At 37.4% G+C, this 144,179-nt stretch overlaps 1 pseudogene; it reads right to left on the bottom strand.

The window, feature by feature from the left end:
* Nucleotides 1–29,336: 29,336 nt before the first annotated feature.
* On the bottom strand, nt 29,337–124,047 carry LOC145045537 (sulfhydryl oxidase 2-like; annotated as a pseudogene).
* Nucleotides 124,048–144,179: the final 20,132 nt, after the last annotated feature.

The following is a 144,179-nucleotide window of genomic DNA, read 5'->3' as shown; positions in this document are numbered from 1 at the left end:
GGTTTTATCACAAGTGAATCATGAGACGATAATATCTTATATTCTTCAAACCTAGAGATATGAGTTGTTGACTATGAGTTGGTTATACATTGATTGTACGAAAACGCATCAGTAACTTGATGTTATAAAACCCGCCTTTGTGTATGATCCAACAAGTAGTTAGTACAAGAATATGAGTCGAAGTTTATCCATTCCTTTTACCTCATAAGGATAAAAGCGATATTTGTGGGCCCCTCGATGATTTAGTGATGACACTCCTAAGTGCTTGGCCAAGCCTAGACTGATTTGATTTGTTCAATTAGTCAGTTGTCATAAATCGAAAATCAGGAAACAATAAATGGACAGAGAGAATGATTATAATCCATGTCTCCGTCCATATGATATATAGAATGGAGGAATATATGATAACTTATCTGATGGATGTGTCATTGATTTGTTAAGAGTTCGACAGCAGCTTTAAGAGCTACGATTGCTAGTCGGGTTATGAAGTCATACTTGCAATAATAGTTTTAGACTTATCCAAGTGGGAGACTATTGGATTAGATGTCTAAGCCTATAATTATTATTGGTATGTACTTGACCCGAGAGTAGCATGGTCCATTTGGGTTGCATATCATCAAGACAATTTGTTAGGATGGACTCTTGAGAGAATGTTATATATGATTTATTAATATATTATAAGTACTAATATATTAATATGAAATCATATGGTTTTAATTAGTGTTGATCAAGAATTAATTTAGAATTTATTTAGTAATCAAAAGGAGACTAATTAAATCTATGGGGACTAATTATATTAATTAGTTATATTCATATGTGTTAGGCTGATGATCCATGTTGGACCAAGTTTATGTATGGGTACATAAAGAGTTAGGCTACATGAACCATGGTTCATGAGACCCATGGGTATGGATTTAGGTTATATCCATGACCCTAGAAATCCCACATATAAACATATACTTCATTTCCCAAAATCAACACTTGTGTATTTCTTGGAGTTCATGGTGGTTTTGGGTGTATGGAGATTCTCTCTCAAGTTCCTCCTTTGTCCATTATGTGTTGTGATTTCACTTGAGGCTTCCACACAATTGGGGCTAAGCTCTTAAGGCTAGATACATCAAGACCTTAATCTCCACCATAAGGTATGTTATCCTAACTAGATTCTTGTATGGTATATGACAATTGTATGCAAGTTATAGGTTTAATACATTGGAAACACCATTGCATGTATAAATAGTGAAAACATAGATCCAAGTTAATTAGGGTTGCATGAACATCTTAGGAGTGTTAGAATGCTCAAAACCCGACAAGTGGATCAAGAGGAAACGTCACCACAACCGTTAGGTGGTGCCTGTGAAAGCAAAGATGTCGCTGTTCCCGCCATCTCGCACCGTCGCCGCCATGTATGCCCCCAAGTGGGTGGTTGTGTTGCTGTTCCAGGAAAGAGTGCTTGTGTGTGTTCATTTCAGTGGAGTGGGGTGCTTTGTTTAGCCGAAATTCTCAGGGAAAAGCCACCACCACCACGTGCCACCGCTAACCACCCTAGGTGGCTGTATGTATGTTTAACTGTTTGTGTGTGTTTATTTTTGGGTTGTAAAATATAATTAGAAGAAGAATAATGAAATGAAAACTCAAACCACCACCGTAGGGTGGTGGCTGTCGCCACCAACCTCCGCGTTGGGTGGCGGTGTGCCTCGTTGCGTGTTGACTAATTTGGGGATGCTTGGACAAAGTGGGGCCAATGAAACCCTAATGGGCCCAATGAAGTCCTAATTGACCTAAATGACCAACCATGTGATTAATAGGCTAGTAATTTGGGTTGGAAACCCTAATTAGGGTTTGGAAAACCCTAATGCCATGAAACCCTAATTTTGGGAATTGATCGGGACCTACAGTTGAATTAATTATTAAACTTAAAATATTAATTTACAAAATTGGCAAATTAACGTAAAGGCAATAGTGGCCTTAATGGATTAAGTCCTTAATCGGTTAAGTGGGTACACTTAACCCTAATCATCATTTTATGTGAAACCCTAGTTTCATTGGGCCTTAAGATGGGCCTTTCTTTTGGGCTTTGTTAATTGATTTATTTATGGGCCATCCAAGAACAAGCAAATAGACTAAAATAATTTAATGGGCTTTAAGGTAAGGCCCATATGAGGGTTTGGACCTAATTTGGAAAATTATGTCGAAGATGGGACATACTTTGGGCCTTGATGATTATATAATATTGGGCCATAGGAAATGCCAAATGCTTAGACTGGACTAAGTAGTTGGGCCTTTAATTATGAGCATGTAAAGGTTTGGGCCCAATTTGGAAAATTGGGCAATATGTTCGGCTTTGACCCATTACATGACTTTTAGGCCTTTGGAGTGTGAGTTGGACCTTAGGCTTGGAACCTATTTATTAATTGGGTGTTGTTTGTTGTTGGCAGTTCGGGAATCTGTCAACCAGCAACTGGAGTTTCATCCGCGGGACTTCAACAGTGCCACGTAAGTTATCCTCACTATGCTCAAGGGTCTAAGGCACCACGGTTGACCCTTTGGGTTGTTATCTGCTTATGTTATGCTAGTATGATCTGTTAGATCGGTATCCTAGAGGGTAGGATAATATTATGTGGTATGTGGTATGATCTATTAGATCGGTGTCCTAGAGGGTAGGATAATATTATGTAGTATGTGGTATGATCTGTTAGATCAATATCCTAGTAGATAGGATGGTATTATGTGTTATGTGGTATGATCTGTTAGATTAGTTGTTGTCTACAGACTGTTATGTGGTTATTTGTTATGTATATGTGCACATGTTTGTTTGGCGGTTGAGGCTTATCTGCTTTGTACGGAGGACAATAGACCTATCCATTCCATCCTGTTGGTTGTGGGTTGTGAGCATTGCATCCCGAGGATGATTGCACTCATAATATGTGGGCATTCCAACCTGTTGGTTGTGGGCCGTGAGTATTCCATCCCGAGGATGAGTGGACTCATAGTACGTGGGCATTCCAACATGTTGGTTATGGGCCTGGGATATTCCATCCTGAGGATGATTGGACCCATAGTATGTTGGCATTCCAACATGTTGGTTGTGGGCCTGGGGTATTCCAACCCGATGGTAGACTGGACCCATAATATGTTGTTTATGATTATATGTGTATTGTTGTGTGTATGGGTATTTTGGGGGAACTCACTAAGCTTTGTGCTTACGGTTTCAGTTTAATAAATTCTTCTGTTTGTGCTCCCCCTTGAGATTAATATTTAAACTTTAAGTTCTTTAACTGTAACGATGGTCCTTTGAGAAAGTGTGACTTCGAATTTTTGATCATCAACAGCAGAGGCAATGTTTATTAGTTACAACAGACTAGATAACTATGAGTATATGTGAATTGTTGATATTTGCTTGCCCCCCTTAGATTTTGTTTTTCTTCAAATCAATAACATTTAGTGGATTCTCACATATAGCAAGGTATATAACAAGTTTCTTTCCCTTTTTGACATCAGCGGGAAATACGTTTGTGATGTCTCCTAATAGTGTGAGTTTGAACTATAATTCATTGACACAGTACTGTGAGATTTATCAGCGTGTGTTTTCATACGCTGACTCATTAATCACTTTTCTTAGAATAAGAAAGCACAAATGATATGTTATGTGTAATACATTCCGGTGTGAAATGTACCCATCAACAAAGAGTGTTGTAATACCCTGTTCCGAATTGTTTCCTAATACGGGGTGGTTACCAAAAGACCGAGTATCATCAGCCTTAGGGCCTTTAATGAAAATATATTTAGACCCATTTAGGTGTGGGTAATGTATTTGGGTTGATCTGGGGTTTCAGTTTATGCTTTGGATCCAAGGGGTATTTCGGTAAAGTGTCAGTTTGGGATTTTGTTGAAATTGGATTTTGTTCTAGAAGTTCTAAGGCAATTACGAGTTAATAGAAGTGTAGAGCTTCTTATTACCTCTTCACGGATATAAGTATCTTCGGAAATGAACTTATAACGAAGAAGTTATGGCTTTCGGAAGATTCATCATTTTAGGGTTAAACCAAGTACGTAGGCCACACACATGTATATGCATGGAATACTAGTGCTGAGGTAAGTACGTTGGACATACAATGGTGTACGCTGGGCGTACTAAACCATATTATCATTGACATGCCTGTTATTCCAACCCGAGGTTGATTGGGCCAGACATGAGTATTTGAGCATGCTTGTTTGTATATGTAATCTATTTGTATGGTGGTATTTTGGGGGAACTTACTAAGCTTTGTGCTTACAGTTTTTGTTTATCGTTTCAGGTTCTTCATAGGACCGTGGTGAGGTGATGGTGTGAGTATACACATCCTTGGTTTTACTACTAATGGGATTTTGGGAGACTCTGATTTTAATTAATGTTTTGGAAACAATGATTATGTGAACACACTTTTATTAGTAAATGGGTTGTTTTGAAGGGTTTAAATTTGTTGAAATTTTTTGGATGTTACAAGTTGGTATCAAAGCCTTGGTTTGAGTGAATTGGAGGAAAACTCATGTGAATCCAGTCTCAAACTAAGTAAATGAAAAGGTTTTAAAAATTATTTCCAAAATTGTTTTCAAAATAATCAAGAAAGGATGTGATGTATACGATCACCCGGAGCCAGTAAGTAGACCCCAAATTACCACACTGTTATTTGATACTGTGATGTGTTAGAAAAGATACTAGTGATAGGCTAAGAATCTTCAGGAATTGCATGATAGAATTGCTTGATTATATGATGCCTGATAGCCTAGGTTTCTTTCTTATATGAAATTGACATCATTACTATAGTTTCTTGGTGTCTGCATCATATTTGTACATAACTAAGATTCTATAGCCTGAGAATGTTTGGTTTGGCCTTATTTCCTGTTCTTTTTTTTATGAAGGGCTACGGGTAGAATCGAGTATTCGAATGTCTATAGGTTCCAATGTTATGCATGATTAGCATACATGAGTTCTGTAGGGTTGGTAGAAGTTTCATGAGTGGGTGTAGTGCATAACGGGTCAACGCGAGGAATGATTAGCCACTCTTGGGAGGGTAAAGGAAGAACGAAGGTGTATTCGAGATGCTCGGAGATGGAGCTCAAGAATTTCGTATCAGGATCTGCCTGATTTCATTGTGTCTTAGTTCCAGTTGACTCCACTGCTCGAATGTTGCTTGCTTTGTGCTTTTTGGGACCCACATTGATATGAGCTGGCCATCAAATGAATAAACTATTACATGCTATGAAGGTTAAATAACCTTAGAGTGAAGGGTTCGAACCTATTGTGCAACTCTCGTTTGAGTCTAATCGTTGTGGGGTTGGGTCCTTTAGTCGAAAGATTATTTAAGTTTTGTTACATGTAATTGTATTCATGAAATGGTTGGTTGACATTGATTGGAGTTCTTTAGCTGCTGATGGTAGGGAAGGTGGGAATCCTAGGAAAGCCTAGGAAGTATATTAGTGCGATTTTTTTGCTGTTGATCGGGTATCGAGAGTATTATTATAAGTAGGTCTTGGAGGACCCAAGATGATCATTGAGGAAAGTATGGATATGTGTGGAAGGTAGTATTGGGGACGTACTACTAGAAGCACAAGATCCATACCCATATCAAGGAAAGTTTCGGGGATTCTAAGGGTTGGTTGGGGGAGATAGTATGGTTTGATACCATTATTCGTGGCAGTAACTCCGTATATATTGATCTTTGGTTATGGTTGCTCAGGCATGAGGATGGGCCTGGTAATTGTTCGACCCCAGTGGCAATATTAGTTTAGATTGGTTGGTGCAAACCTAGATGAGCTTGTTGGTTTCAAGGTCTCGATGGTGTTGGTTCGAGGTCGTACATTCAAGTCGTGGGACTTAAGAATGGAACAAACGTTATGATTGGTTAGGATTGCAGGAAAGGGGTGTATGTTTTGGATCGTAAGTTGATGTTTGCATATGAATTTGCATGAAATCTGTAATATTAAAGTGGTTATGATTGGGAATTTCTGAGGTCTTTAGCTGAAATCCGAAACTCTCTTAGGATTTGATTGGTCCTTATCTAGAAGATCATCCTAAGTGTGTTATGCGTTCCAAGAATCAAGGACGGTTTATGCTCTTTGAACCGTTTTAGGAAATGGTTGGCTTAAACACCCGTGGGTGGTAGTTCGAACCCTAAGTAGGGGAGAACTGGTTATTCCGCTTGGAGGAGCATCGATCGGTTCGAGTTCGTAATGTTGGAAGAATGGATCATAGGGATATGCGGTGCAGTATATGGAATCTCGATTTAGGATTTGGACAGGGCAGGGGTATATAGTAGGTGGCAATTAGGAAATCAGTTTCAGAATTGGTTATGTTCAGTCTGCGTGGGTTTTGGTTCATTAGATCTAATGTCAATGCATCCTCAATCATTGGGCGTTTTGTCTATCATTCTATTGTATTATGTGTCTAAGCCCATAACAATAATTAGTATGTACTTGACCCGAGAGTAGCATGGTCCATTTAGGTTGCCTTCACCAGAACGATCTGATATAATGGAGATTTGAGAAAGAGGCTATTTATAATTTACTAATATATTATAAGTATAATATATTAATTGAGAAGTCATAATATTTAACTAGTATTGATCAAGAATTAATTTGGAATTAATTTAGTGATCATAAGAGACTAATTAAATTAACGGGGACTGATTATGTAAATCAGTAACACACACACACACACACACACACACACACACACATATATATATATATATATATATATATATATATATATATATATATATATATTGTTTGGGCTATTGATCCATGATGAGCTAAGTTTATGTGAGTATCCATGACGAGTAAGCCCACATGAGATATGGATCATAACCTAAGTGTCTGGATTAGGGTTTACCCATGACGATTGGAATCCTACACTATATAAATGTTACCCCTTAGCCAAAATTGACACACCTAAGTATTCTAAGAGAATCATAACCGATTTTAGAGTGTCTAGCCTCTCTTTCAAAGTCCACCTTTGTTCATGGTGTCTGTGAACCATTTGAGGCATCAAACTTGAGGTGTTAAACTCTTTAAAGGCCAGAACTACAAACTACAATAAAGAGGTACTCTTCTGACTTGACTTTATGATTTATATGTCAAAATTGTATGCTAGTTGTAGGCTTCATGCTTTGGAAATTTTATTGCATGTATAACTAGATAAAACATAAATCCAAAGCTATTAGGGTTGTATGCACCACAGGAGTGTTATAGTACAGAAAACCCAATAGTGGTATCGATGACATGAGTAGTTTTCTATTATATAGTTGCATTGTTCATTGTTCAAAGTTGAAGCAAAATGAAATAGGCCTTCTGCCAGGCTGAACTTGCTGAGTCCATTGATGAACTCGACGAGTCCAAAGCCTGGCTCGACGATTTGTACTGGCAGATGGTAGATTTTCGGGTTTTTTGGCCTATATTGGATTAGGATCACTACCAAAAACTATTTTGCATCATAAAATCTATTTTTTCTGATATGGTAGTGATTATACTCATCTGATCAAAAGATAATTGTCAAAGTTTTAAGACAATTGTTGGTTTATATGATGAACATAGTTACTTGTAAATTGTTGATTTGATATTATCTTGCTATATGAGTTTAGTTAGATCAATCATGAATTAGATGATCATTTTATTTGTTGAAATTGATCTAAATGCTCTTAGTGAGTTCCATAACTTGTCCTCAAGTTATGGAACATGAAAGTATCATCCATTAAAATAACATTAAACTCATAAGTTATCGAAATGAAGAGTTAAAAACTTTCCCTCAAGTTTTGGAATTTGAAAAGTTTAATTAAAAAGTTTTAATTTGAAATATTGAATTCTAAAAAATCTAGTAATTTCAATGTGTCAAAAGATGCAACTATTGGGTTTAATTTTGAATTTTTAATAACCTAGATGCTTTGAATAGTTCAATTACACCTTTTGAACTTTATTAAATTGATTAAAGTGTTTAATAAAAAAGAGTATTAATAAATCCATAATTATATGGTTTGATTTTAATTAAACTAAAAATCTAGCATAATTAAAAGATTAAACCACCTAGTATTTTAAATGTTTAAAATACACCCTTATACTATAGAAAATTAAAAGTATAATATATTATATATGTATAAGTAAAAGATCAGTCTTACCATTAGTATGCCTCATTCACGAAGCCAATCTATAAGCGGGTATAAGGTTTCGACCTATAAAATGGTGGTTTAATGGGTGTCCACTCTCACCCACCACTTCCTTGACTAGTGGAGGGTCGTTAACTGAACAGGTAGGATAGGACATTAATTCTCATTAAAAGTATAATGAAAATACCAAGTAAATAAACACTTATAAATTCCCAATCTTAGTTACTTAGGAAACATGTGAATTTGGTGCTAACCCATTAAATTGCACTTTGCATCTTGTTAAGTCATTAATGGAGTATGTGTACTTAACCGGCACACTAATTTGGGACTGACAATGTGTGGCAAATGGTAGCTTAATGTTAATCATGGATCAATGGAGCGTGTGTGGTTAACTGGCACATTGATTGGATAATTTGTAACATTAAGTGTACTAAGCTACTTTGCATGGTTATTCAGACCTTATTTGTCATCCTCAGCATCCCAGTTACAAACTTGAAGGGCATAATCGAGATTAAACACGTCATTTAAAAGTTCAACGAATCTCAAAAGATCTAGGAGTTTCATTTAAAATTTAATTCGTTTAAAATTTCCGTTTTCACGGTGAAATTGGAGAATCGTCATTTACTTACTTTCAAATATTTTACAATTTGATTACGGCATCCCTCTTCTGAATTGTAGAATATTGTGTTGGATCCTAGCCTTAATATTTCATTTGGGTATTATATTAAGGACTTAAATAAACTAACTTGAATATTCTCCCTAGTAGATGTCTAGGTCTAACAACTATGGTCTACCTTATCCTTTTGGAAAAAGCTTTCTTTATAAAGATGATATTCCACAAGATAATCAAGGTGAAAGATTAATCTCTTCTTCGTGCTATAGTGGAGCTTCACTTCCACCACCTCCTCCAATAGTTCTCCCTAACCCACAAGTTTAAAGACTTGAAAAGTTCAAGGTTACTCAATCCCTAATGGCTAGCAAACACCAAGATGGAACATCTGTGTGTACACATGTCTTGGAGATGAAGTCACACATTAACAGATTGGGAATGTTAGGAGTAGTTATCTTGAGGAAGTTGGTTGTTGACTGGGTTCTTCAGTCACTTCCTGAGTCATATGGTGAGTTCATTAAAGATTATTATGTGACAGACCAAAACATGTCCCTTATCGATCTTACATATTTGCTAATTGCTGCTGAATCAGCAATGATTTGGGGCACTGGTAATGCAAATTTGATTGGAAGATCTACTTCCCAAACTTCCATGGACATTGACAATGGAAACATTGGAAGTCTAGAAAATATTTCTCTTTCCACGGGAAAGGGAAAGGGAAAGCCTAAGTCTGAGATTGTCCTATGTACCATTACCAAAGAGTCCATATGTTTCTATTTCCAAGAGAATAGGAAATGCTAAGTTTGAAGGACCACAAGGATGGTAAAGTCAAAATGTTTGACTCTGCTTCATGTAAGTCGACTATCTAACTCTATCAAGTTCTTGTTTATAGATTATTAATACATTATGTGATAATATTACATTTTCATGTTTCGTAGGATCAAAGAAGAGAAAGGAAGCTTAAAGAAAGAGCATGCAGAGTCTTATCGTGAAGAGATGGATTTCAATCGCATGATTCGATGATCCGAGTTTTGAGCTGCTACTTAGGAGTTACGATTGATTGCTTAGGAATATTTAGAAACATAGCTTTCATATGTATTTGCATTGTAAGGACAAGTTTTCCACGATTTTATAAATAAAGAATAAAATTTTGATTTTATCTTATTTATATTTCCTTGTAATGACATTTGTGAAAGTTAGTGTTTATATATTGTTAGCAATATTGAAAATGGGTTTGATTCTTTCGTTTGTGGTAGTGTCTAAATTTACCAAATAAGAAAAGATTCTCATCACCAAGTCTCAATTGGGTAAAAACTTGGAATCGTGCAACTTTTATTGTGTCATGAATGAGAACCTTCATCTTTGAAAAATTAAAAGTGATACCTTGTTGTATATGTTATCAAGTAAAGGACTAGGGGATCGTGTACACTTGGTTGTACACCGATTAGGTCCACCACAAACAACAATAAGACTATTAGATATGATTTACTAAAAGTTTATTAAATATGGTTACACTTATAAGATTTAAGTGTAATTCTGAATCGTTGAAAAAGTTTCAATAGATAGCAGAATGAATACGAAGAATCAAATTAAGCAGAAAGATAAAAGTTTCTCTAATCTGAAAACAAGGGAGAGTACTTGAGTATCATGTTTTATGATCATCTTAGTGATTATGGAACCATATTACTATTGATCCTCTAAAGTGCACTTGTATGGCTAAGCAGAGGAATCCGGATTTATTGATATGGTTAAATCAAAAGGTGAATCATACTTCGTTCCAAAATCAAGTCTCAGAGTCATACTCCAAGATTGTAACTTGAGTGACATAATCTTAAGAAAGGTTTATAACACTTATTAAATGTAGAGTAAAATCTTTTCTACTCTTGTACATTTGAAATTGGTAAGTTGTGATGTTTTGGATAAAACAAAGATCAACTAAGACCGGTTGTCAGAAGTGTTTGTCTTGATAAGAAACTACACTAACTCTTGAATATTTGTTGTCAAGTAATGTTTCTTGATAAAGATAAACTCATATGTCAAGAGGTCATTGGAAGTCTTAAAGATCTTAAAAAGTTTCAAGAACTAATCAAGAGTAAACCTATTGTTTATCGCTAGTACACAAGTTGAGGTTTGTTACCTATCGCGTTGACATATTCTTATTTCTATGTCATTCCAGTTTAAATTGACTATGCATGTGAATTCTATGAGTTCTTAATTTTTTGCATAGGGCAAAGCACCTTGATCAATGGAAGTCCATTGATCAGTAAGAGTGATCTGCTAAACAACGTGGAAGACATGGTAGGCCCTCGTGCTACCAAGTGGCAAGAAATTAAGATTGAACAAGTTCAGTCCATATGAGTTTGAGTCTACCATAGACCTTATCTAATGATAATGGATGGAAATGGCAGTTTCACATGAATAGGAACACATACACCATAAATTCTAAGTGTCATAAGGTTTCTCTCCGCTTCATGAAAATGATTGTGAGGAAACAATTTCACTAAGTAGATTTTAAAGAGTTAGCAATTGTGATATTTGCATTCTCAAATTCGATTATGATTACAACATCCCTCTTCATAGTTTGAATTGTGAGAAATGGCAAAAGGTCTAAACATTTGAGACTTATTGCTATAAGTTCTAAAAAATTTTAGACACACATGTGAGCTATCTAAGGAAAGGTTTATGAGTTTGAGAAGCCTAGATAAAGTCTTATCGATGCGTCTAGTATCAAAAATCTGAACTTTGGTAAGAAAGTCAACAAGTATTGATTTCTAGATGTCCAGCCGATTTCTGGATACATGTCAAAGCTAGTGGGAGCATAAATGTTATGCTAGTAACAAAATAATTGTTATGTTAGTGGGAGCATAATTATTATGGTAAGTGTTGCGAGTTAGCAATGTTAGTTATAGAAAACAACTATTTCAATTCGCAAAGTTGCAGAGTTTGAAAAGTTGTTTTGCTATAATTAAGGGAGAGGAACTTATACTTCATTTCAACTCTAAAAGTTTAGATTGAGATTTTAATCAAATTTAGTCAAGGACGTATATGAATGTTATGTTGAAGAGATTCGACATAAGGAAATTCTATATATGGAAATGTTATAACAAGAGACTGGTAAAGTATCATGGCATTATGTAAAACATTATGTATCGTATCCGATATGCTTCGGGTATAGGACCAATTGCATATGCTATAATATTTATCTGTTCTGAATTTTCCAATGCCTGGGGCATTAAGAGGGAAAATGGACCAGAATTGTATATGACTAAAGATGTTAAACAATTGCTAAGAACAATCCAAGGTTCGCCAAAGATTGGTTAGTTATGGACAATTGAAAGTATAGTAATGGATGGACCATATTGACATGATTTTGAATAGATATGATTCTATTAAGAATGGATAGTCATATGGCAATTATGGAAAAGTTTCCATAATGGGAGTTGGATATCAAGAATCTATAAGTAAGTTAGAAACTTTTATGCAAGAAGGATGTTCAAGAGAATGTGCTTTAAATATAAGACTTCGTATCTATGGACTTGTTTTGTAACAATCTCCAATGGAAAGTTTTGTAATTGGCAAAGTCTTTGTGAACTGTATACATTGTAATTACAAAACGATCACTGCATATAAGCTTAGAATCTAACAGATTACAGTAAGTGGCAAGGACTTGGTATTCTTACACTTACGATAAGGATTTGGAATTGTGAAATGTGTGTCCTTGGAAATGTTTACAATTGATCTATTTGACAAAGTAAGGACCATTAGTAAACATAGTGTGCATGCTTGGAGCATAGGATGACTATTGTTTTAATTCAAGTATAAAGTTGATTAATTGAAACATTATACAATGAATAATGTGTAATCAATATGGTGATTAAAGAAAGGTGTTTTATTTATATTCAAAAGTTTTGAGACCATATTGGATTCGATTATTCTTGTGCTTCACTTCACATGTTTTGACTTCCCAGATAATATGATTATTCAAACCTTCCACATTCGATCATACTTTGGAAGTAGGTATTGAGGCAAGACTATCATGAATCTATCTGTAGATTGTCAAAAGTGTTAGACATATCACAAGTTTGCTGCAGTATTCATGAGTACTCCTGTAATAAGATTTGAGTATTGGATTAAACCCATGCTCATGTGAATCACTTCATGGATTTTATCACGAGTGATTATGAGATGATAAATTATTATACTCTTTAAACGGAGAGATATGAGTTGCAGTTTACAAGTCGGTTGCACATTGATGGTATGAAAATGCACCAGTAACTTGGTGTTATAAAACGTATTGTTGTGTGTGATTCGATGAGTAAATAGAGCAAGCATATGAGTCGAAGTTTATCCGTTCCTTTTACCCTAAGAGTGATAAAAATGATATTTGTGGTCCCCTCGATGATTTAGTTATGACAACCCTAAGTGTTTGGCTAAGCCTAGATTGATTTCATTTGTTCAATTAGTCAGACATCATAAATCGGAAATCAGGAAACAACACATGAACAAAGAGAATGATTATAATCCATGTCTCCGTTCATACGATATCTATAATGGAGGGATATATGATCCCTTATCTAATGGATGCGTCAATGACTATGTCAGAATTCGACAACAGCTTTTAAGAGCTATGATTGCTACTCGGTTTTTGAAGTTGTACCTGTAATAATAGTTATTAGACTTATCCAAGTGGGAGACTATTGGATTACGTGTCTAAGCCCATAACTATAATTGGTATGTACTTGACCCGAGAGTAGTATGGTCCATTTGGTTTGCCTTCACCAGAAAGATCTGATAGGATAGATATTTGAGAAAGAGGTTATTTATGATTTACTAATATATTATAAGTATAATATATTAATTGAGAAATCATAATGTTTAATTAGTATTGATCAAGAATTAATTTGGTGATCAAAAGAGACTAATTAAATTAATGGGACTGATTATATAAATTAGTAACATATATATATATATATATATATATATATATATATATATATATATATATATATATATATATATATATATATATAGTTTGCGCTATTGATCCATGATGGGCTAAATTTATATGAGTGTCCATGAAGAGTTAGCACACATGAGATATGGATCATAACCTAAGTGTATGGATTAGGGTTTACCCATGACCCTTGGAATCCTACACTATATAAATGTTACCTCTTAGCCAAAATCGACAAACCTAAGTATTCTAAGAGAATCATAACCGATTTTAGAGTGTCTAGCCTCTATCTCTCTCTCTCTCTCTCTCTCAAAGTTCTCCTTTATTCATGGTATTTGTGAACCATTTGAGGCATTACACTTGAGGTGCTAAGCTCTTGAAAGGCCAAAAATACAAGCTACAATAAAGAGGTACTATTCGGACTTGACTTTATGATTTATATGTCAAAATTGTATGCTAGTTGTAGGCTTCATGATTTGGAAATTTTATTGCGTGTATAACTAGAGAAAACTTAGATCCACAGCTATTAGGGTTGTATGTGCACCATAGGAGTGTTATAGTACACAAAACCCAACACATTCAACAGAGGTTCTCCGAAGGTTTCAAGTTGTTTCAGTTGAAGTGAAATGGATGTCTCAACCTATCATCAAGTTTAGTGTGTTTTATGTTCCTTTGGTCTATGGGTATGTTTATCCTCAATGAAGGTGGTGTGGAATTTTGGTTTGTAGCAGGCTCATGGTTTGGTAGCATTCAGGATCACCTTGGAAGTCTTCTTGAGCTGGTTGCGTATTGGTGAAATTTTTCAGTCTCAATCAAGGTATGGGGTCATGTTCCGATCGTTCATGAGGATGTCTTCTGTTAATGATTGAGTTTTGTCATTTCGATATCTAGTATTTCTTCCCTTTTTTGATGAGGTTACGGGTTCCTTAAGGAGGTGCACTATGGTAAATTCATTATATTGCCGAGAGTCATATGTGTGGGTTGTTTAAGATATCAATGGAGCATTTGGTTCGAATTATATTCATGGTTCTATTTAGGTTATACTCTTTGAATTAGATCAAAAGTACGACCGTCTATCCTATCCTTGGGTCGTGTGCGACCTGATGGGTTTTGAGCATTCTAACACTTCCTAAGTGTACATGCAACCGTAATAAACCTTGGATCTATGTTTGTCTAAGATTCATGCAAAATTTATTTCCAAGGTTCATGATCCTATCTAGCATACACAGGGAACATTTTAACTTAAATGATACATAGAATAACATACCTTGTTGATTTAGATTCCTTGAAACCTTGTGAGCCTAGCACCCCAAGTGTGATGCCTCAAATGCTTCACACAACACCAAATGCTATGGAGTTAACTTGGAAAGAAAGTATAACACTCAAAAATCGACTCTAGCCCTCTTGTACTACTTAGTGTCACCGGTTTTGGGAGATGTCACATTGTTTATATAATGTTTTGCATTAGGTAAAACCCTAATGTAACATGATTCTTCATTTCCATGATCCATGGATTAACTCCATGGAGCATCCTATAGGTGGAACCCAATTTGATAATCCATGGAGCCTCTTAGCCCACTATATAAGTTATGGATGATTTACATAATCAACCAATATATATAATTAGTTATCTTTTGATCACTTAATTAATTCTAAATTAATTCTTGATCAAACTAATTAAATAATATTATTAATAGATCAGAACTTATAATATATTAATAAACCATAAGTGTTATTTCTCTCATTTAGTTTCTCCAATGCATGGTGCCATGCAACCCAAATGGACCATGCCGGGTCGGGTCAAGTACATACCAAAAATAGTTATGGAATTAGACACCTTATCCAACAGTCTCCCACTTGGATAAGTCTAATAACTATATCTGCAAGTATGACTTCCGGAACCGATCGATAATTGTAGCTCTTTCAAGGTCTCCTAGAACTGAGAAGATGATGATACATCATTTAAGATAAGTGATCATATAATCCTCTGTTCTAGATATCAGCCGGACAAATACATGGAACAATGTCTTTCTTATTGTCCAACAGTTTTTTTCCCAATTTCCAATTTGTTTGACAAAGAACTTAATTGAATACATCAACTTAGTTCTGACCGGGCCCGGTACATAGGTCATAACAAAATCATCGAGGGGCCCAAATATCAGCTTCTAATATAAGAAGGAATAGATAAACTTCGACTCATATGTTTGCTCTACTACTTGTTGAATTATACACAAAAGCACGTTTTATAATATCGAGTTACCAATGCATTTTTATACAATCAATGCATAACCAACTCATAGGCAACAAATCATATCTCTAGGTTTGAAGACTTATATGATGTTACCGTGTCACGATCACTCGAGATAAATTCCATGAAGTGATACCAGTGAGCGTGGGTTGATTCCAATACTCAGAACTTATGAGTACTCATGAAGTGTTGTCCTAAAACTTAACACCTACAACCAACTTCATGACAGTCTTAGTTCATATCTACTTCCAACATATAACTGACTGTGGAAATTTTGAATAATATGTAAAACAAAACATAATATTTTGGAAGTCAAAACATGCAAAAGAAATTCTAGTAAACGATTGACAGAAAATAGCAACACTTTACTCTTAAATAAACACAACTTTTATTCATCATCAAATGTCAATTACACTTTACAAATTTCCAAAGTTATCTAACTACTAAAACTAATACCATCCTTTATCCCTATGCTCCGAGCATGCTGAATATGCTTAACCTGACTCGGTCCCTTCATGAGGGAGTCTGTTGGGTTCTCATCTGATGATACCCTCTTTACCACAATGATTCCTTCTTTTATGCGATGTCTGATAAAGTGATATTTTCTGTCGATGTGTCTGGATCTCCCGTGATCCATTGGTTCTTTAGCTAAGGTAACATCACTTTCACTATCACAGAAAATTTCCATAGGCTCCTTTATAGCTGGTACAACCCCAAGATCTCCAATGAAGTTCTTTAGCCATATTGCCTCTTTTGATGCCTCGCTCGCTGTATACTTTGATTCACAAGTGGAATCAGCCATTGTCTCCTACTTGGAACTCTTCCAAGTGATTGCTCCTCCGTTTAGGGTAAAGACCCAGCCCGACTGGGAGCGGAAATTATCCCTATCAGTTTGTAAGCTAGCATCACTATACCCTACAACTCTAAAGTCATCACTCCCACCGAGGGTAAGGACCTAGTCCTTAGTCCTCCGTAGGTACTTGAGGATATTATTTACCGCTGTCTAGTGAGCCTTGCCAGGGTTCCCCTGATACCTTCTAACCATGCTCAAAGCAAAGGCAACATTAGGTCGAGTACAAGTCATAGCATATATGATCGATCCTACAGCCGAAGCATAAGGTACTTGACTCATTTCTGCTATCTCAGCCTCAGTACTTGGGGTTTGAGTCTTAATCAATTCGGCGTTACACTGAAAAGGTAACTCTCCTTTCTTGGAGTCCTGCATGCTGAATCTATTCAGCACCTTTTCTAAGTAGGTACTCTAACTAAGTCCAATTAGTCTTTTACTCTGGTCTCTCAAGATCCTTATCCCTAGAATATAGGCAACTTCTCCTTGGTCCTTCATAGAAAAACACTTCCTAAGCCAGGACTTAACTTCCTGCAGAGTTGGGATGTCATTTCCTATGAGTAGTATGTCATCCACATACAATACCAAAATGCTAACTATACTCCCACTAGCCTTGACATATACACAAGATTCATTTTCACTCCTAGAAAAGCCAAACTCTTTGAATTTCTCATCAAAGCAAAGATTCCATCTACGAGGTGCTTGCTTTAATCCATAAATGGATTTCTCAAGCTTACACACTCTATTAGGGTACTCTGTATTGACAAAACCCTCTGCCATATTTCATATTCATGAAATGCAGTTATGGCTAACATAACCCTAATAGACTTAATCTTGGCTACTGGAGAAAAAGTCTCATCATAATCAACTCCCGGAGTTTGAGAGAAGCCCTTTGCAACCAGTCGAGCCTTATAAGTGTGTACATTACCATCCATGTCGGTTTTCTTCTTGAAGATCCATTTGCACCCTACAGTCTTACAACCTGGTACATTCTCAACCAAGTTCCAAACTTGATTGTCATACATAGACTGTATCTCGTTGTCCATTGCCTCTTTCCACTTGGATAAATCAAGGTCTGCCATGGATTTCGTGTAGCTGTTAGGTTCATCCAACCCTACTAGTGTCTCATCACTAATAAGTGTATCACCTTTCGCAATAATATGGAATCCATAGTAATGCTCAGGTGCATTCCCAACTCTCATGGAACGCCTCAGAGGTACAGACTTGCCAATTAGCTCAACAGGAGTTTCCTCCTCATGTTGAGTGCTAGGGTTTGAAGTTCCTTCACCACTTGACTCTTGAATTTCTTCAAGGTCAACTTGCCTCCCACTGTTTCCTTGGCTTATGAACTCTCTTTCTCGAAAGACATCCCTCCTAGCTACAAAGACCACATTCTCACTAGGTCTGTCGAAAAGGTAACCAAAGGATTTCTGTGGGTAGCCAATGAAAATACACCTCTCACTTTGAGGTTCGAGCTTATCATGAGTCTCGCGTCTCACGTAAGCCTCACAACCCCAAATATTGATGTGCTCTAGTTTGGATACTTTACCAGTCTATATCTCATGAGGAGTTTTGGCAACGTTCTTTGTAGGGACTAGATTAAGGATATGGGCAGCAGTCTCTAATGCATACCCCCAAAATGAGATTGGTAACGAAGCTCGACTCATCATGGAACGAACCATATCCAACAAGGTTCGATTATGCCTCTCAGCTACACCATTCAACTGCGGTGTCCTGGGAGGTGTCAATTTTGAGATAATCGCACATTCCCTAAGATAGTTGAGGAACCCTGAACTAAGATACTCACCACCTCAATCGGATCGAAGCATCTTAATATTCCTGCCCAATTGATTCTCAACTTCCTATTTATACTCTTTAAACCTTTCAAAAGTCCCTGACTTATGCTTGATTAAGTAGACATATCCATATCTACTGTAATCATCAGTAAAAGTCAAATAATTAATAATGATTAGCATCCCTTGTGGCATGTTTGAAGGGTCCACACACATCTGTGTGTATGAGATCTAACAAACCTTCACCCCACTCACAAGAACCAGTGAAGGGAGACTTTGTCATTTTTCCAAGTAAGCATGATTCACAACTATCATCTAACTTTAGGTCAAATGATTCCAAGACTCCATCCTTTGGAGTTGGCCTATGTGTTTCTTGCTTATATGTCCAAGACGAAAATGCCATAATGATGCTTTATCCAAGTTATTAATAGAATCTACAACATATACAGTTTCATACACACCATCACAAGGTAATGCTTTAAAATAAAGAACATTATTAAAGACAGCATTAATCGAACCAACTTTATTATCAAATGAAAAGGTAAAACCTTGTTTATACAATGCATGAAAGGAAATAATATTTCATGCAATTTCTGGCGAGTAACAACATTTATTCAAATGTAAACTAAACCCACTACTTAGCGATAAAGTATAAACTCCAATCTTGGTGACAGGTAAAGCTTTCCTATTCCCCATGATCAAGTTTATTCTTCCATGCTCCACATTCTCACTTCTTCTTAGTCCCTGCAAATCAGAACAGGTATGAATACGGCAACCGATATCAAGGACCCAAGAGTTAGAATAGGGTGAGTTATTAGATACGATAGTGTAAATGCCTACATGGTTGGGTTTAACTTTCCCATCCTTCACATCTTGCTGGTACTTTGGGCAGTTTCGCTTCCAATGTGCCTTTTCATGGAAATAGAAGCATTCAACCTCTTTTGGGTCAGCAAAAGGAGTGACTAAACCTTTCTAGGTTCCATTTGAAGAGGGGCCTTCAAGGGTCTTACCCTTGGTACCCTTCGAGGGACTCTTCCTCTTCTTACCCTTCCCTTTCCCGATTGCCAAGACCGGGGCGGAGTTGATAGGAGTAGGACTAACAACCGACTTACCCTTAAGACCATTTTCCACGGTCTTTAGGAGTCCTTGAAGTCTACTGAGTGTGACCTCTTCCTTATTCATGTGATATGTCATGCAGAATCGATGATAACACGAGGGTAAGGAGTGAAAAATGATATCTATTGCAAGCTCCTCAAGGAAGTTTACTATTAGCTTCAGCAGACGATCCACAAATCTTTGCATTTTCTGCATGTGGCCCGTGATGGGTTCAGCATCCTTCATTCGGGTTGTTATCATGGAGGAGATGATTTCATATCTCTCTTGTCGGGCACTTTGATGGTATCTTTCCATCAAGTCTTGGTGCATTTCAAAAAGGTAGAAGTCCTTATAGGACTTTTGGAGTTCTACTGTCATGGTGGCCATCATGATCCATGCTACTTTGGTGGCGTCCCTTTCATGTGTCCGGAAGTCAGCAATCTCGTGGGGAGTTGCAGTGGTCTCATCAATCTCTTTAAGCTCCTTATCGAGGACATATTCCTTGTCCTCGCAGCGGGTAATCATCCTGATGTTTCTGATCCATTCATTGAAGTTGGATCCATCAAAAGTGACTTTTCCATACAGGTTCATACGGTTAAAGGAGCCTTTAGAATTAGAGCCAGAAGCAGCATTGTTTGAAGACATCTGAGTAAGAAGAAAGACAAGATTAGTTTAGATATTAATTTAGTCCTTAATAAAACACCCAAATGTATTATTAAGGCTAGGACCTAATCACAATATATTATATTTAGAAGAGGTATGTTGTAATCTAAGTAATAACATATTTGAAAGGTAGGTGAATGGCGATTTACTAATTTCCACCAAAAACGAAATAATAATATATTAAGCTTTTAATTTGGTTCTTAGAAATTCCCAGATTCTTTTGAGATTCAATGAACTTTTCAAAGGCATGTTTCAATCTCGAGTGTGCCCTCCAGGTTTTGTGACTGGGATACGAAGGATTACAAAATGAGGTGTGAAGTAACCATGCAAATCACTTGGTACCCTCAATTTTTATTACTTAATCGATGTTCTGGTTAACCACACACGCTCCACCGACCTATAATAAACTTTAAGTCACCCTTTAGCTACCTTTTTAAGTTCAGGTTAGTGTGCCGGTTAACCACACACGCTCCACTAACGACTTAAACAAAGTGTAAAGTGTAATTTAATGGATTAGCAACTTATTCACATTTTCCTAAAGTAACTAAGATTGGGATTTTAATTAAAACATTTAGTTACTTTATAATTTTAATAAAAATTTATAAGTCTTTGTCCCACCCGTTCGGCTAACGATCTTCCACCGATCAAGGAAGCGGTGGGTGAGAGTGGACACCCATTAAGTTGCCATTTTATAGGCAACAACCTTATACCCCCCTTATAGACCGACTTCGTGAATGAGGTGTACTAGCGGTAAGACGACTTGATCTTATATATATATATATATATATATATATATATATATATATATATATATATATATATATATATATATATATATATATATTATTAAATTATAATATTATAAAGTATAAGGGCTGAATTTTAACTTTTAAAAATCTAAGGGTTGGAACTAAAGTTTTAATCATAACTTTACTTGCTCCAAAACTTGAGGGCAAGTTTTGTGAATTTTCAAAACTTTTCATTTCTTGTAACTTATGAATTAATTGAGTATTAAAAATGAAAAATCTTCATTTTTATAACCCTTTAGTTCTTTTAATGGTTTTTATTAAAATGTGACCTTTGGTTTTCCATAACTTGAGGACAAGTTATGGAATCCATTAAAACACATAGTGATCATGAATTAAACTACCAAGTAGGTTACAAACTATTCCTATGATCATCTAATCTTCATAAGTTCAAGAACATGAATATGAACATTTCAAGAATCATAAATTACTCATAAAACTTGTAATTTTTGACAATTGCCATTGTAAATGGATTAGCATAAACATAACACCATCTAAAACAAGTCTTAAAACACATAAACAGTTTAGGGTAATGTTTATAGTCCATTTCCAGCAACAAAAGCTGAAAATCTGTTGTTAGGGCCTCCTACTCGTCGAGTGCATGAACCTACTCGACGAGTAGGATGAATTTTCACTTGGACTCGTCGAGTCCCCTCATGGACTCGGCGAGTCCACTGTTCAAACAGCAAGTAGTTTTGATTTTTAACAAATTTTTGCACAAATAACAAACAAACAAGCCTAGGCTCTGATACCACTGATGGGTTTTGAGCATTCTAACACTTCCTAAGTGTACATGCAACCTTAATAAACCTTGGATCTATGTTTGTCTAAGATTCATTCAAAATTGATTTCCAAGGTTCATGATCCTATCTAGTATACATGGGGAACATTTTAACTTAAATGATAGATAGAATAACATACCTTGTTGTTGATTTTGATTCCTTGAAACCTTGTGAGCCTAGCACCCCAAGTGTGATGCCTCAAATGCTTCACACAACACCAAATGTTGTGGATTAAACTTAGAGAGAAAGTATAACACTCAAAAATTGGCTCTATCCCTCTTGTACTACTTAGTGTCACTGATTTTGGGAGATGTCACATGGTTTATATAGTGTGTTGCATTAGGTCAAACCCTAATGTAACATGACTCTTCATTTCCATGATCCATGGATTAACTCCATGGAGCATCCATGGAGCATCCTATGGGTGGAATCCAACTTGATAATCCATGGAGCCTCTTAGCCCACTATATAAGTTATGGATGATTTACATAATCAACCTATATATTTAATTAGTTATCTTTTGATCACTTAATTAATTCTAAATTAATTCTTGATCAAACTAATTAAATAATATTATTAATATATTAGAACTTATAATATATTAATAAACCATAAGTGTTATTTCTCTCATTTAGTTTATCCAATGAATGGTTCCATGTAACCTAAATGGACCATGCCGGGTCGGGTCAACCACATACCAGAAATAGTTATGGATGTAGGCACCTTATCCAACACGACCATGATTCATCGGGTTTTGCACTGGTAGCAATGTGTTTTGTGGAAGGATTTGTGTGTGGTAAGACCATGGGCAGTAACCATGGCGGGATAAACGTGTTGTAGAACTGCGGGGTGGCCATGACATTCACTTGGTTGACAGATAGTATGGAAGTGTTGTAAGTCTGCGATAGGATCGTAACATTCACCAGATTGAGGTAGACCATCATTGTGGCAGTCATGAGTATAAATGAGGATAAGCTCATGCTTTGGGCAAGGAGGTCTATTGGGGTCCGAGGTGGGGTTGGGTTTGTGTAACTCTCGATGGGGTGAGACCTGTGAGCGAGGCCCGTGTGATTATGGAAATGCAAGTGAGACCTAGTGGAGACCTACAGGGTCAAGGAATTGAATTATGGTTTCAATAGGATGATTATATGGCCAGGGAGTGGCATAGTGGAGTGCATAGGCTAGGGTAGCCTTATCACTTATACTCTCAAGAACCTGGTGGCTGGACTAGGTGAGAGACTGGTAGTCTCGGTGGTGGATTAGGGATTTTATATCCCTATTTTTGTGAATGAATGGACTGAATCAGAAGGTTTTAGGTGAAATACAAGTGTAAATCCTTGGATCTTGGGTTATAAAATATACATCGAGTTGGCTTTCGGTCAGGATCGCATTAGGAGTCGTTAGTGTGTTTATGCAAGATCTTTACTTCAACAAGTTATGGATTAAGGAATCTATATGCACGATTATTTGTTGGAAGGTTCAGGGTTAAAAGGTTGCTTTCAATTTTGATGGTAGGAAGAGACACTTGTGGTTGTGTTTCAGTCTGGTTCTACCTGGGTGGAGGTCAGACAAGTTATGGGGATTCGTAATTATAGAAGTAGCATTGTGGATCCACAAATTATGGGTTCGATGATTTTTTCAGCACTAGAAGGTTTTGTTCGGAACATTGGTTCTCAGGAGGGTGGTAAGGAGTGATTTCGAGGACGAAATCTGAAGAAAGGAAAAGTCACTTCAGTTATCATTAAAGGGAAAGATCCCTACTATTCATTGACCCATCGTGATAAAGAATTCAAAAAAAATCCACCGATAGATCAAGTAAATTAATAAAGTTTGCATATCATATTCATTAACAATATAGAAAATAAAGGGTCATATAATCACGATAATCAAGATTTTAGGAGGTAAATGTTTCTAGAAATGATGTTTAACAGATTAGGGGTAGCAGGGGAAGGATCATGGTTATCCTCAAGAAGATGACGTTGTAGGTGATGATGGTGATGGTGTTGGAGTTGTTGATACTTGTGGTTTGTCATGTTCCCTCTGCCTCCACCATTGTTGTGTATTTTATCAAAAAGAAGTATGTATTGGGGTGTGTGTGTGTGTATTCAATCAGAAGTAGTTGAGTCCTTAAGAAAAAATTTGAGTGTGTTATCGGGAAACTGGTAGGTGACCCGCTAAATGCAATATTTGACAAAAACAAACCAAATTTTAAGCATTACCACACCTAAAATCATTGCAGGAACAAAATTGTCATCTTTTGACAAACTTAAGAGATGTTATGAAAATAACTCAATATATGTTAAGCACATAAAACATCAATATATACATTTAACCTTAAACAACATTGACGACATGCTTTCAAAATTTCACTAAATGTTAGGTAAAAACTCATTTTTTGTTTTAAAATCTTCTTGACTTGAAATTGATAAACCAAATTATATTTAGGGAAATTGAGTAATGTAACAATAATATAGTGTGTATTTAAAGAAAATAACGAAAAAAATTTGTTATCATAAAATAACCATCAAGTCCGGAATGGAGAATTCCGAATTGAGAAAAAATAAATTTTCTAACAAAAAAGTACATGATGGATTCGGATCAACATTATAGATTTCGGATTGAATTTTCCAAGTAATAAAAAAAAAACACTTTGGAATTTTACGAACAAATATGATATCCAATGAACAGTTCTGAAATTTCGAGAAAAAAAAAATCGTTTTCAATAAAATCTTTTCAAAAATTAAACAAACATAGTAAATAGAAAAATATATATTATATTATGGATTAAAATAAAACATTTGATTGAAAAATGATAATATTAAACATATAATGTAATAAATGTTTTGGATATAGGTAAAAAGTATATTTTGAAAAAAATGAAAAGAAACTCTAGAATCTAAAGAACGATTAATAATGTGGGCACTCCGGAGAAATATGAAATTTAAAAAAAAAAAAAGAATGGAAAAAACGGTTTTTTTATTTGAGAAATTCATTTATAATGATTAATTCACTCAATTTTCCATATATTTAACCAATTAACATCTCCATTTTAAAATCCAAATTTATAAACATCAAAAACTATAATATCTTTATTTTTTATTTCTTATAAAAATTAAAAGAAAAAAGGAACATAAAATGAAAGTACATAGCAAGTAGACAAATGCATAACCAAAAATCCTCAATATTCAAAACATAAATTTAACTAAGGGTATTGGAAAATGGGGTACGCCACTCCTTGCCAAACACCATCCCTGACAGGTACAATGGGGAACGCCGATTTTTGACCATTTGACAAAATTCTAACCTGTCAAACCAAATTCAAACAATTTCTTATATAATTCAACATTTCACGGCTCACAATTTTGTTGGGTTGTGGCAAAGGTAAAAGGGGTCTTGCCAAAAAAATTAATTGGGTGGATTAGTTTATTAAGTCATGTTTTATATTTTAAGTTATTTATTAATTTATATTTTAATTCATTTATTAAGTTGTGTTTTAAGTGCGATATTAAATCATTTATTTAGTCATGTTTTATAACTAATGTAGAAAAGAGAGTGAGTGATGTTAATGTTGTGCTTTTTTACCATTTGACAAAATTCTAACCCTATCAAACCAAATTCAAATAATTTTTTATATAATTCAACATTTCACCGTTCACAATTTTGTTGGATTGTGGCAAAGGCAAAGACCATCTTGCCAAAAAAATTAATTGGATGGATTAGTTTATTAATTCATGTTTTATATTTTAAGTTATTCATTAATTTATATTTTAAGTCATTTATTAAGTTGTGTTTTAAGTGCAATATTAAATCATTTATTAAGTCATGTTTTATAACTAATGTATTTTAATATTAAAATGTTTGTCATTTTAATTAATAGTTGATAAAAAAAATAAACAAAATTAATAATTATTTAAAAAAGTAATGACATGATAAAGTAATATATTATTAATTTAGAAAAACTGAAGCATTGTAATGTTGTATTTTTTTAATAACTTTATAATTTGTAACTATTTAATTACACATATAAATACATTTATTTTATAAAATACATGAGTTTGTATAATGCAACATAATATCACTCAGAACAAACGCGCGTGGGTTGTAAAAAAGGCTTTATTCTTATTAAACCCTTACTTTTGGTGTATGATTCTTATTAAACATATACGAGTTGTAAAATCGACCACACAGGAGCGCATGGGAAGAAAAAAAGTTTGCTGGCGAAAACGTTATTTTTCTTATTCTAACTTACCATCCTAATAAATCTTTAACTCCACTGTCTCCATGTTTTTTCTTTCATTATAAGATACCTCTTCCATTTATTTCTTTTTAATAATGATTTTACAAAAAGAAGAATTTCCTTTATAAAATGGTACCAAATACTTGTGGATTATTGGTAAATTAAAGATCAACAACTTTTCTTATGGTCAGAAATCGGCAGCATTATAATTATGATATTTTATATAAATAATGGCCCGTAGTATATATAAAACTAACAGCATGCTAAGTACTTACTATTCGACTACAATTAAAAGAACCAACTTGATTATTACCAATATTGTTAATATCATCCATTATTAATTAAAAAATATTCAAAGATAATGATATAGTTACATTTAAGTTCCAAACCCACTTGGGCTTTTAATATTTTTTTATGTTTTCATATCAGCACATATAATATAATCATCTGCAAAACCGAAAGAAACATTGTCTTCGTAAAAAAAAGTACTCATTCGAAACATCTCTTAGAAAAAAAAAAAAAAGTTTAGCTTACAAAAAAATAAATTATTTGTGTGAAGACTTATAATACATATGGTACAAAAACTTAACGTCTTTTAACTTGAATCATGAACTTTCATCTAAGCATCTATGGGAACCAATTAAACAGAGTAACGACAAATCTTAACTTGCATAAAAATTGAAAGAAGAAGCAACAGGACATATATATGTTGAAAATACCCTCCAGCAAGATTGAGATGGATCCAAGGGAAACCACGGTTTAAAAGAAAAATACTATTCATAATTTAAAATTGTAATAACCAATCAAAGTTTTGTAAAAATTTATTAATTTATAAAGACTTTCATCTATAAGTTTATTATAAAGTTTATTATATTTGTCATAAATAACTAATATTATATTACTAACTTTCTCTTTATTTTGGAATTTTGAAAATACTCCTACTAATTACCATTAGCTATAAAATGTCGTTCATATAAAAGATAATTAGATACTTATTTATGAAATGTAATATGGTGGAGCCAAGAATGGAAAAACATACGGTCATCTATGTTTATTTGTTAACAAACAATATTTTTTTTGTGGGATCTAATATTTGTTAAAGTTTGCGATTTCATTGATATTATTAGTTGTATGTTTATTTCGTTGATATAACTCCTAAATCTTCACCCATTTGAATTATTCTTATTCCTAGGTATAAATTAGGAAAACAAGAAATAAGTATTTTATGTATGTACTTCTATTATCTGTGACTCATAGCTATTTGTGATCCCATTTTTCTTAATCTCATATATATGACCAAGCTTTAACAAAAAAGAAATGAATCTACTGTAAAGAACGTTTTGCAAACGACAATGCCTTAAAAAATATTGTTGAAAGTATAATGCTATAATATAAAACAAATTAATTTCTTAATGTTGGCAGTGGATTTCCTAAAGTTCATTACTATTGATGGTAGACTGTTTAAACAAATTCATTTCGTTCTCTAGCGGATTTCCTAAAATTCGAGACTTACTATTAGGTGTTGTTTTGTCATGGTTTTAATTGCCCTCCCATAAGCTTGCTAGTTTCTAACATCTTTGGGGTTTTATTTGAAGTTCATTGCAAAATTCTAGTGGGTTTACCAACTTTTTTTTTGCTATAGTGGCATATTCTCATGAAGGTTCTAGTTCTGGTGCTATTTTGGTACTCTTTGAAGAGATTTCCAAAATCATCGCCATTTCGAAAGTTATTGCTATAATGTGTAGGAACGAAGAATTGTAATTATTATACCATAGATAGATTCTAATTTAATAAATGATAACAAATGTTTTTCTCAGTGAGTTTATCAGCATTCAAATCCTTACCGGTGACATCTCCCACCTGATAACCAAAACCAAGAACCGGTCGATATGTGATAATGTTATAGTTAAAAATAAAATAACATGGTCAATATGAATAACCAAGCCCATTTCATAGTAGTTGTTTAAAGTTAAACCAAAAACTATGTGATAATGTTATAGTTAAAAATAAAATAACATGGTCAATATGATTAACAAAAATGTTTTTTGTTATTACATGCAATTTGTGTTTTTTTACTTAGGGGGCCGTTCAAAGAATTAGTTCAAAGAGAAATTACCTAAATGCTCCACTAACTCTAGAAGCAATGGGTGCAATACGGCTGAAAAAAGCTACTCCAGACCTCCTAGATCGTTCATTGATTAGGCATAAATTTCATGGCTGCAACCTACTTTGAAAAAATTAAATATTAGAGATGTTCAAATGAATTTTGTTGTTATAGTCTGTTTAAGCATATGATAACGGTTATGAAAAATAAGGGTATTTTAGTCAAAATAATACCAATCAAAAGCCTTACATACATAAAAATGAGATTAAGGGAGACATTAAATTACATAAATTTCATGAACACAAAATACTTTTAGCGTGATAATTTGCATACTCATCATATTCCTAATCAAGTAAATTATGATTAGCGGATACAACACTAGAAGGTCACTGTTCATATCCCTCCCTAGTAATCTGTAGGTGACCCCTGGATAACATAATCTGGAAAAGGCATCATATCTGGTTTCATGTCAAATCATATTATAATAGCAACATTTCAATGTTCACTTCAAAGTTATTATGATTAACTATTTGAAACTCAGACCATTTAAGTAACATTACATACATAAAAACAAAATTAACAAAAACCACATTTTGATTTAAATAATACATACCAATGAAAGAACTAAGTTGAAACTATGGTATTTATGAAATGGAAGTCAACGGAGAACCAATGAAATTGTGAAAAAGATATACATTGATTATGGGAGATGCCTCAAAATGACAAATTCTAACAACAAATAGAGAACCCGCAAGTTTCAAGCAATTAAATTGTTGAAACTTTCATAACTTACTAAAACTCAATCTACAATAATGTTGAATATTAAAGAAAATAATATTGCCTAGAAAATCCAGAGAGAAAGGGAAGACATGAGATAGCGAAAATGATGTATACGATGAAGTGAAATTAAAATGGTACTTGTTGTATATTCCTGTCAGAGACCAATCTGGAACATGGTGGTGTATAATTGAAATATCAAGTTTACCTATTTGACTGACCATCTAATGTATTGTTTTATTAAAAAACATTAAAAGTCAATGTAACAAACTTTTGACTTTCTTACCTTGAGCACATATTGTAGAAGTGTTGACTACACTCTTCACAAGCAAAAAACTTTTGTATAAAATCGCAAATTGACATAAATGTCATTTGACTTTCTTCATTTTCAACTCTCACGGATAGTGAATGTAGCAAAATCCATAAACCACATCTACAATTAAATAAAAAAAATAGGTTTTTACAAAATATAAAATTATAAGATTGATAATAATATATTATATACCTGAATCCCCTTGTACCATTTTTGCTACCTCGACAAAACATCTATACAAATAATAGCCAAAATCAAGATTTTCAAAAGTATTAATTTTGTTATCTCTTTTATAAAAAATTGAAAAAAGAAAATATAAAACTTACCCAATATCTACGTGGGACATCTTTTCCACATATCTTAAATTTAGTAAGACCACCATGTTCAGTGTTGTTTTTTTTTCAAATGGTGATAAATTATTTGAAGGGTATAAATCATCAAAATTCACAAGTATATCAGCACTTCCTCTGCAACACCTACAATGTTTAAAATTATAAACTAAGTAAATAGAAAAAAAATGAAACAAAGAAAAGTGGGTTATTTAAAATATGAACCTCTTTGATGGGTGATGAGTTGTCATTAATTGCATGAATTTTATAAGAGTAGTTCGAGTATCCTGTTTTCAAGAATAATGTCAAAAGCAAGAGAGGTAGCCTCTCCAACATCATAAACAACGTGTGCAATCTATAATAAAATAAGTAATTCTAAGCTTTAATATTATAAATATAATAAAAAATAAAAATCTTATTTTTGTAGAAAAATGAAGAATTGATTCAAACCTGTCCAGGGCCTGAGAAGTTTGATTGAAGAAGCTCATCATTTTCATACTTTTCATCTTCTAATTTATATGAACTACGTAAAAAAGTAAAACATGTACTTAAAATTAAAAACTCATCAACATTGTATACACACAACACTTGCCACACCCCGAAAACCTAAGGCGGAAACGTTTCCGGGGCGGACTCCACGTTGAGTATCAAATCCAATGTACATAGTAAGCAAAGTAAACAACAATTACATTACATATTCGAATTTACATTTGTTGAAAAGTAAAGTGTTACATGTGTTTTACATATATCATATGAACAAAAGTTAAGACGAGTCTTTTGTACGCTCCGTCTTCTCCAAAAGGATTGTTGGGTACCTGTCTAATATGGACCTGAGAATACAAGCAGTTTGAAAATCAACATAAAGCTGGTGAGTTCATAAGATGTTAGTTTTCTGAAAATGTACAAGATCCCTTTGGTTTTCCGAAAAAAGTTTGTTATCCAAGAAAATCCCATATTTTCTTATTTGTAGAGTTTGATTAACTGTTTTTATTACACGAATCTGGTTATGTACAATTGCTATCCCAGGAAAATCCTATATTTTCCTAAAAGTAAGTTTAGTTATTGAATCCCAATGTAATGTTCGATTATCTATCATACTTGTCATATTAGCTAGGTATTCTGATATCCTAATTGTGTTACGCTTGAATGTACCTAGATGCATGCCTTCGTATTCGTATTCTTATTCTTAATCATATTCATACTCGTATTTTATATTTGTATTCGTATTCATATTTTTGTTCCTATTCGTATTTGCATTCGTATTCCTAGTCCTATTCCTAATCCTATCTGTATTCGTATTCGTATTCACATTCGCATTCGTATTCGCAGTCGTATTCGTATTCCTACTCCTAATCCTAATACTATTCGTATTCGCATTCGTATTCACAGTCGTATTCGTATTCCTACTCCTAATCCTAATAATATTCGTATTCGTATTCGTATTCGCATTTGTATTCGTATTCGTATTCGTATTCGTATTCGTATTCGTATTCGTATTCGTATTCGTATTCGTATTCGTATTCGCATTCGCATTCGTATTCGTATTCGTATTTGCATTCGTATTCGCAGTCGTATTCGTATTCCTACTCCTAATCCTAATACTATTCGTATTCGTATTCGTATTCGCATTCGCATTTGCATTCGTATTCGTATTCGTATTCGCATTCGTATTCGTATTCGTAGTCGTATTCATATTCCTACTCCTAATCCTAATACTATTCGTATTCGTATTCGTATTCGCATTCGTATTCGCATTCGTATTCGTATTCGCATTCGTATTCGCATTCGTATTCGTATTCCTAGTTATACTTTCGTATTCGTTCTGTTCCTAGTTGTACTTTCGTATTCGTTTTGTTCCTAGTTGTACTTTCGTATTCGTGTTCGTATTAGTTCTAATTGATGATTAGTATGAATTATTCGTAGATTATGAAATATAGATTGTAACACTTTATCAAGTAATCTATGATTAGTTTGAAAGCTAACCTCGTAATTCGAACTATTTGATTAATACAGTTTTCGATGTTAAAAACATACAGAATATAGACATTCGAACTGAAAACAATAATTTTGAGTACAATATTTCCTTATACTTTTGCTTGTATTCCCCCCTGAAAACAGTTGAAAAACATTTGAAAAAGGTTAGGGGTATGAACTCACCGGTCGAGAAGCGTGTCAGATTGGATGCTAAGTATCAGTTCGGGGCTTGATAACGCGTGAAGTTCCTATGTAATATGAAATGATATAAAAATGTATCTAATTAGACTTTAAATCGCTAATTAGATATGATTATACACTCCAAGATGCGAAAACAATTCGAATCAAGTGTTCGGAGTGACCCGGGTGACATCTAAGGACGTGTAGGACCTAGGTATGGAGTTTACTCTTCAAGAGTAAACTCCTTGAGGATTTCACGGTCCATTCACTATATCCCCATGAGTTTACAACCGTAAACTCATGGGTGGTGGGTTCTTGGATGCCAAATGGTCATACAAAGCACACGGGAAGGTTCTAGGATAGATTCCATGGCTTAGGAAGTGATTGGGACCCTAAATGACCTTGGACATGAGTTTACGGTCTATGAAGATGTTCTTAAGGCGTTTACTACCTTAAACACGAGTTTACTACCTTGAACATGAGTTTACTACCTTAAATACGAGTTTACTACCTTAAACATGAGTTTACTACCTTAAACACAAGTTTACTACCTTAAACACGTGTTTCTCCATGATTCATGAGTTTTAGTGGTTGAAAGCTAAGCATACTAAGATCTAGACCCGTTTCTAAGCCATACAAGGTGTTAAGGTGTCACACCCCCAAACCGGAACGGCGGAAACGTTCGGGGGCGGATAACTTCATGTGGTAACGTAACAAATGAATACATAGTAAAAAAAGCAATACAACCATCATATATATAATTGAAGGTTTACATTGTTTAAAAGTGTACATGTTCAAAATCAATTACAATATGATGTCCAAAATATGAAATTAAACAGGCGTCGCAGCGTCCCTTCTCCAAAACCTGTTCGTTACCTGTAATTACTGAATCCCTGGGACATACAAGTAGTTTTGAAAGAGTAGATCAGCATTTAAGCTGGTGAGTTTCATAAGTATTTAAGGACAATGTTTGTATGAAATGAAATGTTTTTGTTCTTTGTTTGCATGTTCCTAGAAAATCCTATATTTTCTACTAGTATAATTGTAACCTTCTTTCAAGACAAATGTTTGTTTCTAGTAAATGTTTGTACTTATGAAATTTCCAATACGTCTGAAAAACCCCGTAAATCATTGTGTTTTTAATACTCTATGTGAGTTTTATAACCATGCTATTGACAAGGAATGCCTATACGCAACGTTCTTCAGGCGTTGAAATGTGTACTCGAACGTACGTGAAGTTAATGTCTCACAAAACTTAGTATAAAACTGATTTACGTGTGAAAACGTTCGTTCGTTATTGTATATGAAAGTAGCTTCTTGAAATAGTATTTTCCATGTATGTAAAAGTTCGTCGTATTCTCGTGAAACTATACCTATTATAGTTCCATAAAAGTGTGTTTCGTTTGTATAATAAACCCTTAGTAAAAATGTTCACTTGTTATGAAAAGTGTAGTTTTTATAGTGCCAAAACTGACACACAGAAATGTAGTATAAGCAAGTATCTGATTTATATAAATACATAAATCTCTCATTTCAAAAAATAAAATGTTGTCGTGGTATAATTTGCATATGAAAGTTTCCTTATAATAGTTTTAAATCAGGTATGATTCCTTTGATAAAACGCGTATAGTGAAAGTTTATATAACACATGATAATAATCGAGTGTTTTACTTGTATTCCCCCTTTAAAAGCATGTAAAAGTACTCATAAAACATTTAAAAGTGTGAATTATAGGGGTATGAACTCACTTGTAAGATAGGAGGTTGCGGGATGAAAACCGGGCAGAATTTCGGCTTGCGAAAGTGGATTTCCTCAGGATTCTCGGGAATCTCGGGGGCACAAACGACCTTCGGGACTCGAGTAAAGTGATCGGGGCTTCGGGGTAGTACGGGCATGGAAAATGAGGCAAGATAGTGAGAGAAATGGGGTGTTTTTCCCGGAACCCTCGCATCTCTATTTATAGGGGTCTTAGAGACCTCGGTACGCAGGGCGTACTCGTGCGTCATGCGTGACCGAGTCCTCGACTGCCTCGGCTTCGGATGGGACGGGACGGATAGCTCGCATAGGGGCGACGTGGACGAATCGAGGCCAAGGCTCTGTACGCAGCGCATACTTCGGATGGACCTGGTGACTTACCCTTCGGAGAATACCGAAATTTTGAATTAAATTTATATATTAATTATTTAGCAAACTTCAAAAATTCATATCTTCTTCATACGATCTCCGTTTTCGACGTTCTTTATATCCCCGCGAAGGTGAGACCATACTCTACAACTTTCGTTTAGATTCTGTCGGCAAATTCAGAAATTATTTTTATTATTTATTTTTAAAAGGTCGCGGTAAGAAAATTTCTTTAGAAATTCATAACTTCTTTATCTGACGTCGGTTTTTGCCAGACTTTTTACCGCTGAAATACCATTGTTGAGACCTTCGATTCTCGTTTAGGTCATTCTGGTCAAAAGTCGCTCGATCTCTGATTCGAGTTTTTAGCCGTCTGCCGTTAAGCCGAACTTGAAAAATTCCTAACTTCCTTATACGAAGTCGGATTTGGGCGTTCTTTTTACGTACGATCATGGTTTAATGACTTCTAACATAATAGGTAATTTAATTAGTGATTTTTGGGTATTTTATTTTCGAAGTTAACTTTATTACAACTAACGTGGTTACAATACTTGACTTTTTAGGTCGTTTACATGTAGTTGAAATATCGGGTTGTCACATCATCCCCCCGTTAGAGGGAATTTCGTCCCGAAATTTAAAGCAAGAAAGATACAAGTGAATCAGAGAAAAAGATGCGGGTACTTTTGTTTCATCTGATCTTCGCGTTCCCATGTGAATTCAAGTCCTCGCTTGGCGTTCCAGCGAACTTTCACGATGGGTATGTGACTTTGTTTAGTTTGTTTGACCTCTCGATCCATGATTTCTACCGGTTCTACCACAAAGTTGAGGCTCTCATTGATCTCGATCTCGTCGAGTGGGATAACAAGAGTCTCATTGGACAGACACTTTTTCAAATTCAATACGTGGAAGGTTGGGTGTATGTTACTAATTTCACGTGGTAGATTAAGTTTGTAAGCTACAGGGCCGATTCTAGCGAGAATATCGAAAGGACCTATGTACCGTGGGTTTAGCTTTCCATGCTTTCCAAAGCGTATCAAACCTTTCCATAACGAGACTTTCAATAGAACACGGTCTCCTACTTGGAATTCCAAAGGTTTTCTCTGTTGGTCAGCGTAGCTTTTCTGTCGGTCTCTAGATGCTTTTAACCATTCATGAATTTGAATGATCTTCTCTGTCGTTTCTCGTATGATTTCCGGACCGGTGAGAGTGCTTTCAGTATCTCATCCTTTAGCTAATTGTGTGTCGCCAACTTTGGTCCAGCATAGAGGGGATTTGCACTTGCGGCCATAGAGGGCTTCGAATGGAGCAGCCGTTATGCTCGTATGATAATTATTGTTGTATGAAAATTCGACAAGAGGTAAGTGAATATCCCATGCCTTTCCAAAGTCAATCACACAGGCTCTCAGCATATCCTCCAAAGTTTGTATCGTTCTCTCACTTTGCCCGTCTGTTTGTGGATGGTAGGCTGTACTCATGTCTAATCTAGTCCCTAAGGAACTTTGTAGTGACCACCAGAACCTTGATGTAAATCTACTATCTCTATCGGAGATAATGGACATCGGAACCCCATGCAATCGTACTATTTCCCTTATGTAAGTTCTTGTAAGCCTTTCCATCTTGTCAGTCTCCTTGATTGGTAGAAAATGGGCGGATTTGGTTAATCTGTCGACGATGACCCATATGGTATCAAGTCCACCCGTTGTCTTGGGAAACTTGGTTATGAAATCCATAGTGATCCGTTCCCATTTCAATTTATGTATCTTTGGCTGTTGTAGTAATCCTAAAGGTTTCTGGTACTCGACCTTAACCTTAGCGCAAGTATGACATTTACTTACAAAGGTAGCAATCTCTTCTTTCATGTTAGGCCACCAGTACAGTTTCTTAAGATCCAAATACATTTTATCTGAACCTGGGTGAACGGAATACCTCGTGTTGTGTGCTTCAGTCATGACCACATCCTTGAAACCACCATGTCTTGGTGTCCAGATACGATCCATGAGATAATAGGCTCCGCCACCCTTGACTTCTAGATTCTTTTCCATTCCTCTCAGGGATTCACCCGTCACATGCTCGAGTTGTAAAGCTTCCAGTTGAGCCTCTTTAATTTGTGTGGATAAGTGGGAATGGATGGTCATATTTAGAGATTTGACTCTCCGACTAGTGTATTCTTTTCGACTGAGGGCGTCAGCTACTACATTGGCCTTGCCAGGATGATAACGAATCTCGCATTCGTAATCATTGAGTAACTCGACCCATCGTCGTTGTCGCATGTTGAGCTCCTTCTGATTGAAAATGTGTTGAAGGCTCTTGTGGTCGGTGTAAATAGTACTCTTCGTTCCGTACAGGTAGTGTCTCAAGATCTTTAAAGAAAATACCACTGCTTCCAACTCGAGATCGTGTGTCGTATAGTTCACTTCGTGTGTCTTAAGCTGACGGGAGGCATAAGCAATAACCTTCCCTCGTTGCATAAGAACACAACCGAGCCCTTGATTCGATGCATCGCAATACACTACAAAATCTTCTATCCCTTTGGGGAGGGATAGTATTGGTGTGGTGCATAAGGTTTGTTTCAGAGTTTGGAACGCCTTCTCTTGTTTTGCTTCCCAGTCAAAGACCACGCCTTTTTGGGTTAATGTAGTAAGCGGTTTCGCGATGCTAGAGAAGTTCTTTATGAATCGGCGATAGTAGCCAGCTAGACCTAGAAATTGACGAATCTCAGTAGGTGTCTTTGGTGCCGACCAGTTCTTAATGGCCTTAATTTTGGAGGGGTCCACGTGTATCCCTTTTTTGCTAACAACGTGGCCCAAAAATTCAACTCTTCGAATCCAAAATTCACATTTAGAGAACTTCGTATAGAGTTTCTCTGATCGTAGTGTTTCTAAGACCCTCCGTAGGTGTTGACTATGTTCTTCCTTACTTCAGGAGTAGATAAGTATATCATCGATGAATACAATGACAAATTGATCCAAGTAAGGATGACACACTATTCATTAGATCCATGAATACTGCTGGTGCGTTGGTTAATCCGAACGGCATCACTACAAATTCGTAGTGTCCATAACGGATTCGGAAGGCTGTCTTGGGAACATCTTCTTCTAGCACTCGTAATTGGTGATATCCGGATCGTAGATCTATCTTTTAGAAGTAGCTCGCTCCTTGAAGTTGATCAAATAGGTCGTCAATGCGGCGTAGAGGGTAACGATTCTTGACAGTGAGTTTGTTCAACTCTCGGTAGTCGATGCACATCCGGAACAATCCATCTTTCTTCTTTACAAACAAGACCGGTGCTCCCCAAGGTGAGAAACTTGGTCTGATGAATCCTTTTTGGTGAAGTTCATTAAGCTGACTGGAAAGTTCTTGCATCTCTGCTGGTGCTAGACGATAAGACGATTTTGCTACAGGGGTAGCCCCTGGAATTAAGTCGATTTTGAACTCGACTTAGCGTTGTGGTGGTAATCCCGGTAGTTCTTCTGGGAAGATATCAGGGAAATCCCGTACCTATGGGATGCTATTTATATCCTTTACCTTCCGACTCGTATCGACGATGTGTGCAAGAAATGCCTGATAATCCTTCCGCAAACACTTTCGAGCTTGGATGCACGAAATGATGCGAAGGTTTGTACTTGATTTGTCGCCGTATATCACTAATGTTTCATGGTTAAGGAGATTTAGACGAACGGCTTTTTCAAAGCACATGATGTCGGCGCGAAGAGGACTTAACCAATCCATGCCAACTATAACGTCGAAACTTTTTATTTGGACTGGCATAAGGTTGATTGGGAAAGAGTGACTGTCTAAAGTTAATGTACAACCCATGTATATGCAATTAGTGTTTTCCGTTTTCCCATTTGCCATTTCTACAGTGAATGATTCTTCTAACATGCTAGGTTTACGTTTAAGTAGTGAATCAAGTTTTTGCTCACAAAGCTTCTCTCTGCTCTGCTATCGAATAGGATGCATGCATATGAATTATCGAGAAGAAACATACCAGCAACTACTGTAGGATCAGCTACGGCTTCCTCGTCACCAATAGCTAATACTTGTCCCACTCTGCTGGTATTTGCTGCCTTTGTGTAGTTTCTTTTGTAGTGGCCCACCTCGCCACAACCGTAGCATGCTTGGCCTACACCAGCACCGAGAACTTGTGTGATCGGTTTTGCGGGGGTCTTGCAGAAACGGACAGTGTGTCCCTTTCTATTGCAGTTGGAGCACTGCATTTCCCGACACGGGCCGTGGTGGTGGTAATTGCACTTGTTGCACTTTGGGAGGTTGCCCACATAAGGCTTTGTTGGGTAGAGATTTGTAGGAATGGTAGTAGGTACCATCACAGCGTTTACGGCAACTAGTTGTTGTTTCTTCGAGGATTCTTGGGAAGATCCACCCTTCCCTTTATTCCACCCTCTCTTGTTGTTGTTGTTGTTGTTATTGTTGTTTTCCTTGTGTGGTTCTGGTGCAGATGTTGTTGAGTGTTGATGATTTCCGTAATCAATAAGCGATTGTGCCAACTCCTTGGCACTTTCAAAAGTATCAGGTTTGGAAGCTAACACGCTTGACTGAATTTGGGGAGACAGTCCCCAAATGTATCGCCCTATTTTCTTGCTCCCGGGAGCAATCATATCCGGGCAAAGGATTGCCAGCTCGCAGAATCTATTGGTATAAGTTGCTATATCGGTACCAATCATTCCCAGAGTCCAGAGTTCGTGCTCGAGCTTTTGAATCTCTCCTCGTGGACAGTACTCCCTCATCAACATGATTTTCAAGCTCTCCCAGCTTATCGAGTTTGCCACTATCAGGGTAAGTACCTTAACGTGGCCATTCCACCAAGTTAAAGCCCTATCAATAAACGTGTAAGTTGCAAACTTGACCTTGTTGTGCTTGGGGCAGGAGCAGATTTCAAACACTGATTCCATTCTTTCAATCCACTGCCTTAAAACCATCACACCACCCGTTCCATTAAACATCCGAGGCTTAGCATTCGTAAAGTCTTTATAGGTGCACTCCCGGGGTTGTCCATGACTATCGCCATGGTTGGAAGGATGTATGCCAATTCCTGAACCCGTAGTAACAGGGGTATTGATCTGTGACATGGCAGCTGCCACAGTTGTAGTGACTGCTGCCTGGAATATGACAACATCATATTGAGGAGGTGGAGGTGGTGGTGGTATCGGTGTTTCGTTGTTACGGTTACGTCTAGGATTCCTGCGTGGCGGCATCTTTAACTATATGTTTAAAAGATGATGATATGGATAAGAATAAATGAATAATGAATGTGTCTCATGAACTAAATTGCTATAGTTCAACAACAGATGATAGTATGAGTCTCACAGATAGAAGAGCGAAGGTTATTTGTAAATCCGATTCTATGAACAAGCGTATGGTTTTTCCATAATATTTTAAAGATTGAACGCGATACTCAACGTAGTAGTAATAGCGTGTGAATTATATTAATATGATAGATGATACAACGATCATGAAAATTTGGCCCTTAATAGGGTCTCCGATTACAAGAATTTAAAGGAAGTAAAAACTTTTAGCCGAAGTCCTATCTTATAACTAAATTTGAGGTTTTTGCAAGTACTACTTGCGACGTGTGTTGCGCTTGGAGCTCGATTCTGCATCCGATTGCTTCGAATCCATAAGACGCCTATCGAAGGCGGCTTGTTGTTCCCTCAACTCTGTGAGGTCTGCATTCGTTTGTGCTTGGAATGCTTCGGCGCGGAGGTGGATGTCATTCTAAAACATATCCAGGCGGCGGATATCGACCGTGTGGACTTGTACTTCCACATTGACCTCTCGGATTCGGTTTGCTTGAACCCCCGATTGGTAGGACTGGTTGGGCAGTTTACCTACCATCACCGGAAGTGCTCGGTCGGCTAAACCTCCGTCCCTGATGTCGTAGAAGTCTCGACACATACCGTAGGGAGAGCGTATCCCTTGTTGTTGGCTCCAGTGGACGAGGTGACTTACGCAGACGGGAGTCGGTCCTTGGAAGTTCCTCCTAATGGCTGGAGGGTTGATTATCTCTGGTTCCGAGTCTGTACCAGAGTCGTCTCCTCCATCCAACTCGATAGGCCCATCGTCCTCTTCCGGATTCTCCTCAATCCATCCTCCGTTGCCTTGGTTTGGGTAGTAGGGGTCTCCATGCGGGTGAAATCCAGCCATTTGACTATACGAGAATAGGGTTATAAGTTTTGAATAAAACTTGAGACATGTAATACTAATTAATCTATTGTATGCACCAAATACTCCTATAGTTTTTAAATTGTACGTTAGATACTAGTGTCTATTTTGTTAAGTTTTGACTTGTTGCTCACTACGATCATTCCTCGACATACGTTAGTCTAATTTCAGATAAACATAGTTGATCAGGCTATATTCGTCCCAAATTTGATTACATATCTCGAGAACTAATCGTAGTGTTCAAATTGTCTTAATACATTTGTATAGTTCTCATCATAAAATTTGTTGTATGCATGTATCTTGGATTTTCATAACCTAAAATAATCTATTTATATGAAATGAGGATTTTAGGTACGAAAACTTTTGTCAGAGACTTTGAGTCCCTAAGCATTTATAGTTTGTATATCTTATGAGGTTCGATATACTTAGTTCACTATAAACATTGCTCTGATACCAATTTGTCACACCCCCAAACCGGAACGGCGGAAACGTTCGGGGGCGGATGACTTCATGTGGTAACGTAACAAATGAATACATAGTAAAGAAAGCAATACAACCATCATATATATAATTGAAAGTTTACATTGTTTAAAAGTGTACATGTTCAAAATCAATTACAATATGATGTCCAAAATATGAAATTAAACTGGCGCCGCAGTGTCCCTTCTCCAAAACCTGTTCGTTACATGTAATTACTGAATTCATGGGACATACAAGTAGTTTTGAAAGAGTAGATCAACATTTAAGCTGGTGAGTTTGATAAGTATTTAATGACAATGTTTGTATGAAATGAAATGTTTTTGTTCTTTGTTTGCATGTTCCTAGAAAATCCTATATTTTCTACTAGTATGATTGTAACCTTCTTTCAAGACAAATGTTTGTTTCTAGTAATTGTATGTACTTATGAAATTTCCAATACGTCTGAAAAACCCCGTAAATCATTGTGTTTGTAATACTATATGTGAGTTTTATAACCATGCTATTGACAAGGAATGCCTATACGCAACATTCATCAGGCGTTGGAATGTTCTGACGTTTGTCACCCCAAATGGTGGACTGTAGCTAACAGTCAGGGGGCGGGTTGTCAAGCCCGTATAGATCTATACACAAACACCATGCTCCCCTCCAAGGGATTCTGATATATAAAACAGGACTTGAAATGTGTACTCGAATGTACATGAAGTTAATGTCTCACAAAACTTAGTATAAAAATGATTTACGTGTGAAAACGTTCGTTCCTTATTGTATATGAAAGTAGCTTCTTGAAATAGTATTTCCACGTATGTAAAAGTTCGTAGTATTCTCGTGAAACTATACCTATTATAGTTCCCTAAAAGTGTGTTTCGTTTGTATAATAAACCCTTAGTAAAAATGTTCACTTGTTATGAAAAGTGTAGTTTTTGCAGTGCCAAAACCGACACACAGAAATGTAGTATAAGCAAGTATCTGATTTATATAAATACATAAATCATTTCTCATTTCAAAAAATAAAATGTTGTCGTGGTATAATTTGCATATGAAAGTTTCCTTATAATAGTTTTAAATCACGTGTGATTCCTTTGATAAAACGCGTATAGTGAAAGTTTATATAACACACGATAATAATCGAGTGTTTTACTTGTATTCCCCCCTTAAAAGCATGTAAAAGTACGCATAAAACATTTAAAAGTGTGAATTATAGGGGTATGAACTCACTTGTAAGATCGGAGGTTGCGGGATGAAAACCGGGCAGAATTTCGGCTTGCGAAAGTGGATTTCCTCGGGATTCTTGGGAATCTCGGGGGCACAAACGACCTTCGGGACTCGAGTAAAGTGATCAGGGCTTTGGGGTAGTATGGGCACGGAAAACGAGGCAAGATCGTGAGAGAAATGAGAGAAATGGGGTGTTTTTCTCGGAAGCCTCGCATCTCTATTTATAGGTGTGACAATCGTCAATCTAGAGTCAAGTCAAGTCATCAAGTCAAACCGGTCAACTCGATTAAACCTTGTGTATTAGGGTTTGTGTTATGTACATACTGTATAACTTGCTATATTAATGGGAAAACATCACTTGGGAAAAGTCTTGTGTTAAAATTTCCTGAGCCTTAGTGCTAATCAATGAACTAAACTGATAAAACCATGTTGCATACTCATCGGGAGTGTGTAGGATCCTTAATCATGACTTAACGGGGCTCAAGAACCTTGCATTTCGGAGCCAAATACTCACAATTGTCACACATGAAACCTCTCTCAAATATCTCTTTGTATGAGAAATCTCTCCAAGAATGTCAAATCTCTCCACGTATGTGAAATCTCTCCCAAATCTCTCTAAAACATCTCACTATATGAGAAATCTCTCCAAGAATGTCAAATCTCTCCCAAATATCTCCAAGCATGTGAAACCTCTCTCAAACATCTCGCTGTATGAGAAATCTCTCCAAGAATGTCAAATCTCTCAAAGTATGTGAAACCTTTCTCAAACATCTCTTTGTATGAGAAATCTCTCCAAGAATGAGAAATCTCTCCCAAATCTCTCCAAGTATGAGAAATCTCTCCCAAATCTCTCTCAAAAGTTCCCGTAACTTTTTAGAATCATTCGGGTCATTCCGACCCTTAACCGGGTCAAAAACGGCTTAAAACGGGGTAAAAACGAGAAAAATGGACCTTAGGAACCGAAACCCTTCTCAAGGAGTCGAAGCTCCTTAAGGCCGAGACCTAGGACCGAAAGTACCAGGATCGGACCAAGTCTCGGTTGGCCAAACCCGGAGAACCGAATCATTGTAGCGAGACCGAGTCTCGGTCTCTGTGTCCTCGCCCCTCTCGGTCTTTGTCGCCACTCAGTCTCCTCCCACCTCTCTGTCTCCTTCTCTCCTCTCTGTCTCTGTTCGCTTCTCGGCTCTTCCTTCTCTCCTCTCGGTCTCTACTCTCTCTTCCCTTCTCTCGGTCTCTGCTCTCTCTTCTCTTCTCTCGGTCTCTGCTCTCTCTTCTCCCCTCTCGGTCTCTGCTCTCTCTTCTCTTCTCTCGGTCTCTGCTCTCTCTTCTCCCTTCTCGGTTTCTGCCCTCTCTCCTCTCGGTTCTAGCATCAGAAGGCCGAACCTCGGCCAGATTTCGGAATTTTGTCACTTTTAGCCCATTTTTGATATTTTTAACATTTTAAGCCCGTTTTTTCGTGATTTTAAAGTGGGATTTTCTCCAGAAATTATATTTTAACATAATAAACCCTAAATATTCATAATTTAAACATATTTTCATGAAAATCGTTATCTAAATAATAAAAATCTAATGGGGGATTTATTTAAGGTGGAGTGTTGACCTTGCCTTAACTTATGTCACAAGCAACCACCCCACACCCACTCTATGACCAGCCACACCTCCCCACCTTACCTAGGTCACTTCAATGTACCTTACACTCAATTTTCACTCATTCCCACATTTTTAGAGCTGGAACAAAACACCCTCTCTCCTCATTTTTCTCATTTGCTCTCCTTTCACTAAGTATCAAACACCACCTTTCTCTCAAACTTTTTCTCCACCAAATTCGAAATTCAAGGCTGATTTTCAAGTTTTCTTCCACTCTTAGTAAGTATAATTCATCCTCCTTATGATTATTTCACTTCATTCTACTCAAATCATTGATTTCTTACACAAACTCCATAACTATGATGTTAGATTCTCGAAAATCTTCAAGGCATCTCCAAGTGTTCTTGAGTTAAACACTTCCATTCTTCAACAATCATCTACTGAAATCACTTAAGGTGAGTTCATACCCCTACATTTTCATGTTTTCTCAAGTTTTTAGGGGGGGAATACAAGTTAAAACACCAAGAACATAACTAAAATTTTCAAACAGCCTTCATCAGAAAAGTTCAACTCCATTCACGGACTGTTTTGGGAAACTTAAACATTTTTGCTTTCAAAACTGTATAATTTGAAAATATTTCAAGTTCTTATCTTTAAAATGACTACTTGCACATCTCCATACGATTTTTCTGCAATTTATGGTGAATTTTACAAAACTGCCTATCATTTCAAACAACAATCCGGACCAGTCTGTGATTATGGACTTTTTCACCCAAGTTGGAGGTCATTAAAATTCGTGATAAAAATTATGAGTAAACTAGACACATTTTGGGAACTCTCAGAATTTACGAATCTAGTTTTTGACTTCGTATGATTTTTATATGATTTTTCCAAAACAGTGCAGAATGGTTAAAGTTAGCCAACAACATGTAAATATCATAACACTTTGTACTATGTTGAGCAAAGTGTATAATCATAAGTTCTAATTATTGAATGCGTTTCTTTGTTAGTTTATCATCATGAACTGAAACTAAGTCATTCATAATAAATATTATTCATTCATTTTAGAACAAGTATGATAAACCATAAAAAGTATAGTTTAATGAATTCATAACACTAATCCATTTCCATAAAAAAGTTCTTACATATTACAAACGTTTTAGATAAACTATAATAGGTATAGTTTATGATACATTGCATAACACACTCATACAAAAAGGGTACATTCATACAGAAAAGGTTTACACTCACACACATTATACGTAAACTTATTACCCTAAATTGTGAGACATTCTCTTTCCGTACGTCCGAGTGCGGAATATAATTCCTGGTAGTTATAATCAGAGTCTCCTAGAGGGAGAACGTGATACTTGTATATAGATCTATATTGGGTTTGACACCCCACACCTTGCTGCTAGCTACAATGGGACCTGCAGGTCTACGGGTGACAAATGTCATTTCATTTTCGCGACGCCTGAGAAACGTCGTGGCAGGTTCACTTAGTCATAGTATGATTATAGCGACTCACATAGGGAGATAACAAATCACAAAGTTTACGGGATTTTATAAAACCTAAGTAGGTTTTATGTTGATTTAAATTCACTTTTTATATCAATTCAAACTCATAGCATTTCTACTAAGTAAGAATGATTTCTTATACATTTTGGTCTTTGGTCATAAGGCTACATTATACGGATTTTAAGGAAAATATCGGATTTTCTGAAACAAACGTGACATTTACATGAGAAAGACTTCTATGAGGTTTTATAGCAAAAACTTATGAACTCACCAACCTTTGTGTTGACACTTTTCAAACAACTTGTATTCTCAGGAAATCACTAAACAGGTAATTCAAGTGATTTTGAGGATGGGACGTTAAGGCATCAAACTTTTCATATTTTGTCAACATATTGTAATTGATTTTGAAACATGTAATTCATACAAGTGATGTAACTTTTTCAATTATATATATATGTTGGTTGTGTTTGCTTAAATTACTAATTGTGGTTATGATACTATACATGAAGTCCTCCACCCCCGGACGTTTCCGCCATCCTTGGTTTGGGGGTGCGATATATTGGTATCAGAGCACGGTTTATAGTGAATTAAGTATGTCAAACCACATAAGATATACAAACTATAAACACATTTGGGACTAAAAGTCTCTGATTCTCAAAACGTTTTAACGAGTTGTACTTTTAAAAAACAAATAGTTTCTTTTTTTAAAGTATACTTACATGTATTATATACTCGAGTAGTGTCCTAACTAAGGAGAACATAAATTGAAAGAGGAGGAGTTGAACATTACTAGTACGCCTTAGCATGTGTAATCAGTTCTGGGAAGGATATAGCCTGATCAACTATATCCGTCCGAGAAGTAACTTACGCACACCGGGGAAAATTCGTAATGGGCGACAAATCTAATAACCTAACTACACTCTACAAAGAACACGCTAATAACCAAATATAAACACTTAAAAATACTATAGGAGTATTTGTACGTTTCTATAGCGCTATGTTATTATTTTCCGATATGTGCTTCTTAACCCCCCCCCCCCTTTTCTCGTGCAGACGACATGGCAGGATTTCACATACTCGGGGACCCATACTTTCCCAATCAGGGAAATGCGGGGTGGATCGATGATGAGCCCGAGCAAAAAATCGAAGAGGATCCCGAAGAGAATCCCGAAGAAGAACCCGAGGAGGAAGACGAACAAGAAGAAGAGGAGGAAGACGAAGAACAACAAGAAGAGGAGGAAGACGAAGAAGAAGAAGAGGAAGACGATGATATAGTCATGGTTGGGAACGAAATGGAGGAACGACCGGAGGTATTCAACCCTCCTTACATCGCGAGCGTACCCGCACACCGTTTTGGATACAACGGACCTGAACCCCCTTGGGTAACGACGATCGAAAGGTGGAGCCGACAACAACGCTAGCGGTCACCATATGGCGACCAACGAGGTTATTATGACCTCATCCATGGTGGACCGGCTGACAGAGCCCTCCCCGTCACGATACAACGAATAGCAAGTATGGATGATCGTGGTAGGACGACGAACGATTAGGTCCGGGAACTAAGCGCCATCGTACAGTCTACCACTGATCGTACCAGAGACCTGGAACGAGACTCCCACCACAGAGACCAACTCATTCAAGACCTTCTCGCTGCTCGAGCAGAAACAAGAGAGTATCAGGAAAGATACATGGCACTCGAAGAGAGAATGGTTGCAGCCGAACGGAGACTGGTAGAACTACAAGGCGCATCGACATGATTAGAACTCGTTACTATTCTCACGTCTTGGTAGTAAAAGTTTATGAGTATGCGTTGGTGCTACTCTTTGTATGTAGGTTGACCCTGCGACTAAGTGATTACACTATTCAAAGGGCTTTTGTAATGTCAAAGCTATCTTTTGTAACGATGTAATGTAGACCCTTATGTGGTCAAACTTTTCCCTCTAAACGTTATGTACTAAAAGTTACCAATGAAATTTGGCATGCGTTTTATTTATTGAATGTTTGGCACTAGACATCATAACCTAATCACACAAACAGTTTACGAATAGTAAAGTTTTGATAAAATATAAGAGAGATGAAACCAGTAACACTCGACTCGTTATCACTATTGAAGTCTTACCGACTGGTCATTTTTATTATGACAGAACCATGCCACCAAGGAGAAGACCAAGACCTTCCGGCAACACGGTGCCGCCTCCACCACCACCTCCGCAGTTTGATCCTGCGATGTTTCAGGCTGCAGTAACGGCAGCCGTGGCGGCAACAATGTCGCAAATGGGTACCAATGGTTCTGGCAGTTCTGGATCCGGAGCTACAAATTCAATTCATGGGGACAGCACGGGGCGTACAAGGGAGTGCTCTTACAATGACTTCACGAATGGCAAGCCCGGCCCTTTCAATGGAAGCGAGGTCGTCATCACACTGGTGCAATGGTTCGAAAGGACCGAGGCAGTTTTCAAAATCTGTGCTTGTCCCGAAGCGAGCAAGATCAAGTATGCAGCATTCACTTTCACTAGAAAAGCACTTACTTGGTGGAATGGCTGAGTTAAATCACTTACTCCTGCAGTAGCTAACGCTATAAGCTGGGAGGATTTGAAAGCTTTAATGTTAAAGGAATATTGCCCGAGGGGCGAAATACAAAAACTTGAAGAGGAACTTTGGAACCTCAGAATGTCAGGCACTGATCTTGAAACTTATACTGCCCATTTCAATGACCTAGCACTCCTCTGTCCAACAATGGTCACTCCAGAGGAGAAAAAGGTGGAACGATACCTCTGGGGGCTGTCATCCCAGATTCAAGATAGTGTATTGGCCTCGAAACCCACTACCTTTGAGAGTGCCAAGGAATTGCCACAACAACTCATAGATCACAGGGCTAGCTGTGGTACCGTGATAACCACCACCGACCGAACAAAAGGAGGGAACAACAAGAGGAAGTTCTGGAGCAATAAAAAGAAACAACCGATGCAGGACCCCGCTAAAAAGCAACAGATTGTTGCTATCCGTGCCGCCACTACTGCCGTCACTCCATCACCGCCGAAACAGTACACGTGAACTCTTCCCAAGTGCAACAAGTGTAACTACCACCATAACGGTGCTTGTCGAGAGTTACACTGCAATAACTGCAACAAGAAGGGACACACTACACGATTCTGTAAAGCGACTACCCAACCCGCCGCTACGACCGCCAACACGGGAGCAAGCCAAACCTGCTATGGATGTGGTGAAACGGGACACTTCAGGAGGAACTGCCCCAAGGCACGAGCCCCTAATGCTGGGGGTGTAGGAAGAGTCCTAACTTTAGGGCATAGAGAAGCAATCAAGGATCCCTCTGTGGTTACTGGTACGTTCCTCCTCAATAACTCTTATGCATGCATACTTTTCGATAGTGGGGCAGAAAGAAGTTTCGTAAGTCACCAATTCAAACATATACTTAAGCAAAATTGCCAGCCACTAGAAGATTCTTACGTCGTAGAAATGGCAAATGGAAAGGTTGAGCGCGCTAACGATATTTACATAGGGTGTACTCTCACTCTAGACAACCATTTGTTCAAAATTGACCTTATGCCGGTCACCATAAAAAGTTTCAACATAATCATTGGTATGGATTGGTTAAGCCTTCATCATGCCGACATTCTATGTTACGAAAGGGTCGTCCGCCTCAATCTACCGAATGGCAACATCCTCACCGTTTATGGCAATAAACCTAGTGCGAACCTACAAATCATCTCTTGTGTTAAAACCCAAAAGTACCTCCGAAAGCAATACCATGCATTCTTAGCCCACGTCGTAGACAAGAAACAACAAGTGAAGGACATCAAATAAATTCCAGAAATATGTAACTTCCCTGACGTATTCCCATACGATCTGCCAGGTGTATCACTCGCACGACAAGTCGAATTTCGGATCGACTTAATCCTAGGAGCTACCCTTGTCGCCAGGGCTCCATACCGCTTAGCACCGGCAGAAATGCAAGAACTGTCCAGCCAGTTGAATGAACTGTTGAGCAAAGGATTCATCAGGCCAAGCTTCTCACCCTGGGGAGCACCGGTCCTATTTGTAAAGAAGAAGGATGGATCTTTTCGCATGTGCATAGACTACCGAGAACTAAACAAACTCACTATCAAGAACCGTTATCCCCTACCCCGAATCGATGACCTCTTCGACCAGCTCCAAGGAGCCAGCTACTTTTCAAAAATCGACCTGAGGTCGGGTTATCATCAACTACGAGTTCAAGAAGAGGATATCCCCAAGACGGCATTCAGAACTCGCTATGGACACTACAAATTTGTAGTGATGCCATTCGGATTAACAAACGCACCTGCGGTGTTCATGGATTTGATGAACCGAGTGTGTCGACCCTTCTTAGATAAATTCTTCATCGTATTCATCGATGATATCTTGGTCTATTCGAGAAGCGAAGAAGAGCATAGACAACACCTACGACTAGTTCTGGAGATTTTAAGAACTGAGAAGCTTTACCCCAAGTTCTCAAAGTGTGAATTTTAGCTCCGTGAAGTAGGATTCCTTGGCCACGTAGTAAGCAAGGAAGGAATACATGTGGATCCCTCAAAGATCAAAGAAATCGAAGATTGGTCAGCACCTACAACGCCAACAGAAATCCGACAATTTTTGGGACTCGCAGGCTACTATCGAAGATTCATACAAAACTTCTCTAAGATCGCTAAGCCCCTCACCACCTTGACTCAGAAAGGCATGGTGTTTAAATGGGAAGATAAACAAGAAGTCACCTTCCAGACACTAAAGCAAGCCCCATGCAGCGCACCAGTCTTGTCTCTTCCAGAAGGGACCGATGATTTTGTGGTGTATTGCGATGCTTCGAATCAAGGCCTCGGCTGTGTGCTCATGCAAAGGGGAAAAGTCATCGCTTACGCATCAAGGCAACTTAAGACACACGAAGTTAATTATACCACCCACGACCTTGAACTGGGAGCAGTGGTGTTCGCCCTGAAGATCTGGAGGCACTACCTCTACGGCACCAAGTGCACCATCTTCACTGATCACAAAAGTCTTCAGCATATTCTCAATCAGAAAGAGCTTAACATGCATCAAAGAAGATGGGTAGAATTGCTGAATGACTACGAATGTGAAATACGCTACCACTCGGGCAACGCCAATGTAGTGGCCGATGCCTTAAGCATGAAAGAATACTCGGGTCGCCGAGTAAAATCCATAGCCATGACCATCCACTCCCAACTGGCCACACAGATGAAGGATCCCAGTTAGAAGCCTTGAAACCAGAAAACATGGCAAACGAAGCATTAAGAGGGATGGACAAGAACTTGGAAGTCAAAGAGGATGGAACTCGTTATCTCATGAATCGAATCTGGACACCGAAGTTCGGTGGGTACCGAGACGTTGTAATGAACGAGGCCCACAAGACTCGATACTCCATCCATCCTGGGTCAGATAAGATGTATCTAGACCTCAAAAGGTTATACTGGTGGCCAAACATGAAGGCTGAAATTGTTGCTTATGTGAGCAAGTGCCTCACCTGCGCCAAGGTCAAGGTAGAATATCAGAAGCCATCAGGACTACTTCAACAACCAGATATACCCGAGTGGAAGTGGGAGCGAATAACCATGGACTTCATAACCAAACTGCCTAAGACATCAGGTGGGCTGGACACATATGGGTTGTCGTGGATAGATTGACCAAGTCCGCGCACTTTCTGCCAATAAAGGAAACAGACAAGATGGAGAAGTTAACCAGGATGTACATTAAAGAGATCGTGCGACTGCATGGTGTACCTATATCCATTATCTCTGACCGAGATAGTAGATTCACCTCGCGGTTTTGGCAGTCCCTACAGAAGTCTCTGGGAACTAGGCTTGACATGAGTTCGGCCTACCATCCACAAACCGACGAGCAAAGTAAGAGAACCATCCAGACATTGGAAGACATGCTGAGAGCCTGTGTGATAGATTTCGGTAAGGCATGGGATATACATCTGCCGCTTATCGAATTCTCTTATAAAACAGCTATCACACTAGCATTAGAGTCGCTCCATTCGAAGCTCTCTACGGTCGCAAGTGTAGATCACCTCCGTGTTGGGCCGAAGTCGGGGATACTCAGCTAGCCAGAGGGCAAATCCCTGATAGCACCCTTACTGGTCCTGAAATCATAAGGGAAACCATAGAAAAGATCATTCAAATTCGGGAAAGACTAAAGGCGTCTCGTGATCAACAAAAGAGTTACGCGGATAAGCAACGCAAACCTTTAGAATTCCAGGTCGGAGACCGACTACTACTAAAAGTTTCCCCCTGGAAAGGGATGATACGTTTCGGTAAACGTGGGAAACTACACCCAAGGTACATCGGACCGCTCAAAATCCTTGCCAGGATTGATCCTGTGGCGTACAAACTCCGACTACCACAAGAACTTAGTAACGTACACCCTACCTTCCACGTATCCAACTTAAAGAAGTGTCTGTCTGACAAGACACTCGTAATACCGCTCGAAGAAATCAAAGTTAATGAAAATCTCCACTTTGTGGAGGAACCTGTCGAGATCATGGATCGAGAGATCAAGAGAACGAAACCTAGTCGCATTCCCATAGTGAAGGTTCGTTGGAACGCGAAACAAGGGCCTGAGTTTACCTGGGAACGCGAAGATCAAATGAAGCAAAAGTATCCACATCTTTTCCCAAACCCTTGAAGTCCTATCCGAGTTTAAATTTCGGGACGAAATTCCCTCTAACGGGGGGATGATGTGACAATCCTCAATCTAGAGTCAAGTCAAGTCATCAAGTCAAACCGGTCAACTCGATTAAACCTTGTGTATTAGGGTTTGTGTTATGTACATACTGTATAACTTGCTATATTAATGGGAAAACATCACTTGGGAAAAGTCTTGTGTTAAAATTTCCTGAGCCTTAGTGCTAATCAATGAACTAAACTGATAAAACCATGTTGCATACTCATCGGGAGTGTGTAGGATCCTTAATCATGACTTAACGGGGCTCAAGAACCTTGCATTTCGGAGCCAAACACTCACAATTGTCACACATGAAACCTCTCTCAAATATCTCTTTGTATGAGAAATCTCTCCAAGAATGTCAAATCTCTCCCAAATCTCTCCAAGTATGTGAAATCTCTCCCAAATCTCTCTAAAACATCTCTCTGTATGAGAAATCTCTCCAAGAATGTCAAATCTCTCCCAAATATCTCCAAGCATGTGAAATCTCTCTCAAACATCTCGTTGTATGAGAAATCTCTCCAAGAATGTCAAATCTCTCCAAGTATGTGAAACCTCTCTCAAATATCTCTTTGTAGGAGAAATCTCTCCAAGAATGTAAAATCTCTCCCAAATCTCTCCAAGTATGAGAAATCTCTCCCAAATCTCTCTCAAAAGTTCCCGTAACTTTTTAGAATCATTCGGGTCATTCCGACCCTTAACCGGGTCAAAGTTCTTAGATTTAAAATGACTACTTGCACATCTCCATACGATTTTTCTACAATTTATGGTGATTTTTACAAAACTGCCTATCATTTCAAACAACAATCCGGACCAGTCTGTGATTATGGACTTTTTCACCCAAGTTGGAGGTCATTAAAATTCGTGATAAAAATTATGAGTAAACTAGACACATTTTGGGAACTCTCAGAATTTACGGATCTAGTTTCTGACTTCGTATGATTTTTATATGATTTTTCCAAAACAGTGCAGAATGGTTAAAGTTAGCCAACAGCATGTAAATATCATAACACTTTGTATTATGTTGAGCAAAGTGTATAATCATAAGTTCTAATTATTGATTGTGTTTCTTTGTTAGTTTATCATCATGAACTGAAACTAAGTCATTCATAATAAATATTATTCATTCATTTTAGAACAAGTATGATAAACCATAAAAAGTATAGTTTAATGAATTCATAACACTAATCCATTTCCATAAAAAAGTTCTTACATATTACAAACGTTTTAGATAAACTATAATAGGTATAGTTTATGATACATTGCATAACACACTCATACAAAAAGGGTACATTCATACAGAAAAGGTTTACACTCACACACATTATACGTAAACTTATTACCCTAAATTGTGAGACATTCTCTTTCCGTACGTCCGAGTGCGGAATATAATTCCTGGTAGTTATAATCAGAGTCTCCTAGAGGGAGAACGTGATACTTGTATATAGATATATATTGGGTTTGACACCCCACACCTTGCTGCTAGCTACAATGGGACCTGCAGGTCTACGGGTGACAAATGTCATTTCATTTTCGCGACGCCTGAGAAACGTCGTGGCAGGTTCACTTAGTCATAGTATGATTATAGTGACTCACATAGGGAGATAACAAATCATAAAGTTTACGGGATTCTATAAATCCTAAGTAGGTTTTATGTTGATTTAAATTCACTTTTTATATCAATTCAAACTCATAGCATTTCTACTAAGTAAGAATGATTTCTTATACATTTTGGTCTTTGGTCATAAGGCTACATTATACAGATTTTAAGGAAAATATCGGATTTTCTGAAACAAACGCGACATTTACATGAGAAAGACTTCTATGAGGTTTTATAGCAAAAACTTATGAACTCACCAACCTTTGTGTTGACACTTTTCAAACAACTTGTATTCTCAGGAAATCACTAAACAGGTAATTCAAGTGCTTTTGAGGATGGGACGTTAAGGCGTCAAACTTTTCATATTTTGTCAACATATTGTAATTGATTTTGAAACATGTAATTCATACAAGTGATGTAACTTTTTCAATTATATATATGTTGGTTGTGTTTGCTTAAATTACTATTGAAATTGTGGTTATGATACTATACATGAAGTCCTCCACCCCCGGATGTTTCCGCCATCCTTGGTTTGGGGGTGCGACAATAGGGGTCTAAGAGACCTCGGTACGCGGGGCGTACTCGTGCGTCATGCGTGACCGAGTCCTCGACTGCCTCGACTTCGGATGGGACGAGACAGATAGCTTGCATAGGGGCGATGTGGACAAACCGAGGCCAAGGCCTCGAGTACGCGGGGCGTACGCCTGTACGCGGCGCGTACTTCGGATGGCCCCGGTGACTCACCCTTCGGATAATACCGAAATTTTGAATTAAATTTATATATTAATTATTTAGCAAACTTCAAAAATTCATATCTTCTTCATACGAACTCCGTTTTAGACGTTCTTTATATCCCCACGAAGGTGAGACCATACTCTACAACTTTCGTTTAGATTTCGTCGGCAAATTCCGAAATTATTTTTATTATTTATTTTTAAAAGGTCGCGGTCAGAAAATTTCTTTAGAAATTCATAACTTCTTTATCTGACGTCGGTTTTTGCCAGACTTTTTACCGCTGAAATACCATTGTTGAGACCTTCGATTCTCGTTTAGGTCATTCCAGTCAAAAGTCGCTCGATCTCTGATTCGAGTTTTTAGCCGTCTGCTATTAAGCCGAAGTTGAAAAATTCCTAACTTCCTTATACGAAGTCGGATTTGGGCATTCTTTTTACGTACGATCATGGTTTAATGACTTCTAACATAATAGGTAATTTAATTAGTGATTTTTGGGTATTTTATTTTCGACGTTAATTTTATTACAACTAACGTGGTTACAATACTTGACTTTTTAGGTCGTTTATATGTAGTTGAAATATCAGGTTGTCACATAAGGACACTTTAACACCCATAGAATGAGTTTAAGGTCTAAGGAGATATGTTTATGGTCTAAGAATGTTCTTGGACTGTAAACTCAAGCTTGTCCCATTTGAATAAGTTTTGGTGCATTTCTTGAAGGATTATAAGGTTCTATACTCTCATGAAAGCTTGTTGGAGGTGTTTAGGGGCAAACTAACACCTTAAGTTGAGTTTACTCCCTAAGAATAGGTGTTTACGGTCCAAGCATGTGCTTGGGCCGTAAACTCATGCTTATGTCCCAATTGAAGTGTTAAAGGTGTTTGAAGTCCATGCAAACAAGTCCTTAGGGTAAATCTAGGCTCCAAATGAGTTTTGGAAGGGTTTTATGGCTCAAAACCCCTCATCACATGTATTCACGGCCTAAGGAGGTTCTAGGACCGTAAAAACATGTTTATGGTCCTATTCCTCATACTTTTCATGAATTTGAAGGCGAAAGGTGTTATACTAGAAACTAGGATAGTTACCTTGACGATTCGGAGCTTGTTTTGGATGATTTTGTCTTGATTTCAATTTCTACAGAGAGAAAGTTTATGGTCCTATTCCTCATATTTTTCATGAATTTGAAAGCCAAAGGTGTTATACTAGAAGCTAGGATAGTTACCTTGACGATTTGGAGCTTGTTTTGGATGATTTTGGCTTGATTTCGATTTCTAGAGAGAGAAAGTAGAGAGAGAGTGGAAAGGCTTCAAATGAGGCTCTCTCAACTTTATATATGCTGAAATTTTGGGACACGGTGGAATTCTACCCGATACTGTCGTCAAGCGAGGCTTTTGGTCGTACCCGATTTAATTATTTTTATAATTCGACGGAACAAAACAATTATTTTTCCAAATAATACATTGGGGCGTTTTTCCATGGATTTCTAACGTATTTGTACAATTACTAAGTCATAATAACAAACTTAAAATAAATGACTTAATTTAGAAACGAACGAAAACAATTTAGGACGACAAATTCTTAATGACGTATCGGGTTACGACGATGGAACGAACGTCAGGTCGTCACATTATCCCCCCCATTAGAGAGAATTTCATCCCGAAATTCAAACGTTAGATGTGACTCGCAGAATTGGAAAGAGGATACGGATACTTTTGTTTTATCCGATCATCATGCTTCCGAGTGAATTCGGATTCTCGCATGGCATTTCATGGAACCTTTCAATTATCGGTAGACGGCTTGGTTCATACATTTAATCTCTCGCTCTATGATTTCGATTCGCTCTTACCATGAGATTTAAACTTTTGACGATTTTGATCTCATCATAGGGATTACTATAGTTTCATCGGGTATGCACTTCTTAAGGACAGAGGCGTGGAATACCAGGTGGATGTTACTAAATCCTGAGGGTAGTCGGAGTTCGTAGATTATGGGATTAATCCTAATAGGGATTTCGAAAAGTTCTATGTACCTCGGCATACGCATTTTAGAAAGTAACATGCCTTCTTTCTTATCGTTAACAAAGTCGATGGTAAACATTTCGGTTATTAGTTAAGGACTATGTTTATGAAGATATTTGAATGAATAGCTAACAATTTATCTTTTGGTACTAGAATTGAAAAGGATTGCAAGCAAAAGGGTTGTCGAAAAGGACTATACCTGTGGCAACGGTGGGATCAACAGCTGTCTCACCTTGTCCTATAGCTAGGACTCTTCCAGTGTTGTCAGCTGTTGTTGTCTTGGAGCAGTTTCTCTTATAATGCCCGACTTCACCGTAGCCATAACAGGCCCGACTGATGCCCACTCCGAAAGCTTGGTTGGTTGGTGTTCCGCAACTTCACGCAAGGTGACCCTCTTGGCAACAATTTTTGCAAAATTTTACACGACAGGGACCGGGGATGCGGTGGTGGTAACTGCACTGGTTACACCACGGAAGAACACCGGCATATCCGGTGACAGGTGCTTGAGTTGAAGAACCGATGATAGAAACAGTGGCAGGAGTAGTGGCAGCGTGGACTGCCACTATCTATTGTTTCTTCAAGAATTCCTGTGAAGGCTGACATTTCTCTCTCGCCTCCCAAAACTTTCTTTTCTCACCACTTCTATCTGTCGGTTCAGGAGTGGTGATTGCTTCCTCTACGTCCTCACTATGGTCGATCAAGATTTGCGCTAGGCATTTGGCGCTGTCATATGTATCCTGCTTCGCAGCTAAAACGTTCCCTTTGGTTGGATGGGTCAACCCCCAGCTGAACCTTTCTACCTTTTTGCTTTCCGGGGTAACCATTCCCGGACAAAGAAGTGCCAAGTCGTCAAACCTTGAAGTGTAAGCGGCGATATCAGAACCTTTCATCTTCAGGTTCCAGAGTTCATGCTCCAGCTTCTGAATTTCACCCCGAGGGCAATACTCTGCGTGTAGAAGTTCCTTCATAACTTCCCAACCCATAGCATTGGCTAGAGGTAGAGTTAGGGATTTGACTCGACCGTTCCACCAAGTCAGAGCTTTATTGGTGAGAGTGCAGGCGGCAAATTTCACCTTGTCCGATTCTGAACAAGCACAGATCTCGAAGATAGATTCAATCTTCTCCAACCACCGAGTTAGAGCAATGACACCTCCTGTGCCATTGAATAATGTGGGTTTTGCGTTCATAAAGTCTTTATAGGAACAGTCATTTCGGTAACACCGATGAAGGCGATGCCTCGCGTCGTTGACTCAGGGCGTTGTCATTGTTGATCTCCACCGAGTTCCCTGTATCTTCCGTGTCCTCTGAGGGGTCTTCTTCTACCGAGGCGGGGGGATTACGTTGAAGGATAATAGTGACGTAGTCGGAGTCATCGGCTGAGGCGGTAGCGCGGGAAGATGACGATGTTGACATAGTGGATTGTGACATAGTTTCAATGAGATATGAAATAAATGACAATGCATGCCTATAATATGCAATGCTTACACACACCAAAATTAACCTTTTGAATTTTTGAAATAAAGTTTTCTCAAAAAAAAAATTTGTTGAACATATTCCCATTATAATTAGCTCAGGCTTTGTATAAACCTTTCCTTAATTAAACATAGGTGATCAGGCTATGTTTAATTGAGGTCCAATGATACAACTCCCGACCTAATTATACGAGTAATATGTTTGATGTAAAAAGAATTTCTTTGTAAGTTTTGGTTATAGGTTGTGTTTTCTTAAAGAAAAATCGATGTTCTCTATAACTTTAGCTCTGATACCACTTCTGTCACACTCCCGCTAAAGCGGAAACGCAAGATATGACAACGATAACGGTTTCATTGCAAAGGATAAAGATACATCACCATAGCAGTATTTAAAAGTTTACAACCCATAGCTTAAAAAGAAACAAAGTACAAGTTCTTCCAAAATAACATTCTTCAAAATATAACTTCATAAATAACTTCAACACGATGCAGCATGCTCTATGATGATGAATCTTTATATCCACTTACTAATTATTTCCTGAAAAAGCATGTAAAACGAGCGTCAACTATGAAAATAGTTGGTGAGCTCACAAGTTTATAAATCGAGCTTGAAATAAGGTTTTTCGTGAATACAAGTACATTGCTTTAATGAGAAACAAAGTTGATTGCTATTAATGAATACAAGTTTATTGCTATAACGAGAAACGAGTTTGTATGTATATGAACAAACAATGAGTCTCAACCAAACCTATGACTGAAGCCCTATCGAGATCTATGCTTATCGTTCCATAGATGAATATGGTATCATGCACTCCAGCAATAGGGCGAGTGAGGAGTTGTCAATTCCTAATAGCGCTATCCATAATGACCATTGGCTCAAAGAGTTAATGGTTAGAGATAAGGGAAGGGCCTTAGTACGATAAGTTCTCATGTTCCGTGTTGGATAGACATACATAGAGAAACATAGCAATACAATAGCAATCATGTTTGATAATAATCAATTTAAATACAACATGCAAACAGTAATTTTTCTGGACATGCTTTTCCACCCCAAAACATAAAAACCGAAAATAGGGGAGTGCGTGAATACTCACAATATGCTAAATATAGCAAGCAAGTTTATACGAGTTAAATAAATACAACGGATATAAATAGTTTAGGACATGCTTTTCCACCCCAAAACATTTAAAAACCGAAAATAGGGGATTGGTGAATACTCACAATGTTTCGAGTAAATACAAGTAGTGCCTCGGGATGCACCAACGTCTTACTACCGGGATCCTACGACATCAAACACACACTAGTGAGTTTCCATGTCGAAATCTAATGCTAATATACTAAACTCTACATATAGAGAAATGTCAATTTATGTTTTAGTATTGAATTTTATATTAATTGGTTACACTTTTTTCTGAAATAATGAAATTCTACAAGTCGTGCGATTAATTACAACTTTGGAATATTAATTTTCCAGATTTAGTAATATAAATTAAAGGTATTTCTACACATTTAAAAGTGTTTAATATTCCTAAAAATGTAAAATATTATCACACAGTTTCCAAAAATTGTCAAACCTTGTATCTTCATTGTAAATACAATAGAGGTTTTCCAGAAAACTTTCCTTAAATTTTTAATATGGTTAACTATTTTTCAAAATTTTAAGTCTTCATAACAACATAAATTCACGAAAAATAGCATTCAAAGGATAAAAACGCTCAAACTTTTTATTTTACTGTTATTACACAATACTAAGCTAGGAAAAATATAAAAATGGATTTCCAAGCTGTTTAATTATATTTTATGATTTTTGAGCATTTATTCCAATAAAAATTAAAATAAATAGAAAACAATTTCCAAAATTACCCAAACTTTTTATTTCACTGATATTATACATAAATAGGCTGGGAAAAATATAAAAGATATTTTTCAGTGGGTATTTTTATTTTTCCTTGTTTTATTCCTTTAAATAATTATTAATTGAAGAATAAATATTAAACAGTTAAAATAAATTATAAAATTTTTTTGTAACATCATTTGCAGTGTAATTAATCTGGAAAAAAATATACCAAAAGTGGTTTTCATATTGTATAATCCGGTTTTGGGTATTTATGTGTATTTAAGTGTATTTAACTTTAGAAAATAAGAGAAATATAGTTTACAGTAGATAAAAATCACCAAAATTTTTATGTGACCTTCTACTGTAAAACATGATGTTTTGGTAAATTTTCATGAATTTTGGATAATCAGAACTATTTTTCCTATTTTTAGGCCATTATAATTACCAAAAATCGGGAAAAATAGTAAGGCATGAAGAAAAACTATGAAATTATTTTTCTGAGTTACCCACCACAGGTTAGGGCTGCAAAAATTGTTAGATATAATTTTCACGCTCTCTAAAGTGGTTTTGTGATTTATTATACCCAAACGAAAAGAAAATCGGAAATCATACCAAACAGCAACAAAAATTGATGAAATTTAGTGAGGGGTCATTATTCACCATAAGGGTCATCCATGAATTTATTCCGGATTTATAGAGCTCTGGAAGTATTTTATGTGATTTACTCCCTTGGTTTCTAACAATAATTTTAATAAAACAAAGAAATAATAAAAGCTTTTGGTATTTTACAGATTATCACATGCATGTGAGGGCTTTCAAAAGGAAAAATTTTCAGAATTTATTCAGAAGGGAAATAGGGGTATTGAACCCAAACAAGTTAAGAAATGTTGCATGCAATGGTGCATGAGATGTAAATATGGCTGAAGTTCATGAATTTGTGTAGCCCATTCAGTGGGGTTTTAAGCCACGAAATTTCAGCCATCATTCACTGGATATGTTAAGTTTCTAAAGTATTTTCCCCCAGATTTATGGTTGGGTTTATGGCCATTGATCATGCAAGGCAAAAATGGTGATCACAGAAAAAGAGCTTTTTGCGCAACCATTTTGTAAAAATTTCCAAAAATCCGATATTTAATATTTTACAGTGAGACCAGTTGGGTTTGAAAGTTAACTCGTGGAAATATCCAATACAAAAAGAATATCAGGATTTGGTTAAGTAATGACCGAGTTATGACCGTTCAAAGTTGAACAAAGTAATCTAGCAGATTGCATGTTTGCTTTGAGTGCATTCTTAGGATATTTTGACAAGAACATCATGCATGCCTTTGTTAAGGTCCGATTTCTAGCACATGCATGGAGTGAATGAGCATCCAAGATGTACTAGAAATGGTTTAAATGCTTTTGATCATGCAAGAACACAAAAGAAATGGAGAAGAAGATGTAATACTCGGTTTTGAAGTCACATGAACATATGTGCATCTTTTTCACTCCTTGCATGGGTTTGATCCCAGATTTTCACCATCTCAAACACATGCATTGTGTTATGGTGAGAATCTACAAACCACAAGGGAAAAATAAGGATTTCTAGTCATGGAAAGGCATAGAATCCGAAAAGAATAGAAAACTATGAAGAAGAGGAAGTAAAATCATGAAACTATGATAGAGGATTGTGTTGTTTACCTTGGTTTTGATCTTGAGAGAAGCAAGAACACTTCAAAGTCTCCTTAATCTCGAAATTTTGGCAGAGAATGGAGGATTTTCGTGGGTTAGAGAGAGAGAGGAAGAGAGTTTGTGAGTTAGGAGGGTGGAGTGTGAGAGAGTGAAAAGAGAAGAGGAAGTGTGAGGGAATGAGCTTAACGATTCAGTTTTGGGAAGAGAGAGTATGGGGAGAGGGGAGATGGCCAGATTTTTGAGGCATTAAAGCCTCCTCTCTCCTCAATTCAAATTTTATAAAAATCCCTTCTTAATTTAAATAAAAATCTATTTTTTATAAAAGTGATTCTTTAAGCAATTTTTGATTTATTTAAAAATCTTGTTTTTAACTAATAAATTATGATTAATGCATGATAATTTATATTTCTATTTCATTGGTATAATCCATAATTTGATTAATAAAAATATGATATTAGGAAGTTTATAGCCGAATTTTATAAAGTTTTTAAGCTTTATGATTTATAAATTTGGATTTTTGGCTCTTTAGGGTTTTTGGAATATTGTTTGATATTCATCATCATAATGAAGTATAGTTAGAGTATTTTAATTTATTTTTAGGGTTTTATACCCTTTTTCAATTATAACAAAGCTTGAAGTTTCATTCTAATTATAGCATTGACATTTCCTATTGTAGTTAAGCAACTTACTAGAATCGTAAGTGTCAAGTATATTAGTCCTAGACCTTAGTTGGATCCTAGTTTATGCAAGATTTTGACCAAATTTATACTACTAGGCCATGGCATATTGTGCATGAATGGTTTTTGTAAAGATGCATGAGTCTGAGAATTACCTGAATTGACAGTTATCACATACCAGATCGATGTGAAGAGAAGGTGGTGGCAGAGGAGGGTTGTTGTTGTTATTCTTTGAACTGGGTCTTTTTCTTGGAGGCATCTTGATCTAAAAAGATCGGAAAGAGAGGATGGTAAGTCCTCTAAATTGAATCAAGAGATATGAAACAAGGGATATCTCTTTACGACAGGCATAGAATTCTATTAAGCGATAAAGCAGGAAAGAGTTATCAAAGCAGATAAATTATCACTAAAGGAATGGTTGAGGAGCAATGCTGGGATAAGGATTTCTATAATGGATTCGGCTCGAGAAATACTCCCATAGTATTTCTTGTCTCACTGCAACATCGGCTCATTGTTTGGGTATTGGGTAAGTTTTAGGCATGTCGCACACCACATTCACTCCCAAGCACATGTTGGCCGTGTCTCGAATGAATATAGTTGGCCAGGCTATATTGATCCTAGACACGACTACATAACTGCCCAGGTTTAACCGCAACGTACAACACCCATTTACTTATGTTTTGTTCTACTTGTAGTTACGGATTTCGACGGTTGGGTATACTTTGTATGCTTTTGAAAATACTTATATTTTGGGGTATACTTTTAGTTCAGAGCAGTTAGGCCGTTTAGTGTTTATAGTCTTATACCATGTAAGGTTTGGTATACTAGTTCACTATAAACAAGGACTCTGATACCAATCTGTCACACCCCGAAAACCTAAGGCGGAAACATTTCCGGGGCGGACTCCACGTTGAGTATCAAATCCAATGTACATAGTAAGCAAAGTAAACAACCATTACATTACATATTCGAATTTACATTTGTTGAAAAGTAAAGTGTTACACGTGTTTTACATATATCATATGAACAAAAGTTAAGACGAGTCTTCTGTACGCTCCGTCTTCTCCAAAAGGATCGATGGGTACTTGTCTAATATGGACCTGAGAATACAAGCAGTTTGAAAAATCAGCATAAAGCTGGTGAGTTCATAAGATGTTAGTAATCTGAAAATGTACAAGATCCCTTTGGTTTTCCGAAAAAGTTTGTTATCCAAGAAAATCCCATATTTTCTTATTTGTAGAGTTCGATTAACTGTTTTATTACACGAATCTGGTTATGTACAATTGCTATCCCAGGAAAATCCTATATTTTCCTAAAAGTAAGTTTAGTTATTGAATCCCAATGAATTGTTCGATTATCTATCATACTTGTCATATTAGCTAGGTATTCTGATATCCTAATTGTGTTACGCCTGAATGTACCTATATGCATGCCTTCGTATTCATATTCTTATGCTTAATCATATTCATACTCGTATTTTATATTTGTATTCGTATTCATATTTGTGTTTCTATTCGTATTTGTATTCGTATTCGTATTCGCATTCGTATTCCTAGTCCTATTCCTAATCCTATCTGTATTCGTATTCGTATTCACATTCGCATTCGCATTCGTATTCGCAGTCGTATTCATATTCCTACTCCTAATCCTAATACTATTCGTATTCGTATTCGTATTCGCATTCATATTCGCATTCGTATTCGCAATCGTATTCGTATTCCTACTCCTAATCCTAATACTATTCGTATTCGTATTCGTATTCACATTCGTATTCGTATTCGTATTCGCATTCGTATTCGTAGTCGTATTCGTATTCCAACTCCTTATCCTAATACTATTTGTATTCATATTCGTATTCGTATTCGTATTCGCAGTCGTATTCGTATTCCTACTCCTAATCCTAATACTATTCGTATTCGTATTCGCATTCGTATTGGCAGTCGTATTCGTATTCCTACTCCTAATCCTAATACTATTCGTATTCGCATTCATATTCGTATTCCTAGTTATACTTTCGTATTCGTTCTGTTCCTAGTTGTACTTTCATATTCGTATTCGTATTAGTTCTAATTGATGATTAGTATGAATTATTCATAGATTATGCAATATAGATTGTAACACTTTATCAAGTAGTGTATGATTAGTTTGAAAGCTAACTTCGTAATTCGAACTATTTGATTAACACAGTTTTCGATGTTAAAAACATACAGAATATAGACATTTGAACTGAAAACAATAAGTTTGAGTACAAGATTTCCTTGTACTTTTGCTTGTATTCCCCCCCCCCCCCCTGAAAACAGTTGAATAACATTTGAAAAAGGTTAGGAGTATGAACTCACCGGTCGAGAAGCGTGTCAGATTGGATGCTAAGTATTGGTTCGGGGCTTGATAATGCGTGAGGTTCCTATGTAATATGAAATGATATACAAATGTATCTAATTAGACTTTAAATCACTAATTAGACTTTAGTGTTCATAGTCTTATACCATGTAAGGTTTGGTATACTAGTTCACTATAAAAAAGGGCTCTGATACCAATCTATCACACCCCAAAAACCTAAGGTGGAAACATTTCCGGGGCGAACTCCACGTTGAGTATCAAATCCAATGTACATAGTAAGCAAAGTAAACAACCATTACATTACATATTCGAATTTACATTTGTTGAAAAGTAAAGTGTTACAGGTGTTATACATATATCATATGAACAAAAGTTAAGACGAGTCTTCTGTCTCCGTCTTCTCCAAAAGGATCGCTGGGTACCTGTCTAATATGGACCTGAGAATACAAGCAGTTTGAAAATCAGCATAAAGCTGGTGAGTTCATAAGATGTTAGTTTTCTGAAAATGTACAAGATCCCTTTGGTTTTCCGAAAAAGTTTGTTGTCCAAGAAAATCCCATATTTTCTTATTTGTAGAGTTTGATTAACTATTTTATTACACGAATCTGGTTATGTACAATTGCTATCCCAGGAAAATCCTATATTTTCCTAAAAGTAAGTTTAGTTATTGAATCCCAATGTAATGTTTGATTATCTATCATACTTGTCATATTAGCTAGGTATTGTGATATCCTAATTGTGTTACGCTTGAACGTACCTAGATGCGTGCCTTTGTATTCATATTCTTATTCTTAATCATATTCATAATCGTATTGTATATTTGTATTCGTATTCATATTTGTGTTTCTATTCGTATTCGTATTCGTATTCACATTCGTATTCCTAGTCCTATTCCTAATCCTATTCGTATTCGTATTCGTATTCACATTCGCATTCGTATTGTTATTCGCAGTCGTATTCGTATTCCTACTCCTAATCCTATTACTATTCGTATTCGTATTCGTATTCACATTCGTATTCGCAGTCGTATTCGTATTGCTACTCCTAATCCTAATACTATTCGTATTCGCATTCGTATTCGTATTCGTATTCGCATTCGTATTCGCAGTCGTATTCGTATTCCTACTCCTAATCCTAATACTATTCGTATTCGTATTCGTATTCACATTCGTATTCGTATTCGTATTCGCAGTCGTATTCGTATTCCTACTCCTAATCCTAATACTATTCGTGTTCGTATTCGTATTCGCATTCGTATTCGTATTCGTATTCGCATTCATATTCGCAGTCGTATTCGTATTCTTACTCCTAATCCTAATACTATTCGTATTTGCATTCGTATTCGTATTCCTAGTTATACTTTCGTATTCGTTCTATTCCTAGTTGTACTTTCGTATTCGTTTTGTTCCTAGTTGTACTTTCATATTCGTATTCGTATTAGTTCTAATTGATGATTACTATGAATTATTCGTAGATTATGAAATATAGATTGTAACGCTTTATCAAGTAATCTATGATTAGTTTGAAAGCTAACTTCGTAATTCGAACTATTTGATTAACACAGTTTTCGATGTTAAAAACATACAGAATATACACATTCGAACTGAAAACAATAAGTTTGAGTACAATATTTCCTTATAATTTTGCTTGTATTCCCCCCTGAAAACAGTTGAAAAACATTTGAAAAAGGTTAGGGGTATGAACTCACCGGTCGAGAAGCGTGTCGGATTGGATGCTAAGTATCGGTTCGGGGCTTGATAACGCGTGAGGTTCCTATGTAATATGAAATCATATAAAAATGTATCTAATTAGACTTTAAATCGCTAATTAGATATGATTATACACTCCAAGACGCAAAAACAATTCGAATCAAGTGTTCGGAGTGACCCAGGTGACATCTAAGGACGTGTAGGACCTAGGTATGGAGTTTACTCTTCAAGAGTAAACTCCTTGAGGAGTTCACGGTCCATTCACTATATCCCTATGAGTTTACGACCGTAAACTCATGGGTGGTGGGTTCTTGGATGCCAAATGGTCATACAAAGCACACGGGAAGGTTCTAGGATAGATTCCATGGCTTAGGAAGTGATTGGGACCCTAAATGACCTTGGATAAGAGTTTACGGTCTATGAAGATGTTCTTTAGGCGTTTACTACCTTAAACACGAGTTTACTACCTTAAACACGAGTTTACAACCTTGAACATGAGTTTACTACCTTAAACACGAGTTTACTACCTTAAACATGAGTTTACTACCTTAAACACAAGTTTACTACCTTAAACACATGTTTGTCCATGATTCATGTGTTTTAGTCGTTGAAAGTTAAGCATACTAAGTTCTAGACCCATTTCTAAGCCATACAAGGTGTTAAGGGCACTTTAACGCCCATAGAATGAGTTTAAGGTCTAAGGAGGTGAGTTTACGGTCTAAGAATGTTCTTGGACCGTAAACTCAAGCTTGTCCCATTTGAATAAGTTTTGGTGCATTTCTTGAAGGATTATAAGGTTCTATACTCTCATGAAAGCTTGTTGGAGGTGTTTAGGGGCAAACTAACACCTTAAGTTGAGTTTACTCCCTAAAAATAGGTGTTTACGGTCCAAGCATGTGATTGGGCCGTAAACTCATGCTTATGTCCCAATTGAAGAGTTAAAGGTGTTCTAAGTCCATGCAAACAAGTCCTTAGGTTATATCTAGGCTCCAAATGAGTTTTGGAAGGGTTTTAAGGCTCAAAACCCCTCATTACATGTATTTACGGCCTAAGGAGGTTCTAGGACCGTAAACACATGTTTATGGTCCTATTCCTCATATTTTTCATGAATTTGAAGGCCAAAGGTTTTATACTAGAAGCTAGGATAGTTACCTTGACGATTTGGAGTTTGTTTTGGATGATTTTGGCTTGATTTCGATTTCTAGAGAGAGAAAGTAGAGAGAGAGTGGAAAAGCTTCAAATGAGGCTCTCTCAACTTTATATGTGCTGAAATTTTGGGACAAGGTGGAATTCTACCCGATACTGTCATCAAGCGAGGCTTTTGGTCGTACCCGATTTAATTATTTTTATAATTCGACGGAATAAAACAATTATTTTTCCAAATAATACATTGGGGCGTTGCCATGGATTTCTAACGTATTAATTATTAAGTCATAATAACAAACTTAAAATAAATGACTTAATTTAGAAACGAACGAAAAAAATTTAGGACGACGGATTTTTAATGACGTATCGGGTTACGACGACGCAACGAACTTCGGGTTGTCACAACAATATAGCTTCTTAACGCTAGTATACATTCCTAATTGTGTATTAATCCATTTGAGTAAACGATGAGAAGTTCTTCCATCTTCAATAGAAATAATTTTACTTTTTTCATTTTTCTCATTCCAGCTACCACCCACAAATTTAGAAGGTGGGCCCCAGAATAGTGATGTAACACTGTGAAATTTCGAAACAATTTTTCATTTTAATTTAATAAAAATATTCAAATCACAATTCTCAAAAACATATATTAGTTGTTTTTACATAACATAATTGCAAATCAAAATCCCCAGAATCTCAAAACATATCCACCATAAGTGTGTACTGATCATGCCGGTGCCTTCCCGCGATCATCACTGGTACCAGAAACACATAACACGCAAACGGTAAGCATTAATGCTTAGTGAGTTCCCCAAAATACCACATACAACACATACGCCTTTCCAGGCCATAGCTCTATGGGATCTTCCGATCTAAGTGTCTCAGGGGATTTCCATCCCATAACTCTGTTGACCTTCCGGTCCATACTCTGTTGACCTTCCGGTCCATATCATCATACTCATATCATAACATATAACATATACAACATACATCACATTTTCATCATATACATAAGACCTTCCGGTCACACGTAATCACCCCATTGGGTAAGGCATAGTGAGAAGACTCACCTCGAAGATGTCGGATAATCACTCGCGCTCAACCTCTGACCTAGCTTCCTCTTATAGCATAAATAAATCTCTAATTAATACCTTCCTAACTTAATTTGACTAAGGCCCTTAAGTCAACACAAGTCAACTCTAGTCAACGTTGGTCAATGGCCACCCTCTTTGACCCAACTCGTCGAGTCAGGCACTGACTCGGAGAGTTCAGATGTGAACTCAAGTCCCATAAATCCCTCTCTGACTCACTGAGTCACTTTCCGAACTCGGTGAGTCATCAACTGTGTGAGTCACGGGACAACCTGGTCCGACTCGTCGAGTCTGCTCATGAACTCGCTGAGTTCATTCCATGCTCGAACTCAAATGGCCTTTTGAGGTTAGATCTGCTTCTATAATCTATAGATCTGACCTTCCCAAACATGATAATCACGTAAAGGTCACATCTTAGCATCCATGCAATGCCTACAAGGCTTCTTTTGCTGAAATGACCTCTAAAATGGTAACCTAAGTCCACAACTCAAAAGGAAAGGCATAAAGCAGAGCATTTGGGACTCTTTGGACCTTCTAAGGTCCAGATCTAGGTACCAATTTCCCATGGGACCTCTCGCACTCCAAATACAAGCTAATCAAGGCATGAAGAAACCCTAAATTTTACTATATCAACAAACCACAAGAATAAGTTCTGAGTAATACCTCAAATAGCTTCCTATGCGCAAATGAAAATAGATCCAAGCTCTCCAACTCTCCTAGCTTGGCCTTCCTCTTCCCTTCTTGCTAAAACACACAAGAATGATGAACAATGGCCTCTTTTCTCACTCACAAGGACTCTCAGATGCTCTGGTGCTCCCAAGGACGAAAGTAGCCGCAATGAAGGGTTATAAGGTCCTTTAAATAGGGCTCAGACCCGGGAAATTAGGGTTTTAGTCGCCAACACGGACTCGTCGATTCCCCTCACCGACTCGTCGAGTCCACTCATTAATCTAGTCATCACCACGCGACCCTACTCGATGAGTCTAGGCATCAACTCGTTGAGTCTCTCTCTCTCTTAGACTCCAAAAATAAATGATAAAAATAATACATGAATCCCAGATGTTACAATTCTCCCCCACTAGAATCAGACTTCGCCCTCGAAGTCTCGCTCTACAAATAATTCTAGATACTGCACCCGAATCTCTAACTCCGGCTCCCAAGTCAGCTCGGACCCCTTCCGATGTTGCCACTGGACCTGAACTAGGGACACCTCCTTATTCCTTAGAACCTTGATTCTCCTATCTCGGATCGCGATCGGCTTCTCAACATAGCTCAGGATCGAATCCACCTAAATCTCCTCTAATGGAACCACTGCTGACTCATCGACTATACACTTCCTCAACTGAGACACGTGGAAGGTATCATGAATCCGAATAAGCTCGGCAGGTAGCTCCAAACGATACGCTACTCTGCCCACCCTAGCGGTCACCCTGAATGGACCGATATATCGAGGTCCCAAATTGCCTCTCTTCCTGAATCGAATCACACCTTTCCAAGCTGATACCTTCAGGAGAATGAAATCACCAACCTGAAACTCGAGCTCTGAGCGACGCCTATTAGCATAGATCTTCTAGCGACTCTGGGCTGTCAGCAACCTCTGCTTGACCTGCTAAATCTTCTTAGTCGTTTAGAGCACTATCTCCGTACTACCCATCACACGCGGTCCTACCTCTCCCCAACAAATGGGAGTCCAACACCTCCTTCCATACAATAACTCGAAGGGAGGCATACCGATGCTCGAATGGTGGCTGTTGTTATAGGACTCAGCCAAAGGAAGATACGTGTCCCAACTTCCTCTGAAGTCCAATACACATGCCTGAAGCATGTCCTCGAGTGTCTGGATAGTCCGCTCACTCTGACCGTCGGTCTGAGGGTGATAAGCAGTGCTGAAATGCAATCTCGTACCCAACTCCTCATGAAACTTCTTCCAGAACCTGGAAGTAAACGTACATCTCAATCTGACACAATCAAGATCGGCACCCCATGCTGAGACATCACCTCCCTCACATATGTTTCTGCCAACTTCTCTGAAGAAAATTTGTCACTGATAACAAGGAAGTAAGCACTTTTCATCAATCGATCCATAATCACCCAAATTGCATCGACACCCCTTGGGGTTCTTGGTAGTTTGGTGATGAAATCCATAGAAATTTGTTCTCACTTCCACTAGGGAACCTCAAGTGGCTGAAACTTTCCATGCGGACACTGGTGCTCGGCCTTAACTTGACGACAGGTCAAACACCTCTCTATAATCCATGCAACATCTCTCTTCATACAAGGCCACCAATAGTCTCTCTTCAGATCCAAATACATTTTTGTGGCCCCGGGATGGATCGAGAATTTTGATCTATGCGCCTCCTCAATCAAAAAACTACGTGCCCCACCTATAAACGGCACCCAAATCCGACCATGAAAAGTCATAATCCCTCGGCTATCGGTCACAAACTCAGATACCTGCCCAAAAACTCACTCCTTCTTGCGATTCTACGGTCTCATAGCCTCTGCCTGGTCCTCACGAATGGTATGTAACACCGAAGTCCTCACGGTCATTCTCTTACACATACCACGTATCGGAACACTCTCTGCCCTCCGACTTAGGGCATCAGCTACTATATTCGCCGTGCCCGAGTGGTACAGGATCTCACAATCGTAATCCTTCACCACATCCAACCATCTCCTCTGCCGCATATTCAGGTTCGGCTAATCCATCAAATACTTCAAACTCTTGTGGTCCGTGTAAATGGTACACCGAACTCCGTACAAATAGTGGTGCCAGATCTTGAGAGCGAACACTAATGCTCCCAACACCAGATCATGAGTGGGATACCTCGCCTCATGAGGCTTTAGTTTCCTCGATGCATATGCTATCACATGCCCCCTTTGCATAAGCGCTGCACCCAACCCTGATATTGATGCATCGCAATATACCACAAAATCCTCAACTCCCTCTGGAAGGGATAACACCGGGGCTTCGCACAACTTCTGGCGAAGAGTCTCAAACGAGGTTTGTTGCTTCGGACCCCATGAAAAAGCAACACCCTTCCGGGTCAACCTAGTGAGTGGCACTGCAATCTTGGAGAAATCCTGAATGAATCTCTGATAATAACCAGCCAACCCAGAAAACTCCTGATCTTTGTGGCGGACTTCGGCACTTCCCAACTCATCACCGCCTTAATCTTGGCCTGGTCGACCAATATCCCATTTTGATTAACAAGATGCCCCAAGAATTGAACCTCCCGTAACCAAAAATCACACTTGGAGAATTTGGCATAAAGCCTCTCCGACCTCAATACCCCAAGGATCTCCCTCTAATGCTCCTCATGTTGTTCTCTGGATCTAGAATACACTAGAATATTATCAATAAACACGATCATCGATCGATCCAACATCGGCCGATATACTCCGTTCATGAGATCCATGAACGCTGTTGGTGCATTGGTGAGCCCAAAAGGCATCACTACAAACTCATAGTGCCCATATCGCGTCCTGAACGTTGTCTTCTGGATATCCTCATCACGCACCATCATCTGGTGATATCCATACCTCAAGTCTATCTTGGTAAACCAAGATGCTCCCTAAAGCTGATCGAACAAATCATCAATCCTCGGCAACGGATAACGGTTCTTGATCGTTAACTTGTTCAACTCCCGATAATCAATGCACATCCGGTGTGAACCATCCTTTTTCTTGACAAAAAGGAACAGCACTCCCCACGGCGAGCTACTCGGCCGAATAAACCCCTTCCCCAACAGCTCCTGAAGCTATGAGGATAACTCCTACATCTCTGGAGGCACAAGGCGATAGGGCGCCTTGGCGATAGGTGCTGCCCCTGGAACCAAATCGATACGGAACTCTACCTGCCTCTCAGGAGGCACACCCAGAAAATCCTCGGGGAAAAATGTTTGGGAACTCGCCCACTATCGGAACATCGCCAACTGATCTCAGTCTCTGCGAATCAATCATCGTATCCATCACATAAGCCGCAAACCCACTACAGCCCTGCTATAGACTCTGCCTCGCTCTAGCGGCCGAACAAAACGCTGACCCAGAACGGGTACCCTCGCCATATTCTGTAAGTACTCCCCCACCAGGGTCTCGTATCATCACCAGTTGCCGCTCGCAGTCTATCACGGCCCCAAATCGGCTCAACCAATCCATGCCCATGATGACACATACGTCCCCCATCGCAATCGGGACCAGATCTATCGGAAACCCAACACCGAAAATCTCAAGCACACACCCTCGAATCACGTCTGTGGCATACACTGCTCGCTCGTTAGCTATAGAAACTCGTAGAGGTCGACTAATTTCCTCTCGCTGGATACTGATGTGTCTACTGAATGCTAATGAAACAAATGACCGACTCGCACCCGAGTCAAACAACCCCAAAGCAGGTACAGAATTCATAAGGAAATTACCTATGCATATCATAATATACATAGAAGATCTCATCATAAACAAATAATAACAGAATACATACCAGCCACGACGTCGGGTGCTGCACGGACCTCCTCCGATGTCAACTGGAAGGCTCTCCTGCAAGCCTTCGGTGCCTCGGCCTTCATTGGCCGAACCTCAGTAGCGTGCACGGAGGCAGGGGCAGATCCCTGCTATGCTCCCTGTGCTATCCCCTGCAGCTGCGGACACTCGGCCTTCCAATGGCCCATCTGGTTGCAATGAAATCAAACCATGAATCCCTTGGGTCAGTCCTTGGCTATATGCCCCTCCTTGCCACATTTATAGCAAACTCCATATCGACAAACTCCATCGTGTCCCTTGCCGTACTTTCCGCAAGTACGGCCCTTCTGGCCTCCAGATCTCAAATCGTCGGGCTTTGCCCGCTTGGCTGTCGGCTGAGACTGTGCTGGCCGCCTATCCAACCCTTGAGACTCGGCCTCCTCATTGGCCTGAGTCTCCAACTCAATCTCCCTCTTCCGGGAATTTTCCTGAAGCTCAGCAAATGTCCGGTAAGTCGAGTTTGATACGAACTCCCGAATGTCCCTCCTCAGAATGCTCAAGTACCAGCTCATGCGTGCCTGCTCAGACGACATGTGCTCAGGGTAGAACATCGCCCTCTCGTGAAACTTCCTGGTGATCACAGTAACTGACTCAGTACCCTGCTTGAGGGTTAAGAACTCCTGGGCCAACCGTTCCCTTTCCACCGGGGGAACGTACTCATCTCTGAACATAGTGGTGAACCTCTCCCAAGTCACCGTTGAGATCTCCGCGGAAGTAAGATGCGCCATCACAAATTTCCACCAGTCCTTCACTCCCAAGCGAAGCTGGTTCAGTGCAAACCGAACCGTTAGATCCTCTGGACACAAACACGTGTAGAAGCATCCCTTGATATAAGATATCCATCTCATCGCAGCAATTAAATCCTGCATCCCATCAAACTCTGGTGGCTTCGTGTTGCTGAACTCCCGATACAACAACGAGCCACCCCCTTGCGGCCTGACAGAAGCGACAGCTACGGTGGCCGCTGATCAAAGGTCTAAATCAGCATGGTCTTGATAGACCCAAACATCTCTGGTGTCTCAGCTCGTATGGACACAACCACCTCATCATGAATCATCTGGCGGAGCTCCTCATCACTCACACCCCCGTCGTTAGTCCCCGGTCTGTGGTCTGTCCCAAGCATGATGCCAAAATATCAGAGACTCGCTCGAGTATACTCGCACTCGATAACTCAACCCTACTTGCTCCCTAGTATGCTAAGGATTCTTACTTGGGCTGCACACAGATCCGGTCTCTTCGTTAATACGGGCCCAATACTACTACCCACATTACATCAACATTCACCCCAAGTCCTCCTCCTAGGATCCCAGCTCACAAATACTCTACATCTCGCTAGCATAGGCTACCCTTCGGTAAGCCTCTCATAAGCTCCTCACTGCTACCTACTCGCTCTCAAGCATCTCTTAGCAGCAGAAATCTCCTAGGCTAAGGCATCAAAAATCAGACCACTTTAGTCCTAACATGAATACCTAGCCTACTCTAGCATGCATATCATATCATATCATATCTCATAACACATAATGTAAGGGTATCTTGGGAAATCACCGTTCGGGCGCTAGCTGGTCGTACACACTACTTCTTTATGCTTTCCTCAAATTCTTTTACTTTTTGGAAAATTTGTTTCTTTTATGAAAATGTTTCTCAAATCCTCAGTTTGAGTTCAAATACACTCGAAGATGAATCTGAATCCCTCAAACCAAGGCTCTGATACCAACTTGTAACACTGTGAAATTTCAAAACAATTTTTCATTTTAATTTAATAAAAATACTCCAATCACAATTCTAAAAAACGTATATCAATTTTTTTTACATAACATAAGTGCAAATCAAAATCCCCAGAATCTCAAAACATCTCCACCATATGTGTGTACTGATCATGTCGGCGCCTTACCGCGATCATCACTGGTACTTGAAACACATAACTTGCAAACGGTAAGCATTAATGCTTAGTGAGTTCCCCAAAATACCACATACAACACATACACCTTTCCAGGCCATAACTCTATGGGATCTTCCGATCCAAGTGTCTCAGGGGATTTCCATCCCATAACTCTGTTGACCTTCCGGTCCATATCATCATACTCATATCATAACATATTTCATATACAACATACATCACATTTTCATCATACACATAAGACCTTCCGGTCACACATAATCACCCCATCAGGTAAGACATAGTGAGAAGACTTACCTCGAAGATGTCGGATAATCACTCGCGCTCAACCTCCGACCTAGCTTCCTCCTATAGCATAAATACATCTCTAATTAATACCTTCCTGACTTAATTTGACTAAGGACCTTAAGTAAACACAAGTCAACTCTGGTCAATGTTGGTCAATGGCCACCCCCTTTGACCCAACTTGTCGAGTCAGGCACTGACTCAGTGAGTTCAGACGTGAACTCAAGTCCCCTAAATCCCCCTCTAACTCACTGAGTCACTTTCCCAACTCAGCGAGTCATCAACTATGTGAGTCACGGGACATCCCGGTCTGACTCGTCGAGTCTGCTCATGGACTCGGCGAGTTCATTCCATGCTCGAACTCAAATGGCATTCTGAGGTCAGATTTGCTTCTCTAATCTATAGATCTGACCTTCCCAAACATGATAATCACGTAAAGGTCACATTTTGGCATCCATGCAACGCCTACAAGGCTTCTTTTGGTGAAATGACCTCTAAAATGGTAACCTAAGTCTACAAGTCAAAAGGAAAGGCATAAAGCAGAGCATTTGGGACTCTCTGGACCTTCTAAGGTCCAGATCTAGGTACCAATTCCCCATGGGACCTCTCACACTCCAAATACAAGCTAATCAAGGCATGAAGACACCCTAGATTTGACATATCAACCAAACACAAGAATAAGCTCTGAGTAATACCTCAAATAGCTTCCTATGCACAAATGAAAGTAGATCCAAGCTCTCCAACTCTCCTAGCTTGGATTTCCTCTTCCCTTCTTGCTAAAACACACAAGAATGATGAACAATAGCCTCTTTTCTCACTCACAAGGACTCTCAGATGCTCTGGTGCTCCCAAGGATGAAAGTAGCCGCAATGAAGGGTTATAAGGTCCTTTAAATAGGGCTCAGAACCAGGAATTTAGGGTTTTAGTCACCAGCACGTACTCGTCGAGTCCCCTCACCGACTCGTCGAGTCTATTCATTAATCCAGTTATCACCACGTGACCCTACTCGATGAGTCTAGGCATCAACTTGTCGAGTCTCTCTCTTTCTCTCTCTCTCTCTCTCTCTCTCTCTCTCTCTCTCTTAGACTCCAAAAATAAATTATAAAAATAATACCTAAAATCCTGGATGTTACAAGTGAAGGGTAGTAACTAATAGAGAATTTATCACATAGATTAGTGTTTATCTGTGCTGCCAAACATGGATAAAAAAGGAATTTGTTGCTAATCCATATATTAATTAAGTGACTTAATGAAAATATTAAGAATGAACAAGTGTAACCTCACCTTATTGGCACAATCTACACGTGTCATTAATATAATCTCTAGATGAACAACATTGGCTCCATTGAAAAGCCTAGCAACCTTTTCATATTAGGGCTGTGAAATTAAAGCTAAAAGATTAAGCAATGCATCAGAAATATTAAGATTGTGAAGAAAACATATAAGTACCTTATAATTTCTGCAAGCTGCACACCTGCAATGAGTAATAACAGAAACAAATTAGGGCTATACATAGATAACATTTTTTCAAAACACCCCTGTGGAAGATATAGTTTGACTCTAGGGGACAAATTGTTTTCATGAAAGGTATAAATTCAAGAAATTTCTAGGTATAAATAGACCAAGAGTACTATGGGTATGGAGGAGAATAAGTGAATCCTTTTGTAACTAAAAAAATAGAATCTTTATAGCCATGAAACTTTAGATATTTCCTTTTAAGGTTTAGACATCCTTTAATTTTCTTCTATGCCATGACTGTTCATCTCTGTTCTTAATTTCTTTTCCAGCAACAACATCCTGGTAGGACCTGATTGCTCCATCCTTTCCAAATCGAGGTAATTTGTGAATTTTAGGTAAAAACACTCTACTTTAATCTAGATTGATATGATGAATTCCAGATTTTATTTGGTGAAAAATCATTGGATGAAACAATTGTCCCATAAATTTGTAACGGCATCCATTTGGATTAACAGAGGTTATGAATTTTTATATTTATGTTTCCAAATACGGAAATTATGAAAAGAAGAAACAGAGTAGAGCATAACTTCATGCAAAGGAAATTAAAAAAATGTCACAACTAGGAATTTTGATTCCTTGTAAACATTGAACAATGATAACAAATGTGAGCCAACAATGTGAAAGCATGTAGGATGCTTATTCAATAACAACATAATTTCAATCAAACACTTCATACAAGCACTACAAATAGTCAACAAATAATTGGAAACCCTAGAAGTCCTTGTTAAGTCCATTTTGGATTAGGATTTCCTTATTGGGCCTAATGGGCCAATAAGCTTCCAATTTGACTATCTTGGGCTTAGAACTCTTAAATGGGCTCTAATTGGACCCACTTCCATATAATTCAAATATTTTGGGCCATATTGGGCCTATGATGAAATAAAATACCTAAATGGACCTTATTGGGCCATAACTAACCTAATTTAGCCCTAATAGGTCATAAAAATCATATTTATATTCATTTGGGCCAAAAATCACCTAACTTAACCATAAAATGGGCTTAATCATTCAAAGCCCAAAAATTTTTCTCTTTCCCTCTCTATTTTCGGCCCAAACCCACAAGAGAAAGAGGAGTTGACTTTCTCATTGCCACCTCATTTTTACTTAATGGTTTTCCATGCAATTCCCGTACATCCAAGTAAACATCTCATCAATCTTCTCTCTTCCTCTCTCTCTCTTTTCTTCGGCCGAGAGAAAGAGAAAAATACACACTTCACAACAAAATTCTCTCTAAACCACTCAAGAATCATCCACTCTCCTTCATCCAAAAATCTCGAAATTTGTTGTGTTTCAAGAGGTTTTCACCAAGTAATTCATCATCTAAGGTAAGTTGATGATTAATCCATGATCTAGCTACTTCATTTCATCAAAAATCTCTTTTAAATCCATTTAATCTTGTGATCTTGCACCTTAGAAGCTCTTTAAGTTCGAGATCTTCCAAGAAAGGTTGCTAAAGCCGAAAATAACAACAAACTCTTCTCTTTTATTCTTCAAATCGAAAACAACAAGCAAAGGTGAGTTTCATACCCTTTTCTTTTTGGTGTTTATGAGTTTTATGGGGGAGAATACAAGAAAATGTGTAGATCTATGTGTATATGTATGCTATGTGTAATTTGATGCATGTATGTGTGTGTTATCATGTGTTTTGTGATGAATATGATACCAAAAAGGGGTGTAAACCTGAGATCTATGACATGAGAAAGGAAAAAAGCATAATCTAGACTATCTTACACTAAAAAAGTCAAGAAAAATGGTTTATAAGGTCATGATGAACATGTTCTAACATAAAACCCATTTTTGGGCTTAAATTGTCTAAAATACAAAACTAGGGGTACAAATCAACAAGTTATGGTTTCTTGAAGGTTAAAAGGGTCAAAACAGTTCCTACAATTATTTTTCTGAGCTTTAGGAATTTCAAGGGACTTAAAATGTAAATCTTCGGCCTAATGGGCTTTTTATGGGCTTTTCGGCCCAATAAGCCTCAAAAATGCGAAAATTATAAGTTGAGGGGTTGGAAATGTAATTTCCTGTAAAATAGGGGGTAATTACCATAACAAAATGTTTATAAGGTCAAAAATGCTTTTCACTAACAAAAAGGACCAAAAATGTAAACTTTTTAGATTTTGGGCCAAAATTGTAAAAGTTGGGACAAATGGGTCCCTAACCGAGAAACACTATTCTGGAGGGGCTGAAGCTGTCAATAAAGTAAATTTTGGGTTAAAATCATGTTTTCATCAAATAAATAATACAAAGGTGTCAAGAAAAGGGTTTTAAGGACCTAAAATGAAATTCTTTTATATAAAAAGGACTAAAAGTGTTATTTTTATAAAAGAAGGGTAGTGAAAAGGGTCGAATTCCACTTTCAAACAAATTAATTCATTAATACAAAATACAAGATCCACTACTACCGACGAAACGGAAAACAAATACACTCTCAACAACAAATATCGTTACAAAACGAATTAATTCGGTCTCGAATCAATATCAAAACAAAATCGTAAAACCAAAACATTTCAATAGACACGCGATAATTATGATGAGCTAACTTACAAACTTTGGGCTTGGAAGTTTCAAATCATGCTTGTTGGGCCCATTAACATGATCTTTGGGCCCGAAGGGAATATGCTTACGCGTTATTGGGCCTCCTATGACCCAAAGCCATGTAAAAGGACTTTCAATAGCTCTAATGTGCTATTGGGCCCTAGTGGCCCATTAGTACTGCTAGTGAGATCGAGAAGACAAATGCGAGTTGGGGCAAGTGCCTTTCGCATTCCCGATAGCCTTGAATAACTCATGGAAATAAAGGGACTTCGTACTCTCCTATCTCCTCGGTTGTTGAGCTTATGAGAAATCAAAGTAAACAGATTCAGGACGATAAACAAGAGTAATCAGGGTGGGTGGATTAAGTGAGTAGTAACGACCGACGCCTTTAAGGATCGTTCGTAATTTGTAGTTATAAAGTAGTCATTTTCTTTAATGCGTGATTATAACAACTCACAAACCCTAATTAATCCAACGCTACCCGGGTAATCAAAATCATTCGACGTATCGGTATAACAATAGACAAGTCAATGTATTTTATGTATTGGGAAAACATTGAGTTTTCCTGGGAAGTTCAACATTTTCACTTGTGTGATGTATACAAAGGTTCAACAATAATACATGTTTTGAAAATCAACAAGCATATATTCGGATCTTCACACTTTTTATAAACAAATACACTTTTCAGAAAATATCGGATTTTCTGGGTTTTACAAACTACACCAAATCATTTTACCACCACATTACTTATGAACTCACCAACATTTCATATGTTGACGTTTTTCAAAATAACTTGTATTCTCAGGTAACAGGTAAACCGAAGAATAAGTACCAAGTAATGTCATGGTGTTTTGCTTAGATTATATGTCAGACAGTTTATGTTATGAATTTGTAATGTCTAAAACAATGTACTGAATGTAAACAATATCAGTTGTAATATTTCAATGCATGATGATGAATTATGTTATGATTCATGTATATTCATTGTGATGGTATTCAATTTAAGTAACAAGAGCCCTCAAACATTTCCGCCGTCTGGTTCGGGGGTGTGACAAAAACTGACAGCAGAAAATTCCTCAAAAAATAGGGTAAAAAATAAAAAGAATGTAAGTGATAAAACGTACATCCACGTGCAATGGTATACATTTGAGGATTCAATTAAACTTGAAGGCCTGTAAGAAAACGTAACAATGGGTTAGGGTTGGTAATCAGGAAGAAGAAAGATGAAGAACATTGGGTGGCTAAACGGAGAAAGTAATTTCTAGGGTTTACGGTTTGATACAACTTAGAGAGAGATGAATAAATTGAAACCTTAGATCATGAAAAAAAGGACCGAGGTGATTCAGCCGAAGCGGAAAACAGAAGAATATGAGAGCGTTCCGATTTAAACATTACAATGTTTAAGAACTAAAAACAAAAAATGAAATAGAAATCAATAAATTGGAAGCGATGTTAAAGTCTCATGAGTATTTGGATTACCAGTGGAGATTTGGAGTGTAGAAATATACATGGGAAGGGATGATAATGAAGTAACTCAAACGCCATGTTATGGATGAATAGGAAGGTATTCTCCGATTGTTTCTTTTGGGAGTTCTGGTTGCTTCAAACAACGACATGGGCGAGGCGAGCCCTAACCTGAAAAGCAAGACATGCAACAATAGAAGAAGTAGCGGAACCTGTCGATTGCGGAAACAAAAAAGGCGTGGAATCAGCTCACATCAGTCCAAGATAACTCTTCTCATCAAAACATACCTGAGAGAGAGAGAGAGAGAGAGAGAGAGAGAGAGAGAGAGAGAGAGAGAGAGAGAGAGAGAGAGAGAAGAAAACAAAAAACCAAAATTGAAGCTTACTTGTACATTCATTTGGTTCCGAAGAATAAGGATGCAAAGAAAAAGAGAAGAAAGAGAAGATAGATAAACCATATGAAAAGGTGGAGGCGGTGGAGCTTGGTGGTGGTCGATTCAATATCGTAAAACCTAAATCCAGAGAAAGTTTGTGAGGATTAGGGTTTAGATCAACAAATATGGTGTGATCTTCCTAATTTAATGGGATTATGCTTGATGATCGGTTAAAGATTATATGATTTGCTGATATTATACGATTGATTGCAATGAGAACTTGAAGAATACACCCAGTTCTACAACATTTGAGCGGAATGACTGCATAAAGGCCAAGTATGAATTTCACATAGATGAAATGAGCGGGAAAAGCAAAGACGGAGGGACTAAGGAGGTGCCACGTGTCATCTAATGTATTGTATTATTAGAAGAGAATATGTGTATACAAAAAGGGGTTGGATAAAAAGACTAACCAATTTACTATATATAGACATTCTAATAAATTTTTAAATATTTTTATTGGTTGAAATTGTATTGTTTTTCGAAAAAAACTTATTATAAATAGTTAATATTTGTTTGATTTTTTATAAAAATGCTAAGAACTCCCTCTGCTTAAAAAAATTAAAGAAAAAAAAAATTCCTATTGCTTAAAAAACTCCCCAATCCAACACTCCCTATAGCTTTAAAAAAAAATCCCCAGTCCCAAACTCCTGTTCGCAAGCATGTGATGTGAGTGTCCACAGTATCAAAAAACTGCTACACACAAATTTTGTACCCAACTTTGAAATTCTGAGATTTGTTTGCCTAACAAGTTCGGTAGATACTGTTGGACAATTATGTCCTGATCAGACAGCAATTGAGTTGGCAATGGATAGTGAATACAATTTAAAGTCGTTTACTTGACAATGGCTTATCTTGTGGTATTTTAATGTTAAGCGAGGATAATAAAAAGTAAACAAAGAAAACGCGTTTAACGTGTTAAAAAAATCAATAAATATAGAACAAACAATGTAACGGTTAAAATAACAAAAATTAGGGCTGTAAATGAACCAAACAAACACGAACAAGGCTTGTTCATGTTTGTTTGTTTAGGTTTAACCTAACTAACAAACAAACACGAACCTTGTTCATGTTTGTTTGTTTAGGTTTAACCTAACTAACAAACAAACACGAACGCATAAACAAACATGTTTTCTTGTTTGTGTTTGTTTGTTTAAAAATTACATTGTTTGTGTTTGTTTTTGTTTGTTTGTTAAGATGTTTTTCTAATTTTACCAACCTTCATTGTTTTTCTAATTTTCATCGTTTGTGCATTTAATAGTTAAGAATTATATGTTATTCTATGTTACTACATGATTGTGAATGACGATTCATACGGATTTAAATTTTAGTATACTTTATATATATATATATATATATATATATATATATATATATATATATATATATATATATATATATTAACAAATATTAACTAAACAAATATTAACGAACGTTCACGAACTTAAATAAACGAACGAGATCATTGTTCATGTTTGTTTGTTTAACTAAACAAACATAAAATTTTGTTTGTGTTTGTTTGTTTATTATATAAACAAACATAAACGAACATTTTACCGAACGAACTACGAACGGTTTATCAAACGTTTGGTTCATTTACAGCCCTAACAAAAATGAAGCGATTTGTCACAAAATTGAAGCGATGAAGTGTCTTTTTAATATGCTTCAATATGGTTCTTTTTTCTTTATATATAGATTTAACTTTTTTTTCATCAAATCCTTTACGGTGAGACGAAAAAAATATTAATTTGAATATATATATTGAAACAGAGGGTAAATAAACAAGAAACGTGTGTCACTTAACAAGCTATAAACCTATATCTATATCGTTATAAATGGTGATCAAAGGAATGAATTTTTAATTTAGTTAGATTATTATAAGATGTTATGAAGTTAAAGCGTTATTATTTTAAACCAAATTCCAAAAACATTTTCTTTGTTTTTGTTTTTGTTTTTTTTGTTTGTTTTTTTTTTTTTTTTTCCAATATAATCACTGGAATAACTTCTTTTTATCAAATTCCATAAAAACTTTTTTTTTTTTTTTTTTTTTTTTTTTTTTTTTTTTTTTTTTAACAATTAAATCACTGGAATAACTTTCTTTTTATTTCACTATTGAGAATACCGTTGAGAGTTTATTTTTTTTATTCCATAAAATCATTATATAAAACTTAAAGTTCTATAAAAACTTTTAAAAAATTATTCGTTCATTACCAACAAAATCTAACGCTGAATTTTAAAAATGACAAATCTTACGTTGTTAAAACCAAAAATCTCAAATTATAATAGTTTTTGTTTATAGAGTTTGACATTTTATTATTTATCAATTGATGATCATTTTTTTTTAACTTAGGAGCATCTATAATACATAGTTTAGAAGATATTCAATAGATTAAACTCTATAATTATGAAATGTCATGTTAACATTCAATCTGTATGAAGTTCATTAGTAATTAAACTCTTCAATAATATAAAAAAACATTTTAATTATTAAAAATATGTTCCATTAAACTTGGTTGAGTTTAATGCATTGTAAATTTTTTTGATAAAATTGTATGGAGACTAGAATGAGTTCACTGCATTGTGAATACCTTAATATTGAAAAATAATTTAGTAAAGACACCCATTCGGTTCCTCTATATGATAAAATATTAGGGATCTCATGTGCGGAAATCATGGTGTGATGAGCTGCAATCATACAGGCTCATTTCTCCTCGAAGAAGAAGTACCTGAAAACCAAAACTGAAAACCGTAAGCACAAAGCTTAGTGAGCTCTCCTACCATATCACATACCATACAATAACATACTGCCAAGCATATTCGGGTGGTGGTCTACTCCTTCGGTCTCTTTCAATCAGTAATCACCTAACATATCAGGGTGTTGGCCTACCGCTCATTCAGTATCTTTCAATCGGTAACCGCCTAGCATATTTGGGAGCTAGCCTACCTCTTCAGTTTCTTTCAACTGGTTACGGAGACTATTTCACCCCCTACTGCTACCATATAGCATCCTAGCCTATGAACACATAATCACATATCGCCTAGCATATCTGGGTGCTGGCATACCCCTTCGGTTTTTCGTCCGGCTACAGGGACTATTTCACCCCCTTACCACTACCACATAATAACATAGTATACTAGCACATAAATCTCAACAAATATTGGCATACCGGACAATTATCACAAAGACAATAATCTCTACTGTAAACAGCTACTAGTGGGCCAACAGTGTTGCCTTTGACCCATTTATATCGGGAAGGTAACTCACCACGAATACTAGAAAGTACCTAAAAATCCTGGGCTCCGAAAATCAACCCAGCTCAAGATCCTATACATAAAAGATATCCTTAATTACCCTTTCATACTTATAACCCCTTAAGGGTCAAATTTGGTTCAAGTCAAAGTCAAAGTCAGAGTCAACGCTCAGAGTTGACCCAAAAAATTAGGGTTTAAATACGGTGAGGGAGAACTAGACTGAGGGGATGATGAGGGAGAACTAGACTGAGGGGACGATGAGGGAGGCCACAATGAAACATTAAGGCCTTTAAATACGGTGCAAAACCCAAAAAATTAGGGTTTCATTTCTGCCAGCCTACTCATCGAGTTGAGGGCTCTCAAATCATCGAGTAGGTTTCTTAACCTGTGTCCCAAATTATTCCTACTCGATGAGTGTAGGGCTCCCAAGTCGTCGAGTTCCTCAATGAAAATGAATAAATTATGATTTTAAATACATACTAGAAACCAGACGTTACAGAGAACCTTTGTGCAAGGTGGTGATTAAAGTTGGAGCCTTCCAGATCTTGATTCCTTGTTTCATTTCCAACATATTTCTGGTATAAAGTTCTAACCTTGCTCAATATTTGATTATATCTCTTTTTAGGGTAGTTTTATAGGCTTTTATCCATATTTGGGTGATGGATGGGGTTGAAGGTCATCCCAAGTGCTATCCTTCTAGATCTATGGTTCTCTTGAGCTCTTATGGCATAAAGGTGCCATCTTTATTGTGTTAAGATCTCCATGCATGCATTAAGTACATCTTATGGCTTCTTTTGGACATTTGGGTCTCTTCTATGCATGCTTGAGAGTAAAGTTGGAAACTTTACGTGTGTTAGCAGCCTTTAGGAACCAGATCAGTATTACGGAGCTTTATCTTGTTGAATAAGGGCTTATTGTTTAAGACTTAGCCTTTTAAGCTAAGGGTTTGGGTTCTCTACCCATTAGGATGGTTCTTAAGTGTAAAGTTGGAAACTTACCCTTTGTCATATCCCCATTTTCACGGCCAGAAAAGATCGATTTTGTTTATGCTTTGTTTAAAAATTAGAGTAATATTTTAAATAAAAGTGTTGCAGAATTTGTTCCCAGAAAAAAATGATAATTGCGTTATCAAAGCATTTCTAAAGAAATATATTTTTATTTACTTTTAACACATTTGGGATGTCATCGTCAATACAGAAACATAAGCATAAACAGAACTTACATTTATTTACACTAGTGATCTACATCTCTTTTAAATCTCTCATTATAATGTGACTTCATATGAACATCTGTGATATAAATAAACTGAGTGGGTCAGGTTGGGAAACCTGGTGAGTACATAGGGTTTTCAACCCACAATAATATAATTATTATGTTTAAATAATCAAACAATCAACCCAATTACCCATTCCCGTTATCCTCACTTTACGTCCCTAAGACATCTAACACAAGGGACCTAGTCTAAGGACTTTCATCGGGGTGACAACACATGCTTTGGGGGTTCCTTAGCAATTCATGTCAAATAAGGCAACCATGTGGGGGATGGAGTACTTCACACAGATCAAATAAACACACAGTTCAAATAAACACTTACAGGTTGCGAGCCTGCTAGCGTTCCACTCGAGTGTCTAGAAAAGTCCGTGGTCGTCATCTATACTCCGCTAGATGACTAGATCATCAAAACATCTATATCAAGGCCCCTCGTTATATTATTTGGTCACATAGAAACTATTACATCTACCCATGTTCTACCCAACACATTTTGTAGATATAAAATACATATTCAGTTTAAATCATGTAAAACATGTATAAATATATTTCACCCAACATAGACAGCAAGTATTCAACCAATATGCACACATAACACGTAATTTATATTAAAATACTTCATATCCATATGTAAGATGAAAGGGACTATGCACTCACTTGATTAGGTGGTGAGTCGGCACTCGGACAACACTTCGTTTCTCTTAAAACAATTTCCTTGACAAAACCTAGTATCAATATGACTAGGGTTTAGTCTGACGTTAACCATGACTAATTAATAGTATAGCTATTATTATTTTTATACAAGCATTAAATAACACTCAATATAACTCATAATAATAGCCCAAATAATTATTTTAAGGTCCTAATAATGTTAGTATAATTATGTAGAAGCTATATTAAAACTAGTGTAGGTGTAGCTCACTTACAGCGGGTTTTTCGCAAAACCGGGCTTTGCTGGAGCAGCGTTTCCGAGCCGAAAGGCTCTTTTCTCGGGACTCCGGGAGCCTCGAGGCTTCCTTCGGGTGCTAGGGGGTTTACCTAGACTTTAGGGGGCTTAAGTGAGGTTAGAGAGAGAAACTAGAGAGAGAGAGAAGGGTTTGAAGGTGTGAGGAAAAGGCAAGACCCGACACCTCTATTTATAGGGGTGCTGACTGACCTACTCGCTGAGTTGGTGCATGTGGCAACCTTCTGGTGGTGCCACGTGTCCAATTCTGGTGGTGCCACGTCACCCCCTATTGCGTATCAGCCTTCAAACTTAGAAAAATCATAACTCTCGCATACGAGCTCCGTTTTCAACGTTCTTTATATCCACGCATAGGTAAAATCAAGATATACAACTTTCGTTTAGAATCCATCAGCTAGTTCTCGACCGATCTCAAATTTAACAGTAGGAGGCGTTTAGACTGTCAAATGACCGCGAAGAATTCGTAACTCCTTCATACGGACTCCGTTTTCGTCCATCCTTTTACCGTTGAGTTCCTATTAATGAGATATTCAAATCTGATTTAGGATGCGTAAGCCAAAAACCGCTCGAACTAAAATTCGAGTTTCAGGCTGTACACTGCTAAGCCGAATCTTAGAAAAATACAACTTCTTCATACGAAGTCAGATTTGGGCGTTCTTCTTATGGATTTTCTCGGTTTAACATATTCTACGACTTTTGTTTAGATCACTAAGGCTAAAAAGTCCTCTATCGTAAATTCACTATTTACGCTTCCCGGTGCCGTGACGGTTCCGTCGCGAAACTTCGACAGGCCATAACTTCTTCGTTATAACTTGGATTTCGGCGTTCTTTATATGTACGAAAACCTTGTGACATATTCTACAAATTGGTTAAGATTATTTATTCTAAATAATATTTTGTCGAAAAGTCGTTTTCGACCCCTATTGCCTCTAAATTCACTAGCCCGGATCTGCGGGCGTTACACCCTTCTAGTTGACATTTTGGTCCAGATCTGAGAGGTGAACCTTTTAGTTTTGATAATGGTGAATTAATGGATTAAGTGGTGTGTTTTCTATGAAATCCCCAATTTTCGCGGCCAGAAAAGACCGATTTGTTTATGCTTTGTTTGAAAATCAAAGTAATCATTTAAAGGAAACTGTTGCAGAATTTATTCCCAAGACAAAATATGATAAGAATTTATCTAAGCATTTCTTAAAGAAATGTATTTTTATTATATAACAAAATCTTGGGATGTCATCTTCTGATATAGACCAAAAGCGTAAATAGGACAAAATAGACTTTACAACAATTATTTATAACTATGGTTTATAATCCAAAATTTCTCATCTTGTCAACCAAGTTATGCTCTTGTTCCACTACCTTAATTCAAAGGAAACTGAGTGGGTCAGGCTTGGGAGCCTGGTGAGCATATAGGGTTTTCAACCAACAATATTATATCATATATATATATATATATATATATATATATATATATATATATATATATATATATATATATATATATATTTTATAATTCACAAACTCATACAATTTCACGATATATAAGCAACTCATACCCCACCCTGTCGATCCCCACAACGACACGATCTATACACTCATATCAAAAATTTACCTCCTTACCTAATCCATACTCATGGAACCAAAACTAACCTCTCTACCTAATCCATACTCCCAGATTAATAACAAATAGCTATGTCTTAATACAAAGCTACCAAAGTTTTTCTCGTTTATCGACAGTATTGCTTTCGAGACCCCTCTCGCAATACCTGTCAATGGGTTTTTAGAGTACACCAGTGAACAATAAGTTCACAACGGCTACAAGTTGCGAGCCTGCTAGTGTTCCACTTGACTGTCTAGAATAGTTTGTGGTTGTCATCCCTACTCTGCTGAATGACGGGGCCATCGCTTGGGTAAAGGTTTCACTCGTTTTTCACCTGTCACCCTCATCTCTTGATCTATATCAACTTTCTGTCTCATCATCCAACTCATCTTTTATCACACACCAACTATCTCATCTACCCATGTTCTACCCAACATATTTGTAGATATAAAATACATATATACAGTTTAACTCATTTAAAACCTATATAAAACATTCATCCAACACCCATCTCATGTAAACAAAAAACATATAAACACATAGCACGTATTTCATAGCAAATACTTCATATCTATGCGGTAGAAGAAAGTAACTACACACTCACTTGTTAACACGATTTTCGGACAACACTACGACTCTTCAAGTAGAAGTTCTTCTATGAAACCAAGATATCTTCACACACCGAGCTTCTCATGGGCAGAGCTTCTGCTTGAAACTCTTTTCTCCTCGGGATCTTCGGGGCTTCAGACTTGCTTCGGGTGTCGGGATTGATACCGGGGCTTTGGGGGTATTTCTCGCAAAGTAGAAGAAAGAAAAAGGGGTGAAGAAATGGAAATTAGCAATAAAACCCGGAGGTCTTACTTTTTATTTATTGGGGATGAACCCCCGATTTACGTTGGGCGTAACTTCAGAGTATGCGGGGCGTATTCCTTCATCGACATGTACGTTGGGCGTACTGGGTGGATTGGATCGGATGCATAATGGCTTCGGACCCGAGACACTTGAGTGGTGGAGTAGGAAGATGTGGCCCAACCCAGACCATGAACCATGAGTACGCTGGGCGTACTCCGCATTTCCAAACTTATAAAATTCGTATATTTCACATATGAGGTCCGTTTTTGATGTTCTTTATATCCACCCGTAGGTGAGACTATGCTCTGAAACTTTCATTTAGACTCTGTCGGCTAATTTTGACTTTTATTTTTTATTACATTATTTTTAGTAGGCCGGGACGGGAAAAATCCGTTAGAAATTCATAACTTCTTCATCTAACGTCCGTTTTCGTCTGTCTTTTAACCGTTTCACTACTATCGACGAGATTTTTGATTCTCGTTTAGACTGTTTCGGCTATAAATCACTCGATCTCATATTTGAACTTTGGGTTGCATACCGCTAAGTCGAAACTTCGAAAAATCATAACTTCGTCATACGAAGTCAGATTTAGACGTTCTTTTTATGCACGCTCTCGGTTAAATGTATTCTACGACTTTCGTTTAGATCACTAAGGCTAAATATCGCTTTATCGTAAATTCACTATTTACGTCACACAGTTTTGTACCGGTTCGGTCACGAAACTTCGACAGGTCATAACTTCTTCGTTATAACTCGGATTTCGGCATTCTTTATATATCCGGAATCCTTGTCAAAAACACTGCAACCTAGTTAAGATTATTCATTCTAAATAATCTTTTATCAAAAAGTCACTTTTGATGCTTATCGTCTTTGAATTGACTAGTCCGGATCTACGGGCATTACATTTTCCTTAAGAACTCGGCGAGTTCATAGGTGAACTCGGCTAGTTGGATCGATTTTTCCCGATTCTGCTGGGTAAAGGGGAAACTCGACGAGTTCATGGTTGAACTCAGCTAGTTGAACCGACCTTTTATGAGTCTGTTGATTCATGAGGAAACTCGGCGAGTTGAGTCAACCCGGAACGTTGACTTTGACCTTGACTTTTACAAATTTTGACCTTTCGGGCTTTTGGTATATTGATCGGTATTTGTGGGATTGTTTCTGTTTAGGGGTTGAGTAGAGCTGATTTTCTGTGGTCGGGATTTATCCAGTTATTATTCAACATTCAAGGTGAGTTTCCTTAGCGGGTTTAGTGAGTCGAAGGCACCAATGTCAGTCCATGTTTTGTTGGATTTGGTGTTTAAGCCCACAACTATCACTAAGATGTACTTGACCCAATTGTAGCATGGTTCTTTTGTGTTGCCTTCACCAGTGCAATTTGATAGGATGGACTTTTGAGAATAAGGTTATTTATGATTTATTAATATATTACAAGTATAATATATTAATATGAAATCATATTATTTAATTAGTGTTGATCAAGAATTAATTTGTGAATTAAATATCGGGATTGATTGTGTAAATCAATGATTCTTATAGTGTGGGCTAATGATCCATGGTTATTTAGGATGGGCATAGTCCCTGGATAGTTCATAGAGGTTTAACCCATAGAACCTAAGTAATATGAAAGGTCATTAGTGTTTACAAGGTGTAACCCTAGCATTTACTACACTATAAAAGTACATCCTCATGACCAAAATCGGTCACACACACATACACACCATCATTTTATGAAGTTTGATATTGCTTTGTGCTAAGTAACTTATTCTCTCAAGCCTCCTCTTGCATATTGGTGTTTGTGAACCATTAGAGGCATCACACTTGAGGTGCTCAAGCTTTCAAAGGTCAAGAACTATAATTCCTTCTAAGAGGTAAGTCATCAAACTAGTTGTATTGCTCAAATGTCAATTTGTATGCTAGTTAGGATGTATGCTTTGGAAAATTGAAAATATGCATGTATAATTAGAGAAAACATAGATCCAAAGCATTTAGGGTTGCATGTGCATCTTAGGAGTGTATACTGCTAAAAAATGCAACAGTGGTATCAGAGCCTAGGATTGTTTTCTGTTATACTTGATGCTTGTTGTTTTTCAAAGTTGAAAAATCAATTTTCTGCTCTCTAACTGAGGAACTCGCCGAGTCCACTCAGTAACAGAGCAACTCGACGAGTCCACTCAGTAATAGAGCAACTCAATGAGTCTATTCATAAACTCGACGAGTTGCAGGCTCTGGTTGTGGAAACTCGAGGTTTTTGGCCAGAATTGGATTAGGATCATTACCACAAACTGTTTTGAATCATAAAATCTATTTTTATGATATGGTAGTGATCATATTCATCCAATTAAAAGATAATTGACAAATCTTCAATATTAGTATTAGTTTATATGATTAGGCTAATTTCTTGTAAAATTGTTGATGTGAATTATCTTGAGTTATGAGTTTAGCTAGATCATAGATAGATTACTTGATAATTTTTGTTAGTTAAAATGTTGATCTTAATTCTTTTAATGACCTCCATAATTTGTCCTCAAGTTATGGAAAATGAAATGTCTCATCCATTAAAATGCAATTAAACTCATACGATATAGAAATGAAGAGTTTTGATAAGTTTCAAAACTTGCCCTGAACTTTTGGAATTTATAAAGTCTCACTAATGAAACTTTAATTCCAAACCCTAGAGTTTTAAAGTTAAAATTCAACCCTTATACTTTATAATATTATAAGTTTAATAATATATATATATATATATATATATATATATATATATATATATATATATATGTGTGTGTGTGTGTGTCTGTGTATGTATAAGACAAGTCAGTCTTACCGTTAGTTGGCCTCATTCACGAAACCGGTCTATAAGGGGGGTATAAGGTTACTGCTTATAAAATGCTAGTTTAATGGGTGTCCACTCTCACCCACTGCTTCCTTGAGTGGTGGAGGGTCGTTAGCCTAACGGGTAGGATAGGACATTAATTCTCATGAAAAGTATAATGATAAATATAAAGTAACTAAACTTTTATTAAATTCCCAATCTTAGTTATTTTAGGAAAATGTGGAAATGATGCTAATCCATGAAAGTACACTTTGCACCTTGTTAACCGACACATTGATTAGGTGATTTGTAACATTGAGTGTAGCAAGCTAATTTGCATGGTTATTCACACCTTGTTTGTGATCCTCAACATCCCAGTCACAAAATTGAAGGGCACAATCGAGATATAAACATGCATTGAAAAGTTCAATGAATCTCAAAGGATCTAGATATTTAAATCCAATTAAAACTTAATAATCCATTTCATTTTTAAGGGTGGAAATTGGTAAATCATCATTTACCTACCTTCAAATATTTTACAATTGGATTACGGCATCCCTTTTCGCAATTGTAGAATATTGTGTTGGGCCCTAGCCTTAATATTTCATTTGGATATAATATTAAGGATTATCATCTAACCTAAACTTTCTTCTTCTTCTTTTTCAGATGTCTATCGCAAACAATGCTTCCAACCCAATCCCTTCAGGCTCTTTCTCCCTCATGAATCTATATGGGAGGGTCATTTTCGATGGCTGGAACTTCAATGACTGGATTCAAAACATCCGAATGGCCATTCGCTATGAGGATAATTAATATGTCCTAGATAAAGAGCTTAAGGATATTGATGTCACCACTGCTACTCTCGAGCTAATCGCTGAACATACTACGCATGAGAGGGATGCGACAAAGGTTTCGTGTCGAATGATTGCTACCATGACTACTGAGCTACAGAAGTCCTATGAGGACTACTATCCTTTTTAAATGTATCAAGATTTGATGCAAAGATACCAACAAATTGCTCAGTAGGAGAGGTATGAGATCATTGCCTCTATGAGCACAACCAAAATGAAGGATGGAGAACCCATCACGGCCCACTTGTAAAAGATGCAGAGATATGTGGACCGCTTGCTTAAATTGAATGTCAATTTTGATGAAGAGTTGGCCATATATATAATTCTACACTCTTTACCTTCTTGTTATGATCAGTTTCGTATGACCTATCATATGAACAAGGAGGAGGTCACTCTTAGAAATCTTCAAGGCCTTTCAATGACTACAGAAAGCAACTTGAAAGGCAAGTCGGTTGTGTCTACTCCTACTACTTCTACTTTTTCCCTATTCTGGCAATCAGACATGGGAAGGGAAAGAAGAGGAAGGCTCCCTGAAAGAGCCGCAAAGGAAAGTCTATTGATGGATCTTATTCAAGTGGGACCAAAGCTGGTTCTGTTAATCCCTCTTCCAATCCGAAGGATGCATAGTGCTTCCACTGTCATGAAAAAGGGCACTGGAAACGAAGATGCCCCAAGTACTTGCAGGACATAAAGGATGGCAAGATCAAGCCCTCCTTTGCAGGTATTTACACCATTCAATCTAATAACTCATCACATGCTAATTCTTAGGTCCTTGATACAGGTTGTGGATTTCACATTTGTTCTGATTTGTAGGGACTAAAAAGAAGTAGGGATATGGAGCACGGGAAGATAAACTTAATCATGGGAAATAGGAAAGTGTCGCCTATGACCAAGATTGGGGTTTATTCTTCATTTCTTATTAATGGATTAAATTTATATTTGAATAATTGTTGTTACTCGACTGATATGGCAAGAAATATTATTTTCTTTCACAGTTTGTATAAACAAGGTTTTACCTTTTCTTTTAATAATGAAGTTGCTAATATTAATGCTTATTATAAAGGTGTATTTTATTTTGAAGCATTACCTTGAAATGGTATATATGAAACTGTGAATGTTGTAGATAACTTAGGAAATAATGTGTTGAATATTGATTCCTCTAATGATTTGGATAAGGCATGCTTGTGGAATTGTCGTCTTGAACATGTCAACAAGAAGCGCATAACACAAATCCAAAAGGATGGAGTCTTGGATTTATTCGACTTGAAGTCGGATGACACTTGTGAATCTTGTTTACTTGGAAAGATGACCAACTCACCCTTCACGGGTACTTGTGAAAGGAGTGAAGGTCTGTTGGATCTTATACACACTAATGTGTGTGCACCCTTTAGAACCACCACAAGAAATGCCAACCGCTTCTATGTGACTTTCACTAATTATTACGACATATATGGCTATATCTACTTAATCAAACATAAGTCAAAAACCTTTGAAAAGTTCAAAGAGGTTAAGAAAAAAGTGGAGAATCAATCGGGCAGGAAGATAAAGATGTTGCGATCCGATCGAGGAGGAGAGTATCTTAGTATCGAGTTCCTAGACTATCTTAAGGAATGTGGAATTGTTTCACAATTGAAACCGCCTGGGACACCACAACTTAATGGTGTGGATGAAAGGCGCAATCGAACTTTGATAGACACGGTTCGTTCCATGATGGGTCGAGCTTCATTACTTATCTCATTCTGGGGGTATGCCTTAGAGACTGCCTCCCATATCCTTAAACTAGTCCCCACCAAAAAGGTTTCCAAAACACCTCACAAGATGTGGATAGGGAAGGTTCCCTTGTTAGACCACATCAAATTTTAGGGTTGCGAGGCTTTCATGAGACGCGAGACTCATGACAAGCTCAAACCTCGAAGTGATGTATTTTCATTGGCTACCCACATAAGTCCTTTGGATATCTCTTCTATATACCGAGTGACAATGTTGTCTTCGTCGTGAGGAGAGGAGTCTTTCATGAGAGAGAAATCATATGCCAAGGGGACAGTGGGAGGCAAATTAACCTTGAAGAGCTTCAAGAGTCTAGCGGTGAAGGAACCTCAAACACTAGCAATCAACCCGAGGAGGAAACTCCGGTTGAGCCAATTGACAAATCCGTACCTCTGAGGAGTTCCAGTAGAGTTAGTGTTCCACCTGTGTTATATGGTTTTCATATAACAGTTGAAGGTGATACATTTATCAGTGATAGCACACTAGTAAATCTGGATGAACCTAACAACTACAAGAAAGCCATGGCATGCCCCGAGTCTGCAAAATGGAAAGAGGCTATGGACAACGAGATTCAGTCTATGTATGAAAATCAAGTTTGGAACTTGGTTGACATTGTACTGGGTTGTAAGATAGTCGGATGCAAATGGATTTTCAAGAAGAAGACCGACATGGATGGGAAAGTACACACATATAAGGCGCGATAGGTTGCGAAGGGCTTTACTCAAACTCATGGAGTTGACTATGATGAGACCTTCTCACCAGTAGCGAAGATTAAATCTATAAGGGTTATGCTAGCCATAGTTGCATTTCATCACTATAAAATATGGAAAATGAATGTCAAAACCGCTTTCCTTAACGGGAAGTTGGCTAAAGATTTTTACATGAGTCAGCCAAAGGGTTTTGTCAATGGACAATACCCTAATTGAGTATGCAAGCTTGAGAAATCCATTTATGGATTGAAACAAGCATCTCACAAATGAAATCTTTGTTTCGATGAGAAATCCAAAGAGTTTGTTTTTTCAAGAAGTGAGGATGAGTCTTGTGTATATGTCAAAGCTAGTGAGAGTATAGTAAGCTTTATGGTATTGTATGTGGATGACATACTGCTCATGGGAAACAACATCCCAATCTTGTAAGAGGTTAAGTCCTGACTTGGGAAATGTTTCATTCCTAAGGACCTTAGGGAAGCTGCTTACATCCTAGGGATAAGGATATTGAGTAACATGCGTAAAATACTAATAGGACTTAATCAAAGTACCTACTTGGACAAGGTGTTGCAGCATTTCAACATGGAGAACTCCAAGAAAGGTGACTTTCCTATCCAAGGCAATGCCACACTGATTAAGACTCAGAATCCAAGTACAGAGGCTAAGATAGCAGAGATGAGTCGAATACCATATGCTTCTGCAGCTGGCTCAATCATGTATGATATCACTTGTACTCGCCCTGATGTGGACTTTGCTTTGAGCATGGTAATCTGATATTAAGGGAATCCTAGTAAAGCTCATTGGACTGCGGTTAAGAACATTCTTAAGTACATGTGGAGAACTAAGGATTGGATCCTTACCCTTGGTGGGAGTGATGACTTGAGAGTGATACGGTATAGCAACACCAGGTTTCAAACTGACAAAGATAATTTCCACTCTCAGTCCGGGTTGGGTGTTTACCCTGAATGGAGGAGCAGTAACATGGAAAAGTTCCATGCAGGAGACTGTAGTTGATTCAACGTGCGAATCAGAGTACATAGCAGCAAGCAAAACATCAAAGGAGGTGATATGGTTGAAAAACTTCATCGGAGACCTCAGACTCATACCATCCATAAAGGAGCCTGTGGAGATTTTCTGCGATAATGTAGGGGCGGTTGCCTTAACTAAGGAACCGAGAGATCATGGTAGATCCAGGTATATCAATAGAAAGTACCACTTTATAAGACATCAAGTAAAAGAAGGACACCTCATGGTAAAGGGGATATCGTTAGAGAACAACCCAACAAATCCCCTTTATGAAGGCTTTGACTAGGGTTAAGCACTTGCAGCATGCAAGGGGCATTGGGCTAACCGACGATATTAGTTTTAGTGGTTAGATAAATAGAAACTTTTAATAGCTAAATTGTAATTGACATTTGATGATTAAATAAAGGAGTTTTATTTATACATAAAGTTACTGTCTTGTGTCAATTATTTACTATTATTTCACTTTGCATGTTTTGACTTCCAGAATAATAAGATTATTCAAACCATCCACAGTCTACCATACTTTGGAAGTAGGTAATGAGGCTAGACTGTCATGAGTTGGCTTGTAGATTGTCTAAGGTGTTATACATAGCAAGAGTATGTTGCACCATTCATGAGTGCTCCTGAAATTAGATTTGAGTATTGGATTCAACCCGCACTCACCTGAATTACTTCATGGAATTTATGATGAGTAATTATGTGACGATAATATCATATAATCTTCAAACCAAGATATATGAATTATTGACTATGAGTTGGCTGTGCATTGTTATAAAATGTGTCATTGTGCATGATTTGATGAGTAGTTAGTACAAGCATATAATGTTGAAGTTTATATGTTCCTTTTATCCTAAGAGGATTAAAAGCGATAACTTGGACCCTTTGATGATTCTGTTTTGACTATGTGCCGAGCCCGGTTAGAACTAAATTGGTGTGTTCAGTTTTGTTCTATGTCAGACGAATCGGAAATCATGAAACAAATTGCAGGACAATAAGTATGACTATGTTCCATGTATTTTTCCGCATAGATATCTTGAGATTAGAGGAATATATTGTTGGATAAGGTGTCTAAGTCCATAACTATTTCTGGTATGTACTTGACCCGACCCGGCATGGTCCATTGGATAGACTAAATGAGAGAAATAACACTTGGAGATTATTAATATATTATAAGTTCTAATATATTAATAATATTATTTGATTAGTTTGATCAAGAATTAATTAAGTGATCAAAAGATAACTAATTAAATATATGGGTTGATTATGTAATCATCCATATCTTGTATAGTGGACTAAGAGGCTCCATGGATTATCAAGTTGGGTTCCACCCATAGGATGCTCCATGGGAGTTACAAACCCATGGGTCATGGAAATGAAGAGTCATGACACATTAGGGTTTACATGGTGTAACCCTAGATGTGTCAACACTATATAAGGATCTCATTCTCCATCAAAATTGGCTACACTAAGGAAACAAGAGGGCTTGGCCGATTTCAAGAAGTGTGTGTTCTCTCATAAGTTTTTCCAAGAGCATTTGGTGTTGTGTGAAGCATTTGAGGCATCACACTTGGGGTGCTAGGCTCACAAGGTTTCAAGGAACACAAGCAACAACAAGGTAAGTTATTCTATCTATCATTCAAGTTAAAATTGTTCCCCATGTATGCTAGATAGGAATATAGCCTTGGAATTCAACTTTGCATGATAATTAGACAAACATAGATCCAAGGTTATTAGGGTTGCATGTACACTTAGGAAGTGTTAGAATGCTCAAAACCCATCAGTGGTATCAGAGCGTAGGCTTGTTTGCTTTTTATTTGTGCTTAAAAGTTGAAAAAAGTCGAAAATCTTGCTGTCTACGAATGGACTCGTCGAGTCTATAGGGGGGACTCGTCGAGTTCACGTGTATCTTCAACCAACTCGGCGAGTAAGTTCATGCACTTGGCGAGTAGGGTCGACAGGTTGCAGAATTTCAACTTGAGTTGCTGGAAATGAATTAGAAACATTACCCTAAACTGTTTTGGTACTTGAAAACTTGTTTTAGATGGTGTAATGTCTTTGCTAATTCATTTACAACAACTAGTTATCAAAATTACAAAGTTTTAAGTGTAATTTTTGATTTATGAATGTGTTCATATTCATGTTCTTGTTCTTATGATGTTTTAGATGATCATATGAATTATTTGTAACCTATGTGGTAGATTAATTCTTGATCATAATGTGTTTTAATGGAGTCCATAACTTGTCCTCAAGTTATGGAAAACCAAGAGTCACACTTGAATTAAAACCATTAAAAGAACACAAGAGTTAGAAAATGAAGAGTCTTCATTTTATTACTCTATTAAACTCATAAGTTACAAGAAATGAAAAGTTTTGAAAGTTACAAAACTTGCCCTCATGTTTTGGAACAAGTAAAGTTAAGTTAAAACTTTAGTTCCAACCCCTAGAGTTTTACAAGTTAAAATTCAACCCTTATACTTATATTATTATGATTTAATAATTATATATATATATATATATATATATATATATATATATATATATATATATATATATATATATATATATATATATATAAGAACAAAGTCGTCTTACCGCTAGTACGCCTCATTCACGAAGCCGGTCTATAAGGTGGGTATAAGCTTGTTGCCTATAAAATGGTGACTTAATGGGTGTCTACTCTCACCCACCGCTTGCTTGACTGGTGGAGGGACGTTAGCCGAACGGGTAAGACAAGGACTTATAAATTCTCATTCAAAGTATGATGAATATTATAAAGTAACTAAATGTTTTGTTAAATTCCCAATCTTAGTTACTTTAGGAAAATGTGAATAAGGTGCTAATCCATGAAATTACACTTTACACTTTGTCTAAGTCGTTGGTGGAGCGTGTGTGGTTAACCGGCACACTAACTTGGACTTAACAAGGTAGGTAAAGGGTAACTTAAGGCTTATTATAGTATGGATGGAGCGTGTGTGGTTTACCGGCACATCGATTGAGTGATAAACTTTAAGGGTACCAAGTGATTTGCATGGTTACTTCACACCTCGTTTTGTGATCCTCGGTATCCCAGTCACAAAACTTGGAGGGCACACTCGAGATTGAAACATGCCTTTGAAAAGTTCATTGAATCTCAAAGAATCTAGGAATTTCTAAGAACCAATCATAAAACCTAATATCTAATATTTCGGTTTTCGTGGTGGAAATTGGTGAATCGTCATTCACCTACCTTTCAAATATGTTATAGCTTGGATTACGACATACCTCTTCTAAGTTATAATATATTGTGATTGGATCCTAGCCTTAATATTACATTTGGGTGTTTTATTAAGGATTCTCTTAATATCTAAACTAATCTTGTCCTCTTCCTTCAGATGTCTTCAAACAATGCTGCTTCTGGCTCGAATCCTAATGGCTCCTTTACTCTTATGAGCTTGTGTGGGAAACTCACTTTCGATGGATCCAACTTCAATGAGTGGATTAGAAACATCAGAATGATTACTCGCTACGAGGACAAAGAATATGACCTCGACAAGGAGGTTAAGGAGATTGATGAGACCATTGCAACTCCTCAGGAGATCGCTGACTTTCAGGCACATGAAAGGGATGCTACGAAAATAGCATGCATCATGATGGCCACAATGACAGCAGAACTCCAAAAGTCCTATGAGGATTTCTACCCTTATGAAATGCACCAAGATTTGATGGAAAGATACCATCAAAGTGCACGACAAGAGAGGTACGAAATCATCTGCTCCATGATAACAACCATGATGAAGGATGGGGATTCCATCACGAGCCACATGCAGAAAATGCAAAGGTATGTGGATCGATTGCTGAAGCTTAAGGTGAACTTCCCTGAGGAGCTTGCAATAGATATAATTTTGCGCTCCTTACCAACGTGCTATGATCAATTCCGCATGACATATCACATGAATAAGGAAGAGGTCACACTCAGTAAACTTCAGGGACTTCTCAAGACCGCAAAATCAGGTCTTAAGGGGAAGTCGGTTGTTAACACTCCTACTCCAAACTCCACTCCGGTTTTGGCAATCGGGAAAAGTCGAGGGAAGAAGAGAAAGAGTTCTTCGAAGGGTACCAAGGTTAGGACCCTTGATGGCTCTTCTTCAAGTGGAACCAAGAAAGGTTTCGTCACTCCTTCTTCTGAGCCAAAAGAGGCTGAATGCTTCTATTGCCATGAAAAATCACATTGGAAGCGGAACTGCCCAAAATACCAGCAAGATGTGAAGGATGGGAAAGTTAAACTCAACCATGCAGGTATTTACACTATCATTTCTAATAACTCACACCATTCGAAATCTTGGGTCCTTGATACCGGTTGTGGTATTCACATTTGTTGTGACTTGCAGGGACTAGGAAGAAGTGAGAATGTGGAGCAAGGAACAATAAACTTAATCATGGGGAATAGGAAAGTTACACCTGTCACCAAGATTGGAGTTTATACTTTATCGCTAAGTAGTGGGTTAAATTTAGATTTGAATAAGTGTTGTTATTCGCCAGAAATGGCAAGAAATATTATTTCCTTTCATGCATTGTACAAACAAGGTTTCACCTTTTCATTTGATAATGAAGTTGGTTCGATTAATGTTTTCTTTAATAATGTTCTTTATTTTAAAGCATTACCTTGTGATGGTGTGTATGAAGCTGTATCTAGTGTAGATAACTTAGGAAATTGTATTGATTCTCCTAATAATAATAACTTGGATAAAGCATCATTATGGCATTGTCGTCTTGGACATATAAGCAAGAAACGCATAGGCCAACTCCAAAAGGATGGAGTCTTGGATTCGTTTGATCTAAAGTCAGATGATAGTTGCGAATCAAGCTTACTTGGAAAAATGACAAAGTCACCCTTCACAGGCTCGTGTGAAAGGGGTGAAGGTTTGTTGGACCTTATACACACGGATGTGTGTGGACCATTCAAACATGCCACAAGGGATGCTAATCGTTATTATTTGACTTTTACTGATGATTACAGTAGATATGGATATGTCTACTTAATCAAGCATAAGTCAGAGACTTTCGAGAAGTTGAAGGAATTTAAACCGGAAGTCAAGAATCAATTGGGCAGGAACATTAAGATGCTTCGATCCGATCAAGGTGGTGAGTATCTTAGTTCAGAGTTCCTTGACTATCTAAGGGAATGTGGGATTGTCTCACAATTGACACCTCCCAGGACACCACAGTTGAATGGTGTGGCTGAGAGGCGTAATCGAACCTTGTTGGACATGGTTCGTTCCATGATGAGTCGAGCTTCGCTACCAATCTCATTCTGGGGGTATGCCTTAGAGACTGCCACCCATATCCTTAATCTAGTCCCTACAAAGAAAGTTGCCAAAACTCCTCACGAGATGTGGACTGGTAAAGTACCTAAACTCGATCACATCAAGATTTGGGGTTGCGAGGCTTTCGTGAGACGCGAGACTCATGATAAGCTCGAACCTTGAAGCGAGAGGTGTATTTGTTGGATAAGGTGTCTAAGTCCATAACTATTTATGGTATGTACTTGACCCGACCCGGCATGGTCCATTTGGGTTGCATGGCACCATGCAATTGGATAGACTAAATGAGAGAAATAACACTTGGAGATTATTAATATATTATAAGTTCTAATATATTAATAATATTATTTGATTAGTTTGATCAAGAATTAATTTAGAATTAATTAAGTGATCAAAAGATAACTAATTAAATATATGGGTTGATTATGTAAATCATCCATATCTTGTATAGTGGGCTAAAAGGCTCCATGGACTATCAAGTTGGGTTCCACCCATAGGATGCTCCATGGGAGTTACAAACCCATGGGTCATGGAAATGAAGAGTCATGACACATTAGGGTTTAACCCTAGATGTGTCAACACTATATAAGTAACATGTTCTCCACCAAAAATCGGTTACACTAAGAAATAAGAGGGCTTGGCCGATTTTTGAGAAGTGAGTATTCTCTCATAAGTTCTTCCAAGACCATTTGGTGTTGTGTGAAGCATTTGAGGCATCACACTTGGGGTGCTAGGCTCACAAGGTTTCAAGGAACACAAACAACAACAAGGTAAGTTATTCTATCTATACTTTATGTTAAAATTGTTCCCCATGTATGCTAGATAGGAATATAACCTTGGAATTCAACTTTGCATGACAATTCGACAAACATAGATCCAAGGTTATTAGGGTTGCATGTACACTTAGGAAGTGTTAGAATGCTCAAAACCCATCAGTGGTATCAAAGCCTAGGCTTGTTTGTTCTTATTTGTGCTTAAAAGTTGAAAACAGAATCGGAAATCCTGCTGTTTGCGAATGGACTCGTCGAGTCTATAGGGGGGACTCGTCGAGTCCATGAGTATTTTCAACCAACTCGGCGAGTCAGTTCATGCACTCGGCGAGTAGGGTCGACTGAGTGCAGATTTTCTATTCAGTTGCTGGAAATGAATTAGAAACATTACCCTAAACTGTTTTGGTAATTGAAAACTTGTTTTTGGTGGTGTAATGTTTTTGCTAATTCATTTACAACAACTAGTTATCAAAATTACAAAGTTTTAAATATAATTTTTGATTGTGTTCATATTCATGTTCTTGTTCTTATGATGTTTTAGATGATCATAGGAATTATTTGTAACCTATGTGGTAGATTAATTCTTGATCATAATGTGTTTTAATGGAGTCCATAACTTATCCTTAAGTTATGGAAAACCAAGAGTCACACTTGAGTTAAAACCATTAAGAAAACACAAGAGTTAGAAAAATGAAGAGTCTTCATTTTATTACTCTATTAAACTCATAAGTTACAAGAAATGAAAAGTTTTGAAAGTTACAAAACTTGCCCTCAAGTTTTGGAACAAGTAAAGTTAAGTTAAAACTTTAAGTTCCAACCCCTAGAATTTTAAAAGTTAAAATTCAACCCTTATACTTATATTATGATGATTTAATAGTTATATATATATATATATATATATATATATATATATATATATATATATATATATATATATATATATATATATGTATAAGAATAAAGTCGTCTTACCGCTAGTACGCCTCATTCACGAAGCCGGTCTATAAGGTGGGTATAAGGTTGTTGCCTATAAAATGGTGACTTAATGGGTGTATATTCTCACCCACCGCTTGCTTGACTGGTGGAGGGTCGTTAGCCGAACAGGTAAGACAAGGACTTATAAATTCTCATTCAAAGTATGATGAATATAATAAAGTAACTAAATGTTTATTAAATTCCCAATCTTAGTTACTTTAGGAAAAATGTGAATAAGGTGCTAATCTATGAAATTACACTTTACACTTTGTCTAAGTCGTTGGTGGAGCGTGTGTGGTTAACCGGCACACTAACTTGGACTTAACAAGGTAGGTAAAGGGTGACTTAAGGTTTATTATAGTATCGGTGGAGCGTGTGTGGTTTACCGGCACATCGATTGAGTGATAAACTTTAAGGGTACCAAGTGATTTGCATGGTTACTTCACACCTCGTTTTGTGATCCTCGGCATCCCAGTCACAAAACCTGGAGGGCACTCCCGAGATTGAAACATGCCTTTGAAAAGTTCATTGGATCTCAAAGAATCTAGGAATTTCTAAAACCAATAAAAACTAAATATCTAATATTTCGGTTTTCGTGGTGGAAATTGGTGAATCGTCATTCACCTACCTTTCAAATACGGTATAGCTTAGATTACGGCATACCTCTTCTAAGTTATATTATATTGTGATTGGATCCTAGCCTTAATATTACATTTGGGTGTTTTATTAAGGACTCTCTTAAATCTAAAGTAAACTTGTTCTTCTCTTTCAGATGTCTTCAAATAATGCTTCTGGCTCGAATCCTAATGGCTCCTTTACTCTTATGAGTTTGTGTGGGAAAGTCACCTTTGATGGATCCAACTTCAACAAATGGATCAGAAACATCAGGATGATTACCCGCTACGAGGACAAAGAATATGTCCTTGACAAGGAGCTTAAGGAAATTGATGAGTCCACTGCAACTCCACAGGAGATCGCTGACTTTCATACTCATGAAAGAGATGCAACCAAGGTGGCTTGCATCATGTTGGCCACCATGACAGCTGAACTCCAAAAGTCTTATGAAGATTTCTACCCTTATGAAATGCACCAAGATTTGATGGAAAGATACCATCAAAGTGCACGACAAGAGAGGTACGAAGTCATCTGCTCCATGATAACAACCATGACGAAGGACGGAGAGTCCGTCACGAGCCACATGCAGAAAATGCAAAGGTATGTGGATCGTTTGCTGAAGCTTAATGTGAACTTCCGTGAGGAGCTTGCAATAGATATCATTTTGCACTCCTTACCATCTTGCTATGATCAATTCCGCATGACATATCACATGAACAAGGAAGAGGTCACCCTCAGCAAACTCTAGGGACTTCTCAAGATCGCAGAAACAGGTCTTAAGGGGAAGTCGGTTGCTATCACTCCTACTCCAGAATCAACTCCGGTCTTGGCAATTGGGCAAAGTCGAGGGATGAAGAGAAAGAGATCTTCGAAGGGTACCAAGGCTCGGACCCTTGATGGCTCTTCTTCAAGTGGAACCAAGAAAGGTTTCATTACTCCTTCTTCTGACCCAAAAGAGGCTGAATGCTTCTATTGCCATGAAAAAGCTCATTGGAAGCGGAACTGCCCAAAGTACCAGCAGGATGTGAAGGATGGGAAAGTCAAACCCAACCATGCAGGTATTTACACTATCATTTCTAATAACTCACCCCATTCGAAATCTTGGGTCCTTGATACCGGTTGCGGTATTCATATTTGTTGTGACTTGCAGGGACTAGGAAGAAGTGAGAATGTGGAGCAAGGAAGAATAAAATTAATCATGGGGAATAGGAAAGTTACACCTGTCACCAAGATTGGAGTTTATACTTTATCGCTAAGTAGTGGGTTAAATTTAGATTTGAATAAATGTTGTTATTCGCCAGAAATGGCAAGAAATATTATTTCCTTTCATGCATTGTACAAACAAGGTTTCACCTTTTCGTTTGATAATGAAGTTGGTTCGATTAATGCTTTCTTTAATAATGTTCTTTATTTTAAAGCATTACCTTGTGATGGTGTGTATGAAGCTGTATCTATTGTAGATAACTTAGGAAATAATGTTTTGTGTATTGATTCTACTAATAATAATAACTTGGATAAAGCATCATTATGGCATTGTCGTCTTGGACATATAAGCAAGAAACGCATAGGCCAACTCCAAAAGGATGGAGTCTTGGAGTCGTTTGACCTAAAGTCAAATGATAGTTGCAAATCATGCTTACTTGGAAAAATGACAAAGTCACCCTTCACATGCTCGTGTGAAAGGGGTGAAGGTTTGTTGGACCTTATACACACGGATGTGTGTGGACCATTCAAACATGCCACAAGGGATGCTAATCGTTATTATTTGACTTTTACTGATGATTACAGTAGATATGGATATGTCTACTTAATCAAGCATAAGTCAGAGACTTTCGAGAAGTTTAAGGAATTTAAACAGGAAGTCGAGAATCAATTGGGCAGGAACATTAAGATGCTTCGATCCGATCGGGGTGGTGAGTATCTTAGTTCAGAGTTCCTCGACTATCTAAAGGAATGTGGGATTGTCTCACAATTGACACCTCCCAGGACACCGCAGTTGAATGGTGTGGCTGAGAGGCGTAATCGAACCTTGTTGGACATGGTTCGTTCCATGATGAGTCGAGCTTCGCTACCAATCTCATTCTGGGGGTATGCCTTAGAGACTGCCGCACATATCCTTAATCTAGTCTCTACAAAGAAAGTTGCCAAAACTCCTCACGAGATGTGGACTAGTAAAGTACCTAAACTAGACCACATCAAGATTTGGGGCTGCGAGGCTTTCGTGAGACGCGAGACTCATGATAACCTCGAACCCCGAAGCGAGAGGTGTATTTTCATCGGCTACCCACAACAATCCTTTGGTTACCTCTTCTACAGACCTAGTGACAATGTGGTCTTTGTAGCAAGAAGAGGAGTCTTTCGAGAAAGAGAGTTTATAAGCCAAGGAGACAGTGGGAGGCAAGTTGATCTTGAAGAAATTCAAGAGTCAAGTGGTGAAGGAACTTCAAACTCTAGCCCTCAACTTGAGGAGGAAACTCCTGTTGAGCCAATTGACGAATCTGTACCTCTGAGGCGTTCCACGAGAGTTAGGAGTGCACCTGAGCATTACTATGGATTCCATATTACTGCAGAAGGTGAGACACTTATTAGTGATGAGACACTAGTAAGTTAAGATGACCCTAACAGCTACGAGGAAGCCATGGCAGGCCCCGAGTCTGCTAAATGGAAAGAGGCTATGGATAGCGAGATACAATCCATGTATGACAATCAAGTTTGGAACTTGGTTGAGAATGTACCAGGTCGAAAGTCTATAGGGTGCAAATGGGTCTTCAAGAAGAAGACCGACATGGATGGTAAAGTACACACTTATAAGGCTAGACTAGTTGCAAAGGGCTTCTCTCAAATTCCTGGAGTGGATTATGATGAGACCTTTTCTCTGGTAGCCAAGATTAAGTCTATTCGGGTTCTGTTAGCCATAGCCGCATTTCATGACTATGAAATTTGGCAAATGGATGTCAAAACCGCTTTCCTTAATGGGAAGTTGGCTGAAGATGTTTACATGAGTCAGCCAGAGGGTTTTGTCAGCAACGAGTACCCTAATAGAGTGTGTAAGCTTGAGAAGTCCATTTATGGATTAAAGCAAGCACCTCGCAGATGGAATCTTTTCTTTGATGAAAAGGTCAAGGAATTTGGCTTTTCTAGGAGTGAAGATGAATCTTGTGTATATGTCAAGGCTAGTGGGAGTATAGTTAGCTTTTTGGTATTGTATGTGGATGACATACTACTCATAGGAAACAACATTCCAACCCTGCAGGAAGTAAAGTCCTAGCTTGGAAAGTGTTTCGCTATGAAGGACCTTGGTGAAGCTGCCTATATTTTGGGGATAAGAATCTTGAGAGATCGGAGTAAAAGACTAATTGGACTTAGTCAAAGTACCTACTTGGAGAAGGTTCTGAAGAGATTCAGAATGCAAGACTCCAAGAAAGGAGAGTTGCCCATCCAGAGTAGCGCCAAGTTGAGTAAGACACAAAGCCCTAGCACTGAGGCTGAGATAGCAGAAATGAGTCGAGTACCTTATGCTTCGGCTGTAGGATCGATCATGTATGCTATGACGTGTACTCGACCTGATGTAGCCTTTGCCCTGAGCATGGTTAGCAGGTTTCAGGGGAACCCTGGCAAGGCACACTGGACTGCGGTAAAGAATATTCTCAAGTACCTACGAAGGACTAAGGACTGGGTCCTTACCCTCGGTGGGAGTGATGACTTGAGAGTTGTAGGGTATAGTGATGCTAGCTTCCAGACTGATAGGGATAACTTCCGCTCTCAGTCGGGCTGGGTCTTTACCCTAAATGGAGGAGCAATTTCTTGGAAGAGTTCCAAGCAAGAGACAGTGGCAGATTCTACTTGTGAATCAGAGTATATTGCAGCTAGCGAAGCAGCAAAGGAGGCGTTATGGCTGAGGAACTTCATTGGAGACCTTGGAGTTGTACCAGCTATTAAAGAGCCAATGGAAATTTTCTGTGATAGTGAAAGTGCTGTTGCCTTAGCCAAGGAACCAAGGGATCACGGGAGATCCAGACACATCGACAGAAAATACCATTTCATCACACATCGGATCGAAGAAGGACTCCTCGTGGCAAAGAGGGTATCATCAGATGAGAATCCGACAGATCCCCTCACGAAGGGACTGACTCGGATTAAGCATCTCTAGCATGCTCGGAGCATAGGGCTGAAGGATGATATTAGATTTAGTAGTTAGATAATCTCGAAATTTGTAAAGTGTAATTGACATTTGATGATGAATAAAAGTGTTTTATTTATGAGTAAAGTGTTACTATCTCTTGTCGATCGTTTACTATATTTCTTTTGCATGTTTTGACTTCCAGAATAATTTTGTTTGGTATAACATATTATTCAAACCTCCACAGTCGGTCATATGTCGGAAGTAGGTATGAATCAAGACTGTCATGTTTGGTTGTAGAGGTCTGGGACAAGGCTACAACAATCATGAGTGCTCATAAGTTCTGAGCATTGGACTCAACCCACGCTCACTGGAATCACTTCATGGAATTCTATCTCTAGTGATCGTGAGACGGTAATATCATATAAATCTTTAAACCTAGAGATATGATTTGTTACTTACAAGTTGGTTATGCATTGATTGTACGAAAAACGCATTGGTAACTCGATGTTATAAAATCGCGCTCTTATGTGTAATTCAATGAGTAGTAGAACAAACATATGAGTCGAAGTTTATCTGTTCCTTCTTGGATTAGAAGCTGATATCTGGGCCCCTCGATGATTTTGTTTTGACCTATGTACCGGGCCCGGTCAGAACTAAATTGATGTGTTCAATGAAGTTCTTTGTCAAACAAATCGGAAATCGGGAAACAAATTGTTGGACAATAAGTAAGACATTGTTCCATGTATTTGTCCGACTGATATCTAGAACAGAGGATTATATGATCACTTATCTTAAATGGCATACCATCATCTTCTCAGTTTCGAGAAACCTTGAAAAGAGCTACGATTGCCGATCGGTTCCTGAAGTCATACTTGCAGTAATAGTTATTAGACTTATCCAAGTGGGAGACTGTTGGATAAGATGTCTAAGTCCATAACTATTTCTGGTATGTACTTGACCCGACCCGGCATGGTCCATTTGGGTTGCATGGCACCATGCAATTGGATAGACTAAATGAGAGAAATAACACTTGGAGATTATTAATATATTATAAGTTCTAATATATTAATAATATTATTTGATTAGTTTGATCAAGAATTAATTTAGAATTAATTAAGTGATCAAAAGATAACTAATTAAATATATGGGTTGATTATGTAAATCATCCATATCTTGTATAGTGGGCTAAAAGGCTCCATGGACTATCAAGTTGGGTTCCACCCATAGGATGCTCCATGGGAGTTACAAACCCATGGGTCATGGAAATGAAGAGTCATGACACATTAGGGTTTAACCCTAGATGTGTCAACACTATATAAGTAACATGTTCTCCACCCAAAATCGGTTACACTAAGAAATAAGAGGGCTTGGCCGATTTTTGAGAAGTGAGTATTCTCTCATAAGTTCTTCCAAGAGCATTTGGTGTTGTGTGAAGCATTTGAGGCATCACACTTGGGGTGCTAGGCTCACAAGGTTTCAAGGAACACAAACAACAACAAGGTAAGTTATTCTATCTATACTTTATGTTAAAATTGTTCCCCATGTATGCTAGATAGGAATATAACCTTGGAATTCAACTTTGCATGACAATTAGACAAACATAGATCCAAGGTTATTAGGGTTGCATGTACACTTAGGAAGTGTTAGAATGCTCAAAACCCATCAGTATTTTCATCGGCTACCCACATCAATCCTTTGGTTACCTCTTCTACAGACCTAGTGACAATGTGGTCTTTGTAGCAAGAAGAGGAGTCTTTCAAGAAAGAGAGTTTATAAGCCAAGGAGACAGTGGGAGGCAAATTGATCTTGAAGAAATTCAAGAGTCAAGTGGTGAAGGAACTTCAAACTCTAGCCCTCAACTTGAGGAGGAAACTCCTGTTGAGCCAATTAACGAATCTGTACCTCTGAGACGTTCCACGAGAGTTAGGAGTGCACCTGAGCATTACTATGGATTCCATATTACTGCAGAAGGTGAGACACTTATTAGTGATGGGACACTAGTAAGTCAAGATGACCCTAACAGCTACGAGGAAGCAATGGCACGCCCCGAGTATGCTAAATGGAAAGAGGCTATGGATAGCGAGATACAATTAATGTATGACAATCAAGTTTGGAACTTGGTTGAGAATGTACCAGGTCGTAAGACTGTAGGGTGCAAATGGGTCTTCAAGAAGAAGACCGACATGGATGGCAAAGTACACACTTATAAGGCTAGACTGGTTGCAAAGGGCTTCTCTCAAATTCCTGGAGTGGATTATGATGAGACATTTTCTCCGGTAGCCAAGATTAAGTCTATTCGGCTTCTGTTAGCCATAGCTGCATTTCATGATTATGAAATATGGAAGATGGATGTCAAAACCGCTTTCCTTAACGGAAAGTTGGCTGAAGATGTTTACATGAGTCAGCCAGAGGGTTTTGTCAGCAACGAGTACCCTAATAGAGTGTGTAAGCTTGAGAAATCCATTTATGGATTAAAGCAAGCACCTCACAGATGGAATCTTTGCTTTGATGAAAAGGTCAAGGAATTTGGCTTTTCTAGGAGTGAAGATGAATCATGTGTGTATGTCAAGGCTAGTGGGAGTATAGTTAGCTTTTTGGTATTATATGTGGATGAAATACTACTCATAGGAAACGACATTCCAACCATGCAGGAAGTAAAGTCCTGGCTTGGAAAGTGTTTCGCTATGAAGGACCTTGGTGAAGCTGCCTATATTTTAGGGATAAGGATCTTGAGAGATCGGAGTAAAAGACTAATTGGACTTAGTCAGAGTACCTACTTGGATAATGTGCTGAAGAGATTCAGCATGCAGGACTCCAAGAAAGGAGAGTTACCCATCCAGAGTAACGCCAAGTTGAGTAAGACACAAAGCCCTAACACTGAGGCTGAGATAGCAGAAATGAGTCGAGTACCTTATGCTTCGGCTGTAGGTTCGATCATGTATGCTATGACGTGTACTCGACCTGATGTAGCCTTTGCCTTGAGCATGGTTAGCAGGTTTCAGGGGAACCCTGGCAAGGCACACTGGACTGCGGTAAAGAATATTCTCAAGTACCTACGAAGGACTAAGGACTGGGTCCTTACCCTCAGTGGGAGTGATGACTTGAGAGTTGTAGGGTATAGTGATGCTAGCTTCCAGACTGATAGGGATAATTTCCGCTCTCAGTTAGGCTGGGTCTTTACCCTAAATGGAGGAGCAATTTCTTGGAAGAGTTCCAAGCAAGAGTCAGTGGTAGATTCCACTTGTGAATCAGAGTATATTGCAGTGACCGAGGCGGCAAAGGAGGCTATATGGCTAAAGAACTTCATCGGAGACCTTGGAGTTGTACCAGCTATTAAAGAGCCAATGGAAATTTTCTGTGATAGTGAAAGTGCTGTTGCCTTAGCCAAGGAACCAAGGGATCACGGGAGATCCAGGCACATCGACAGAAAATACCATTTTATTAAACATCGAATAGAAGAAGGACTCCTCATGGCAAAGAGGGTATCATCGGATGAGAACCCAGCAGATCCCCTCACGAAGGGACTGACTCGGGTTAAGCATCTCCAGCATGCTCGGAGCATAGGGCTGAAGGATGATATTAGATTTAGTAGTTAGATAACCTAGAAATTTGTAAAGTGTAATTGACATTAGATGATGAATAAAAGGTGTTTTATTTATGAGTAAAGTGTTTCTATCTCTTGTCAATCGTTTACTATATTTCTTTTGCATGTTTTGACTTCCAGAATAATTTTGTTTGGTATAACATATTATTCAAACCTCCACAGTCGGTCATATGTCGGAAGTAGGTATGAATCAAGACTGTCATGATTGGTTGCAGAGGTCTAAGGTGTTAGACAAGGGCTACAACAATCATGAGTGCTCATAAGTTCTGAGCATTGGACTCAACCCACGCTCACTGGAATCACTTCATGGAATTCTATCTCGAGTGATCGTGAGACAGTAATATCATATAAGTCTTCAAACCTAGAGATATGATTTGTTACTTAAAAGTTGGTTATGCATTGATTGTACGAAAACGCATTGGTAACTCGATGTTATAAATCGTGCTCTTGTGTGTAATTCAATGAGTGGTAGAACAAACATATGAGTCGAAGTTTATCTGTTCCTTCTTGGATTAGAAGCTGATATCTGGGCCCCTCGATTTTTTTGTTTTGACCCATGTACCGGGCCTGGTCACAACTAAGTTGATGTGTTCAATTAAGTTCTTTGTCAAACAAATCGGAAATCGGGAAACAAAATGTTGGACAATAAGTAAGACATTGTTCCATGTATTTGTCCGACTGATATCTAGAACAGAGGATTATATGATCACTTATCTTAAATGGCGTACCATCATCTTCTTAGTTCCGAGAAACCTTGAAAAGAGCTACGATTGCCGATCGGTTCCTGAAGTCATACTTGCAGTAATAGTTATTAGACTTATCCAAGTGGGAGACTGTTGGATAAGGTGTCTAAGTCCATAACTATTTCTGGTATGTACTTGACCCGACCCGGCATGGTCCATTTGGGTTGCATGGCACCATGCAATTGCATAGACTAAATGAGAGAAATAACACTTGGAGATTATTAATATATTATAAGTTCTAATATATTAATAATATTATTTGATTAGTTTGATCAAGAATTAGTTTAGAATTAATTAAGTGATCAAAAGATAACTAATTAAATATATGGGTTGATTATATAAATCATCCATATCTTGTATAGTGGACTAAGAGGCTCCATGGATTATCAAGTGGGGTTCCACCCATAAGATGCTCCATGGGAGTTACAAACCCATGAGTCATGGAAATGAAGAGTCATGACACATTAGGGTTACTTGGTGTAACCCTAGATGTGTCAACACTATATAAGGATCTCATTCTCCATCAAAATTGGCTACACTAAGGAAACAAGAGGGCTTGGCCGATTTCAAGAAGTGTGTGTTCTCTCATAAGTTTTTCCAAGAGCATTTGGTGTTGTGTGAAGCATTTGAGGCATCACACTTGGGGTGCTAGGCTCACAAGGTTTCAAGGAACACAAGCAACAACAAGGTAAGTTATTCTATCTATCATTCAAGTTAAAATTGTTCCCCATGTATGCTAGATAGGAATATAGCCTTGGAATTCAACTTTGCATGATAATTAGACAAACATAGATCCAAGGTTATTAGGGTTGCATGTACACTTAGGAAGTGTTAGAATGCTCAAAACCGATCATATATATGACCCCTTATATGAAGTGCACATTACTGACTAGTTTAGAGTTCGACAACGGCTTTTGAAAGCTTACGATTGCTAAGTCAGATCCTGAAGTTGCATTGGCAACTATAGGTATTTGACTTATCCAAGTGGGAGACTGTTGGATTTGGTGTCTAAGCCCATAACTATAACTGGGATGTACTTGACCCGATTGTAGCATGGTCCTTTTGGTTTGCCTTCACCAGTGCAATTTGATACGATGGACTTTTAAGAATAAGGTTATTTATGATTTATTAATATATTATAAGTATAATATATTAATATGAAATCATATTATTTAATTAGCGTTGATTACGAATTAATTTGAGAATTAAATTTTGATCAAAAGAGACTAATTAAATATATGGGGATTGATTGTGTAAATCAATGATTCTTATAGTGTGGGCTAATGATCGATGGTTATTTAGGATGGGCTAAACCAATGACATAGTCCATGGAGGTTTAACCCATGGAGCCTAAGTAATATGAAAGGTCATTAGGGTTTACAAGGTGCAACCTTAGCATTTGCTACACTATAAAAGCACAACCTCATGACCAAAATCGGTTACACACATACACACCATCATTCTAAGTAGTTTGATATTATTTTGTGCTAAGTAACTTATTCTCTTAAGCCTCCTCTTGCATATGGGTGTTTGTGAACCATTAGAGACATCACGCTTGAGGTGCTCAAGCTTTCAAAGGTCAAGAATTACAAGTCCTTTGTCACACCCCCGAACTGTCTGAAATAACGACGGAAGTGTCCGGGGGCGGGTGACGTCATACGTAGTATCACAATAGGTGTATCATAGTAAGCATAGTAAACACAACCATACATTGAATTCATACATAAAAAAGATTTTACATTGTCTTAGTACATAGTTTTATACACATCAAAGTAAAATGAAAAGACGAGATTCAATCGCGCCGACTTCTCCAAAATCCTGGAAGTACCTGTCTACAAATCCCTGAGAATACAAGCAGTTTGAAAGAATATCAACATAAAGATGGTGAGTTCATAAGCATTTAGTTTGGTGAAAATTGTTTCTTTGATCCGTTGAAAATCGTTCCTCAAGAAAATCCTATATTTTCTTATGAAAGATGTTTGAATATCCGTTAGATATTTGTTGAGCAATCTGTTTATGAAAAGTCGAGTTATCCTAGGAAAATCCTATATTTTCCCTAAAAGTTGATGGTTCGTTATCTGTTCTAGTCTGAGGTGTACAAGTATCTCCCATACTTATATCGTTAGACTTAAGTTTCTTGAAAAACCCTGTTTGCTCCCTGTAAGGTGTATTAGCCTTATTACATAAATAAAATAACAATTATAAGGTGAACCAAATCCTAAGGGTATTATTAATACCTTCTAGTAATCTAATCGGTTATTACTTTGAGGTTAGTTTGCTTGTTTCATTATTACAAAAGTAAATTACTGTTATCTAAAATGCGAGTGTCATAACCTTGCTTAAACTTGATATGGCACGTAACGAGGACAATATCTTTTTATGACTTTGTCACCCCTGGACCTATCAGTCCAACTGTAGCTAGCAGTAAGGTGCAGGATAGTCGGTTACAAGTGCTAATCCTCCACCCTGATTCTGAGGGGGTGTTACCAAGGAGGTGTCTCCAACTTTAGACTAACAAATTTACAATAAATATTGAAAATGCTATTTATGGTTTGCATAATCCTTTATAAAATAACACATTTCACGATATGATTCAAAAGTTCATTGCTTTAGTTTTGAAAACTGTTTCTTCGAGTTGATTTCTTAATCCTTTGGTAAAACTGTTTTCCGTGTTAAATCCACACTGAACATATAATAATATTAAACAAATAATATACTTTGATTACAAGTTTCCTTGTACTTTTTGCTTTTATTCCCCCCTGAAAACATGAAAATCTTGGAAAAGCGTAGGGGTATGAACTCACCTCGGGCATTTTGAATGAAAGATCGATATGGAAAGTCGGATATTCAAGTGAAGCCTTGGACACGATTTGACCCTAATTAATATGTATTGACACATAAAGGAGTCAAATGAAGGTATTTTGCTACTATATATATATGATTGGGAAACACTCCCGGGACTTGGAACTACTCGCACTAAGTGTTAGAATCTTATAGGATTGAGTAAGGAGTGTGTATGGCCACCTTAAAGGTGTGTACGGCCATGAGTGTGCGGCCCTATGGGTGTGTGGCCGTACACTCATGTGGGAAGGTGTTCTTGAGGTGTTTTCACGGTTCATACTTGCTTCTATGAAGTATTCTAGATCCTTATTTAGTCGTATTCCAAGTTTGAGGCCAAATATTATCATCAAAGTGGGTGTAAGGCCAATAGGGTGTGTGTGCGGCCGTACAGAGGGGTTTGTGGCCGTACATAGGGGTTTGCAGCCGTACAATCTTCAGCTATCCCCAAAACATCGATTTTTAGGTGTTTTAAGGTTCATACCAAGTCTAGGGCTGGCAATTGGGTTAGGTTCGGGTTGGCGGGTCACGGGTTGGCGGGTTGGCGGGTCAGAATATATTGACCCAACCCAACCCATATAATATATGGGTTGGTGGGTTAGCGAGTTGCAAACATCAACCCAACCCAACCCATATAACCTGTATAAGTATATGGGTTCGTGGGTTTATGTGTCAGTGGGTCGATCCCAACCCATATAACCCATTTGATAAGCAACAACATTTTAAGATGAAATTAAAAAATACAAATAAAATGAAGTCATAAAGTCTTAGATATTCAACATAAAGTCATAAATAGGAGTGACAATGACGACTGGTGTGCGACATCTGGAGGACAAGAAGACGAGTGGTGTACATTGTGTGCGACACTGCGACAGTCGATGACTCGATGACTCAATCGATGGAGACGGGAGAAATAGAGTTGTGATTTGGAGACTGAAGATTGAATTTCTTTTTGATTAGGGGCTTCTTAGGGGTTAGGCACGCTAAGTCGACTCAAAGAAGTTTTGCAGTTTTGAAATCGGAAAACGATTAAACGATAATCAAATATTCAAAACTAATAAATAATTAAATATTATATATATATGTATATATATATATATATATATATATATATATATATATATATATATATATATATATATATATATATATATATATATATATATATATATAATAAGGTTGGCAGGTTGACCCGCGAACCCAAACAGGTAACCCAACCCAACCCATGAAATAAACGGGTTTGCGGGTTGGTGGTTTGGCGGGTCAAAAATCTCAACCCCAACCCGTTTGTTTTCATGTTGGGTCGGTGTTAGGTTACGGTTTGGGTCGAGGATTGCCACCCTAACTCTCACTTTGGAGAGTTTTTAAGGTGTGTAAAGCCACCTTATGAAGGTGTGCGGCCTTACACCTTCAAAGGATGAAGAACATGATGAAACTTGATGAATTAAGGCTTAGATCAAGAAGTCCTACAAGTATAGCAAGCTAGATGATGGAATACTTACGTTTTTGAAGCCTTTGGAGTGTTCTTAGATGAAGATTCTAGAGAGAGAAAATAAAGTGCAAACATAGAGGGAAAAGAATGAATGAAAGGTATCCTCCTATATATAGAGGTGGGAGTGCGACTGGGGGGTGGGTGTGCGGCCGCACACCCATGTGTAAGGCTGTAGACACCTAACAAGAGGGTGTATGGCCTGGTTTTTTCATTATACGACTTGTTGACTTATTCCTAACCTCAATCCCGACTGTATTCAAGATTAGAATGCTTAAATGAACCCTTAAACAGTGTTAGAAGACAACATATACGGTCTTAACTTTGGTTGAGTTGACTAGGTATACGAGGTGGTAATTCCGGGTTGTCACATCCTTCTAAGAGGTAAGTCATCTAACTAGTTGTATTACTCAAATGTGAATTTGTATGCTAGTTAGGATGTATACTTTGGAAAATTGAAAATATGCATGTATAATTAGAGAAAACATAGATCCAAAGCATTTAGGGTTGCATGTGCACCATAAGAGTGTTATAGTGCTCAAAAACCCAACATGTTTATGTTACGTTGATTGAATGCTAGTTGTCTTTGTGACTCTTGCGTGTACTTATGTTTACATGTTATTGGAATAAGGTCCGATGGCGGGCGAAGCCCAATGACTATCTGTATGCTGCTTATATTACATGTGTATGTGTTTATATGCTTTCCGAGCTTAGCTCGATGACTGGGTGGGGCCCACTGTATGTTTACTGGATGATTGGTATGTGGTATTTTAAGGGAACTCACTAAGATTTGTGCTTATTTTTTTCAGTTTATGTTTTAGGTACTTCTGGTTCTAAAGGGAAGGGCTTGGGATAACTGCATTACACATACCATTGGGATTTTGTTATGATGTTTTACTATGATTGATGAGAAATTGATACATTGGTTTATTACAAATGTTTGGATGATATGGAAGTTTACTATTTTACTTATTACTTAAATCGAAAATTTTTGGGACCATATTTTTGGATGTTTCATCCACACCCTTCGGTATCTTTCGACCGAACTGGGTCTATATCACCCCCTTTGGTATAGCAACTAGTATTGGGTCTATTTCACCCCTACCACTAACACATATAATGTGACAACCCAAAATTTATCCCATCATTTTAACCCTGATTCCATTAATAAAACCTGCTTTATTAAATGGTCAGTTAACCTTTTGGATTAGGTTATTTAAATTGGGACTTTTTATGACTTCATAAGGGTTGAAACGAATTAGAAACACCCTCGATATTCCCTTGAAAAATTTTAGTTTCAACCAAGTCAAATTATGACCATCTAATTGGGTGCGACCAAAAGCCCCGTTTAACGTCAGTATCGGGTAAATTTCCACATAGCTACAAACTCAACCCCTATATAAAGGTGAGTGGACTCTATTTGAAGCTTTTCCACCATCTCTCTGTTCTCTCTCTCTACAAAGCCGATTTTGATCCAAAAACGCCTCTTTCAAGCCCCAAACTAGTAAGTGATCTACCCTAACTTGTTGTTTAGCTCATTTAACATGCAAATTCATGTTTAAGACGTCCGAAAGTGGCAAAATCATGTGTTTACGGCCCAAGAACACTCTTAGACTGCAAACACCTATAAGTGGGGTTTTGAAGCCCCAAAACCCTCCTAAATCACTCCTAGGGCTTAGATATGACTTGTGGACTTACACATATGGGATTAGAACACCAAAACCTTATAATATGGAGAGTAAAAAAGAGTTTATGCCCCAAGAACACACTTGGACCATAAACCCCTCTTCATGAGCTGGGAACACCTTTTAAGGTGTTAAATTTTCTCTTCAACACCTCCTAAGGCTTAGGTAAATGTCTAGAATCAACCACAAATGAAGTAGGGGCTTTAAACATAAAGGAACCAAGGACTTAGGAGTTTACGACTATAAACCCCCCAAGGATTGGTCCATGGGCCATAAACTCCCATAATGGAGCCAAATGATGCCCTAACTTCCCCATTTGACTTGGAAAAATACATAGAACTTTATATCCTTTCATTTAAGACCTTAATTCATGAGGGGAATGACCAAGTGAGAGTTTATGGCTGTAAACTCTAAGTTTATAGCCGTGAACTCCCTTAAGTGGTTCATTTGGAGCCTTAAACCCTTCTTAAGCCCTAAATGTGAACCTAGCCAAACCCTACAAGTGATATAAGACCTTTTAGCATCCAAAAACACACCACCCATGAGTTTACGGCTGTAAACTCATGGGGATATGGTCTTAGGGCCGAAAACTCCATAAAGAGTTTACTCTTGAAGATTAAACTCCCTAATTAGGCCATACACTCCGTTACTTCAACCCAATAGCCTCCTAGCACTTGACCAAAGTGTTTTCCGCACGTTACGATGCTTACACGTGTTTAATTAGTAGTATAATTACTAATTTTATGTAAACATATGCCTTCATATGTTACTAGGTCACTAAGTGTGTTTAAGTCTTTACTTGACACCGAGCACCCGACCGGCATCTCTATCCGATCTACTTACATCAAGTGAGTTCATACCCCTGAATTAACCTTTTAAATGATTTTACTGCTTTTAGAGGGATACAAGTTGAACTGTACAGTTATTAGATAAATCCCATGTGATTAATTGATAGCTTCATTTTATTTACTTCTTTTTATAGTTTATTTTAGTACATTTCATTCGCATTTTAGTTAACTTTCATGCATATTTTCCCTTTTGTTATTTTTATGACCATTCGGGGTACTTTCTAGTTTCTTGAGCATTATTGCAGATTTTCTTGGAAACTAGCGGGGCGGCACTCTTGGGAGGCGATTGGGCTAGAAGCGAATTGGAGATTTCGTGCTTGATGGCTATGAAGGTGACATGGGGTGGACTTGTCAATTGCTTGAAGGCTTGGAAGAATTAAGCTTTAAATTTGAAAGATGCGGGAGAATTATTGAGTATGCAAGATCAATATTTGGGAGTTTGCGGAAGTTTTGAGTGATATGGAAAGACAAATTGGGCTCAAATTGAAGAAACATTGAAGAAAAATGGGCTAGAAGCTGATTGGACTCGAACTGGGCCAATGGATTAGCTGTGGGGGCCCAAGACTTGAAGAAGCCCAAAATTCCCATCAGTACCTGCAGCCCGCATAGGATTCCCTGCGGCCCGCGTGGATTCCTGACAAGGGCAATTTCGGGATTTTGCTTAGAGCTCTATATTGGGAAGGTTGGTGTGCCTCTTTAGCATTATCTTGGAGATCCTATTTTGAGCTTTTCTCTCTAGAGTTTGGAGTGCTTTTGAAGGCCAAGAACACCTCAAGAACATCTTCTTTTTTCCTCTTGAATCTTGTCAAATGTTTGGTACAATCTTATCGAACTTTTTTCATTTGAGTTTAGCCATGCTTGGCTAAACAAATCTTGGTTGACTTTTTGTTGAATCCTTTGAACTTTTGTTGGATGTTGAAGAATCTATGAACTTGTTCTTGAATCTTTATGGAAATGTTTTGTGTTTCATCATATTATCACTACTAGTATGTTTTTATTCATGAGTTTAAGTATGTTTGTAGTGATTAGTTGGCTAATTTCTTGATTAAGTAAATGATCCTCAAATTAAAGCTTTATTATTTGAATCCGGAAGTTGAGAAGCTAGTAAATAAAATGGAGATGAAGAAATCCACAAGATTAGATGTCATGCAAGTTGAATTGCCCCCAACTCATACAAAATTACCCCATCCCTTATTCAACCACCTGAATTGGAATTGAAGGTCTTACCTCAACACTTGAAGTATGCCTATTTGGGGAAGAATGAAACCCTTCCAGTTATCATTTCAACTTACTTAACCGAATTTGAAGAAGAACAACTCGTCAAGGTGTTGAAGGAGCATAAAGAAGCCATGGGATGGACGATTGCAGATATCAAGCGATTGAGCCCCTCCACTTGTATGCACAAGATCTTAATGGAGGATGAATGCAAGCCGAGACGGGACGCACAAAGAAGGTTGAATCCGCTGATGATGGAAGTGGTCAAGAAAGAGATTTTGAAGCTCCTAGATGCGGGGATGATCTATCCAATCTCGGATAGCAAGTGGGTGAGCCCGGTGCAAGTCGTTCCAAAGAAGACGGGGATCACGGTGGTCGAAAACAACAAAGGTATAATGGTCCCCACCCGTATGCAAAACGGGTGGAGAGTATGTATTGACTACTGCAAACTCAATGCAAGCACACGAAAAGATCATTTCCCATTGCCTTTCATTGACCAAATGTTAGAAAGGTTGGCCGGGAAATCCCATTATTGTTGTCTAGACGGGTACTCCGGTTTTCACCAAATTCCGGTGGCACCGGAGGACCAAGAAAATACAACTTTTACATGTCCATTTGGCACTTTCGCATACCATAGAATGCCATTCGGATTGTGTAATGCCCCAGCCACTTTCCAGCGTTGTATGGTTAGCATCTTTTCGGAATATGTTGAAAACATAATTGAGGTTTTTATGAATGATTTCACGGTATATGGCAACTCTTTTCAAGAATGTTTGACCAATCTCACAAAAATTTTAAAAAGATGCATTGAAACAAACTTGGTTTTGAATTTTGAGAAATGTCATTTCATGGTGAGTCAAGGTCTCATTTTGGGTCACATTGTGTATAAAAAAGGAATTGAGGTAGATAAGGCCAAAATTGATGTTATTCAAAGCTTACCTTACCCGACTTGTGTTCGGGAAGTTCGTTCTTTTTTGGGCCATGCAGGTTTCTACCAAAGGTTCATCAAGGATTTTTCAAAGATAACAAGACCAATGTGCCAGCTCTTGCAAAAGGAGGTTGATTTCGAGTTCAACGAGGCGTGCAAAGAAGCTTTTGACAAGCTTAAAGAGTTGCTTACATCCGCTCCCATCATGCAAGCACCAAATTAGGATCTTCCCTTTGAGATCATGTGTGATGCAAGCAATTACGCGATAGGCGCCGTCTTGGGTCAAAAGAACGGGAGGGCATCCCATGTGATCTATTATGCATCAAGGACACTAGACAATGCTCAAAGCAACTACTCTACCACGGAGAAGGAGCTATTGGCCATAGTGTTTTCTTTGGAGAAGTTTCGACAATATCTACTTGGCACCAAAGTCATAGTGTATTCGGATCATGCGACTCTCAAGTACTTGATGACAAAGAAAGATGCAAAGCCGAGACTCATCCGATGGATCCTACTGTTACAAGAATTTGACTTGGAAATCCGGGACAAGAGCGGGTGCGAGAACCTTGTGGCTGATCATCTAAGCCGGATCACTTCAAACGAAGCTCCTCTCCTGTTGCGGGACGAGTTTCCGGATGAGCATCTCTTTTCCCTTACTCAATCTATTCCTTGGTATGCCGATATCGTTAACTTTTTGGTCACAAAAAGGTATCCCGACACATTCACACGTGCTCAAAAAGACAAGTTGAAAAATGATGCAAAATATTATGTGTGAGATGAGCCTTATTTGTGGAAACATTGTCCCGATCAAATCATTAGGCGATGTGTACCCCAACAAGAGCACCAATCCATTTTGCAATTTTGCCATGAATTCGTTTATGGGGGACACTTTGGACCTAGCCGGACTTCGAGAAAAGTCCTTGAATGAGGATTATTTTGGCCAACCATGTCACGCGATTGTTATATGTTTTGCAAAAGTTGTGAGCGATGCCAAAGGACGGGAAACATTTCGCATAAAAACCAAATGCCCCAAAATCCAATCGTTGTTTGTGAAATTTTTGACGTATGGGGGATTGATTTCATGGGCCCATTTCCCATCTCATTTGGCAACGTTTACATTTTACTCGCGGTTGACTATGTTTCTAAATGGGTTGAAGCAAAAGCCACAAGATCGGACGATGCCAAAACGGTTATCGAGTTTTTAAAGTCTAATGTTTTTGCAAGGTTTGGTGTGCCTAGGGCTTTGATTAGTGATAGAGGGACACAGTTTTGCAACAAAATGATGGAGGCTCTATGGAAGAAGTACCACGTGACCCATCGTGTTTCCACAGCCTATCACCCTCAAACGAATGGTCAAGTGGAGGTTTCAAATCGTGAAGTGAAGTCTATTCTAGAGAAAACAGTGAATCCGACAAGGAAGGATTGGATTTTGAGACTTGACGATGCTTTATGGGCTTATCGGACTGCATAAAAGACCCTGATAGGAATGTACCCGTTTAGGTTGGTCTTTGGAAAGCCATGTCACCTTCCCGTTGAGGTAGAGCACCGTGCGTTTTGGGCGGTCAAGCAATGCAATTTCAACATTGACGAGGCGGGAAGGCATAGGAAACTTCAACTTCAAGAGCTAGAAGAATTGAGAAACGACTCCTATGAAAACGCAAGGATTTACAAGGAGAAAACAAAGCTCTTCCACGACAAGTCCATCTCCCGGAAGCATTTTGAGGCGGGGCATAGGGTCTTACTATACCATTCATGATTGAAGTTATTTCCAGGCAAGCTAAGGTCAAGATGGATTGGACCTTTCGTTGTGATTAAGACCTTTGACCATGGGGCGGTGGAAATTCAAAGTGAAAAGACGGGACAAACCTTCACAGTCAATGGGCACCGGTTGAAGCCAATCTATGAAGGTTTCAATGCTAATGCCCTTGAAGTCATCCATTTGGATGTCCCGATGTGTTGAAGAGAGCTAGGAGGACGTCTTGCCAAAGACGATAAAGAAGGGAATTTTTGGAAAGCGATGTGCTTTCACCATTTTTTTTTAATTCAAATAAACCATTTTACAAAGCGTTTTTATGGAATTCAAATAAATTTTTGAAAGGTTTCACCAAACGTTCCCCGTTTACTCCAAATTTTGTCAATTTTTTTTATACCGGGCCTTAAGGGGATCATTTTGGCTTAAAAAATCAAGTGTTTTGGAAAACTCGCATTTTTGATGTGCAGAAGTACCCGCGGCCCGAGCCTTACCCACGTGAGTGATCAGAAAGTTTTCTAGCAAGTAGACACGGCCAGCCCGTGGCCCGAGTCCAGCCCGCATGGGATTAAGCTTAAATTCAGTTCAGTACACGCGGCCAGCCGCGGCCCGCGCCTCACCCGCGTGGGTTTTCAAAAGACTTAGAGATTTTTATAGTAAACCAGTACCCGCGGCCCGAGTTCCACCTGCTCATAAGATCAGAAACTTTCGAGCATGCTAGACGTGGCCAACCCGCAGCCCGCGCCCAGCCCACGTGTTGGTTGTCATGAGGTTTTGAGCTGTTGACTGCCTTGACTTTCTTTGACCAAGAGATTTAATGAGTTGACCAAACATTGAGCGGGTTTGACCCTTCTTGAGCAAAGATTAAACATCTCCAACACCCTTCTTCTTCATTCTAACCTAACCAATTCCCCCATTCTCTCTCTAGAAGCTCAAGAACACTAAACCCACTTCTCACAAAAATCCATTTTCCTGGAGTTCTACCGGTCGGAATCTCACGAAACCACCACCATTCTTCTCCATTTTTCTTCCTCTACAAACCCCACCCAAATTCCGGTCCGATCTGTGGCCGAAATTCCGGGTGCCACCACCACCCACCACCACCTACTTTCGCGTTTTCCGGCCAACTCCGGCCACCATTGGAGAATCCGAGCACGGGTTTTGTTTCTCTCATCAAGAGCTTTCTAGTCATACAAATCTTTCCGCAAAAACTGACGAAAAATTTTCGTCAAATTCCGGGTGCCGCCACTCCATTCGCCGGAAAGTCATCTTGAAGCTAGTTTGTGGGGTTGTTTTAGCGATTAAAGCGTCAAATACGGAGAAAAATTGCAAGCTTGGGGTGTATCTTGACGAAATCTTTTTGGTGGCACTAGTTCATCCCGGGTCTAAGAAATTGGGTAATCTCATTCTTTTAACTTGATTGTTCATACCCCAATTTGCCATTTGTTGTTGGTATTATGTGCCTTTGTTGTGGTTGAAAGTTATTATCGGTAAAATTTTGTCCCGAATAAATGTTCAAGAGCGCAAAAATGGGGACAGGAGCAACTTCCTCTAAAGGAGGGTCGAAGGGAAAATCCAAGGATCCCCCGTTTTGTTTGTTGAATCGTGAGGATCGTAAAACTTATGATTTTCTCGTTTCAAATAAGCGTCAAGTGAAGTCAACAAAATTCCTCCATAGGGAATCTTTTGCTAGTCTTGGGGTGCTCGATGGAGTCCAAGCGTTATTTAACAACATAGGGTGGGGTCAATTCCTCCATAACCGCGCCGCCACCTATGTTGAACCCACCTTGGAATTTCTTACCATATTCAATCCCGAGGAGGAAGCCCAAACCGTCACCTTCCAAATGCTCGGCGAGAAACGATCTCTACCACATCGGGTCGTGAATGCTTTGATGGGTGCTCCAGTGGACAACCTATATTACCAACAAGACCCATGGCCCGGAAACTTCAATGAACATTACTTTTGGCAACAAATTACCAATGAGCCACAATATTCATCGTCTTCGTCAAAGGCCTCCTCCATAATTCACCCATGTTTGCGCCTAGCACATAGAGTTCTCACATGCACCATTTTCGCCCGCTCCGAAGTAGGACAGATTTCAAAGGCGGAATTATTTTTTCTTTGGTGCATGACTCGTGAGAACGGTCCGCGGCCGGATTTTGCCTCCTTTTTCTTCACCAAGTGTTACAACCTCACAACTATGGACAAAGGAGACATTTTCATTGGGGGATTAATCACCCTCATTGCATCCTGGCCACCGCTTCAACTTCATCTCTCTACTCTTCCATTCGAGAAGGCTTCCGACCCCTCTAGTCTTGACGGCAACGCACTTCGCCGAATGGAACTCATCGGGATTCGGTTGTCGGGCCCATGTGGATCCTTGACAACCAACCATACCTCATTCTCCCCCATGAGTATATAGGGAGTTTTGAGCCGACCGATCCCGATCAATGGATCATTCCATCAGACTACCCTCCACCTGTAGATGATGAGGATGACCAGTTTCAGCCTGCACAACAATTTGCCGAGCCCCAGTTTCATCCTGCACAGCAGTTCGTCGAGCATCAGTTTCAGCCGCAGCAACAGGGGGGATACGAAGTTCCACCATATTTCCCCCCTACTTTCTTTGACCAATTTGCCATAATGTTCTCCACGGTGCAACGTATCGACACCCAAACGCAAGAGAATACGAGAGCCATCCAAGATGTGGCGAGTCGCGTTGACCGATTGGAGCAGTCCTTCCCTCCCACTTCCTGCCAGGTCCAAGATATGTGGGACTACCATTATAGTCACGGGCATTTCCCGCCGCCCGACCCTCCGATTTAGGTCCTTTCCGCCCTTTCCTTAAGCATTGAGGACAATGCTTGTTCTTAAGCTTGGGGTGGGGCATTTCCCTTATTTTTTTTTTTTTTTTTACTTTTTCATGCATTTTTAGTTAGGTTGCATAACATATTAGTTTAAGTTAATTTGCATTCATTTTTTTTTATTTTATAAAATTTCAAAAAAGATTTTATTTTCTTCTTTTCCACTTTTTATTTTTGCATAACATTTAGCTTAATGCATTAGCATTCATGCATTTTTGTTGTTTGTTTATTCTCACCTCTCTTGGATGCCATGGAACAGGTTCACAGTTATTGTATCATTATTGGTCCAGGATCTTGTTGCTATCTCACCCATCGAATCGAGACCACTAGCTGCAGTTTGGGATTTCATACTTGGGATCAGATGCTGGTAGCTTAAAGGGGTAAGTGATCATAGCCAGGTAGTTTCATGAAGAATTATGCATACAATACTAACAACTTTAGGATATACTATAGCAATGGGTGTTCTTAGCCTTGCGGTCACTACCGCGGAGAGGATCACACTTGATCATGTTTGAACTGTTAGGATGAAGCATTGGTGCTTGTCCCCGAGTAGAATCCATATCCGGTCTCTTTACATCACCATATCTTTTTGCGATATTCTTAGAATTTTAGAGAGTCTTTTAGTCCACATTTGGACATTTTCATTATCTTTGAAAAACCACAAGTTTGAAAAGGAGCTTACATTACATCTTTATGCTCCACACATGGTCATTTTCACACTTAGGCCATTTGGATTATATCATTACCCTTTCGGTTCCACCTACACACTTTTGGGAACCAAATTTTGAGTCAAAGGGTTTTCTCACCAAAAAAAAAAAAACAAAAAAAAAAAAAAACAAACAAAAAACAAAAAACAAAAACAAAATGAAGCACGCAAAATTTCAGTTGCAACTATCTTAGATAGGTGGCCGGTTCAATTATTGAACAAATTTCCCAACATCTTGGTCACCCGACGTTTGATATTCATTTGTATAGGTCTGTTTTATTGTATATAGATCGAGTTGTTATTTTTTCTTTCTCACTAATTGGTGATATTAGAGAGACTGTCGAGTCGGATACTACAGGAGGTTTGGGCCAACACTAAGTGAACTGATTCCTACAACGGTGCCCGAGCGATTAAACGTAGTTACACATGAGAGAAACCGGCAGATGTGAGATCAGAGTGTGCACTTAAAGAAGAGCTCCACCCGAGCCCATCTAGTTGCTTTCTCCCTACTACAGATGTTCTTCATTGTATACATGTTCCATTGAGGCTGCGACTGCTCATCCCTCCTTACTCACCTAAAGGAGTTGTTCTGGCTGTGGTTTATGGTTCCATTGTCATCGGATGAAAAAGTTGTGAGATAGCAGCGAAATCAATTCTGACCATGTTGACTAACGTCGAACAGGTTCCATGGTTCTATCCATTCTTTTTATTTCTAGGGTAGTTCATCCCAAGTTCATTTAGTCTTGTCTTATTTGAGGACAAGTAAGGTTTAAGCTTGGGGTGATTTGATAGCTTCATTTTATTTACTTCTTTTTATAGTTTATTTTAGTACATTTCATTTGCATTTTAGTTAACTTTCATGCATATTTTCCCTTTTGTTATTTTTATGACCATTTCGGGGTACTTTCTAGTTTCTTGAGCATTATTGCAGATTTTCTTGGAAACTAGCAGGGCGGCACTCTTGGGAGGCGATTGGGCTCGAAGGGAATTGGAGATTTCGTGCTTGATGGCTATGAAGGTGACATGGGGTGGACTTGTCAATTGCTTGAAGGCTTGGAAGAATTGAGCTTTAAATTTGAAAGATGCGGGAGAATTCTTGAGTATGCAAGATCAATATTTGGGAGTTTGCGGAAGTTTTGAGTGATGTGGAAAGACAAATTGGGCTCAAATTGAAGAAACATTGAAGAAAAATGGGCTAGAAGCTGATTGGACTCGAACTGGGCCAATGGATTAGCTGTGGGGGCCCAAGACTTGAAGAAGCCCAAAATTCTCGTCAGTACCCGCGGCCTGCGTAGGATTCCCCGCGGCCCGCGTGGATTCCTAACAAGGGCAATTTCGGGATTTTGCTTAGAGCTCTATATTGGGAAGGTTGGTGTGCCTCTTTAGCATTATCTTGGAGATCCGATTTTGAACTTTTCTCTCTGGAGTTTGGAGTGCTTTTGAAGGCTAAGAACACCTCAAGAACATCTTCTTTTCACCTCTTGAATCTTGTCAAATGTTTGGTACAATCTTATCTAACTTTGTTCATTTGAGTTTAGCCATGCTTGGCTAAACAAATCTTGGTTGACTTTTTGTTGAATCCTTTGAACTTTTGTTGGATGTTGAAGAATCTATGAACTTGTTCTTGAATCTTTATGAAAATGTTTTGTGTTTCATCATATTATCACTACTAGTATGTTTTTATTCATGAGTTTAAGTATGTTTGTAGTGATTAGTTGGCTAATTTCTTGATTAAGTAAATGATCCTCAAATTAGCAAGCAACAAGTGATTTTTGTGTTGTTTTTGCTTCACACAATCATAAAAACATTTCCTCCAACATGGTGGTGAAAGCAATTGACTCCTCTTGGATTTGGTGATTTTTTGGTTCTTAATGCTAGTTGACTTTCACTAATTACATGCTATTTGGAATTAGTGACTTTGACTAAGGAAATTGTTATGAGCTTCTCTAGCCATTTCAACCATTTAAGAAAAGTCTAGGTAATCTCAAGCTCCTTGGATTACTATAACCAAATTAAGGATTTAAATCAAAGTATTGCACTATTAGATTCTAATGATATGTTCATAAGAAGTCAAAGTGAGGAAACTTTAAGTCAACCATCTCTCCCTTATTAATTTTACATCAAACTCTTATTTTTGTTGCATTTATCTATTTAAATCATAGTTAATTCTAGTTTGTTTCAAGTATTTCAAAACACCAAAACCCCCCCATTTTATTTTTATTGTCATTTTACAAGTATTTTTACAAATAGATTTTTCATAGAGTTATAAATTGAACCAATCTCCGTGGATTCGATCCCTTTACCACTATACACTATTTTAGTGTGTAATATTTAGGGTTATTATTTGTGTTGGCCTCAACAACCACCATTAATAACTGTATAGCAAAATAGATTTTGCATATTAAACTATTTATCCAGCTTAAAGGTTTCCAAATTATGTTTTCAACTCTTGATAATGTATGAAAGGTTTTTCAAAGAATTCCAAAGATTTTCAAAACTTGTTTTACAAGCTGACATCATGTCATAAATTTCTTATGTGTGAAGGTTTTTCCAAAGTTTTCATCAGAGTTTTCTTCTATGCTTTTATTTCCTTAAATTGCATGCCTGTATTGGTATAGTTGTATAAATAATGTTTAAAAGACTTAGGAAGGCTAGTTCGCCCTATTTCCTTTTCCTCATTGGGATGTGGTCTGGTGGGTATCAGTAATCCGTCCGAAGGTCATTTAAACATTAGTTATATATCATGTATACACGTATAGACAAAAAGGTTTTCATAGACCAGTTCACTTCCCTTGGATAGCAAGGGCATCCTTCCATTCATCATTCATAGATCTTTCGTTAAATGCATGCCTGTATTTGTATAGTTATATAAACAATGTTTGAAAGACGTAGGAAGGCTAGTTCGCCTTATTTCCTTTTCCTCGTTGGGATGTGGTCTGGTGGGTATCGGTTATCTGTCCGAAGGTCGTTCAAACATTAGTTATATATTATGTATACATGTATAGACATAAATGTTTCCATCAACCAATTCATTTCCCTTGGGTAGCAAAGGCATCCTTCCAGTCACCATTCATAGATCAGAGACACTAGTAACTATTATAGGAATAGTTAGGAGGTTCTATTTACTCTTTCTAGTACGAGAATTCCAAAAGAGTCAATTCATTCGTGAGTCTCTATCATTAGTCCAGTACCTATATTAGAATTCAGAATACGAGATGCATCCTCTGGACACGGATTTCCCCGTTGTCAATTTGGTAACCAGAGTCTCCTGTAGGGAGAGCGGGCATTGTTTGTACAGATCTATACGGGACTGACACTCCCACACACTGAGTGCTAGCTACAGTCCCCGGCCGACCAAGGAAGGGGTGACAAATGTCACATCCATTCTGACGCTTGCAGGGTGTCAAGTTCTCTACTGTCAATCAGTATGGTTACGAGTATCTCCATGTTTACCTTACATTTCATGGCCTTGAGGTAACAAGATATATCATTGTATTTCCTTGTTTTAGAGTTTGCTAGCTGTGTCGTTCATTTGATACTGTATGAAGTCTGTATTTCCTTGTTTTAGACTTTGCTAGTTGTATTGTTCATTCGATACTGTCTGGAGTATGTGTTTCCTTTGGTTAGACTGAGTCAGGCGTATCATTCATTAGATATTCTCCTGCAGTCTATGATTTCTTTTGCCTTAGTCAGCAGTATTACTGCTGAGGCATATGATATATTTCCCATGGTATTTTTACTTGTGATTTTCTCATTATTCCTTTAAAGTAAATACTGTTTTCTGATAATGATAGTATTTCGGGGAAAATTACTCTTTAAAAGCATAACTCTGTTAGGTCTTGGTAGAAGACTGCTTTTACTTAGAAAATATAGGATTTTCTGGAAAGGATGCTAATACACCGTAGATTCTAAACTACTACTTTTTATAAAGTTATTTTGAATAAAAATGCTTACTTACACAAATGACACTAAATACTTATGAACTCACCAACATTTATAAAAATGCTGATACTCGCTTTCAAAATAACTTGTATTCTCAGGTCAGCGATAGATAGGTACACCCGGGAGGTTTTGCGATGTCATCCTAGAATCGAGCTGCATCTATACTAGTTTCTGTATTACTTTGTTGTCTCTATGAAATGTAACTTATGTAAAACTATTACTATTAATGCAATGGTTGTTGTACTTTGATTACTATAGTACATATGTTGTGATACTTGATATGACGTCATCTACCCCAGAACGTTTCCGCCGTTCCGGTTTTGGGGTGTGACAGATATATCATAATAGTAAGAATCACAAACACATCAAGCAAATACATGCATCACAGGTAATTTGTCACGAAGACAATCACCATACTACAACATAATCTAGTGGGCTGGTATTGGTGCCTTCGACCCATGGCTACAGTGAAGGAAACTCACATTAGACTGAAGACATTAAATCACACTCGGTCTGATGACTTGTGAGAATCCCTACTAAATCACAAGTAAATGAACCCTAATTAGAAATTAGGTCAATAATCTAACCTGTGAGTCAAAACTCTAAATCTTGGCCTTAAGGTAAAAGACTACTTATTCCTTGCCTTATTGGTCCCAACCCACCAAGGCCCAAATGTCACAAGCCACGAAGCCCAAAGATAATATATGTCCAAAATGGGCCCAAGCCTAAATCCCCATCACAGAAAATCTTACGGCCCAACAAGGGCCCAAAGTCCCCAAGTCCCACAAATGGCTAGACATAAGCCCAAAGCCCACTCTGGTGAGTACGCTCAGTGTACCAATCAGTACGCCTAACGTACTCACGATGCTTGCATCAATGGAATTTCATGAGCATACACACAACGTACGTATAGGCACACCCGACATATGCTACAAATGGCCAAAAACTCCGTTCAAGGTCTTAATCAGTTAAGACCTAACGTCCAATTTTAGATCTAGGATTATTAAACTGTATTAAGCCATAAAGTTGCCAACTTTATGCTTTGCATGTCTTAATGGGGGAAAATCTTGGATTTAACCACATTATCTTCATGAAACCTCCTTCCATCCTTGCATGATTGAAGTTAATCCATCAAGACTCCATTTTTATGCTCAAAGGACGTTAGACACACTAGGATCTTGTTGAGTTTTGATACGATATAAAAGTTTGTGTTTTCATAAAAAACTGCCAACGGAAGACTTTAAAAATAACAAGTTTATTTTTAGTTCATAACAAAACCGAACCATCATGGATCCATTTATTGAGGTTAGAATAAAATAAAACCAACCATAAGATGTTTTAGAGATAACCTTTGAAGCCTTTGAACCCACTTGGTTTTGGGGTGTTGATGAAGATAACAAAAGATCAAAGTTTATGATCTTTTGTACAAGTATCCACCATCAAGAGTAAGGCACTTGGAATGCTAGTTCCTTCTTGTATTCTTGAGTGTCTAAAGCCTTTAAGTGATTAATTTAATTAAGAACTAAAGGGAACAACTCAAGAGGTCTTCTAAACACCGAACTAACTTCAAAAGAGAGAGAGGAAGAAGAGAAGAAGAACCCACAGTTATAGAGAGAAAAGAGAGGAAGAAGAAGAGTCTGACTTTTGCAAAAATGCAAGCCTCATGCATCTCCTATATAGCCCATGAAAAGTAAGGCCTAACCAATAAAATAATCTAAAGTAATGGAAACCTTTAGAAGCATGGTAGACAAAAGGTGGAAGGTTGAAAAAGCAACCTACTACACCATCATTATGCCTTTTAAAAAGTAAGATTCTTTATTTTTTATAAACTCAAAGTTTATAAAATATAAACTTTGTCTTTAGGTAAAAGACAAAAGAATCCATCTAGTCCAAAATGTTGTGCGTGACTTATTAATTCATATCATATGAAATAATAACTAGTAATATTCTCGTATAATTATTATTTTCACAAAAACAATAATTATTTCCTAATTAAAATAAAAGAACTGATAGTATTTATTAATAATCAGATTAGTAATATATACACAAAATGTGCCAACTTGATAAAGGTGTGAGCCTATAGGATCATATATTATTAGCAATATCACTCCATAATGATTCTTGGGTATATAGATCAAACAATATCCCACTTGCACAAGATTCATTATAGACTGACATAGACAGTAGCTGATGTCTAGAAATGTCTACTGCCCCTAACAACATATAAAGGGTGCCATTTCATCAACAACCAATTCCAGGAGCTCTAAGCTACAATTGTTACTAAAGGTGTGGTATCAATTATTCATTTGTATCAGACATCATTTCAAACATGAGATATGGATCACAATCAATCTCTTTTAGTGTTCAACTTTAACTAAGTCCTTATATCGCATGCTTTCAACGAACAAGAGGGACAAATTCCATCTTGACTGCATAGGCCCATCAATGTAGTTCATGTCAAACCCAATGATGGCCCTTATGACTACCTTTTATGAAACACCGTTAAACCATGTCAAAGCACAACAATTCCTACACTTCAAGTCCCAAATATGTATCTCAGGTATAAGATTAAAAAGATACAACCTTGATCAAAACATCACTCTTGATTACGATCCATACAGTGGTTTTGATTCGGATCAAGTCTAATACTTATTCTCCAAATCAAGTCCCTATGAAGTTGGTACCAACTCTTTTCCATTTTTATCTCCATGAAAATCCACCAATCTACTCATATTAGTCTAATCTCATAGATGCTCCCACAACTATGAACGACTATGGACACTTAAAATAATCTAGTTATTTAAGGATTTAAACATGCTAATATAGAACGTGACAATTATTTAATGAAATACTCATATCCAATATATCATTCATTACAGTATATATTGCTTGTATTGTTCCAATATCGAAATACTAAATTTCAATCAAATATATCTACTTGTATCAACAATACTCTATAGCACCAGCTTGACTTTCATGCTTTAGCTAATGAAGCAGCTTTGTTAAGTAGATTTGAGAAACTTCATTTGTGTAAACTTTGCGAATACAATAATTTTCAGTTCTATATATATATATATATATATATATATATATATATATATATATATATATATATATATATATATAACGAAAAACTATTGAGAATGAAATAGATGCTTAAATATGACTTAGATACCAATACTTACGTAATGGGATTACTCATAGTCATAATGAACTATAAATTAAGCATCTTTGTACGTGGTTCTCCAAACTGCGAGGTACTCCAAATATGATGTGTAAATATAATTAAAATATCCATGGAACCACTATTCGTGTAACTATCTCTTCATTAATGAGGACATGCCATATTGTGACTGAGAGTCATCTCAATCTATATGAAAATTTAGCATATGTGTAACAACTTTAAACATAGCTTTCTTTCAAATACTATGTAGGCTATCGATATTCTCTAGTTCTCGCAAGTACTTTGTAAGATTCATATACTTCACATAATGACTTGTTCTCAGATTATACTGATACCATTCGTCATGCTCTAAGCATACGACTTATTTGGCCTTTATGCATAATCATGACATATATGATTAATCCAGTTGTGTCAGCATACAGAATACAATCATATTATCTAGTTCAAATACATTTGCACTAGGATTTTGCTCAAAATCATGTCATATGGTATTTGGCAATATGACTCTCTCAGAGTCATTTATCTTAAGCTCCATTAAGATCCTTGACAATTAATGCAATTTTACTTAATCCTTTAAGTTGCCATGATCTATATATATAGATCCTTATTCCATGAATTAACATGTCGACTACATATAACATTAGGAATGTTACTACGCTCCCACTAGCTTTGTAGAAAACACTAGAGTCATCTTGATTTATAATCAAATAACACTATCTAATTATATTATAAGAAAGAAGGTTATTACTTTGAGATGTTAGCTTAAATCTAAGAAGATTTTCAATCATGTATGTTTCCTCCCTTGAAAACTCACTTACTCTTTATAGTCAAACTATATCAAGGAAGATTAATTAAGCCCATACTTGATAATCATACATGAATGCATCTCTATGTGTTTTATTATTTTCTGATCAATCATTGAGAAGATTCAACAACAGTTGAAAATTTGCTAGTTCCAAACTATGATGCATTTAGCTTATGGATCTTCAGCTCTTAAATCTCCAAATCTCTCCCACTTAGATAAAGCACTTTCTGATCACTTGTCTTATGGAATGACAATTAGTGGGATTACTAGAAAATTCATCCAAAACAATCATTTAGGATATTCTACATAAATGCAGATGCTAAAGTGGTTAACCTTATTGTCCAACATAAGCTCTATAACTCTATACCTTTTAGATAAGGATAAACCATTCCATCCTTATCCTAAGATGGTATTTAATCCATTTGTTTGGTTGGAAAATATATATGTTCAATATATATTTGTTGCAGTGAGCATAATTCTAAAATTTTATAAAGTAAATAGTTCTTCTAAAGCATCATATAATAGACTGCAAGGTCAATGTTTTATCCTCTTTAAAAACTTGTACTATCTACATTCAGCTAGTGGCCAGGTGACCACATCCCACTAGAGAATATGAAGGCTACCTCGAATATCAACAGAAAGATTCAAGTGACCAGGTGATCCTATGCCACGAGAAACATACTAATGAGAAGTGAGTATTTTTTTCGGAATGAGTTGTGAATCAATTCCACAACTCCTAAGATGTTCCAAGAAGACTTGGTTTACAAAATGCGTTTTCTTTATCACAACAAAAGGTTAATAATGATCTCATTAAGTCGTATTTCAATCTTTACTATGAAAATTCTGATCAAATCAAAAGGTTTCATCAACAATGAATAAAAGTCATCAGTGAAATTGATTAAGTATTTATCACAAAATCTATTCATGGATTGAAAAAGATTACATACATCACTTATGTATAATTCTTTTCCAAAACTTTTGTTCTTTAACTACTAATAGGTAAAGAAACTTGTGAATCATCTTCCCATCTAAATATGATTCACATATATCAAATAAATCAAGTTCATTTGCCTTCAAAAATTCCATCCTTTTGAAGTTGGTATATGTATTTCTTATTTATATTGTCATGATGATTATGACATAGATAAGTTCCAATCAAATATCATTTGATTATATAGGTGTTATGATAAGAACTATTAACTTAATGAAAGATAATAGATTTACTTCATAAATAACAATATGAGCAAATATTTTTTTAACACATAATACATCGTTTTAGAACATGACTGTTAGCATCCATTAAACGATAAGTAAATCCAAATTTTTTCATAAATTACAACCGTTACATGTTCCTATAAGAATAGGTACAAAACATCTATTGTTTAAATAAAAAACTATAACAACACTTGTTATATCTTGAACATGAAATACAATTTGTTTGTAATCAGTTGATTATATCTTCTAATCATCAACATATAATATCAATTATTAGTGTCACTTGAAGTATAACATACTCAAGTGAATGATGGAAAAATAAATAGTTCTATTATATAGATGTATGAAGTCTTTTCCAAGTTAGACTTCTTCAGCTCGATAAGATTAGAGGAGAAATTCCTTTTTTAGTGTCTGGTTTCTTCCATAATAGAAACAACACTAATCATCAGATCTTTTCTTGATTTCTGTGTTTATGTTGTATTTCCCTTAACTGAACTATAAGTCTATACGAGTGCACAATCTCTTAGACTTCCTTTTATTCAATGCTTAAACAAACTTGAAGCTATTTCTAATCTTCTGATTGAATATTTGCTTTACTTGATGAGACATCTAATATGTTTCATAATTATCCAAGACTTTCTGCAAGTCAAGGTTAATTTCTTCAGTATGATGCGAGACACATCAACATCATCACAATAATACTTTCATCAAAGTATCATGATCACACTAACTGGTTGTAGAGGTTATTCAGGTATGAGATCTTTCACTATATATAATTTCTATATATCTTAAAGGTAGAACCTCAAGATATTATACCATTTATAAAAATTATAATCATCAAATGTTATTGTCTATTGAAACTCAACAAGAGAGAGATTTTGCAGGGCGTAAAATTATTAACAGTTATCAACATAATTTAAAAAAGTTTCATTTAGTATTTTCAATATTTAGTCTTTAAAAATTATTACCTTATATTTTTCTTAAAACATTAATTTATTAAAGTCTAGGAACCAAGTAACGAAACAAGTAAATGGTTAGGCGACCTTTATCCCATAAACTTAATCAAATTCGGTAGGTAGCGATTACCAATTGCATACGATATGTAACTCCTAGATTATGGGATCCTAAACAATTATTGTTTAGCTTGACATGTTTATCTCATCTATGTCTCAAAACTCTTATACTTAGATGACCTTTATCACATAAGAAATTGATCAAATCATCAATTTAAAAAACCTATGAGTTCTATTTAACAAATGGTTAGGTGACCTCTATCCCAGAAGCAAATACAAAAACACATTGACTATTTTTGACAACTCAAGTGAATAAGGTGATCCTAAAATCCATATGAACTGCACAAAATCCCAAGTGAATTTTAAATGGATTGCATAGATTTGAAGTGTTGTAAATAAGGTTTTATATATGTTTTACAGTTATAGTTTATAAAAATATGGTTTCATGAATATTGCATGCATCCAACAATTCATGTACCCTTTTATAAAATTTATATCATATGTTATGAGGTTCTTTTGGTGCCAAATAAAACTTTATTTTATTTGTCATTAACCACGACCAATTATAAAGTAAAATCCGGTATTTTAAAGTTTAGTCATAGATCGGTTTTAAGAACCAATAACAGTCTTAATAAAACTTTATTTTATGCTTAAGACTTGGAGTTTCGGATTAGTTGTAAACTCCTTATTTTAAATCTCCTTTTAACAATAAAAAACTTATGACTTCATGAATTTATAGAATAAACTCATTTTATTTTATAAAGTCAATTTTATGCCTCTTATGATAAAAGGCATATTTTAATAAACCAAAACCTGGGTGGTGATACTTATGTTTTAAATATCATTTAGCATGCATAAAACATAATATCAACACATTGCATTATGTTTAAAACACCAATATCATATACTAAGTTTCGACGCAAAAATAATTACTAGTTATATTATTTGCCATCATAATGTTATAAACCGATTTTTGTCTTTTTAATAAAAACTCCTTATTTATTATAATAACATGAAGTTTATGTAAAGTTTAAACATATTTTAAACCATTTCAAATATTTTAAAGTTGGATATTTATAAGTTTTACAATAAAGATATTTTCAACAAAAAATTGAGTTTTAACCGGTAACCGGTAAAATATTTTTTATAAATATCTATTTATAAACATCTTATGTTATCTTTTAAATATTTTTTACTCAAACTCCAAGTGATATTATCTTATCAAAAAATGTTATTTGACATGTAAAAATCATTTTTATACATAAAATATAACATAAAATAAACATCACAAACATGCATTATAATGTGTATAAACCAAGCCATGTCTAGTAATAATTTTTGTGAGTCATCACAAAAATTATTAAATTTTTCCTAAAGGACTTAAGGGATCCTTCAAAGGTTTTCAAGGTGGTAATTTCCACATCTTGTTACATTTAAAGTAAATACAACTAGCCTAACTAATTTATTATATCAAATCAACAAATGAAAAATATTTATTTATCTATTACATCTTATTAATAAATAAATATCAACCAAACACAACACCATATCATATAACTCTTTGTTTTTTCTAAGGAAACTTTTATATAACCAAAATGCATGAAAACTGGTTATATATACAAATAAACAATTTTAACCAAGAAGTTGCCAAAGAAGACAAATATGGTGTAACACCGAAAAATTTAAGCCAAATTTAAATTTTCAAAACACGTCGAATTCATCAAAACATTACAACTTTGTTTTCAAAATACATTTATATCAGAGTTTTCCCAGAAACATAACATAATAGGAGGAGTTGTACGATCATGCCTTCGCCTTGCCGCGATCCCCAGAGGTACCTGAAACAATAAACTGAAACTGTAAGCCCGAGAGCTTATTGAATTACCCCCAAAATATCGATACACATACAATCTATATAACCATGTCACACCATAACGTATCATAACAAACTAAGCAGAACAACACATAACGGGTCTACAACTTTACAGACTGGAATACCCCTGGGCCCATGGTGTGAGTCTGGAATGCCTACCGGGCCCTCAGCTCACATCTGGATTGCCACCGAGCCCTCAGTACGAGTCTGGAATGCCTACCGAGCCCTCAACTCATATCTGGAATGCCCCCAAGTCCTCAGTATGAGTCTGGAATGCCTACCGGGCCCTCAGCTCATATCTGGAATACTCTAGGGTTTGTTGGCTACTGCACGGAGCAGTACAACCTCAACCCATCCCACATAACATATCACATGTAACAGATAATGCACATACTGGAAATTAATCAGTATCACAGGTAGTCCTACAGACCTACCCTCAAGCGTATCAAACTAGCATGTATAACTAACTCATACTCAACATAATACAACTACTAGGATATCATATCCAATGGGCCGGCCTTGGTGCCTTAGACCCCTTAGTATAGTGAGGATAACTCACCTCGCAACTGTCGTCGGAAATAAGAAGCTCAACTCCCGGGTCCAACACGAAGTCCACCACCTATATGTACCACACAACCTTTTTCATAAATCTCCCAATCCCAAAAACCAATAGAATTCAACTGGTCAACCCTTAGTCCAAGTCAAAGTCCACAGTCAGAGTCAACAGTCTATGTTGACTCGACTCGCCGAGTGTAGGTCACCGACTCGCCGAGTTCTTCTTGAATTCGAGAAGTCATGAAATCCTTGATTTTCTCGTCGAGGTCCCCTTTTAACTCATCGAGTTCATATGCGGCCAAGATTTGGAAGAAGCCCTAGCCAACTTGCCGAGTTTTCTAACAACACGCCGAGTTCAAGGCAATCTTCAACGAACTCGCCGAGTTGTTCATCCAACTCGCCGAGTTCATGGCCATCTTCAACAGACTCGCCGAGTTCCTCATTCAACTCGCTGAGTCCATGCAGATGCTTTTTCAGCCATGGCAAGGCCCCATATTACAGATCCAAGCTCCTAAGGCATGTTTATCACGTAAAGTTGCAATCTTTACGTACATGCAAAGCTCTAAAGGCCCTAAATGATCAATCTAAGCTCTTTAATGGAGTTTTACACCTTGGGAGAGTCTCATCCTTGTACAAGCTGGGAAATTTATGGATCTAGAGGTCAAAGGAAGTCCAGATCTGAAGTTACAACTTCAGATCTAAGCTTAAACATGGAGAGCCCTTCATAACACCCATCCAAGGGAGGTTCAAAGTGAAAAGATCTTAAGGAACAGTCTAATACCTTCCAGAGAGTGATGACTGATGAAATCCCTTGGCTTCCCACGAGTTCCTGGCCTTGTTTTTCCTTGCTTCTTCAAGTGCTTCCTTCTCCAAGGTTACTCCTTCAAGCTTGGACAAACCAAAGAACACACACACGATTTAGGTTTTGAGAGGGACAAGAAGCAGTAAGGGGAGGCTGGTGGAGGCCAATGATCCTTTAAATAGGGTGTAAAACCCCCAGAATTTAGGGTTTCATCTACCAGCTCCTACTCGCCGAGTCCCTTGGTGGACTCGCCGAGTAGGTCACTAAACACGCGTTCCATTCCCACTGCTACTCGGCGAGTAGGGCAACCAAATCGCCGAGTAGGATATAAGACCAATTATTCTTTAATTAAATTCATACCTGGAATCGGGACGTTACATATGGATTTTTCTTAACCAAATGAAATTTATACTTGTTTTCCAAAAACCACAGATTATCAAACATAAAAAAATTCTATCATATAAAAGATGGCTCTGATATCACTGTTGGGCTTTGATACGATATAAAAGTTTATATTTTCAAAAAAAAATCGGCATTAGAAGACTTAAAAAATAACAAGTTTATCTTTAGTTCACAAAAAGAACCGAACCATCATGGTTCCATTTATAGAGGTTAGAATGAAATAAAACCAACCATATGATGTTTTAGATATAACCTTTGAAGCCTTTGAACCTACTTGGTTTTGGGGTGTTGATGAAGATAACAACAGATCTATTATGTTGATGACTATGAAATATGGGTAAGCGATTGGGTTATGCTCAATGTTTCAGTAAAACATGAGACTTGATGCATACAACAAGCATGCTTCTAGGGACAGGGTCTACAAAAGATGATTAACTTAAAAATTATAAAACACCCTAACCTTTTTATCAATATTTTTATTTGGACCAAGCTAACTCACTTTGAGAGTTTACAATGTGCTAAACAATCAACGTGAGAGGGTGACTCAATGTTCTCAACAGATGGTCTTGCTAATTAGAAACATAGAGAGATTTTGTCACATACAACAACATACTTCTAAGGACGATTATATGTCAAAAGTTGCATACTAGGCTCAAAATTCCACCATTAGATTCCTTTTAAAAATGGTACAAAGAGAGAATAATAATATAAGAATACAAACAAAAGAATTAGTTAAACAAGAAATAGTTTAAACTGAAAAATGTGCAACATTTTCAAAAAGGGGATCAAGACTTGATCCACCAAATCTTTGGAATTAGATGGTCATAAATATACTTCCATTTTCCAAGATATCTACCACGTGAAATTTAACTATTAAAAGGAACAAACAATGGTAAGTACATCATCAAAACAAGTCACAATTAATGAAATCTTTTATTATTAAAGCATTACAGATGGATTCCAAGCTTCAACAGGAGCAAAAGAGAAGTAACGATAAGTATTTGTAACCAATAAGTTAACTAACTTGAATCCATAAAACCATCATGTCTTCTACATCAACATGAGGGAGTATGAGGTTTTATTGGATTATGAGTCAGTAGATGAAGCCAATACTTACTGCTTTGATGGTTGCTCTTTGCATCCATAACAGTAAGTGGAGGAGAAAGAGGGTATCCGTAAGAGGAAAAGGACACGATGCCACTCTTTTTCTCAATACCAAGAGCATTGATATCCTTTAAGACAGCTTCAATCCTTACAAATAAGATCCAGATAAATCTTAGATAGGTTTGAAAATAAAATACATGTAAATACTAAATGTAAGATTTTGCATTAATAATGAAAAAATCACTTGTTTGTTTTTTAGTTTTTCATAAGATCAAAAATAAGTTAATTAACAATTAAACCATAGAAAACATGACAAGATTAGAAATTAATTTGTTGAAACTCTTTTCATCCAATACCTTGGTGAAGATGTTAGCTAGCTGTTCAGTGGATGGAATATAGAATAATTCTAGTTTTCTGTTTTGAACTATGTTTCCTGATGAAATGATGGTGAACGTCGATGTGCATGGTATTGGAATGTTGCACTACATTTTGAATCATCTGAATGGCACATATGTTATCACAATAGATAGGTATCTTCAAGAAGTTCAGACCAAAATCCAAGAGTTGATTCTGAATCCATAGAATATGAGCACAACACCTTCCAATGACAACATATTCACCTTATTAGTAGAATAGGCTACTAATGTGTACTTGTTGGTGGACCAACTTATCAATCTATTTATGGGTTATGAGCATAACTACAAGTTATGTGTTCATGCAACCCTAATTGCTTTGGATCTAAGTTTTTCACTAGTTGAACATGCAATTGAATACCAAATCAATAAACCCTAGATCTAGCATACAATTTCGAAAATTATATATCAAAAAGTGTTTTGATGATTACCGTACTTGTTATGTAGAAATAACAAGAACACCTTGAAGATCCTTGACTCTTGAAAGCTTAGTGCCTCAAATGTTGCACCTCTAAAGGCTTACAAACACCACTAGCAAGAGGATGAGAGGAGGAATGAGTCATACTTAGAAAAATCGGCTCCACTAGGGTTTTTAGGAATAGGGCTGAAAATCTAAGGGGTTACATCCCTTTTATACATGAGGTGGCTTATTCCCTAAGCTAGGGTTTATAGGTGGAAACCCTAATTCCCTGCTTAAGGCCTAAGCAACACATGGACTCCTCTTTGGAAGGCCTTGGACAAAAATCTTATAGAGCCACCCTATAATTTTCCTCCACTCCTATCCAAGGAGTCCAAGAGCCCAGTGTCACAACTATCATTGATTTGCAAAATAGCCCTGTACTTTTAATTAATTTCTTTAATCCAAAATTAGTTCCAAATTAATTTATGATTAAATATTAATTAAACAACAAGATTTCCAATTAATATATTATTTTCATAATACATTAATAAATCAATTTATTATTCCAAATAAAAAATTCAACCTCTTGAACTCAGAGTCACGAGGATACCATAACCTGAAATAATTTTACGATCAATGCCACACCCACCATGATCGGAGTCAGTGTTTACCACCAGCTTGAACTCAGAGTCACGAGGATACCATAACCCAAGATTGGGTGAATGTTTTAAGTACCGGAAGATCCTTTTGACAGCATGAAGATGAGATTCCTTAGGATTGGCCTAATAGCGAGCACATAATATGGTGGGAAACATAATGTCAGGGCGATTGGCTATTAGGTAGAGTAGAGAGCCTATCATTCCTTGAAACAGTGTTACATTCATATCAGTGACACTTGGACTAGTGCCAATAGATACCGATGAAGACATCAGTGTTATTGCCGGTTTGCAATCAGAAAAATCATATTTCTTCAACATATCTCTAATATATTTAGCTTGACAAACAAAAATACCATCAATTAGTTGTTTGACCTGTACGCCTTAAAAGAAAGTTAGTTCACCCATCATGCTCATCTTGAATTTCTTGGCCATGGCCTCCGCGAATTCTGAACTTATCTTTTCATCAGTGGATCCTAAGATGATATCGTCCAAATACACTAGAGCAAGAATGATATGAGATCCTGATTGATTTGTGAATAAAGTGTTATCAATCTTTCCTCGTTTGTACCCACTTGAGTGAAGATAGCTCGCCATCGTATCATACCATGCCCAAGGAGCCTACTTTAAGCTATAGGCAGTTTTATGAATACGATACACATGATCTGGAAACTCTTCATATTCAAACCCTGAAGGTTGTTTCAGAAAGACTTCTCCTTGTAGAACTCCATGTAGAAAGGAAGTCTTGACATCAATTTGGTAGACTTCGAAGTTTTTGAAGGTGGAAAAAGCTAGAAACAGATGAATTGATTCAAGTCTTGCAACCGGAGCAAATGTTTCATCATAGTCTAACCCTTCAAGCTGAAAAAAAACCTTGAGCTACAATCCTGGATTTGTTCCTTATGACGATTCCATCTTCATCCATTTTATTCCTGAAAACCCAACGAGTACCAATAATAGTCTTTCCTTGAGGTTTGGGAGCAAAGAGTCCACACACTATGACATTCAAATTCATTTAGCTCATCTTGCATGGACTTAATCCAACTATCCTCTTTCAATGCACCAACGTCATTCTTTGGTACAATCATTAAGACTAGGTTAACAAACATGCAAAAGTTGCACCTGACTCTGCTACGAGTGAGAATCCCAAAATTTACCTCATCAGTGATTTGCGATTCTAGATGATCTCGAAGGATTATTGGGTTAGAACCTTCATTTGTACTGTTTTCAACAGAGTCTTCTTGATTTGATGAATCAACATCTTCATGGACAACATGATGATCTTCAAGGGTAGGTTAAGGACTAATTAATTGATCAATAATGGGAACAATGAACTCAATGTCATTTGACAAGAGTTTAGGAATTGGGTCTGAAGGACTGAAAGTAAGATCATTTGGAATTGACGAGGGGTGATTAACTCAATCATGAATGAATGAATACTCGTCAAAGGTGACATAAATTGTTACTTCAAAAATTTGTCTTCAAAGATTAAATTCTCTGAAAGCCTTGGATACTCTAGATTATACTAGAAACACCCCTCATCGGCTTTAGCCTCAAAATTTGAAGGCTAATCTCCTTGATTTAACATGTAACACACATCCACACCCATGAAAGTAAGAAATGTCTGGTTTTCTTCCTTT

Source organism: Lactuca saligna, chromosome 5 (genome assembly GCF_052625555.1).
Source record: "Lactuca saligna cultivar CGN05327 chromosome 5, ASM5262555v1, whole genome shotgun sequence".
NCBI classification, from domain to species: domain Eukaryota; kingdom Viridiplantae; phylum Streptophyta; class Magnoliopsida; order Asterales; family Asteraceae; genus Lactuca; species Lactuca saligna.
This window is presented reverse-complemented; position numbering and strand designations above follow the sequence as displayed.